Here is a 144,179-nt window from a genome sequence, read left to right on the forward strand (position 1 = left end):
GAGCTTATGATCTCAAAACATCACCAAGCAAAGAAGTGGAACTTGTTGAGCCACAAGAACTGCATGATACCTACCCACTGGCAGACTATAAAATTAGAGGGATGCGTCTTGTCACCTTGAAAAGATATGTCCATGTTTAAAGGGTGAGGCCTCAAAATATGATAAAGTATTTTCTTAAGTGGGAAAACAAAACCCAGACCCATACAATACTAATGTGTTCTCAGAACATATTTATTTTATACTGCAAGCCAAAGTGGTGTGATGATGTCATTGGCAATTCATCAGTTATGTCATTTTTTTAATGCAGGTCGCTGGATTCCAGTCAGTGAATGCTAATCCTATGCTCTCCCCCCTTCTGCTTCTCTTCTCTTTTTCTTCTTTCCTCTCCTTGTTGTCTCCTATATTCTCCTCACCTCCTCTCCTTCTCTCTTCTCTTCAATGTCTTCCATATTCTCGCCATCTCTCTTCTCCTCCCCTCTCCTCTTCGGTTTGCCTTCTCTCCTCGCTGCCTCAGCTAATCTCCACCTCTCCTCTTCATTTTCTCCTCCCCTTTCCTCCTCTCTTTGCCTTCTCTCTTTTCCTCTAGTTTGACATTAAATTCTCCTAATTGGAAATGTCAGTGGTTTACATGTTGATCCTCACTAACTGTGCTTGTGCTTTGTTCTCAGACCACCATGGCTGGTTCAACACCTGCAAGACTGAAGGTGATTTTAGGAGAGAACAACATTGAAAAGCTGACTCTTCCAAATGGCATCCCAGAGTCACTTGAAGACCTTCTCAGCACGATAAAGACTACCTTTGGGTTAAAAGGTAACTTCAGACTGCAATACATGGACCAAGACTTTGGCAACGACTTCTTCAATCTGAATTCTACCACCGAACTTCGGAATTTGGGGACAATCAAAGTGATCCACCAGCAAACAAATCCACCTTTGATCAGTGCCGATCAGTCCACTTCATCTCTGTCTCTTTCATTTGAGTCTGATGACGGTATTTCGGTGGCATCAAATGACACAATTATCCTCTCATCCCCTGAATCTATGTCATCTCGAACACAACAGTGGCCAGAAGACTTTGCAATTCCCCAATTTTCATATGACACAGAGCTACAGCTAGAGAGGGGGAATACTGAGTACCGTGTGAGCCAAAAAATGTTGACTTTAAGCGCCCGAATGCTGTCTGATATCCTGAAAAGAGTTGCAGAAGAAATTTACCGTTACAAGGCCTATCCAGAGGATGCACATTTCTGCGCAGCTGCAGAGGCCCTTATCAAAAAGCACCCATGTTTGAAAGAACCTGGATCATTCAATGGCTGCTACGGTTGGAAACAAAGACTGAAGTACAAAATGGCAAACTACAGGACCCAGCTCAAATTACAGGGGTGTCCAGAGCTGTGTGTAAACTCACTGAAATCTAAAGCTACTACAGATGCTTTCCCTGCTAAAAAAGTGAAGAAGCCAAAACGTTCTGAAGCTAACTTTTATCCATCCTTTCCTACTGGTGAGACTCTGGACAGCATGGAAAAAGTGAGACTAGAACTTCTGACAGAGATCGGGATAAGGGACAATGAAAGGGTCATCGCAGACAAAATGGCTAACACGTTTGCCTACAGACGACATGAGGTGGTAAACCAAGAACCAAGCATTCAGGAACTGAAGGACAGATGGCCTGCACTCTTCACACAGAAAAAGGTAAGAATGGAACTGAAGTGATCGAAGTCTGTATGCTTCAGGATTTATTGCAGTTAACTTTCATGAATCGGTCATAACTTGATGTGGTTGAGATTTTATAACACTGAACTTAATGAAAGAATTTACATTTTGAATTCCCATATATGTTGTACTTTTTGGGATATAGACATTTTGGCATACAATCAGTTTCAGCATTTTGTTCCATAATACAATATCTACTGTCATTTGTGTTTTGTTTTTAGATAAATACAGAGTTCCAGAGGCTCATGGCTGTTCCTCTTGAGTGGAAGTTCATGGCCCAGTTAGACATGCACTCAAGTCAGCTGATCAAAGTCATACGTGCCAAAGGAGGAGCAACACGCCAAAAGATTGCGAACATCATGGACACATTGGACCAGGTAAATCTGTACCATCAAACAAGATACTTCGTAACTAAGAGGGCTGTCAAAATATATCTGAATCCTTCATAAAGACAATATGGGCAGGCCAATGCTAATCATGGCTTTCATATGCATGAATGTTTTTAGCGACTCAAAAAATACACCACTGAACTCATCCCCTTTTCTTTTTGTAATGAATCTCTGGGCTTGTGAATTACTGTTTTTAAATAAAGTACATGTAAGTTAAGCAATAAGAGTAAGGATGTCTGTCTTATGAAATTTAGAGTTTAAAATTAATCAACATTTGTTGTTCTAGACAGTGGACATTAATCATCGGAGGGAATGTGTGCTGAAAGCCCTCACCATCTTCCTGGGAGAAGATGCAGATGGCCTGATCAAGGAATACCTTGTAAGTTTCAACAGTTTGTCAGAACATCTTGTCAAAGGGACACAAAAAAGTTAACTGTTAGAACAAACATAACACGTGAACCATAGTTGGATTGCTGACATGTATTTATTATCATGACCATATTGGACATTATGTAATTCCCAGCAACAACACATTACATATTGGATTGACTTTGTTTTAAGTAAGACGGGCTTACTTGATTATTTAAGTTCAAAGGAATAGTTTGACATGTTGGGAAATCTTATCTTTCTTGCTTACAATTTGATTAGAGTCAGATTGATACACCTCTCTCTGCTGTTTCTGGTGTGTGATGACACCCAGCCAAGAAATAGCCCAGCACATAACACATATTGGTACATCACCCAAACACTTAATCACAGTAAGAAGTGAGGCTAATGATGATTTGTGTTTGTGTCTTGTACCCCTCTGTAGGACTGTGGAGCAGATGATGTTCAGAGGGACCTGGAGGAGGTCACCATGGCAGTGTATGTGATTCGGAAGGAGGGGGAGGGACTGCAGGAGCCACCTGAAGACATTGGCATTGTCATTGAGGGTGTGGAAGTGTTGCATGAACTAACTTCGGTTGCCTCAGCTTGTGCCCTGCTTCTAGGTTTGATCTATGCACTCAACCTAGCTTATCCAAAACCCTTTCGCTTCACTTTTGAAGTGCTCCAAAAAATCTTCATGCAGCTTGATCAGCACAAGATGTCCCCCAAAGTCCAAAATCTGTATATCAAACTTCAAAGCTCCCAGTAATGGCACAGAACAATGACCAACAAATGGCCTTGTGCCATAATGCGAAGGAACAACTGTGTTTGGACATATAGCATGTAAAATATGTAGTCTCTTTTGGATGTTGGGCCTTTTTTATGCTCCAAGAGACCTCAAACCCTAATTTAATGTGCTTTTATACATACTTTGTATGGTATTTTTATTTATTTTTTAATTTTTTTTTTCAGACATATTTGCCTTCGTTTCAAGGGAAAGGTTGCATTTCAGGTTTGATGTGCTCAGTTATACAACAAACTGTTGTGACATTCTAAAACTCTAAAGGAGTGTTTATATTTTTTCATCCCCATTGGTCAGCTACACTGTTCAGATATTTATTCACTGACAGTTTCTGAATACTCTTGGGGCACTTTTTCATAGTTGACACTATATGTGTTGAGATTGATATTTGTGTAATACTGTGTTGCACTTTACACTTTGATGACAACTTTGTGGTCCTACTAAGCGTTACTTGCATTTTGTGCATATGTGTTTTAAAAAGGACAAATGTGTAATGTGTTTGACCAAAAGCTGTGTTGGTTGCCATAAAGGTAATACTTTATTACATTTATACAATAAAGCATTTAAAAAAAAAAAAAACATTGGATTTTGAATTTTTTGAAAAATATTTTCAGCCAACTTAAAATTTTGATTTAAGCTTTATTAAACAAACTAAAATTTCATTTTAGAGTCACTACAAAAAGTAATTTACACTAAACCACATTATTAGGTTAGCAAAGAGCAATATTTTACTTTTGGGTTATGCAAATTATTGGGTTGGAAAAACTGAAAACTTTAAGTTGAAATGTCTTAATTTTAAGTTGGATTAATGCAAAATGTTTATTTGACAACAATTAATTTATTAAGTACATGTAACTTAAATCAGTTGTGTTAATCTAATGTATTAACTTCATTTCAAGGAACTTAATTAAATTTGGTGTTACCAATTGAAATAATTCAATTAAGTTGGTTCAACTATTTTCTTTTTTCAGTGTGGGACCCACAGCTAATAAATAGTAATATGACAAAAAATAACAACTTTGTGTGGATGTAACCTTGTGAGATTTGAGATTTTGACAGCATTTTTATGTGACAACTTCTCTTTTTAGATAAATGCAGAGTTTAAGCGCATTACCACCATGCCACTGCAGTCCAGATTACTCTCGCAGATAGATGTGCTATCTGACAAACTAATAAAGGTCTTCAAAAGGCGATGAGGACAAATAGGAAGAAGACTTCAGAACATTCTGGAGCCCACGGCCCAGGTAAGAAAAAAATTAATTTGTGTATACACTTTAGGGAAAATAATAATTTTAACAAAATGCTGCTTGTCACTCTATGCCAGGAGTATGTTGAAAATCACCTGGGATTTTCACAATTTACCATGGGTGCGTTTTTTTTCTTTTTCTTTTACCTGCATTAGAACTATGTGTGGAGTTCATAGTTGAACACCTCTCTGTGCTCTGACAGTATTCTGCTTCTTTGCATGGAGATTTCACTTCATGCATTACCTTTTTAAGCATTCTGAGGACTCAAATCACATGCTGTAATGAATCCATTTTTGTTCACCTAATGTGTTAATGTTAACATTTTTTGGAATAGTGACACAGATTAAAATAAGATTTGGTATAATGTTCTTTGACCAGTGTTCTGTTTAATTAAATTTTGGAATTCTGCATTTTCTAGGCCACAGATGAAGCCATTATCCAACGATCTAATAAGGAAACAACCATGGGAATTTACATCATAAAGTCAAGAGATGCCAATGGCAGCCTTGAGGACATCAGGATAGTCCTTGAAGGCCAGAGAGTCTGGCAGGATTTGGATAACTGTACCCTAGCAGCTGCAATGCTGTTTGGACTAATGTACACTTTGAACCTCACCTACCCACTGGAAAAGTATACCTTCGAGGTATTATAGAAACTGGTTATGGAGCTCAAAAGGAACAGCCTTTCAAAGAAGGCCCAGGTTTTCAGGACCAGACTGTACGATTGAACAGTTTTCCAGTTATGATGTGGGAACAACATGTTTACCTCTTCGAATATGTACCATCCTTTCTTTTAAGCCAGCACTGGTAAAGTTGCAGGACATAGTGAAACTTATTTTTCTGGCACTTTTCAACTTGGGGCCTTTATTACTGCAGTTTTCACTTTTCAAGCCACGGCTCTTTAAAAAAAAAACCCTCAAACTTTGAATGTCCATTTTTCTCAATGGAAATGGTGCCTTGCACCAATTTCACCAGTTTGCAATTTTTTTCCCAAGGTGCACCACTACAAACAGATTGCATTGTCTAGTATTAGTGATTATGATGTTTAGTGATAGAAGCAAGCCAATACTAATCAGTTTAGGTCTCTTGGTTTTGTGCCTGTGGGTTATAATGTTATTTTAAGTCTCTTCTTTGTGTCATTTTAATAATTACACCCCTGTTGCCATATTACCTTATGGCTCTTACATTTAAAAATCTATTTTTTACATAAGCGCGATGTCATAAGGCCCCACAATGTTGAATTCAGGTTACAGCAGATAACTTTGAGGAATGTTGTGGAATGTTTTTCAAGAGATGCATTGTACAAATATGACTCATGTATATTTTGGAAGCCTGAATTGAAAGTCCATTGTTACAACTGCGTAGTATTTTCAAAAATACAGGTCATTGTTCAAAAATGTTTTGCTTATTTCTTTGATTGAAGAGAAAGTGTACAGTACATACAGTAAGATCAGCCTTAATTTAGTTTTATTTATTGAACACTCAATTATATATTAGATTATATATTATATATTAGAAATTTGTTATAAAATAAAATAAGCTTACCATAAAATAATCTTGTCAATATAACACATAGTAGTCCAATACAATTAACACAAAAAGTTCATGTCTGATAAACAAGTGGTTTCTATAAATATTTGACCGGAATGGAAAAACATAACAACATAAAAAAGTCATGTTCGTGTTACCAGAAAAATGTGTGCAGGTATAACATAAAAAACTAAGGTTAACCAAACATAACTTAATTTCGTGCAACCGATTACAATAATTTTTTTTATGTTTATCCCACTGATTAGTTTTTTCAGTGTACTTGGTCACTTAAATACTACATGTTATCTTCAAATTACATTTTGCTATTATATTCTAGTATCAAATACACAATTTTCAAATGGAGGCCTTATAACAGATTATATTGTTCTCTTCCAAGATGGTTGCTGGCATCCACTAGTAACCTTTCAAAACAAAATGTCTAATTTCACTGCATTGACAGTAGGTAAAGAATTAAACTGACATTACTCCTCCACTGAATCTACATAAATCAACAGTTAAATAATGTCAGTTCTTCCGTGTTCTCTGGAATCAATCACAGCAAAGAAATTAGACTGTTTCTTTTGAAAAATGTTGGGAAAGAACAAATCAAGATCAAAAATCAAGATTCAGTTAAACAACAATTATAACTAAACAATTTGAGATAATGTTAGTTTCCATTAACATTAAATTAGGTTACTGAATTGGCAAACACCTTCCTATTAACATTACCCATGGGCGCGTCACTGCAACTCCCCCTGACTTCTGCTCCGCGGCTGCTGGGCGAGCCCTCATCTGGGACTCTCCTCAGCTCTTACTGGGACAGTGGCGCGGCTGCCCCTCTGTTGGTCTTCCATGGTCTCTTGTGTTCTGGGGGCCTCTGGATGTCTGGAGTTTTGATCTCCTCCATACCCGCTTCACACCCTGGAGGACGGGGCTGTGGCCCCCCCACACTCCCTAGCAGATCATTACATGGAGAAACCTTTGGAATGCAAGCATGCTGATCCACACAGGTATGCACACATGGATATTCACAGACGCGGACTAAAGCTTTCTTGGCTGCTGCCTCAAAGCACACTGTGCGCTGTCTATCTTGCGTGCTGCACAATATCGTTTATTACTTAGTAAATACTGATATCTATGACTAGCTAGTTTATTGTGATGGTGCTTTGTTTTCTCTATTATTATGTTGCTCTTTGTTGTTTGCTGTCTCCTCTGTTTGTTTTTGTTTGTTTGTTTGTTTGTTTGTTTTTTTTCTCTCTCTTCCCCCCCCTTCTCACCGTCTCTTCTCCCCTTTGGTTTTCTTTCTTTCTCTCCCCCTCTCTCTCTCATTCATTCCCCCTGTCCTATTTATTAAAAAAAAAAAAAAAAAAAAAATGACAAAGGATGAACTGAAGCTCTGCCATCACGTAATGTCGCATACTGCTGTTTCTGATGTCATTTAAGAAAAAAAACAAAAAAAAAAACAAAAAAAAAAACATTACCCATTTTACCCCAATAACTAAAGAAATTAGCACTTGCAGGTCAAAACCTTTATTCAAGAGATGCAAAAATAACATTGATACAGTGACTGTCAAAAATTACAGCACTGATCATACTGTGACATGTTGGTTCAAAACAGCACACTTAGAAATATTCAACATTCTTGCGTGCTGCACAATATCGTTTATTATTTAGTAAATATTGATATCTATGACTAGCTAGTTTATTGTGATGGTGCTTTGTTTTCTCTATTATTATGTTGCTCTTTGTTGTTTGCTGTCTCCTCTGTTTGTTTTTTTTGTTTGTTTGTTTTTTTTCTCCATACAGGTGACCCAGGAGTTCTTTTTTTTTTTCTCTCTCTTCCCCCCCCTTCTCACCGTCTCTTCTCCCCTTTGGTTTTCTTTCTTTCTCTCCCCCTCTTTCTCTCATTCATTCCCCCTGTCCTATTTATTAAAAAAAAAAAAAAAAAAAGAAATATTCAACATTCTTTACTTCAACTGAATGAAACTGAAAACACCATTTCACACGACCCAGATGGGATATTTAGACTGTATAACTGTTCACGCTACATCTCTTCACTAGTAAAAGAAAGAAAAAATACAAAGAGAAATTTAAAAATGCTGCCAAAATGCTGCACAGAGCAAAAGGAAAAACAAACAACAACAAAAAAACGGCCCTGTCCTCATGGCAGTTGCAGTGTATATAAAAATGAACCCTGCGATCTGTTCCTGGAATTGAGCTTCAAAAATGCAGCAGAACAAGTGTGAGATTTAAATGTCTTCTCACCTAGAGCTGATCACCTTGCATGCATAACAGTGAGCTTTCCTTGCAGGAGCAGTTTTGTCTTAGTTGTGAGCTTTTCTTGTACCGGACTCTGCGCCCCAATTTTAGTGTCAGACCACACCTTCAGAGTATTCCATCAGAACCAACCACGACGCAAGAGGAACACTGATGACGTGCAACCCCATGACCCAATCTGGGGCAGTGATGTACCAGCGGAGTTCAAGTTGTGGACCACCGGACAGAAGGTCCTGCACTCACTGTTCCCATGGGTCGGAACTGGAAAAAACACGTTAAGAATTGAGACTCTTGACTACCGATTTGGACTTTTCCTGAACAGCTCAACAAAGATGAATAAGGCTCAGAATGAGGAAATCGACGCGATCAGAATAGTGGTCATGCAACACAGGGTCGCCCTGGACATGATTCTCGCTGAGAGAGGGGGCCTCTGTGTCTTATTCAACACCACTTGTTGCACCTATATCCCGGACAACGTGCACTCCTTGACCATGACCACCGCCCTAGACAAGTTGCGACAACTGAGTAATGCGCAGCAACAAGACTATGTCACGAACAATGAGGACTGGCTGACCTGGCTGCTGAGTGGCAGCTGGAAGACCCTCGTGATAAAAGGACTCGTAGTGATAGGAGTTCTGCTTCTATTATTGTGCTTGTTTTCTACATGTATCCTACCATGCATAAGATCCATGATTGACAAAATGGTACAGGCCACAGTAATTACCTATGTTGGACTGACAAACCTCACAGAAGAAAGGGAGAGAAAAAACACACCTGTGACGATTTAGTATAGAAACACACACACACATACTGAATGATGCTACAATTGAAAATGTTATAAGCAAGTGATTGTTGGCTGATAATAAAGTATGATTAAGTGAAAAATATTAACATCAGGAGGGGATGTTAAAGAAGAAACGCTTTTATGAGTTTTATGTTGCATTAAACTACCTGCTCATAGACAGAGTGGGCTGAAGAAGCAAGCCCAAATCCGCCTTGGAACCCTGAACATCGGAACAATGACCGGAAGAAGTCGAGAATTGGCTGATGCCCTCAAAACCCACCGCATCGACATCGCGTGCATTCAAGAAACCAAGTGGAAGGGAGCGAAGGCACGGGACATTGGAGAAGGCTTTAAGCTTTTCTACAATGGCAACCGGGCCCAGAATGGAGTGGGCATAGTGGTGAGTCAAAAGCTCCGGGACAACGTGGTCGAAGTTACCCGCATATCGGATCGCATCATGTCAGTGAAGATCGACGCCGACCCGACCGTCCTACGGATTATCTCCTGCTATGCACCACAGACCAACTGCCCCGACGAGGAGAAGACAGAATTCTGGCGCGCCCTCGACGACCACCTGCAAACGATTAGCCCTGAGGAACATGTGGCGGTAGGTGGCGACCTAAATGGACATGTAGGCAAGGGGAGAGACGGATATCACCGATTCCATGGCGGCCAAGGATTTGGGACCAGAAACGACGACGGTTGCCGGGTACTGGACTACGCAGAGGCCCACGATCTTGCCGTGACTAACACCTTCTTTAAAAAGAAGCCGGCACACCTCATCATGTACTCCAGCGGCGGCAGAGACACCCAAATCGACTACTGGCTAGTCCGAAGACCCCATCTCAGCCTAGTCACGAACGTAAAAGTCATACCATCAACCCATATTGGCCCTCAACATCGGCTACTTGTGATGGATCTCCGACTCAACCTTGGCCAACGACGACGAAGAACACCAACCATGACGGTGGAGAAGATCAAGTGGTGGCGCCTCTCTGAGTGCAAACAGCAGCTTATAGACGCCCTTGAACACCTCAACGTGGACTCCAATGAGCCAGTGGACAAGGCTTGGGAGAACGTCGCCAGTCAAATACGTGACGCAGCAGGCAACACCCTTGGGGCGACGAAACCAGGGAAGCACTTCATCGACAAGCAAGTATGGTGGTGGAATGATAGCGTGCAGCAAACCATCAAGGAAAAGAAGTCGGCACTCAAAGTGTGGCTTCAATCCCGCAGCGATGGCGACTACCAGCAATACAGGGCCCTACGATCGGCCGCAAAGAAGGCGGTAGCAGCGGCAAAGGCATCGCAATATGACCAACTGTATGAAGAGTTGGACACGCCCGGAGGAGCGAACAAAATCTACCGCCTTGCCAGTAGCCGCCATCGAGCAACACAGGATATTGGCCAGGTCAAACACATTAAGGATGCTAACCATCAAACCCTCCGCGACCTGCCCGCCATCCTCAATGGCTGGAGCGAGTATTTCTCCGATATCTGCAACGTGGAGTTCCCTCACCAGCCAATCCACAGTGCCCCGCCCGTCCCAGGACCTGTCCCGCCAATCACCATCAAGGAAGTCGAAACAGCCGTTAAAAATATGAAGAATGGCAAAGCGACCGGACCAGACGATATACCAGCCGAAGTCTGGAAACTGCTCGGGCGCCAAGGCGCCTTAGTCCTCGCCAGCCTGTTCAATAGCATCATCAGAGACGGGACCGTCCCAGCAGCCTGGTCAACCAGCATAACGGTGCCCATCTGGAAAGGGAAAGGCGATGTGGCTGAATGCTCCAACTACCGCCCTATCCGACTCCTAAGCCATACCATGAAGGTTTTCGAACGGATCATCGACGCCAGGATGCGAGAAATCGTCAACTTAACGCCCAACCAATGTGGCTTCATCAGGGGGCGTGGCACGATGGACGCCATCCATGCTGCCCGCCTGCTTTTGGAGAAGCACCAAGAGAAGTCCAAGACCATCCACATGACCTTCCTCGACTTGGAAAAGGCGTTTGACCGTGTCCCACACGACCTTATCTGGCACTCCCTGCGATCACATGGAGTTCCTGAAGCCTACGTCAACTGGACAAAGCTCCTCTACCGACAAGTCATCAGCGTGGTCAGAAGCCCAGTGGGAACATCGTCGCCCTTTAACATCAATGTGGGCGTCCACCAAGGCTCGGCACTCTCCCCGCTGCTCTTCATCCTTTGCATGGACACTGTGACGGCGGATCTCCAGTCACCCCATCCCTGGACACTTCTCTACGCCGACGATGTCTTCCTGGCTGATGAATCGCGAATAGAACTGCAATATCAAACGCAGCAGTGGAAGACTCGCCTAGCTGACTTCGGCCTGAGGCTTAACACCAACAAGACCGAATACTTAGAGGCTGGCCCCCAGACCGACGGTACGATCAGCGTCGATGGAGAAGATCTGGCGAAAGTACCTCATTTCAAATACCTCGGATCGATGATCAGCAATGACGGCGATATCCTACTAGATGTACGAGCCAGGATCAACGCAGCGTGGATGAAATGGCGCCAAGTCACCGGCGTCCTGTGTGACCGAAGAATGCCCAATCGCCTCAAGTCAAAGATCTACAAGAGTGTAGTGCGCCCTGTCGCCCTCTATGGATCCGAGTGCTGGCCAGCCACCGCAAAGCACGAACAAGCCCTCCACGCGATGGAAATGCGGATGCTGCGATGGTGCCTAGGCCTGACACGATGGGACCACGTCATGAACACCGACGTTAGAAAGAGGATGGGAGTCGCGCCAATCACAGATAAGATGCAAGAAGCGAGGCTGCGGTGGTACGGACATGTGGTACGGAGCGATGAGAACTCAGTGGTGAGAACAGCACTGCGGCTCAGCCCCCAAGGACGTCGACCTAGAGGCAGACCAAAGTGGAGATGGATGGACCGAATCAAGGACGACGTGAAGAAGATCGAAGTCGATCTGACCGACGCCCTTGATCGACCCAAGTGGAGACGACTTTGCAGAAAAGCGGACCCTGCAACCAAGCGGGAAAAACGCTAGGAGGAAGATGTTGCATTAAAGTATGTTCATATTTTACTCTTAATAGGAAAAGAACAAAATGTACTACTCGTTCTGTTTATAGAAAGAGGAAGTTCACCCTATGACATTTATACGAACTTAGACACACACACACACATATATGCAAAATTAGAGGAAACTGCTATGCTTGTTTCACCCTGCTATAAATAATAAACGACTACTGCAGCTCGGTGTGAGTCCTCTCTGAGCCCTCACCCGTGCAGCACGTTAACCGTCTCCAAGTGTCTCAGTGTTGTTTATTCACCTAACTGTTTGATAACTGTAAATCTCTGACAAGAGTTTATTTATACCATCTTCACGTGAACACATTCAAGAACATAACAGATGAAGACACATTAAAAACTTCCACACTACATGAAGCAAGAAAAATAGTTTATTCCTTTATGTAGAAAAAACAGAAACATCAAACATCTCCAAGACTCTCTTTGAAAGAACTAAAAACCTTTGTTCTCATGGTCCAATCATGAGTGAACTCCCCGATGAAGCCTTGTGTGCTAAAACATGTCAGAGTTTTAAAGGTTAAACATGAGTTTCCAAAACGTTTTGCTGGAGAACAATGAACTATTTGACTGAGTTTCAATCATTTACAGACGAGCAAAACCAGGACAGAGAAAAAAGGACAAAACTGACTCAGTAAAACAACAGAAAAGAAGATCCCATGTAGATCTGTATTATGTAGAAGTTCAGCCCAGCAACCAGTTCAGTTCAACACAAGTTTAAATGATTCTATCTGAACTCTGTGGAGCCTGATCTCAAGCTTTTTGAGTCTGACACAGAAACCAGAGGATCTTTCTGTGTCTTCAGATTCACTGTGATCCAGTGATGGGAGTGATTTCAGCCCTGAGTGATCGCGCTGATGTTTGCACAGAGCAGACAATGAGGTGAATGTTTGGGCACATTGGTAACAGTGAAACAGTTTATTAGTAACGTGGGATTGTTTGTGTTCAGAGTATGAACTGAGATTCCTGAAGCTCTTGCCACACTGTTCACAGCAGTACACATCATGTCTGGTGTGAATGCGTAGGTGTGTATTTCGGCTCTCTCTCCGGCTGAAAGTTTTTCCACAGATGTCACAGCTGTATGCCTTAATTCCAGAGTGGGTAACTAGATGCTTCTGTAAGTGGCTACTGTGAGTAAAAGCTCTGCCACACTGATCACAGCTGTACGCTTTAACTCCACTGTGGATGAGTTGGTGTTTTTTTAGGGAACCCTTCCTGGAAAAAGAATTTCCACACAAGTCACAGCTGAACGGTCTCTCTCCAGTGTGGATGACCTGATGCTGTTTTAGTTTAGCCCTCACAGTAAAACCCTTCCCACACTCGTCACAGCTGTATGCCTTAATTCCAGAGTGGGTAACTAGATGCCTCTGTAAGTGGCTACTTTGAGTAAAAGCTCTGCCACACTGATCACAGCTGTACGCTTTAACTCCACTGTGGATGAGTTGGTGTTGTTTTAGGGAACGCTTGAAGGAAAAAGACTTTCCACACAAGTCACAGCTGAACGGTCTCTCTCCAGTGTGGATGACCTGATGCTGTTTTAGTGAAGCCCTCACAGTAAAACCCTTCCCACACTCGTCACAGGTGTGTTTTTTCTCTCCCTTTCTTCTGTGAGGTTTGTCGGCCTCCTGAGAGCGCTGACTTCTGGCTCCATGTTGGTCCTGCAGTGACAGAGATACAAACAGAGGCAGTGAGTGAAATGCAGTCATGGAACAAACTCAACCTTCAAACTCCATTAACACTAGTTTTAAACCTGAAGGTGGAGCGTGGCACCAAACACCTTAAAGGTCTCTTATCCCCACCTGCTGGTAGTTCTAACACATTACATCCAACCTGCTGTTAAAGATAATTCATGACTGTTCAAACACTAAAATCATGCCCATCCCTCCTGATTGTATACACACACACACACACACACACACACACACACACACACACACACACACACACACACACATTATTTTATAATTTAGATTATTTTGTTGTTTCCTATTACATATTTCTATAATTTGTATAGATTTATACAGAATTATTCAGTGATAATAAATCCTATGTTTGTTTATTCTAAAGGAACCCCGTTAGCTTCCACAACAGATGTTGCTCGTCTTCCGTCAAATACTCACATAAAATATTACACAATAAAGTGGATTCAAGATATCCACCTAATTTCACTCTTACATCCACAGTGAGGTTTCACAATTGTTCAAATATAAGCAATCAATAATAATAATAATAATATCAATAACATTGAGGCACATTACACAAATTTCAAAAACAAATCATGTCTTACAATATTTACAACAACTGAAAGCTCTGTAAATCGGCTTTTAAGTGTTCATTGAAGTTTTGAATAATTCTCTAATTTTTTAAGGCAACTTATTCCACTTAAAAGTTGCTCTAAATGTAACAGTTTTACAAAACGTTACTTTTAACTCGAGCATTTACTAAATTGCAGCTTGTTGAAAACTGTGTAATATGAGCAGAATAAATGTGGTGTGTTTAACAGAATTGCTTTCTTTAGAACTACAAGTAAGCCAGAGAATATTTTAGCCTGTACAGGAAGCCAAGAAAGGTTATTATGCATTTGATCAATATTAGTATAGTATGAACATCTTCACACATCTGGACGCCTTATTCTGGACTAACTGAAGTCTGTTAAGATCTGTCTTATTAGCTGCTGACCAAATGATTGAACAATACTCCAGATGAGACATTACTAGTGCATTAATGACATCTTTCATAATGAAGAAGTGATACACAAAGAGCATTTCATAGCCATAGCTATGCCTTGTCGGCAGAGTTATATGACATTAGTGATGTTTGTACTTTCAGCGTTAACTTGCTTTTAAAGCCTTTAAAATATACGCCGTTCAATAGTCGACCTTCATCTCACAGAGAATGTGATGATTTTGTGGATAATTAAAGTCAGTCATATATCCACAAACACAACAAGCTGAAAGTCAGTGATGCTGCTCGGTTTGCAGTCCTGAACATCACGGCACAAGCAGGATTCACTGCACCACCACAGACCTGTGATAGCACTATCCCCCTGCTGAACGAGCTGAACACTTTCTTTGCTCGCTTTGAAGTCCAAAACAGCACCACTGCACAGAAGACCCCACCCCCTCCTGGTGACCAGGTGATGACTCTGTCCCCGGACAGCGTGAGGAGATCCCTCAGCAGGATCAATGCACGTAAAGCTCCGGGTCCTGACAACATTCCTGGTCGTGTACTGAGAGACTGTGCAGTGGAACTCACTGATGTCTTCACAGACATCTTCAACATATCACTCATCCAGGCTGTCGTCCCCACATGTTTTAAAGCCACCACAATCATTCCGGTTCCAAAAAAGTCATCTCCCTCCTGCTTTAATGACTACCGTCCTGTTGCACTTACTCCCATCCTGATGAAGTGCTTCGAACGACTAGTCATGCAACACATCAGGACTGTCCTGCCCCCCTCCCTGGATCCCTTCCAGTTTGCGTATCGGCCCAACCGCTCAACCGATGATGCCATCTCCACTGCACTCCACTCGAATGCTGTTCATAGATTTCAGTTCAGCATTCAACACTATAATCCCCCAACAGCTCACTCAAAAACTGGTCCAGCTGGGGCTCAACACCTCACTGTGCAACTGGCTGTTGGATTTCCTCACCGGAAGACCTCAAGCAGTACGGGTCGGCAGTAATACATCCAGCACCATCATTTTAAACACGGGGGCCCCGCAGGGATGCGTGCTGAGCCCCCTCCTCTTCACTCTGCTGACCCATGACTGCACTCCATCATACAGCTCCAACCTCTTCATCAAGTTTGCGGACGACACAACGGTGGTGGGTCTCATTAGCAACAGGGATGAGACCGACTACAGAAGTGAGGTGAGATGCCTGGCCACGTGGTGTGCTGACAACAATCTCTCTCTGAATGTGGAGAAGACGAAGGAGATTGTTGTGGACTTCAGGAGAATGCACACCCAACATGCTCCTCTGACCATTGTCTGTGGAGAGAGTGAGCAGCACCAAGTTCTTGGGTGTGCACATCACAGAGGATCTCTCCTGGACGTACAACACCACAGCACTGGCCAAGAAATCACAGCAGCGTCTCTTCTTTCTCCGCAAACTAAGAAGAGCAGGAGCACCAGCCCCCATCATGTACACTTTCTACAGAGGCACCATCGAGAGCGTCCTGTCGAGCTGCATCACTGTGTGGTTTGGAGCCTGCAATGCGTCCTGTCATAAAACCCCCCAACGCATAGTGAGAGCTGCAGAGAGGATCATTGGTGTCTCTCTCCCCTCCCTCCAGGACATTTACAGCACCCGTCTCACTAAAAAAGCCCTTTGCATAGCGGCTGATCCCACGCACCCAATGCAAAGCTTCTTCAAGCTGCTGCCGTCAGGGAGGAGACTGTGGAGTCTCCAGGCCAGGACCAGCAGGCTGAAGGACAGCTTCATCCATCAGGCTGTCAGGAAGCTTAACTCCCTCCCGATTCTGCCCCCTCTCCCCTCTCTCCTCCATGGTCTCACTGAACTCTGTCACACACACACACACTCTCTGACTCACTCACTGGCCTGCACCAGTTACCAGTCACTTTGTGGAGCAGTGGACTGCCATTACCTCATAAGACTTTGTGTTACACTATCTCTTACCGTACATTACTAAATCTCCAGTTGCACTATTTGCCTATTTGCACTACTCTGCCTGGTTTACACTCAATGTCATTTACCCTTACTTGACTATTGTATATTGTATATTGTATAGCTTTCTTGGTATAATCGTATTGTATTTATTTAAATTTTTACTTTTTAATTATTTTACTTGCATTTCTTAATCACTCTCTTATATTTAAATGTTCTTTTGCTATTTCATCTAGGGTTTGAGAGTAACGAAATTTCTATTCTCTGTATGTCCTGTACATGTGGTAGAATTGACAAATAAAGTTGACTTTGACTGTTAATGTTAGCTGTGTTATATTGCTGCCTCTGTTCGGTGGTGTCGAGCCAAACGCACTTTAACGTGTGTTTGAACGAGCTGACGGTTCACTCGTTAAGCTGAAAGAAAGATGCTTTAATCACAGCAGTCACACATGTGTCCACTGCACCATCTGGAACTCTTCTTGTTTACACTCGTAATAACACAAACACTAAATCCTGCTTCTCTGGTGCTGTTGTGTAGCAGTGTGTACACCTGAGACTGTCACCTGTCTGTCTGTCCTGCACTCTCTCTCTGTTTCTTTCTCTCTGATTGTGGAATAAAAGTATGAACATGTGTTTATAAGTTACACTTGTGTTTGAATCCTGCAGCTTATCACACATTTAATTTCCATGTGTGACGACTGCAAGTGTCCAGAGTGAGGACAGACTGAGGGACCCACTGCTGCACATCATCTGTGAGGCTTTGCACCCCTGATGATCCACCAGAACAAATTCAGCAGTGTGTGAGGAAGAGGAGGAGGAAGAGCCAGCAGCACAGAAATGAAGCCCAACAATCATGTTTCACAGTCCTGTGGTCTCAGCCTCAGATACTCATCAAATCACACAGAGCTCATGTAGAAACAAATGAACTAAATATGTTCTCCTTCATTTCTGTCAAACAAAGCTGTATGAAACGTTTCCAGCTGTTAGTATCATGGTTGCTAGGCAACCTGGGCAGCGCGACGGAGGCTAGACGTCCCATTTCACGAGCCTACGAGCCTCGCACTTCGGCCTTAGCGGTCTTTGAGTACGCGGCCCTTGAGGACTTTAAAGCTGCAGAACCTGAATCGGGATACAGCCATGATGATCTCCAGCCTCGTGCTCGCCAACATTCTCACCTGAGTTAAGAAGACGATCACTGAAATGGTCTCAGCAGGTCCTTTGATGACAGCAATGAAATGCAGTGGTAAGGCTTTTTGGGGATTAAGTTAGTTTTCATGGCAAAGAAGGATGATGCAGTTCATCTGATCACTCCTCATAACATTCTGGAGTGCAGGCAAAATGCTATTATAAAAACTTAAGCAGCAACTTCTCCAGGTTCCAATAGTTATGCAATTCTCAAACCTTTTGGCCACGACTGTATAACCTCTTCTGAAGTTTAGTGGATATTATACATGGTTATGCTCAGGATGTGTTGGCCAGTTTCCACTGGAAACGCCTTTTGGTTAAACTGTCAGCGAGGAATTAGCATTTGCACTGTTACATTTTTATATAACTTTAATGCACATAAACAACAGCTGCTTGTTTCAGTGAAAATACATTGATGGGTTTTTAATAAAGTTGTGCAGCTGTAAAGTATTTTGTCTGGTGTCAATTATATCGTCAGCTACATCGTTATGGCAAATGTTCAAATGTATATGGTGATAAATATCTTTGGTCATATGGTCCTGCTCTGTCTGTCACCTTCTGTGTTGAGCTCATTGTTTCCTCTGTAGAGGCTGAGCTGAGTCCAAGTAGCTGAAAATGTTCCTCTGCTGCTCCGTCAGACTCTCCTCCTCCTGCTGATCAGCTGGGACACAAAACAGATCTTTGTTAGGCTCCACACTGCACTGAAGAGTCAAAGTGTCTCATATGTTCATCTGACAAGTAAAAGAACACATTTTTGTTTCCCGAGGTGGGCAACTTGTTGGAAACAAACACAAAAGGTTTGAGCACTGATACCTGCCATTGCTGCCATTGAAAGATGCAACGCCAGCAATGTGGATTGTCAAGACTCAAACCAATCATCAAGCAAAGACAACAGGGATCATTTGTTTCTGTTTATTTAGCATTCACAGCATTTGTAGTTGCCTTCTGTGCAGGGGAAGTCCACGCACACTGAGGGCACGTCAGGGATGACGAGAAAGTGACAGGAGAAAATCCGTCCCGGTCAACCACCCAAACATCAATAACGGGAACCTTATACAGCGCTTCCCTATACACGTCGAACTCCCGCAGGCACAAAGACATTACGGAGGCTATCACTTATCACCTGACCAAAGATATGGCTCCATCAACACTGTGCAAAACGAGGGATTTAGGAAAACGATCAACACCCTAGACAAACGCTACACAGTGCCGTCCCGCAACTATTTTTCTATTGTCGCACTACCTGCTCTGTACACGCAGCGTCGAGCAACGGTGGAGACGGAATTTCAAGCAGGACAACATTTTGCTGCAACAACAAAACGTGAGGCATTTGTTGTTTTATGTTTATTTATTGTTATGACAGAATCATGATCTCAATTCTAAGCCAAAAAATGGTGATTCTCATTTTATGCAAAATCGTGCCGCCCTAACATTAACACAAAACTATTGTTTCACCAGAGAAACACACATGAAGAGAGAGAGAGAGAGACAATAACAGCTACCAAACAGTCGTCATAATTCGTCACACAATGAGAAAAGGACAAATCAACAAGTAACAATGACTAATTAATATTAAAATCTGTAACATAATGTATTGTTTGGAGTTTAGTCTGATTGGTTCAGGATGACCTGCCATTATCCAATCACACGTCTGCTTACCTGCATCTTTTCTCTTTTTTCTAACCTGAGCACCTGATGGCTTTGAACTTTTGTTGTCCATCTTCCATTGGTTTGAATTTTGCGCTCCAGTACAAACACAAATCCCCCAACCCAAGGATCAGCACAATTAACCTAACAGACCTACACCTTAGTTCACAGATTCACTTTGTCTAAGGTTGATTTCTGGGATTTCACACAACCCAGGATTCAGATCGTGAATCCATGATGGGCTTGGATTTACATCATTATAAATGAAATGCGCTCTACTTGGAAGCAGCCGGCCCCACCCATTTTGACAGGTTGTGTGAGACTTTAAATCATCAAACTGTAAATTATAAATTTAAATTGTTATTGATCCTTTACCCCGAGTCCTAAAGTGTAGATTTATTTTCTTACTCTTCTTATACAGTGGGGCAAAAAAGTATTTAGTCAGCCACCGATTGTGCAAGTTCCTCCACCTAAAATGATGACAGAGGTCAGTAATTTGCACCAGAGGTACACTTCAACTGTGAGAGACAGAATGTGAAAAAAAAAAATCCATGAATTCACATGGTAGGATTTGTAAAGAATTTATTCGTAAATCAGGGTGGAAAATAAGTATTTGGTCAATAACAAAAATACAACTCAATACTTTGTAACATAACCTTTGTTGGCAATAACAGAGGTCAAACGTTTACTATAGGTCTTTACCAGGTTTGCACACACAGTAGCTGGTATTTTGGCCCATTCCTCCATGCAGATCTTCTCGAGAGCAGTGATGTTTTGGGGCTGTCGCCGAGCAACACGGACTTTCAACTCCCGCCACAGATTTTCTATGGGGTTGAGGTCTGGAGACTGGCTAGGCCACTCCAGGACTTTCAAATGCTTCTTACGGAGCCACTCCTTTGTTGCCCGGGCGGTGTGTTTTGGATCATTGTCATGTTGGAAGACCCAGCCTCGTTTCATCTTCAAAGTTCTCACTGATGGGAGGAGGTTTTGGCTCAAAATCTCACGATACATGGCCCCATTCATTCTGTCCTTAACACGGATCAGTCGTCCTGTCCCCTTGGCAGAAAAACTGCCCCATAGCATGATGTTTCCACCCCCATGCTTCACAGTAGGTATGGTGTTCTTGGGATGCAACTCAGTATTCTTCATCCTCCAAACACGACGAGTTGAGTTTATACCAAAAAGTTCTACTTTGGTTTCATCTGACCACATGACATTCTCCCAATCCTCTGCTGTATCATCCATGTGCTCTCTGGCAAACTTCAGACGGGCCTGGACATGCACTGCCTTCAGCAGCGGAACACGTCTGGCACTGCGGGATTTGATTCCCTGCCGTTGTAGTGTGTTACTGATGGTGACCTTTGTTACTTTGGTCCCAGCTCTCTGCAGGTCATTCACCAGGTCCCCCCGTGTGGTTCTGGGATCTTTGCTCACCGTTCTCATGATCATTTTGACCCCACGGGATGAGATCTTGCATGGAGCCGCAGATCGTGGGAGATTATCAGTGGTCTTGTATGTCTTCCATTTTCTGATGATTGCTCCCACAGTTGATTTTTTCACACCAAGCTGCTTGCCTATTGTGGATTCACTCTTCCCAGTCTGGTGCAGGTCTACAATACTTTTCCTGGTGTCCTTCGAAAGGTCTTTGGTCTTGGCCATGGCGGAGTTTGGAGTCTGACTGTTTGAGGCTGTGGACAGGTGTCTTTTATACAGATGCTGAGTTCAAACAGGTGCCATTCATACAGGTAACGAGTGGGGGACAGAAAAGCGTCTTACAGAAGACGTTACAGGTCTGTGAGAGCCAGAGATTTTCCATGTTTGAGGTGACCAAATACTTATTTTCCACCCTAATTTACGAATAAATTCTTTACAAATCCTACCATGTGAATTCATGGATTTTTTTTTTTAAATTCTGTCTCTCACAGTTGAAGTGTACCTCTGGTGCAAATTACTGACCTCTGTCATCATTTTAAGTGGGGGAACTTGCACAATCGGTGGCTGACTAAATACTTTTTTGCCCCACTGTATTTATTGTTTGTTTACTTGCACCGCTGTAACTGCAGCCTCGTCGTCTCGCACTCACTTTATAGAATTTAGAAAAAACATCGGTGCAGATTATAAGTCTGTATCATAATATCTGTTTGTTGTGTTGTTTTTATTTTGTTTTGTGAGTTGGTTATTAGATGCCGCTCCAGCCAGCCAGAGACTCCCCGCCGCCCCGCCCTCTCCTCCCTGTGCCGCCAGCAGCAGGCGCACCTCGCAAACGGAGGGTGCCCTTACTCCCAGCAAATGGCTGATAGAAAACCGATCGGTGCCTACGAATTTCCCAATATGCGCTGGCATGACGTCGGGGAAGCATGGGTACGACCGATTATTTTATTTTTTTCTTGCCCGTGATGCCCCCCCACCACGATGCATTCTATTGGTTTGCACACTTACACACACCCAGCTGTGGTTTCCTGTTTTGCTGGACTCTGGAGAGCCCCGCCTTTAACGCTCTTCTCTCACAGAGAGCAACAGAAAACTTGGAAAAACTCCAGATTGACTGAACTCAGTTCAAAGTTACCTTGACACCTTTAGATGTGAGACGTAGTGATGGTCCGCTTGAAGCTGACGCTCCGGTGCGTGTGTCAGAAAGATCAACGCGCTGCTTCAGAAGCACCGTGTCGAGGCTTGATTCGTTTGGCCAGAGTCACGTGATCAGTGACGTCTGAAGCTTCGTTTAGAACGTACCTTTTTTTAAATCGAACTTTATTGAAACACAATGAGTATACAACATACAAACAGATGAAGTTTACAAAAGAACAGAACATGAACATACAGAACCAGGAGTAAAAAAATGATGATATGAGTAGGCGAAAAAAATCAACATATTGTAACGTGCAGTGGAGATGAAGCCAGCCGCGGAGGTGTGCAGGTGGATAGCGAATGAGCAACAGCTTCTGACTTTCCAAAAAGTACTCATTTATTTACAATATCAAAAATAAAAGTGCTACCTCTACCACACATTACTAAAGAGCACACTAGTCTGCGTACACACGGGAGCATCCATTACAGGAGGAGTGCGAAGAAGAACAAAAAGGGGGTGACACCAGTCGTGAGACAGGAGGCGCCGCCATGTGGTGATACACTGCATTACAATAGCAACTGTTACATAGTCCCCCCCTGGTGAGAAAAAGGCTGTCCTCAGCCGTACACAGCTGAAAAAGCACACACCACACCTAACAGTACCCTATACATAGAGGTTACAGCTAAGATTGGTGCACACACACAGGGCAAAAGACCATTTAAAAATGAAATTGGTGAAAATAAGACGAATATGTACAGTGGAAAATCAGTTTTCTTAGTTTTTTTCACTTTTTTCTTTTGTTCTTTTTTTTCTAAGTAAATGCCAAGAATGAACCTTAACGCACGAAAGATCTATAAAACTGGATTAAGTAGAGCAAACAGAAACATCTACATATCATGACTCAAAGTAGCAATGCAACAAGACAGCATCAAACAGGTTTAACCAAAACATTTCACTTCAGATCAAGCCTGGTTGTGTGAAAATCATTAGTCCATCTTTTGTTGCTCCAGCCAGACGTAACTCTGGGGCAACGTCTGGGCCTGAGATTGTAATGTCCACCAGCAGCTGGGTGCTGGACAGATCTGGGTGAAACACTCTCTGGAACAGCGCCCACACCAGAAGAAGAGTCAATGTCCGGTAAATCAAAGGGGAATGGCTCAGAGTCAATGTCAGTGTCTGCAGGGGGGCCAGGGTGGGCCTGAGAGTCAGAGTTCAGACCCTCTGCGGTCTCTCTCTCAGCAGGCAATGAAACAGAATGTTCTTTGGAAGTGAGAGAGTCCCAGGTATGGAACGGTTGCATGTTCACAACATGATAAACACCTGCATCCACACCGGAGTCCACCCAAGTGAGCCTGTAATTAACATCACTGAGTCTCTGAGATACACACAATGGTCCCTGAAACAGTGGTGCAAGTTTAGCAGTAAAGTTAGACTGAGCGTCTGACCTGGGGTGCGTCTTAACTCTCACAAGGTCACCAACACGAAACGTAGCATGTCGATGTCTCAAGTCATAGTAATGTTTTTGTCTGTCATGGCTATAGTCCAAAGCTGCTTTGGCGTGGTCGTGAGCTTCCTGCAGGGAGGCTCTCAGAGTCTCAGGGTAAGGCACACCCGGTTCATCAACACCTGCTGTAGAAGGCTGAGTGATAAGGTCAAGCGGGGTGTCTAACTCACGATCATAAAGCATCATGGCAGGAGTCATACCTGTACTGTCATGGGGGGCGGTGCGCAGAGCAAAGCAAATCTGAGGGAGAAACTTGTCCCATGATGTGTGCTTATCACCTACATAAGCGCGGATTGCAGTTTTCAGAGTCCGGTTGACGCGTTCAGTAGCATTTGTCTGAGGGTGATATGCCGTAGTGAGTCTGTGCACCGAGCCTAAGGCAGAAACAACATGTTCAAAAAGCTCACTCACAAAAGGAGACCCTCTGTCAGAAATGAGGTAAGTGGGTGTACCATGCCTAGCAAAAATGTCAGTGACGAATTTACCAGCTGCTACCTGAGATGTAGCTTCTTTGACAGCACTGGCTTCAACCCATTTAGTCAAATAGTCAACAAACACGATCAAATAAGCATTACCACTGGGGGTGCGGGGAAGTGGCCCAACAAAATCCACACCCACATACTCCCAGGGTATCTGGGGGACAATGGGAACCATAAGACCGGCTGCTTTTTTCTGACTTGGCTTGGTGAGTTGGCACACTGAGCATGAAATCACATAGCGTTTCACATCAGCTGCCATTTTGGGCCAGAAAAACCTAAAACGCAGTCTAGCCAATGTCTTAGAAACACCCAAGTGACCTGCTGTGGGGTGGTCATGGTAATAGTCCAGCAAGGTGCCTCTCATGGAAGTAGGGGCAAACAGTTTCAGCTCTTTCAAAGGGTGCAAAGCACATGTGGACTTGGGTTCTCTGTGATACAAAAGAGAGTCATACACAACATACTGTAACAAGGTGGCATTGTCCGAGCTGTTCAGAGAGTCTGCTTCAATGTCTCTGAGGAGTGGACCTGTGACATGATCGTCTAACTGCAGCTGTCTGAATTGTGAACGGTCAGCCAGAATGACGGGGGGCAGAGTACGAATGTCCAGGCTGCCCATAACAGCATGATCTGGTAAAAGATCAGTCGGCCTGTCACAGGTCAGAGGCAAAGGGTTGCGTGACAGTGCGTCGGGAACTTTGTTCTGTGCACCAGGTTTGTGCACTATTGTGAAATCAAAGTCCTGCAAACGAAGTGACCAGCGGGCGAGTCGGCCCGTTGGGTTTTGACGAGACATGAGCCACCTGAGACTGTTGTGGTCAGTGAAGATAGTAACATGAACACCTTCAACATATGGGCGGAAGTGTTCCAGAGCCCATATCACAGCGAGGCACTCCTTCTCTGAAGTGCAGTAGGGGAGTTCAGCTTTGTGAAGGGAGCGACTAGCAAAAGCCACAACGTACTCACGACCCATGTCATCCTTTTGCATCAACACTGCCCCAAGACCAATGTCACATGCATCGGCGTGAATGGAAAAGGGACGGTTGAAGTCTGGAAATGACAGGATCGGGGCTGATGTGACATGATCCTTCAAAGTGTCCATGGCCCTTCGACAGCTGTCGTCCCAGTGGAAAGCATTGTCCTTTCTGGTGATGGCGTGAAGAGGTTCGGCATGGCGGGCATAATTCTGAATGAAGCGTCGATAATAGCCAGTCAAGCCAAGGAACTGACGGACGTGTTTCACTGAGGTTGGGGTATCAAACTCCTTAACCGCCTTTACTTTGTCCGGATCGGGCTTAACACCTGATGATGTGATGCGGTACCCGAGAAAGGTGAATTCATCGAGGCAGAATTGGCACTTTTTGAGCTTCAATGACAAGCCAGCAGCCTGGAGTCTGCCCAGCACCTCCTCAAGATCCACTAAGTGCTGTTCAAAGGTAGGTGAGGCGATAACAATGTCATCCAGGTAGACTGCGCACGTTTTGTAAATGAGGCCAGCAAGCACAGAGTTCATGAGTCTCTGAAAAGTTGCAGGTGCGTTGCAGAGCCCAAAGGGCAGCACCCGAAACTGGAAGAGACCGCAGTGAGAGATGAAGGCAGTTTTAGGCTTCGAGTCCTCTGCTACAGCAACCTGCCAATAGCCTCGCGCTAAGTCCAATGTCGAGACAAACTTTCCTCTTGCCAGAAAGTCCAAAGACTCATCTACACGAGGCAGGGGATAAGAGTCTTTTCGGGTAACTTGGTTGAGCCCTCGAAAGTCCACACAAAACCTTGGTTCCGTGGCCGCTCTATTTACAATGACTACAGGAGCTGCCCAAGGGCTTGTGGAAGGTTCAATGATGTTGTCCTTCAACATTTGTTGCACTTGTTCTTCAATCACACGTTTCTTAGCAGGTGACGTGCGATAGGGTGGGAGTTTGACAGGTGTTGCATTGCCAGTCTCTATGGCGTGCTCAGTGAGAGCCGTTCGACCAAGTTGACCATCAAACAAGGAGCTAAACTTGCTGAGCAGATTTAGTAAAGCATCCTTGTTGTTCTCTGAGAGACTTGCTTCAGACAGTTTGGCTGTTAAGTCTGAGCGAACCAAGTCCAAAGACATCAGTGTTCCAGGTGAATGTGAGTAATCATTTTGAAGGTCCTCTTCATTGTCTGCGAGTGGGCAGGGGATGTCCTCAATGTAGACTGTTCTAGTGGGAATGTGAATAGAAACAGAAGCTCTTGCCATAAAATCCATTCCCAGAATGAAAGGAGAGGACAAATCTGGTATTATGGCAAAACGCTGGTAAAAGTTCTTGTTCATGAATCCAATATTGAGCCAAATAACACCAACAGGGATACAGGGAGCATTATTGGCGAGGTTAACTGCAGGACCATTCCACTCACTTGTGTTTCTAGGGTAAGAGTCATTTACTTGAATGAGATCTGTTCGTACAGCTGAGAGGGAAGCACCCGTGTTGAGGGTGGCATCCACAGATGAAGCATTGAAGTTCACTTTCGTTCTTAGTGGGGTATTCCAGTGGACTTGTGAAAAATTGTCTTCCAAGTGTCCAAGACTGTGTCCACCCTGTAGTGAATCGGGCGTGTGAGGCTCCGTTAGTAATTGGGGGAAGGTTGGCCTCTGTGAAATGTCCTCCCCCCCTCTGTAGTATCCCGACTGCCTGTATTGTGGCTGGGATGTGGTGCTGCTTAATTCCACCTTTTCATGGCCAGGGTCAGAGGGGCCAGGTGCTGGCAATGGCTGGACTGGGCCATGCCTAGCGGTGTTCGAGGCTCGTTGTGGCAAATGAGGTTGGGTGTTACAGTTTGGGTAGGTGCGTGTAGTGAACCCTGGCTGAGAGCATTTGAAGCAGTAAGGTTCAGGCTTATAGTTGTCTTTGCTACATAAAGCAGGCTGTGGTCTTTGTGGTCCAAGCACTGAGTGAAGCTCATGAGCACGTAGCAGCAGGTCCATTACAGAAGTGACGCCATACAGGGCAACTCTGTATTTTTCGAGAGCATGTTTACTAATTAGGTCAATTCTGTCTTTTTCAGGTGGGGGGCTCTTCAGTTTGTCAAACTCACTCAACATGTGGGCGACAAAGGTTGGGAGCGGCTCGTCCTGAGCCTTAACACGATCCAAAATTCCTCTCAGGATGCGTTCTTGGTTGTCGGAGGGCAGAAAAACTGTCTTAAACAGTTGACAGAATTGAGCCCATGATGTGATGTGGGAGCTCAGTGCCTTGAACCATTTCCCAGGCTCTTTTGCAAGAAAGTGTGGCAGTTCGTTTAGCAATTGCCCATCAGTTAGGTTCAATGAGGCTTTGTTTGTGCCAACTGCATTTAACCAGTCCTCAGGTTGCACTTTTCCGTCCCCAGCATACACAGGAGGCTCCAGCTTTGCGTGATGTAAAGCTGCCGCAATCACTCTGGAAGTGCTGCTGAGTTCAAGTGAGTGAGATGGGAGGAAAGGATTTGTAGGTTGGAATGGGTTGCTGGGCAGGAATGGATTGGTACTGTTGGTGGGTTCAGTTTTGTCCATCACATGAACATGAGGTGTCGATGTGGCCATTGGGAAAACAGGAGACTGTGGGACTGCAGGAGGGGGAGAGTTCCCCGTTATGAGTTGGTCCCACTGCCTTAGTAAACTCTGCTGTATGTTCAGTGAGTCACGTAAACAATCACTAAGCTTATTCACCTCAGTTCTTAACTCCACCACTTGTTGGCTAAGGCTAGGAGTCACATTTTCAACTATCTGGCACATAGGTAACGAGGTAAGTTCCATGTCTGAGTCAGAGTCGTCTGGGAAGTGTGCCATTGCGATTTCAAAAAAATTAAGCCGCTCCAGGGCACAGCGCAGTTATTGATATAGCAGTAAAAGAGTCAGTTAGGTCAGACTAGAAAAACAAAACTGCAAAAATGCGTTAAAGATTAAATTGAGAAAAACCACATATAAAATTTCGCCCAACAACTGAAATTAGACTGGAGTGATCAGAACCATGTTATTACAATAGCATGTCTGCAACACTAGAGCTCAATGCAAGATTAGTTTTAAGTCGTTTCGTTATACTGAGCCGAAGACCAGCACCAACGGTTGTAGTCGGCCAAGCTATTACTTACATGTGCTACAGTCAGTCTCAGCAGAGGGAAAGGGGAATGAAAAGCCAGCAGAAATGTTCATGTCCAGGCTCTCCACAGAAGAATTAATCCTTAGAAGACGAAACCAACAACAAATAACAAATCCACGGAGTCCATTCGCGTCGCGGAGTCAGCTTCTCTCTTTTTCTTTCTCCCAAGCGGAGCAGCGGCACACCACGGTATTGTCGAGAAAGGAAATTATTTTACTGCTATAGTTAAATAATTGTCATCATTACCATTGCATTAATAATAAAATCTGGAGGTTCTTGATTCAGGGGTAGAACAGTGTGTGTCTCTTTCAGAAAGACTGAGTTGCAGGCTGACAGGAAGTTGTATGCAGAAGTGAAAGCAGGAAGTTATTTTGAGCCGCAGGCTAAGATGAGGCTTTAACAATGTAACAGATAGCTTTAAGAAGGCCTTAAGCAGCTATGACTATTTTATACACAATGCATATCTGTGCTTATTAAAGAGTTGGAGCTCGGTCAATTAATTGGGGGTCGGAAGCTTTGTTCGGCGCGATGTTCGGACAATCTATTGTGCAAGTGACTTGGAGCCATAGAAGGAATCGCAATACATGCTTACAAAACACTTATATATCAGATCATTTTATATTAAGGTTTTAGTAGAGGTTCTTGGTTAAAACATTTATTTAGTAGAAGACATACATATAGTTTCAGTGAGCTTCTGGTCTGGTAAAAGGTCAGAAGTGCAACAGGTGAATTGAGAAAGAGCATTTGAGGACGAGACACAGACAGTAGGTGAAGAGGTGACACAAAGAGCATGTGAGGTCAACACATACACACACATAGAGTTAAATTTATTTAGAGGAGAGATTACTCATGTCTGGTTGTAACTGCAAAAGTGTCTCGGTAAAAGAGGAACCGTTCCTTGTTGTCTCGGCAAGAAAGAGGAACAAGACAAGAACTGAAAGGTAGACAGGAAGGGCTAGCCATGAAAATAGAAGATGATTTTCTAGGTGAAAAGTCATGATGATGTTGATCTGATCTATGTATAAAATGTACCGGTGACGCATGAAGGGGCGTCAGTAAACAAACCCTGATGCTATAAAATATCTGTTCATGCTTTGATTAAGTCGAAGACTACTTCCTGTCTGCGTACAGAGTTGTCTTCCCACGCGTGTATTCATTAAAATCATCGTTTGACTTCACCCGGCCGGATTGGTGTGGTTATTCTTCGATCACCTCTTGTACCCTTCCTCAATATTGAATCTTAACATTTGGGGGCTCGTCCGGTTATTGAGGAGGGAGAGTTGGAGGTTTAGACGGAGAAATCCGGGGTCTTAGGTGGTCTGACGGGCAGACATGAATTCCAGTGGTCTAAGTGAGTGGACATAAGCCGGCTTATCCAAAAGGTAAGGCACTACCTGTTGAATTATTTCCAAAGTGTGCCAAATTGGATATGATAAAATTTAAGTCTACTCACTGAAGTTACTGGTGGATGTCTGTTTTGATTTTGATGAGAATGTCATGACAGTACTGAGGATTTAAAGCAGTTGGACTGCTGGAAAGGATTTAATGCGGTTGGACCGCTAAAAGGAAAAGCAGTTGGACTGCTGGTAATGATTGAATGCGGTTGGACCGCTAAAAGGAAAAGCAGTTGGACTGCTCAATGTTTTTAGTATCTTAGGGAATTTGGTTATTATTTGGTTATAAGGTTGGACCTGCTTCAGTCTGACACTTTGTTGGGTGTTTTACTGTTGTTTCAAAGTATTATAAATTACTCAAGAACGCCAGTTGGACTGGTAGGAAGCGCAGTTCTCGGAGGTAATGCTCCCTCCTGGCCAAGGACGCTTGGCCCTGACCTATCGGCGAATAGGGTTAGTACGGTTGGCAACCGGGGAGAACTTGGGAACCTCCAAAATAGCTAGGAGTTAGAGTCTCCTTACCGTTTGGAACGGTATCTGCGCTTTTTTGGGCAGCAAAGGTTGGACCTTGGGTGTTGGACACTTTTAAATTGAGTTAGGGACTTTAGAGATGAGGCCAGAAACTGTTGGACAGATACTGGTTAATTGATTACAAAAAAGTTGGACTTTTATCGGTTAGACCGTTAACTTAAATTTTTCGAAATTCGGTAGGTGTTAAAAGGCATAAAATCTGTGCAGTTGTAAATATAAGACGTCTTTGTGAATATAAAATAATAGATCTCTGTGTGAAAGGAGTCTGAGGCAATGCTGGAGCTATTTTTAGACGGTGTGTGTGAGTGTGAAAATGCAAATGAGTAAGCAGTGAACTGTTTAAGCCACCGTTGGTTTTACAAATACTGCTGCAAACATTGTTGAGTGTGTGTTTAAAATGCCATTTATGTTTATTAGAGGACTATAAATAAAGTTTTGAGTTGCCGTAGTGGATGCATAGTAATTGACTGAAGTTGGATGTAGATATATAAATATATTGAGTGCACTGTGTATACTTAAGATTAACATATTACTTTCAGTAGTAACTTCTCTCCAGCAATAGTTGCTGGTGTGTTTTATTTTTTCAATTTCTTGTGTGAATGCGGTGACTAGAAGGTTTTGAATGATGAATAAAGGTGTGAGAGGTATTTCTTTGGTGATGTAAAGTAGGATGTTTTAAAGTTTGAAAGTGTTTTTAATTTAAGAGATGCATGAGTGATGTTATAAGAGTTTAGTTTATTTAAAAGGTGTGTGTGAGAGGATTATGAAATCATTGTGTGAATGATGCTACATTTTAGATCAAAAGTTAGTAGAATTACAGAGGGTTTGTAGATTGTAAATACAAAATAAGTTTGATTAGCCTGGAGAAACAGCAGAGCAGCTGCGTGCTGTGTGTGTGTAACAGGAAATGGTGTGGGTGACAGGAAGTTTGCATGCCCATATAAGGTGACGAGTGAGCACCCAGAGAGAGAAACAGATGAGCTAAACTCTAGGCAGATTAAGTATGGAGGTTTTGAGAAAAGAAATGAAAAGGATATTAATTGTATGTTTTAGTGTGTCAAAACAGATTACAGATAAATAAAGGTGGACTTCTCTCAACCTGGAATTTTGAGTACGGCGCCAAAACCACTAGAGTAGCATAATTGGGAGAAAACAGGCCAGATTTTGGCTTAAAATTTTACAGCTTGACCTCGCACTTGTCCCCATCCTGAGAAGAAGCTCAAAGGACAGTTAATCTCCTGATGAAGACCGACAGAACATCGTGGACTTGAGAAGAATTAATAGCAGGCAAAAGACAGTGCAACGGAAACCACACTGACGACACCAGCAGCAGCATGTAAGGAACCACGAGGTGGAAACATGTACTGTAAATTACAGGCTGGGCAGTTGAACAGTGGGATAATGAACGGTGGTAAAGCACTGGACACTGATTGTCAGATTTGCCATGCTTGGAGTAATCTTGAAAGAGATGACTGAGAGGATCAACAGAAAAGAAGAAACCACGTGATGAAACATGCACGGTGGACAGCAGGCTGGTAAGAACAGTGTGACATGACTGTTTAAAGGCACTGAATGTGGTATTTTGCCAGGCTGGGACTTGATCCAAAAGGAAAATACGGAAGAGAAACAGAGAAGAAACAGACTGTGTTTGCTGGAATTCAAGACAACAAAAGGACACTGAGAGAAGAGGACGGTGACCAGTGAGAGGCGAAGCTGGACGACTTCGACTGTGAGAATAGAGGGTGTAATTGGACTGAAAGTGAAGCTTGAACTCATGATGGTTTAGAGATGTCCACCGTCACAAAGAAAAAGGGGTAAACAAGAATAGAAAACACACATACACAAAGTGTTACATGTGAAATTATTTCTGGAAAGAATCAGAAGTGAGATAGTTTTGAATTAAGAAATCAGAGAAAAGATGCATGAATTAAACCTGACTATAACATATAGAGGCAATGAAGAAAGCAGCTTACACTTACTGAACATTAACAAAATACATGGGAAAAGCAATGAAGACCTGCTTACACGTATATACATAACATAAGTTGGGACCTCTGACCAGAGAGAGGGAAAAGGGTAGTTTAAGTACATATGATAATAATGAAAATGTCTCAGTTGTGTTTCTATAGGGGCGAAACAGATCTGGATCAATTTTCCACGTGCAGCGGTCGGAAGAGACCTGTAGGTTAACTTGACTGGACATGCCAAGGCAAGTTTCTGGTTGAATTGTTTACAGCGCCATGTCTCCATAAACCTGACAAGTGGGCCCTAGCTTCTGGCTGAGGAGCAGGAATAAGGTGGGAACTTCAAATTTGGGTTAGCAAATTTGGGAAAGAAACTGACGGCTTAAGTGGAGAATTGTGCAGGAGTCTGACACACTGCAAAAGCAACATATGCAAATTCACATACACAAGCAGAAAATGCATTAACTTTATGAAGACAAGACAAGCTCATCGAGATTAATGCATAGATACAGATTAAACTTGGCTAAGAACACAAACATATGCAATGAAGAACAGCTTGCTATTTTGTATGAATGATACAATGGTGTGAATGTTTAATAAAATACATTTGTGTTTGTAATTGAGGAATAGAAGAAGCCATATGACAAAGGGGGTTATGTTTTATGCTGAATTGAAGTATGTTACAGAGCATAAGGGGGTGATTTTTGTGTGCAAATTGTGTGGTTTTAATGAGACTTTTGGTGTATTGAGGAGGTGAAATTATGTGGTGGCAAGATTTGTGTGTTTAAGGTTGTTGTGGTGATGGGTTGATTTTGTCAGGTAGGTTGTTGTTGTTATTTTTGTTTTTAATAGAGGGAGTTTTAGGAAACATGGACATGTCTAAAATTGGGCCCATTATTTTGTAACAGTGCACTTAAAGAAAACCTGTCAGGTGATTTTGTTTTGTTTTTATGAGCTAACAATCAGCTCTATTTTTCATTTCTGTTTTGAGCAGGCCTGCAACAGTGAATAACGGCGCTGAAAATTCTCGGGAAGAGCAAATATAAGGCGGCTTTCCAGATTACAATTGGCTGAGGAGAGCTACCTGTGGGGACTATTCGGGTCGTAAGTCCCTGTAAAAAGGATTTTATGCGAGTCAATCCAGTCCAAAAGCATAGAGAAATATTTTCCTATGGAAAATAAAAATGACTGAGCTCATTTTGCTGAGGGTGGAGTATCTGATCGTGCGGGAAGCTCCACTATCAGCAAATAAAGGTGTGACTGCATGTGAGTGAATGTGAGACTGTATGTGAGTGAGGATGAATTAATGTGGACAAACAATTTGTTTTTACCAGAGAAAATTTCTGTTTTGTTTTATTAGGTGGGGTTAGATTATGGGATTATAGTATATTGTTGGGAGAAGGCCAAATGTTAAAGGGGAAATATTTTTTGATGTGACTCAGTTGTCATTAATTGAAGAAACACATGACTGATAACTGTTCTGTTTTAAGTTTATTTTATGACATAGGTTGGATCATGAGTGGGGAAACTGAGCATTTTTAACTTTTGTATAGTATCTTGACACATGAAATGTATCAAGATAAAGGGGGGTTTAGGGTTTAATAATTTAATTGTTTAATAATTTAGGATCATTTTAGGACCTTTTGGGTTTTTGATCATTTGGATATGGTAAAACTGAAACTGTTATTTTAAGTTAAGGTTAAAGGATTAAAAGTGAACTTGTCACGGTTTGCGAGGCAAGCCGTGTGGAGTTGTAGAAAAGGACCCAAAAGGCGGCAGCTCTGGTGCAGGTGAATATTTATTTACAACGGTGGGCACAAAACAGCACTGGTGGAAAAACAACCTAAACTGGGTAAGCTAATAACACAAACCAGAAAAGAGACGCAGGGAGACCGAGGGGAAACAACACAGACGAACCAGCAACTACCATAACAGAAGACACAACTTAAATACACCCAGAGCACGGGGAGAACACAGACATAACAGGCTGGGGGAAACATGGAATAAACACAAAGAGAGACGAGAGCTCATAAATACACAGAGGGGCACAAGGGGGTAAGAGTCATGAAGGGGTAGAACAGCTTTGAGTTCTTTTTGATTTTTAGAAGAAGTGGTTATAATGTAGGCTTACACATACAGATATTACATAGGAGGTATTTTTAGGATAAAGGGGGAGCTTATAAATAGAAATGATTTTTATACATATTGCATTTTGTGCTTTTAAAGGAGTTGTGGCTCAAATTTGTCTCTGGAGGGTCACGAGCCTTTGGCTAGCGCTATGATTAGCCAATCTACTGTGAGGATAATATGAGTTCATGAAGGATTGCACACGCTTACAGACACAGAGTTAAGAAACACACATGACAGTATTGATTCCAGGCAAAAGGCCTTAAATTCATTTAGCTTTTAACTGAACTTAAAGAAGGACCAAAGAGGAAGGAAAGCAGATATTTTGGTTAGGTCTGATAAACTAGAATTAGGAGGTATGGTTACATTAAAAGGAGCAAAATGAAATAAAAAGGCTACACCAAAATGGGTTATAACATAGGAAATGTGAGGTTAAAATGAAGTTAACACATAGGAGTTGTTTCAAGGCAGCATTTAGCTATGAGGAAATGTATACAGGAGTAATTGCTTATATGCTTAAACTTAATTGATTAAAGTGGTTGTTTTCTTTTAGAGTGGAGGAACTTGTAGTAGTGACAATTTGTGCACAGGATGTTGATGATCAGATAAGGGAAAAATAGAGCGAGCAACTGGACGTGAAAGCAGGGCTTAAAGAGTTCTAAAGGGATGAGTAACGTTGAAGAGTATACATAAATACAAGTCAATAAGTTAAGAAGATAATTAGGATCAGGCTTTTGATTAAAGAGTCCCAGATAGGATAAGTTAGGGAGATGCAAGAAAAGGTGTTTTGTTTCCTTTGCAGAAGATCGATCTCGGCGACCACAGGAGGGGCGAGGATCCTGGAGATCTCGAGGTTCGAGACCACCAGAGAAGGGTCTGCGTGAGGACACAATGTATTGTGACCTCTGGTGTTCCAGAGGTCAAAAGAGGGAGTGTCGAGAAAGGAAATTATTTTACTGCTATAGTTAAATAATTGTCATCATTACCATTGCATTAATAATAAAATCTGGAGGTTCTTGATTCAGGGGTAGAACAGTGTGTGTCTCTTTCAGAAAGACTGAGTTGCAGGCTGACAGGAAGTTGTATGCAGAAGTGAAAGCAGGAAGTTATTTTGAGCCGCAGGCTAAGATGAGGCTTTAACAATGTAACAGATAGCTTTAAGAAGGCCTTAAGCAGCTATGACTATTTTATACACAATGCATATCTGTGCTTATTAAAGAGTTGGAGCTCGGTCAATTAATTGGGGGTCGGAAGCTTTGTTCGGCGCGATGTTCGGACAATCTATTGTGCAAGTGACTTGGAGCCATAGAAGGAATCGCAATACATGCTTACAAAACACTTATATATCAGATCATTTTATATTAAGGTTTTAGTAGAGGTTCTTGGTTAAAACATTTATTTAGTAGAAGACATACATATAGTTTCAGTGAGCTTCTGGTCTGGTAAAAGGTCAGAAGTGCAACAGGTGAATTGAGAAAGAGCATTTGAGGACGAGACACAGACAGTAGGTGAAGAGGTGACACAAAGAGCATGTGAGGTCAACACATACACACACATAGAGTTAAATTTATTTAGAGGAGAGATTACTCATGTCTGGTTGTAACTGCAAAAGTGTCTCGGTAAAAGAGGAACCGTTCCTTGTTGTCTCGGCAAGAAAGAGGAACAAGACAAGAACTGAAAGGTAGACAGGAAGGGCTAGCCATGAAAATAGAAGATGATTTTCTAGGTGAAAAGTCATGATGATGTTGATCTGATCTATGTATAAAATGTACCGGTGACGCATGAAGGGGCGTCAGTAAACAAACCCTGATGCTATAAAATATCTGTTCATGCTTTGATTAAGTCGAAGACTACTTCCTGTCTGCGTACAGAGTTGTCTTCCCACGCGTGTATTCATTAAAATCATCGTTTGACTTCACCCGGCCGGATTGGTGTGGTTATTCTTCGATCACCTCTTGTACCCTTCCTCAATATTGAATCTTAACATTATCCAGAAATTAGTCGGGTCCCACCTGAGCTGAGGCTGCGGCCATGGCGGGAGAAAACGTCCGAGCGTCCGCAAAACTGGGGGGATTTCCGAGACAGTTCACGTGCTAGAAGAGAAGAATCCTCGGCGGGATGCAAAAATCGTCTGAAGTCCAAGGGGAAAAAGTTCGGGCGCCAGTTGTAACGTGCAGTGGAGATGAAGCCAGCCGCGGAGGTGTGCAGGTGGATAGCGAATGAGCAACAGCTTCTGACTTTCCAAAAAGTACTCATTTATTTACAATATCAAAAATAAAAGTGCTACCTCTACCACACATTACTAAAGAGCACACTAGTCCGCGTACACACGGGAGCATCCATTACAGGAGGAGTGCGAAGAAGAACAAAAAGGGGGAGACACCAGTCGTGAGACAGGAGGCGCCGTCATGTGGTGATACACTGCATTACAATAGCAACTGTTACAATATAAATATTGTTCTGAGAGGCTTTTTGTTGGTTGAGTCTGAAATTGATTGTATGTACAATTCATATCCTTATAAAACGGCAGAAATATGGTGTTTTATTAATAAACTTACATTTATGGCAGTGGCGTGTCTAGAAAACTTTTGTTGGGGGGGCCAGGTAGGGGCACAGATTTGGAGAAGGGTGGCAGATGTAATTGGCAGATAATGTTTAAAAAAAATTCTACCAACCATTAACCATAATTCAATAATCCTGTAAACCTAATAACCGAATGAGCTTTTAACTCTTATTAGAATGAGATTTTAACCACTCCGGTGCAAAGTTTTTAGATACTGCGTTGATAAAGTACAAGAGATACAATCAGTGCTTTGTCAGTGTTTACTCAGCATTCAAGGACAGCAATATTTGCATAGTGTTTTTACTGACATATAGTGCACATATGTTTTGGGCAAAAACATTTTTTAATATTAAAATACGAACATTTGTAGCAAACAATTGACAAATTAGCCAATGCCAATGCAAAACTTTTTCTGCCTATTAAAAAAAGAAGATAATCTTCTCACAAACTGGTGTTTGATTTTGAAACAGGGAAAAAGTGGGGAAACAAATGAAAAGACTAATATTTGAATAAAACCTGAAAGCAAGTAAATACTTTCTTTGCTTCCTTATGGTAAACTTTGGTAATATTGATAAAGAACAACACTGGCTGATGATGAAATACAGTCAGCTGGCATGGTGACACTGCCAGTATTAACCTGCAGGGCTGGACTGGGACAGAAAATCGGGCATTTTGACTAGAGACCGGCCCACCAGGTATTAAAGCCATAAAGCCTTTGAATGAAAACAAACCCTGTTGTGACAGTGATGTACAGTTTTGTTGGTATATGTATGATTTCTATACATTTTACGTCAGATAAAAACTTTGGTTGTAAGATTTAGATAATTATTTAATAAAAGCTAGATATTTTAAATGAGAATAAGAAAGAAAAGTATTTCTTTGTGCCCCCTTTCCCTGTTAATGCCCTACCTGGCCCCCTGGCAAAAATTTGCTAGATCCACCCCTGCACAGTTACCAGCTGTCAGCTACATAGAAAAGGATCCTGGTGTTATTTGTCTCTCAGAAACAGTTCATAACTTCCCTTCAACTCATTCATGTGACCTAAAAGGTAAACCTGTTTCTCCATCACCTGTTCAGCTCTGATGATTCAGTAAGGACATCTCCTGGTTTCATCTTCATGTTTCCCTCTCACCACATATACAAACCGACATCATGACCAGCAAAGTGGGCGATAAATAAATGAGAGAGAAAAGCCGATCAGCTGATCATTGATCAGTTTCATGATTGAAGTAGCAACAGGAGAGAGAGGGTGAGAGAATGAGAGAAGAGGCAGCTGTGCAGCATAAAGACAGAATAACTCCAGCTTTGTGTCTTTTTCCATTCTAGCTAAAGTCCAGGACAAACTGCGTCTCTTCTCAGCTCAATACGAAACGTGTAATATTTTCTCTGAATGAGGGACCATTCCATTTTTTTAAGGAGCCGTTGGCATGAATAAAATAAAGTTCACTATCAGTAACATCATAGCACCCACCCAGCTGTATAAAAACTCCATCAAGCTGGCTAGAACGCAGTACGAGTTATTGCAACTGAGGGTAAAAAGTCAGCACAACAAAAATAAACTCCACCTAAACTTAGTTTATATCTGACCCAGATAGACTGCAGGTCATAACCTCTTACCTGAAGTTCAGTTCACCTGACACTCGGACTGGTGGCCGCCTCGGGGCTCTCCTCCTGCCTCCCCTTCCCTCATCCACCTGCTGGCCTCTGTGGAAGCCCTGCCATAGCCACCACCAAACAACTGACTTATTTTTACACATCGACCTGCATCTTATAACTCATAACTCTTATGTTAGCTGCCCTCAGTAGCATACTGTCTGAAATATTCGACGGCTGCAAAAATTCTTTAAGTGTTATTTTTTCCTTGGGATTCTAATTTCACTGAAGTTTACTAAACTCAACAAACTTAATATTACTTACCGGGACATTTATTCTGTCCTCATTTTCTTTCACCGAAAAATTGTTTCCTGCAGTGTTGTCCTTCGTGCTTGGCTCGCCTACCTTTGCTAACGTGATGCGCATAGCGCAGAAGCCGATGCTGCATTCACTTACACTCGGATATCTGAGCTTCACCGTGAAAACATAATCGTACATTTGATATTTGATTGAATTTTATTGTTTTACCTTTGGGGTGGCACCTGGGGTGGCCAGTCTGGTTGGGGGGGTGGCCTGTGCCCCCCCAGGCCACCCCGCTGGACACGCCATTGATTTATGGATATAAAATAGCTAAAAGTATTAACATGCCTCAGATAAATCACTAATAACACTAAGGGCTGGACGGATTTGATTTGCATTCTTCAAGAAGAGTGTGGTGTCATCAGCTAGCTGGCTGATGATGAGCTCCTTATCAGCTGTGCTGATTCCTTGTATAACAGGTCAAATCTCGGGGTGGAGTCTTAATCATTTTAATTGAGCTATTGCCATTCGTGTACAAGGTTTTGATAGCTTTACAGAAAAATGCCAAATTTTTCCAAAGAGTGGAAAATAAATTGATGTTCAATTGTATCAAAAGCCTTTTAAAAATCCAGGAAGAGAATGAAGCTATAGTCAGATACCAAATCAGATCAAGTAGATCTAAAACCAGTCTCGTGTTCTTAGAAAGGTGTCTGTTTCTCATAAAGCCTGATTGTGTCTCATCGATAATTGTGTCCAAGAACTCTTTCATTCTGTTAGCAAGTACTAAAGCCATAATCTCATAGTCATCATTGAGCAGACAGATGGGTCTCCAATTATCAATAAGAAGTAAGTCTTTGTTTGGCTTTGGAATAAGTGTTATGAGACCCTGAGTAAGAGTAGGAGGGAGGATGTTATTCTCTACACTTCCTATGAAAAGCTGCAGTAAGAACGGAGCCAGGAGATTAGAAAATGATTCATAAAACTCTGCAGTTAAACTAGAGCTGATTTGTAGAGCTGGGCGATATGAGATTTTTTCATATCACGATATGTTTTTTTCATTTCAGGCGATAACGATATCTATCACGATATAAGCCAAATAACTATATTTGTAAGATTTAAATGTGCCGTTGCTCACAAGTAAAATGTGAAATAATCAGCAGCTTGTTTTTATTTAAATATTTATTTCCCATAATAAGTTCAACAGGGTAGATGTACTTAAGGAACATGAGACTTTTTCAGATAAATAAAGGCAAATATTGCAAACTACACAAAAGGCAGCCGCTAAAGCGTTTAAGTTTCAAAATAGAACAAACGAAACAGACTACTAAATTGTCAATTCCACTTAGAAACAAAATATTAATTCTAAAAATAAATCTTAGTTTGTTTTACAGAAGAACAGACAAAACTGACTAACTTTTGTCAATATCAAATAAACTGAGAACTAAAAGGAAATTCTCAATCTCTCCTTGTTGTATAGCTTAGCTTTTCAAACAGTTTTAACAGTTACTTTAGTCTGACAAAAGCCGAATGACGAATTAGCGCTTCCAGTCAGAGACTGAGGCTACGTCCACACGTACACGGGTATTTTTGAAAACAGAGATTTTCCGTTTTCGTTTTAAAAAATAATCCCGTCCACACATAAAGGCAGAAATGAAGGAAAACGCTGCTAGGAACATGCCAAAGCAGAAGGTGGAGCTAGATTCCTAACCGTGCAGAAATGTTGGCCAATCAGAAGTCTAGAAGCCTCGGTGGGAAAAAGTAAACAAAGCTGGGGCATAGAAGCAGAACCGAGTCGTATGTGTGGACGGACAGTAACTGTGTGTATATGTAAGCATTTAAACACTGCAGAGAGTAGAATTAACAGTAACAGTATTGTAGAAATTCATTGCACCGAAACAATAACGTGGCGCACAGTGTGACGCATGCACCAGTTTATTGTATTTCCAGACTTGCTTTCGGCACAATTTACAGTGCACGCTACTCTGTTTTTGTCAGACTTGAAATAGCCGAAATACCTTCACACTACGGAACTTCTATGGCTCTTCCGTTCGACAATCTCTCCGGCATTGGAACCATCATCTGTTTTCTCTTCGGTCACGCTCGGTTGATTTTTCTAGTCGGCACACTCATTTCCTCCATTACGCGCTGGATGCTTCCCAAACAAACACACGTGCGGCTTGGCACTTGTGCTGTACGTAACAAGTCACGCGACGTGACGCTGCGGCTGTGATTGGTTCGGCTCTGCGCTACTTAATTTGGATTGGCTGACCTTTTTTTTTTTTTTTTCTTTTTTTTTTTAAGAGGACAAGAGCGGCGAGGTCTATTGCGATAGCTTAATTTCTCTATCGCGTAAAAGTTATATCGCGATACATATCGTTATCGTTTTATCGCCCAGCTCTAAGTTAAACCATCTGTGCCGGGAGATTTGTTGGCCTTAAGTGCAGAAATAGGATTACAAACGTCCTCCACAGTCAGAGGGCTGTCACAGTGACTTCTATCTTCCACAACAATAGTTTTTAGGTTTTTAATATTATTGAGAAACAGCGTTGAGACATATATATATATATTCTACTTTTCTAAATGATTGACTATTTCAATGGAGAACCTAAATGACACGGACCCGTGTTTGTTATTACATATCTCTATTTTGAATGTGACAAGTCTATCATTGCCTGTTATTCATAGGTATTAACAGAGTTTTTGGCCTTTTTTTCCCTCTATAACAGTTAATTGACTCTTTACAGTGGCCTGCTATGGTTAATAATAACATGTTCAGTCATGAGTGAAATCAAAGCTTTTCTTCACTTTAGCATTTAACATTCCCAACAATATAATGTGATACCTTAACTAAAACACAGCTAATAAAACACAATTTTCTTAATGCAAACATCAGTGACTCAACATTAGCAACCAAAGGGTTCAGTCTGCAGCTCACACTCATGTGAAGCTACAGCCTCCCCCTTTAGTCTCTGTCATCCTTCTGCTCCTGCACAAACAAAGCAAGACAAAACCTCCACCCTTCTTCTACAGGCTGGGTGAATTGTTGTGGACATTCACTAATCCTAAAGTCGGCACCGTTTTTTTCTCAGTATCAAGTCAGTTAAACTTTTAGTCGTCAGTCCGTCACAGTCCAGTCACATGCATACATCCACACACATTCATACCACATATTGCTGATAATGGAGTCTGACACGCAGCCTATTCGAGCCTCCATCACCAGCAAGATGACGTCATCATTTTAAAGGAAAACAGCTCCTTGTTTTTGGACTGGATTGACTCGCTGCAATCCTTTTAGGCTCAGGACTTCTCATGTGATCAATGTCACATATAAGTGAATTTCTCCCAAGCCCATTATAATCATGGAGAAAAACACTTTGCCACTGTTTCCAGTAAGAATATTTTATAGCGCTTTAAAGTTCAACCTCTCAGGTCTGGATTAAAGAGCTGATTTGTTAAATCGGGAACTCACAAAATACCAAAATATCACCAGCGGTGGATCACACCTCTCAGATGTTCTTATCTCAGTGCACTGTAACAAAAGCACAAACAAACGCAACCAATAAAATACTAATAAAGTAACAAATACTGGGGCCCATTGCAAACATGTCCAAGCATAAAACCATCTTTCTCTCTCTTAGAGAAAGAAAACAATCCAAACCTCACTGATAAAATCAACCTAGTGTCAAGCAAAACCCAAAAATCAACCAAAACTTCACCAGAAAGTTTTCCTCCCTCCCGGGACAATATTGTGCAGGAATACAGGCACCGTAACTCCTTTTTGCACTGACAAAAACATGTTGGATTTACTTGATTCAATAGTGGACACTGGTTGCACACAAAGGTTTTGCTTTGGCAGAAACTTAAACAACTGAGTTAAATCAACACAACCTTTTCATATTCAGTAAAGCTGCATGTTGTGTTCATAAAACACGATTGAAACATGTTCAGATGGAGTAAGTTGAGCTCCTGGAACATTTTAATCCTTCAATTGAAATTGAATGGGTCTACAACAACTACCATCCTCCTATCTCTATCCTGGTTGCAGCAGGGCTGGGAAATAACCCTGAAGTGATAGGTTACCAGGCAGGGTACACCCTGGACAGCTCACCAGTCTATCAGATAGAAACACACAGCCGTTTACATTCATGGATAATTTAGCCCAGGACCTTCTTACTGTGGAGCAACAGCACTAACCAGCATGCCAACAATGGAGGAAATACAGGAAAGCTATGATTTCCTGTATTTGAGGCAGAATTATTTTGTTCTTGCCCTTGACAGGTTAATCCACAATAAATAGCAACAGCATACATGTGGTGTGTGTGTCGTTGTCTGCCTCTTATAACTCCAGTGATTTTCCTGTAGTTTGAAATCTTATGCGGTGTTGACACAATAATTTGTTGTAAACCAGGAAATTCCCAACTGTGGTAGAAAGCACAGCTTAGCCTGAGCAAATGTTCAAAGAAAAGTCGTCACTTCCTGATTTCTGCTTCACTGATAAATATTGTCACACTGGGGTTTTTGCAAATGATATCAGTGAGCACTGTGTGGCAGCTGGAGTCAGACAACTGAAGCTCCCACAATCAAGACCACAAACAGCTTTCAAAGGAGATTTGAAGCTTTTCTGGCAGCAAGCTTCATGATTTATGGGACTGGAACTGGAACAGAAACTACCTGATCACCAATGGTGAGCTGGCATGGAATTATTTTTATGACATTTTATCAAAGTTATAAATAAGCATGCCCATTAACACATAGTGAGTGAGCATGTTGTCTTCCCACGCAGTGAACAGCGGATGCTAATGTTTCTGTCACTTTTTACAGAGTCAAACTCAAAGTAAGGTCAGTGCTTCCACGCTTTAAACGCTGCACGCTCACACTCTCTCCACACTCGATAGATTATCCATTGTTCATCTGCACACAGCTGGGGTTTTAGTAACGCAGTAACGCAGCATGCTTACGGGAAAGTAACAGTAATCTAATTACCTTTTTTGCAATAGTAATCCCTCCTTTTATCATATCAATAAACACATCACATTGTCTTCTGCAGTGTCTTACTGGCTAAACAGTTCTATTCAATAACAGCATTGGTAAATACATTACATTTGTTCCCTCCAGTAATTTACTGGCAAAATCACTATTTAGTGCATCATGAAACACAGCTTGTTTAATCAACCCATGAATGCCTCTGTTAGCTACACAGAGTTGCTCAGAGTGCTTGTGTTACACTAGCTAATCTACTCAGTCACTTTAACAGCGCCTCTACTACCTGAGGAGACTGCGGAGCGCACACATTCCCAGATCTCTGATGTTGAACTTCTACAACTGTGCCATCAGCAGCGTTCTGACGTATGGATTTCTAGTGTGGTTCCCCAGCTGCACCAAGGCCGATCAGCAAGCACTCCAGCGGGTGGTGAAAGAAGCTGGCAGAATTATTGGAACAAGTCTGCCAGAGATCAGTAATATCTTCCCCACTCGCTGTCTGAGGAGGGTGCACAGTATCCTGCGGGACCAACATCACCCTGCGCGCCACCTTTTCCATCTGCTGCCCTCAGGGAGAAGGTACAGGTCTATACAGGCCAGAACATCCAGACTGGCCAAAAGCCTGTATCCACAGGCTGTGAGGCTCCTGAACTCTCTGCCCCCCTCTCACGGACAATAACCATATCCAACTTCTTAATAGCAATGAACTGGTCTGCATTGGTGCATCATATCTTTATTCTCTTCCCCCTCCTGCCCCCCCCCCCCCTCTTTCTTAAATAGATAACTATCATATCTGATATCATATCTCACAGTACAATAATATTGAATGGGTTGCATTGTTGTATTTTGTCATGTTTCTCAGGTCTTTGTCTGAATTTCTACGAACATTATTGCTAAGGATTGTCTTATTGCATTGGAGTCACACTGGGTTAAATATGTACACTTGGGTTTTAAGGGGTATTTATTATTTTCTTCTTTTTTTTGGGTTGTATGGAAGCCCCAAACGCAATTTCATTGTTCTTGACAATGACAATAAATAAATAAATACTAAATACTAAACAGAACTATTAACATTCACATCTCACAGAACTGATTTGATTGGAGCATTACAACACGTTTGCACAGAGCATAGGAGCGCACTGACTCTGCTTCACGAGCGCTCCACCTAACGAGCGGGCTCGCGGTGCGGTCGCGCGACTGCGGTAAAGTGAGCCGTCATTTGTGAGCCGCGGTCAAGCCAGCCGCCTCCTATCCGCCGCATAAATTTCCTTGCGCTTTTACACCAGTCTTTACGGTAGCGCCTTTTCGCTTTATATCCTGATTGAAAGCCTAGACTCGCGCACACATGCACGCGCGTGAACAGTCACACGCACGCGCGCACACAAATTACAATGGAACAGCCCAATACAGCCATCGTGACAGTCTGGTTGCATATTCAAAAATTCATTAAAAATCATTATTAAAAGTTGATGCCAAGCTTTCAACACAATCCTCTTCTCGGACACCTACTTTACCTCTGGGCCAGTTTTTACCCAGATTTACTGTAATATTACTCAGAAATCACAGTAAACTCATATTCAGTGCAATACAGTCAATGCACTACAATTATGTTTATTTCAAAAATTCATTAAAAGTCATCCTGAATAGTTGAGGTCCAACTTTCAACACATCCCCCCTCTGGGAAACCTACTGTACCTGTGTGCCAAGTTTCATCCAAATTTACTGTAGAATTCCTCAGAAATTAAAGGAAACTTATATTCAATGCAATACAGTCAATACAGTAGAATTATGTCAATTTTCAAAAATTCATGAAAAATCATCCTGAGTAGTTGATGTCCAACTTTCAACACATCCCCCCTCTGGGACACCTACTGTACCTGTGTGCCAAGTTTCATCCAGATTTACTGTAGAATTCCTCAGAAATTAAAGGGTACTTGTATTCAATGCAATACAGTCAATACAATAGAATTATGTCAATTTTCAGAAATTCATTAAAAATCATCCTGAGTAGTTGATGTCCAACTTTCAACACATCCCCCCTCTGGGACACCTGCTGTACGTCTGGGCCAAGTTTCAGCCAGATTTACTATAATATTCTTCAGAAATTGCAGGGAACTTATGTTCAGTGCAAGAAAGGCTGAAAGACGACCACCACTGAACAAGACACACAAGCTGAAACGTCAAGACTGGGCCAAGAAATATCTCAAGACTGATTTTTCTAAGGTTTTATGGACTGATGAAATGAGAGTGAGTCTTGATGGGCCAGATGGATGGGCCCGTGGCTGGATTGGTAAAGGGCAGATAGCTCCAGTCTGACTCAGACGCCAGCAAGGTGGAGGTGGAGTACTGGTTTGGGCTGGTATCATTAAAGATGAGCTTGTGGGGCCTTTTCGGGTTGAGGATGGAGTCAAGCTCAACTCCCAGTCCTACTGCCAGTTTCTGGAAGACACCTTCTTCAAGCAGTGGTACAGGAAGAAGTCTGCATCCTTCAAGAAAAACATGATTTTCATGCAGGACAATGCTCCATCACACGCGTCCAAGTACTCCACAGCGTGGCTGGCAAGAAAGGGTATAAAAGAAGAAAAACTAATGACATGGCCTCCTTGTTCACCTGATCTGAACCCCATTGAGAACCTGTGGTCCATCATCAAATGTGAGATTTACAAGGAGGGAAAACAGTACACCTCTCTAAACAGTGTCTGGGAGGCTGTGGTTGCTGCTGCACGCAATGTTGATGGTGAACAGATCAAAACACTGACAGAATCCATGGATGGCAGGCTTTTGAGTGTCCTTGCAAAGAAAGGTGGCTATATTGGTCGCTGATTTGTTGTTGTTTTGTTTTTGAATGTCGGCGAGGATTCCGCACGGCACTCCCCTCCATTCACCTCGCGAATCTCCGCTCTCTTCCAAACAAAGTCGACGAATTACTGCTCTTAAACCGGACTAACAAGGACTTTGCACGCTCTGCTGCCCTCTGCTTCACTGAAACCTGGCTCAGTGAGCGAGTCCCAGACGCTGTCTTAAATCTGCCGGGCTTCCAACTTCACCGGGCGGACCGCGAAACAGAGCTCTCAGGGAAAACAAAGGGTGGTGGAGTCTGCTTCTACATTAATGAAGGTTGGTGTACTGATGTCACAGTGTTACAGAAACACTGCAGCCCACACTTGGAAAGTTTTCTCATCAACTGTAAACCTTTTTATTCACCGCGGGAGTTTTCTTCCTTCATGCTGGTCGGAGTTTACATCCCTCCACAGGCCAACGCGAACAACGCACTGTGCGAGCTGGCTGACCAGATTACTACCCTGGAGAGGAAATTCCCGGATTCCTTTACAATTATTCTTGGGGATTTTAACAGAGCAAACCTAAACTACGAACTCCCTAAATACAGACAGCATATAGACTGCCCCACCAGGGACAACATCATACTGGATCACTGCTACACCACTCTAAAAGATGCCTATCGCTCTGTGCCCCGGGCAGCTTTGGGACATTCTGATCACTGCATGGTCCATCTTATTCCAGTTTATAGGCAAAAACTCAAACGTGCCAAGCCTGTAGTCAAAACTGTGAAGAAGTGGACTAACGCAGCAAAGCAGGAACTGCAGGACTGTTTTGACTCCACTGATTGGACTGTTTTTGAAGCTGCATCTGAGAACCTAGATGAGCTCACGGACACTGTGACATCATACATCAGTTTCTGTGAAGACGTGTGTGTGCCAACAAAGACCTTTTGCACATACAACAACAATAAACCATGGTTCACTCCTAAACTCCAACATCTTCGCAAGGCCAAGGAGGACGCTTACAGAAGTGGTGACAGGGTCCTGTACAAGCAAGCCAGGAACACACTGACCAAGGAGATCAAAGCAGCTAAAAGGATCTACTCCCAGAAGCTGGAAGAACGGCTCTCAGCCAACGACCCTGCGTCAGTGTGGAGGGGCCTGCAGGAAATCACCAGCTACAGACGCCCCCCACCCACTATTGAAGCAAACAAAGACCTGGCCAACGAGTTAAACACTTTCTATTGCAGGTTTGAGACGGACAGACTCCCACGCCCCACCCTCCCCTCCCCAGGGACATTGCTTCAGACATTGACTCCCAACACACCTTCCACCTCTCCCCCCTTCACCCTGCCCCTCCCCAATCAAGACTCAACGACCACCCCCACCCTCCCCAATCCAGACTCAACGACCACCACCACCCTCTCCAACCCAGACTCAACGACCTCCACCACACCTCTCACCCCCCTTTCCTCCTCCCTGAAACTAAGAATACACACTCAGGATGTGAGCCGACTATTCCAGAAACAGAAGCCCAGGAAAGCCCCCGGACCAGATGGCGTCTCACCCTCCTGCCTCAAAACCTGTGCTGAACAGCTGACTCCCATCTTTACTCGCATCTTCAACAGATCCCTGGAGCTGTGTGAAGTTCCCTCCTGCTTCAAACGCTCCACCATCATCCCTGTTCCCAAGAAACCCACCATCACAGGACTGGATGACTACAGACCTGTCGCCTTGACGTCTGTGGTCATGAAATCCTTCGAACGACTGGTGTTAGCCCATCTGAAAGACATTACAGGCCACCAGCTGGACCCTCTGCAGTTTGCCTACCGGGCAAACAGGTCAGTGGATGATGCAGTGAACACGGGGCTGCATTACATCCTGCAACACCTTGACTGCCCGGGAACTTATGCCAGGGTCCTGTTTGTGGACTTTAGTTCGGCTTTTAACACCATTGTGCCTGAACTTCTCTCCTCCAAACTCTCCCAGCTCAGCGTGTCACCAGCTACCTGTCAGTGGATCACCAGCTTCCTGACAGACAGAAAGCAACAAGTGAGGCTGGGGGAGATCACCTCTGAAACCCGGTCCCTCAGTATTGGTGCCCTCAAGGATGTGTCCTCTCACCACTACTGTTCTCCCTCTACACTAACGATTGCACCTCCAATAACTCTGCTGTCAAACTCCTAAAGTTTGCAGATGACACCACTGTCATTGGCCTCATTCAAGATGGTGATGAGTCTGCATACCGGCAGGAAGTTGAGCGGCTGGTACTCTGGTGCAGTCAGCACAATCTGGAGCTGAACACTCTTAAGACTGTAGAGATGACAGTGGACTTCAGGAGACATCCCTCAACTCTGCTCCCCCTCACCATATCAGACAGCCCTGTGTCGACTGTGAAGATCTTCAAGTTCCTGGGTACAACCATCTCCCAGGACCTGAAGTGGGAGACCAACATCAACTCCATCCTCAAAAAGACCCAGCAGAGGATGTACTTCCTGAGACAACTGGGGAAGTACAGTCTTCCACAGGAGCTGCTGATCCAGTTCTACACTGCGGTCATTGAGTCTGTCCTGTGCTCCTCCATCACAGTCTTGTATGGAGCAGCCACTAAACAGGACAGGAGCAGACTGCAGCGGACTGTACGGGCAGCAGAAAGGATCATCAGCGCCCCCCCTGCCCTCCATCCAGGATCTGTACCTCTCAAGAACCAGGAAACGGGCAGGGAAAATCATCGCAGACCCCTCACACCCTGCACACAGACTTTTTGATCTGCTGACCTCTGGCAGACGGTACAGAAGCCTGCAGACCAGGACCACCCGACACAGGAATAGTTTCTTTCCCCTCGCCATCTCCCTTCTTAACAGTTGACCTGTCACACTGCTCCCACTGCCAGACTGCAACTGCACCTTATGTACATTTTGTAGTATTCATTCCGCCTCATTCATTTCTGTATTTTATGTATATAAGGTTAGATTCGTTATTTATAGTTGGTTTACATAGCTTTGTGTATGTATGTGTAATGTGTATATATAGACACGTGTGTGTGTGTGTGTGTGTGTGTGTGTGTGTGTGAGATTTACATTGCTGTGCTTGAGAGCCACCATCTACCGGAACCAAATTCCCTGTATGTGTCTGCACATATACAGTGGGGCAAAAAAGTATTTAGTCAGCCACCGATTGTGCAAGTTCCCCCACTTAAAATGATGACAGAGGTCAGTAATTTGCACCAGAGGTACACTTCAACTGTGAGAGACAGAATGTGGAAAAAAAATCCATGAATTCACATGGTAGGATTTGTAAAGAATTTATTCGTAAATCAGGGTGGAAAATAAGTATTTGGTCACCTCAAACAAGGAAAATCTCTGGCTCTCACAGACCTGTAACGTCTTCTGTAAGAAGCTTTTCTGTCCCCCACTCGTTACCTGTATGAATGGCACCTGTTTGAACTCATCATCTGTATAAAAGACACCTGTCCACAGCCTCAAACAGTCAGACTCCAAACTCCGCCATGGCCAAGACCAAAGAGCTTTCGAAGGACACCAGGAAAAGTATTGTAGACCTGCACCAGACTGGGAAGAGTGAATCTACAATAGGCAAGCAACTTGGTGTGAAAAAATCAACTGTGGGAGCAATCATCAGAAAATGGAAGACATACAAGACCACTGATAATCTCCCTCGATCTGGGGCTCCACGCAAGATCTCATCCCGTGGGGTCAAAATGATCATGAGAACGGTGAGCAAAGATCCCAGAACCACACGGGGGGACCTGGTGAATGACCTGCAGAGAGCTGGGACCAAAGTAACAAAGGTCACCATCAGTAACACACTACAACGGCAGGGAATCAAATCCCGCAGTGCCAGACGTGTTCCGCTGCTGAAGCCAGTGCATGTCCAGGCCCGTCTGAAGTTTGCCAGAGAGCACATGGATGATACGGCAGAGGATTGGGAGAATGTCATGTGGTCAGATGAAACCAAAGTAGAACTTTTTGGTATAAACTCAACTCGTCGTGTTTGGAGGAAGAAGAATACTGAGTTGCATCCCAAGAACACCATACCTACTGTGAAGCATGGGGGTGGAAACATCATGCTATGGGGCTGTTTTTCTGCCAAGGGGACAGGACGACTGATCCGTGTTAAGGACAGAATGAATGGGGCCATGTATCGTGAGATTTTGAGCCAAAACCTCCTTCCATCAGTGAGAACTTTGAAGATGAAACGAGGCTGGGTCTTCCAACACGACAATGATCCAAAACACACCACCCGGGCAACAAAGGAGTGGCTCCGTAAGAAGCATTTGAAAGTCCTGGAGTGGCCTAGCCAGTCTCCAGACCTCAACCCCATAGAAAATCTGTGGCGGGAGTTGAAAGTCTGTGTTGCTCGGCGACAGCCCCAAAACATCACTGCTCTCGAGAAGATCTGCATGGAGGAATGGGCCAAAATACCAGCTACTGTGTGTGCAAACCTGGTAAAGACCTATAGTAAACGTTTGACCTCTGTTATTGCCAACAAAGGTTATGTTACAAAGTATTGAGTTGTATTTTTGTTATTGACCAAATACTTATTTTCCACCCTGGTTTACGAATGAATTCTTTACAAATCCTACCATGTGGATTCATGGATTTTTTTTTCACATTCTGTCTCTCACAGTTGAAGTGTACCTCTGGTGCAAATTACTGACCTCTGTCATCATTTTAGGTGGGGGAACTTGCACAATCGGTGGCTGACTAAATACTTTTTTGCCCCACTGTACTTGGCCAATAAACACGATTCTGATTCTGATTCTGATTCTGAGATGTATATTTGTGAATGTGGAGATGTTATATTGGTTTCACTGGTAAAAATAAATAATTGAAATGGGTATATATTTGTTTTTTGTGAAGTTGCCTAATAATTATGCACAGTAATAGTCACCTGCACACACAGATATCCCCCTAAAATAACTAAAAAAAAAAAAAAAAAAAAAACTACTTCCAAAAACATTCAGCTTTGATATTAATGAGTCTTTTGGGTTCATTGAGAACATGGTTGTTGTTCAATAATAAAATTATTCCTCAAAAATACAACTTGCCTAATAATTCTGCACTCCCTGTAGGTCTGTTGACAGAGCTCTGTACAGGTCTGCTCGAGCTGACCTGAAAAGTGGTCCCACCTGTCCAGCAACAACACATGGCATGGAATAATAGACATCATAAACCACAGAGGCAGAACTGTGAAAACAGAAAACCTGAGTGTGCAGCTAGCAGAGGACATAAACAGCTTCTTTGCCCGCTTTGAAACACCACAACAGCAGCATTCATCTGCCTCAGCCCTGCTCCCATCCTCATCCTCACCTGGTTCCTGCACCGCTCCATTCACTGTAACGGAGCACGATGTCAGATGAGTGTTCCTAGCAGTGAACCCCAGGAAGGCGTCCAGACGGAATACGTGGTAAAGTGCTAAGACCATGTGCCCACCAGCTCACCCTCATCTCCACCAGAATCTTCAACCTCTCACTGGATGAAGCAGCCATCCCATCCTGTCTAAAATCAGCCACAATCATCCCAGTACCAAAGAAGTCTCCCATCACCAGCCTGAACTATTATTGCCCTGTGGCCCTCACACCGGTAATCATGAAACTAGTCCTTCAGCACACCAAGGATTACCTCCCCCCAGAATTCGACACCCACCAGTTTGCATACCGTGCAAACAGATTCACAGAAGATGCCATCACCCTCCACTCGGTGCTGAGTCACCTAGAACAGCGGCAGAGCTACGCCAGAATGCTCTTTGTGGACTACAGCTCACCCTTCCACCACTTGCCCATTGAGAGCCTACTAACTTACTGCATCACAGTATGGTACAGCAGCTGCACTAAGGCGGATAGAGCCACCCTCCCAGCATGTTTGCAATGAGTAGGAGATGCTCTGTATCTCACTGTACAACTGTATAGTGACAAAGGTATTGGGTTCTTTTCTAAAAATTGCTATAAACAGAGGAACCCAAACTGATGAAAAGTGGCGAATATTTTTTTTCAAATGACTATTTTTAGTGGATGTTTGATATAGAAGCAGAATGACAGAATGTTAAAAGAAGTTACTTTTAGTCATTCTAAGCTGGGCATTGCGTTCTCTGGCTGTTCAAAGCCATGGAACTTTAGACTTTCCAAGCAAATAATGATGGCCATACTGATGTTCTTTTCAGTACATTTTACTTTATGTTCATTTTCATTTTTATGATGTTTCTATTTTTACATAATTCCTCCCACATAGCAAAATTGGTATGGCCTGGATCTGTCCCACACAATGTGCTTACACATGGCCTGCGTACCGCAAAGAATGACGGCCCTATGGTGGCCCAGATCTGGTTTACCAGAGGTGGCCCACACATGAGCCAGCACAAGGCCAGTTGCAGACACACTGCTGGCCCTGTGCTGGCCCAGAACAGTTTCAGCTCTGGCCCCAGATGTCAGCCTAATGTGTACCTTAGCCATGTAAGCCATGTAATAACAACATGTGCTGGAACATAATAGTGCAAAAGTAACATGACGAAACTCTGTTCAGACAGTGAATGGACTGATTCTTATACAGCACTTTTTTACTCACCCATATTACTCAAAGTGCTCTATACAACATGTCACATTCACCCAATCAGGCCAAATGTGGCATGCCATCACATAAACAGTGCCATCTTACCATGCCAGAAGTCAGCCAGCAGTGCCGGCTTGACACCAGATCCAGGCAAGACCCGTCTGCTATGTGGGATGACTTGTTCTTTTGGCATTTTAGTTGTGGATTGTGTTTGGACTGTGTCTCTTGCCCTTTCAGTATTGTTTCCTTGTGCTTCTAAGTGTCCCTTTGTTTCTTTTTAGGTTATGTAGTATGGGTTAGAGATATTTTGTATGTTGTTTTTGTTTAATAAATCCGCCTTTTGGATTATTCCCTGATGTGCCTGAGTTCTGTTATTTAGTGTCACTTTGAAAGGACACACATCCAGCATTGACATATAATTGTTCTTTCAATTTTTGATAAAGATTACAGTGAATTGAGATGTAACTTGGCCCAGAGGTACGGTAGGACGCCCAGAGTAAGAAAGTGTTGAAAGTTGGACCTCAACTATTATGGGTGATTTTTAATGAATTTTTGAAATTTCCATAATTGTAGTGTATTGACTGTATTGAATTGAATAAATGTTTCCATTAATTTCTGAGGAGTTCTACAGTAAATCTGGATGAAACTTGGCACACAGGTACAGGAGGTTTCCCAGAGGGGGGATGTGTTGAAAGTTGTACATCAACTACTCAGGATGATTTTTAATGAATTTTTGAAAATTGACATAATTCTATTGTATTGACTGTATTGAATTGAATAAAGTACCCTTTAATTTCTGAGGAATTCTACAGTAAATCTGGATGAAACTTGGCACACAGGTACAGTAGGTGTCCCAGAGGGGGGATGTGTTGAAAGTTGGACATCAACTACTCAGGATGATTTTTCATGAATTTCTGAAAATTGACATAATTAAATTGTATTGGCTGACTGCATTGGATACAAGTACCCTTTAATTTCTGAGGAATTCTACAGTAAATCTGGCTGAAACCTGGCACACAGGTACAGTAGGTGTTCCAGAGGGGGGATGTGTTGAAAGTTGTACATCAACTACTCAGGATGATTTTTAATGAATTTTTGAAAATTGACATAATTCTATTGTATTGACTGTATTGAATTGAATAAAGTACCCTTTAATTTCTGAGGAATTCTACAGTAAATCTGGATGAAACCTGGCACACAGGTACAGTAGGTGTCCCAGAGGGGGGATGTGTTGAAAGTTGTACATCAACTACTCAGGATGATTTTTAATGAATTTTTGAAAATTGACATAATTCTACTGTATTGGCCGACTGCATTGGATACAAGTACCCTTTAATTTCTGAGGAATTCTACAGTAAATCTGGATGAAACCTGGCACACAGGTACAGTAGGTGTCCCAGAGGGGTTATGTGTTGAAAGTTGTACATCAACTACTCAGGATGATTTTTCATGAATTTTTGAAAATTGACATAATTCTACTGTATTGGCCGACTGCATTGGATACAAGTACCCTTTAATTTCTGAGGAATTCTACAGTAAATCTGGCTGAAACCTGGCACACAGGTACAGTAGGTGTCCCAGAGGGGGGATGTGTTGAAAGTTGTACATCAACTACTCAGGATGATTTTTAATGAATTTTTGAAAATTGACATAATTCTACTGTATTGGCCGACTGCATTGGATACAAGTACCCTTTAATTTCTGAGGAATTCTACAGTAAATCTGGATGAAAATTGGCACACAGGTACAGTAGGTGTCCCAGAGGGGGGATGTGTTGAAAGTTGTACATCAACTACTCAGGATGATTTTTAATGAATTTCTGACATTTCCATAATTGTATTGACTGTATCGGGCCGTTACATTGTAATTTGTGCGCGCGCATGCGCGCGCGTGCACGTGCGCGCGGGTATAGGCTTTCAATCGGCACATAAAGCGAAAAGGCGCTACCGTAAAGACTGGTGTAAAAGCGCAAGGAAATTTATGCGGCGGATAGGAGGCGGCTGGCTTGACCGCGGCTCACAAATGACGGCTCACTTTACCGCGGTGTCGCGCGGGACACTCCTCTGGTTTTCTCCCGTGTTTACATATAAATAACTTTGGCGGACCGCCTTAACTCTCCCATTCACATTAACGTGGGTAACCATGGTGACAATAAACAACATTTTCGGTGCGAGCACCGTGTACCGACCTGTAAAAGCAGGTGAAGAGCAGAGTAAGGAAGACACGATGCGTCTCTGCTTTCCTCCAGAACGTGTCTGAGGAAGCAGCGGAAGGTGGGCTCCACTTACTGCACCCCGAAACCCCGGAGCAAGCACCAAAGTTCCGCCCTCACTGCTTTCTAACATAAAATGAATCCCTGTTACATGGATTTTCTATCCTCTTAAAGAAACTGAAAATAAATACATATAGCAATGAAAAATGTCCCGTTACATGAGTGTTTTACACAAAATAATATTCATGTGGTCATTCCCTCACAGGGGTGCCACAACTACACTGCTGTTTTGACAGAGACACAGTGTGTTTATCTAACTTGGCTGAAGCCAAAGTTCTCCAGACAAATTCAGTCTGTTTCTGCCAAGTGTGAACTCACTGGATGAGCGCCAGATACACAGAATCAAAAAGGGATAAATTACTTTTCTTATGTCATGTTCCCGTCACAAACTGGCTCAAGGAGAGGGGAAGCAGGAGTCCACAGATGAAATGTTCCTATAAATAAAGTGGAATTTATTCAAACTTTACCAAAACTTCAACACATCAAATACAAGCAGTTCAGCAGGGAGTGGATGTGTGTTGCATGTGCCAGGTGGATGCAGAGAGAGGCCAGGGCCACGTTCAAACCTGAACAGTGTTTTGTTCCATTTGTTAGGGATGAATGAAATGCTTCCTTGAAAGGATGTGTGCAGTCACCAGTGGGCGTGGAAGCATGTGCGCCCTCATTTGGTGGGTGTGCAAGAAAAGTCATCCTGTCACACAGCAATGCCTACATAAATCACACCACTCTGCTTAAAATAATAATGTTTAGTGAAGCAGGTGAAGCAAAGGGCTGCTTTTAATAGGCTGGGAGACCCAGGTGTGCTGCTTTAGCTGCTGAGCCTCTTATGACAGAACAGCGGAGAGTGGTAAGAAGGGAGGAGGGGGTCTGGCTGTGTTTGTGAACGATAGATGGTGTAACTCTGGGCATTTCTCTATCAAAGAGACGCTATGCTGTAAGGACATTGAGCTGCTAGCGGTTAGCATGAGACCGTACTATCTACCACGAGAGTTTACACACGTGATCATGATAGCTGTGTATGTCCCGCCCTCTGCTAACGCTGCAGCAGCCTGTGAGGTCCTGCACACTGTAACCAGCAGACTCCAAACACAGCACCCTCAGGCCCTTTTCCTGATCTCTGGGGACTTTAAAGATGATGTAACCATTTAATTATGGTTACATAATTAATTGTGTAATTAATTATGCAAAATGCAAAACGCTCAGCTGTGTCTCCAATCAAAGCTCTGTAACTTCAGAGGTGATGTTCATATGTTGACTAATGGTTTTCTTTCATTTTTGATGTACTGCAGAATATTTGTATAAAATCCAGGCCAGGAAAATCTCCTTCATGTGTTTCTGTGTTTTGTCTTCAGCTACGTTGACACAAAGGCCTCTGCTGTGACGCTCACACCTTTGATAAAGTCTGGAGAGTGTCAGCTTCCTGTTTATAGATACAAAAATATGTAATGTTGTGAACTCTGGCCGCAGCGGCGCAAGAAAAAGGAGAATTACGGGAAGCACTCACAACAGGTAAAATCAAAATAACAAAGTAAAGTAGGATAAAATAAAAAACAACAAAAGAACAACACAATATACTTCCCCGTACTGTTACTGCTAACCTCTGTTAACCTAGTAACTCTTACCTTCTAACTGACAGCTGGTCAATAAACGAGCTCCATAAACGCTCCATATTCACCTTTACATGGAATATAAAGGGAAAAGAAGAAACACAGTGCTGTGTCAGCGTTAGACATATAGATATATCCTTGCTTTTAATACATTTGAAGGTGGGTGGGAGAGGTGCTTCTCCGCGTAGTCTACGGTCTCTTTGGGATCGGTAAAGCTTTTCCTCACATCACCATGGGTCACTAACAGCTTTGCAGGGTATAGCAGTCTGTACCTGACGCCGGTCATCCCACGTAGTCTTCCTCTCATATTTGCAAATGCGGCTCTGCGTTTCCAATAGAGGGAGGGAAATCTGGGAGGATGTTTATTTTAAAAACCCTTATACATCAGGTTCTTGTTCTCTGCAGCTTTCAGCAGAATCTCCTCACCAATGTGGTAGTAGTGCAATCTCAAGATGATGGGCCGAGGAAGATGACTTTGTTTGGGACGCTGGCGATTCACTCTATGTGCTCGATCGATGAGTGGCTTCTCCTCGAGAGATAGCGCCTCCGCCAACAGGTGTGAACCAACTCAGTCATCTTGGGTCCCTCTGTGCCTTCTGGTATTCCTGCAGTTCTTAAATTATTCCTCCTGGAGTGCCTCAAGAGCTCCACATCTCTCATCTAACTTCTTTACCTCCGCAGACAAACGCTCCACAGTGGCCTGGAGAGTGGCGATGGTGTCAGAGTGGTTCGAGGCACAGTCCTGCAGTTCAGTCAAAGTGTTATCATGCCTGGCCACGTCGCTTTTTATGTCCGAAATTGAGGGCTGGATGCTCTGGTTCAAGGATGATATCTCGCCTCCTATGGTGGTAGAAATCTCTAATATGCAAGTGTCCAGTGCTAGTTAGTTAGTTCTAGTTCTAGTGGTTAGTGGGGCTTTATTTGATGATTCTAGTGTGTGTTACATTGTTGTCATATTGTTGAGTCGCAGAGCTGCACAGTGTTACAGTTTCTGTAGAGTCTGGTATAAGGAACTCAGATCCCTCTGTGAATAATGTTCACTGAAACTGATCTGTAGTTAATGAACTAGTCAGGATTTACACTAGAGAACGTTTCTGCCATTACATGGCCTGTATTTGTAGAGCGCTTTACTCGTCCCTAAGGACCCCAAAGTGCTTTACACATCCAGTCATCCACCCATTCACACACTGGTGATGGCAAGCTTGTAGCCACAGCCACCCTGGGGCGCACCGACAGAGGCGAGGCTGCCGGACACTGGTGCCACCGGGCCCTCTGACCACCACCAGTAGGCAACGGGTGAAGTGTCTCGCCCAAGGACACAACAACCGAGACTGTCCAAGCCGGGGCTCGAACCGGCAACCTTCCGATTACAAGACGAGCTGCCAACTCTTGAGCCACGATCGGCCCACGTATTGTTGTCTTTTGTTGCAGACACCAAGTGTTGAGATCCTGTCTCAACCTCCTACATTCTTCCAGCAGGTTACACATTATTTTTTGTATTTGGAATCAAATATATGTGTCAGTTGGGCCTAGTGCAGGGGTCAGCAACCTTTAACACCCAAAGAGCCTTTTGGACCCGGTTTCCACGCAAAGGGTCAGGGTTCGGGAAAACACTGGGAGCCGCAAATACTTTGTGACATCTAAAATGAAGATAACACTGTGTATATTGTTTTTACCTTTATGCTTTGTGTGAACAACTACAGTGTGTTGCTTATGAAATCCATGAAGTGCTACAGAGAAAATTACATTTGATTTATGTAATGAACACATTTTGAGCTCTTAAAGAAATATAACAAAGGAAAGCTGAACTACAATGATCCATGTAGCAAACACAAACTGTTATATCGCCTTTGGGCTTTTGGAGCCTTGACCTGACTTTTAAAAAAAGCGCGTTCATGCAAACATCGTCGGGTCTGCCGTGATATGTTTACAACGGGACTTCTGCTCCTGAACCTCTGCGCACAGCGTCTGCAGGTAAGGTAACTTTATTTATACCCAAAGGCAAGGTAAATTTGCTTTACAGAAAAATGACAGCATTTGACATCCCTTTAAAAACACACATACCTAGTAAATATATAAAGCTCACTGTGACACATACTTTAATATTTCGAATCAAAAACAGTTCTTATTTAATTCAGTGACAGCAACGGGGACAAAGCTATTTTTATAACGCTTTGTCCTGCATCTCGGAAATAGAAACCTCCGTCCTGAGGGAAGAAGCTGAAATTCACCCCTTAGAGGATGGGAACCATTTTTAAGGATTGATAAAGCCATCCTCTGTACCTGCTCAGAGTACAGGGAGGCTAAACAAGACTGTGGCTCACCTATCAGACGACTGGACCATCTCACTATCTGATTCAGAGAGTTTTTCTCTGTGACAGAGGTCTGACCGAACCATGCCACCAAACAAAAGGATAAAACAGACTCAATAAAAGAACGATAAAACAAAGATAAAATTTTTTGGTCAATGTGGAAATGAACAAGTTTCCTAAGGCAATAAAGGTGCTGGTGACCCTTTTTACAAACTGATTTGCAATTTTGATCAAAGTTCAGTTTTTCATTGATTATGGTCCCAAGATATTTATATGATTGTACTTGCTCTATTTTCTGACCTTTAATTAAAGTGACTCCGTGCCCATTTTGTTGTTTCCTAAAATCAACAACCATGTCTTTTGTTTTAGATATGTTCAGCTGGAGATAAGACTCCTCCCACCACTGAACAAAGTCATCAATGACTGGGCCGTGGTTAGTTTCACCCTCTTTCAGTAAGCTGACAATAACAGAGTCATCTGCATATTTAATAATGACCCTGTTTTCATGTCTGCCCTGACACATGTTTGTATAGAGAGTGAATAATAAGGGCGATAGGACGCAGCCTTGAGGAGAACCTGTGGAGGAGAACACTGGGTCAGACAGAACCCCATTTATTCTCACTCTTTGTGACCTGTCAGTTAGAAAATCTAAAATCCAGCCCACCAGGTTTTTCCTGATTTCAAACTGTTCTAAAAGTCTTTTAATTAAAATATGGGGCTGTGTTGTATTAAAAGCCGAAGAAAAATCAATGAAAAGAAGTCTTGCAAAAGTCCCTTTACTCTCTACATGTTTAAGAATCAGATTTAGTAAAGTCAAAAGTGCGTCCTCCACTCCTCTGTTGGGCCTGTATGCAAACTGCATTGGATCCAGCTGACCTTCAGTCTCTTCATAATCACATTTCTGAGGATTTTTTCAAAGACTTTCATGACAACTGAAGTGAGGCAACAGGCCTGAAGTCGTTTAGATTTAGGGACAGGAACCACGACTGCTTCTTTGCAAAGAGAGGGCACATGTTGTGTTTGCAAGGATTTGTTAAAAATAACCTGAAATATAGGCCTGAGTTCATCAGCACAAGGTTTAATTAGGCGGCCACTAATATTATTAGGACCCTGGCTCTTGTTCACATTGACTGTATGAAAGGCCTTTTTAACATCGTTGAGTTCAATGATAAAGTGCTGAGTATCTCTCAGTTTCTGTTTCAGTTCCCAAATATCCTCGCTGAAATCAGAAGAACTAAAACGAGCAGAAAACATGTTTAAAGCATTTGAAAATCTCTGTCTGAATTAAAACATCTAAAATGACCTGACTGCTGCTCTGGGGATTTTGAAACCCTGCTATGGTTTTCATACAAGTCCAGGCAGACCCAAAAGTTTTTGCAGCAAATTTGCTTTCAAGAAGGTTTTTGTCTGTTTTGCTTTCAAGATCTCGATTTTCATTTCCTTGGTAGCTGTCTGAAAATCGGTAACAGCCCCTCTTTAAAGGCCTGTCTCTTTTTCCTTAAACAGGATTTGACACTTTTAGTGACCCATGGCTTATTGTTAGCGTAAATTTTAACGCGCTTACGGGGTATAATCATGTCTTTACAAAATACTGCACAGGAGCTAGTAACATCCACCAAAGCGTCGAGATCATCTCCACAAGACTGAAGACGGGGCTGTACGAAGTCACTTTATCTCTACAGACTGTAAGCTGTCGTCTGTGAGGCGTGAGCGTGTTTGTTTGAACACAGTTCACGGTGGAGAACAGCTGCTGACATAATGTGGATCCCAAGATCCATAACTGGCCTACCTGGGGCTGAAAGTCTCCATAAATGCAGGCGTTTCGGCGGCTACACCGGCTTCCACGAGTGTGACGCTTATTTTGAGAAAATAATAGAATATAAATGTATTTTTATATTCCAATATCACAATAATCTTCCAATGTAGAACTACAAGTTAAAAAAGAACTAACATAAATCAAATCCACTTCAGCTAAATACTTCTCATTTATTTCCATCTTACATGCTGTGACTGCAGCCATTCCCACATCTCTGTGAATGGGACTCATGGACATGGATCAGTGGTTGTTGATCAATGGTCCTGAGAATCTGCATAATTAAGATGAAGGAACGGAGCTCCCAGCCCATCGTTCCTGCAGCTGCTTTCAGTCTTTATGCAAATGTCCTGTTTGTAAGACTGAAACCTGCAGCTGAGACTGAAGACGTCACCTGATGATGACGACACGTTTCTCCCACAAAACGCTGCGTCCAGATGAACAGAAGCAACAGACTCACTTTCCTGGATGATTGAGATGCATCAAGACTTCATTGTGTGTTACATCTCATTCAGCACAGACACATTATTCCTGTTAGGTCATGTCAGCTGTCACTCAGTACAAGCACAACTGTGAACAACACAAACTTCTCTTCAATGTGTCACAGAAACACTAAGTGTGAGAGCCTGTATGACACACAGGACAGACTGTAAGCTCTGCTGGCTGCACAGCACTTTGTAGCAGTTTTCCAACATGTCCTCCACCCGTGATGTCAGTGGTGGGACCCCAGTCACAGCACTCAGCACCACCTCCTTTAAATGTATTTTATAGCAGTTACTCCCGTTACTCAGTGCAACGCTTCTTAAATGTGTTTTTGCAGGATAAAACACAGCAGGTGGTGTAGAGAGGACGTCAGCTGACGGAGCAGAGGGAGGCAGACTGTGGATAAATGACAGAGTGAGAGGAGAGCAACCATGACAGAAGCACAGGTGTGGCAGATAGAAGTGGCTTTATAGACACTTATTGTCAGTCCTCGTGCATGCTGTGGAAATAAGTGTCTGTGTCATGAGGTGACATGTGAGCTTATCTTTGGTCAATAAAGCTGAACGACCAGTTTTCACTTTGCTTGTTACGCTTGTTTAGTGACGTCTGGGTTTCTGTGGAGCCCGAATTTTGATGAGTTCTGGTGAAATCATCTGAGATCATCTGAGCATCGGTGAAGAGTCAGCAGAGAAAGTGTGGGACAGAAGTTTGCTTTGGACACATGGACTGAAATCAAAAAGTAACAAACAGGATTTCCAATGGACAGTATGGAGAAGTGAAAGTACACAAAGGCTGTGCTGGAACACGTGTGTTACACTTTTTGACAGCTGAGAACAAAACACAATATTTTGCATCATCTCTGCAGTGTCTCTTCTTTCCTCTGCTGTTGTGCTTTTAGCTCCAAACTGTTTCAAATGGTTTGTCAGCAAGCTGACCTCTGACCTCTGCAGTACTAACTCCTGACCCGTACAAAGAGCGGGCGTTTCTGACCTTTGACCTGCAGCTGTATGTCTCTCAGTCTCAGTTCTTCTCTCCGTCACTGATGGAGCAGGTGTAGTTGCTGCTGACAGTCAGTCGTTTGTTTTCTCAGAGTGAGGCTGAAGTCTGAACTGTTCAGAGCATCAGGTCTCATCAACGTGCGCTGCTGTAACGCCGCTTTGTCCTCTGAGATCACCAGGTATGAAACCTGAGTGCTGACAGAGCAGCATGTTCCCCCTCATTCACCTCCACCACCACAGCCAAGGCATGCTGGGAAACTGAGGACACACAGACGGAGAACTGAAGTGTCTGCTGTGTGTTCATCTCAGAGTCCTCACAGGTGACACATTGACTGTGGAGGCTTTCAATGACATGAAGACTTGATTTATACTGTCATATTCTCCTGTTACACAAAGCACAGCACGCTGAACATGGATGAACTGAAACTCCCAGCATCTGACTGAGGAAAAGCACAAATCATTCTCACACTGACTCCTGCTTGATTTTAGATTTGCTTTCAAATCCTCACACTTTCATATGAAGCACTAAATGGGCTCCAGACTGTTTATCTCAGCTTCCTGTCAAACACACTGCTGCTCACACCGAGGCTCAGTTTACTCCTCCAGCCTGGCTTAACCTGCTGTCTGTTAAAAACAGTCCCACACTCCTCTGTTTAATCCTTCTGATCAGACTCTTTGATTTTGTATTGTTTTTACCTGAAGTTGTGTTTTTGACATGGTTCTGTCTGTGAAATAAAGCTCACACACACACTGCTACAGTCCTTCATACACTTAGAAACGAAGCTGCTCCTTTCCTCAGTGCTGACACATAAAGAAGAGTTGGTTTTATATCCAACACGTCTCTGTTCCAGAAAACAGCTTCAGCAGCCTCTGAGTCTGAACTTGGAGTTGGTTATAAGCCACAGGCCTGTGTGCACAGCAATGAGGAAATATAATGCAGTAAGTGAAACATGGATGTGTGGAACAGATTATCCCAAAGGTTGATTCTGTTCATCTGGACGTTCTCAGTGAAACATTTGGTCTCTCGGTCAGGTGACTCCTTTAGTCTCAGCTGACTGCAGGTTTCCAAACCTTTGTCACTGGATCACTCACTTCATCTCCAACGTGTCCCTGACACAGACAGCTGGAGCCGTTACAGCAAAATCATTGATCATTGTTTTTAGAACATTAGCTGGTGTTGGTGGGCAGGCTAGCAGTGCTAATTGTTAGCACTAGTTCTGCTGCTCTCCCTTTGTCTCTGTTATTGTTGGTCTTTAGTGAACAATATAAAGTGTCTTCATGAGACTGTTGCCTAATGTTCAAATGTAGATAACACCACCTGCACCAACCTGTTACACAGCACAACCCTCTGGTGTAGCTTTGGCTGGAGCACATATTGGCAGCTCCAGTGACATCACCACTCCATGGTGACATCATCTCTACAGACTGTGGCTGTTACATATCCTCACCTGGTAATAATAAGACTGTCCTCAGCTGCACACAGCTCCAAGATGAACAAACTGAAGTAAATACAAATTAGAGTTACCATAGATTGAAATCTTGTAATCAGAGCTAATTCTTAGTGAAACTCTCACAACATCATATCATAATCCTGGGTTAGTGTCTCGGTCTCAGATCACAACATCAGCACAGGCTTGGCTTGGGTGAGGTATTGAGTGGTTCTTGTCCATGACAGCTGCAGGTACAGTGCCATCAGCCATGCTGCACCACATGTCTGCCCAGGAACATTAGTGTGGCTGAGTCTCATGTAAACATTGTGCTAAAGTGGTGGGAAAGTGGCTGCAAGCTGGCTGCACTGTGTCCAATACTCTCAGTATGATATCCACAAACCTCTGAGTGTCACAGAGTGGGCCTGTGCTCAGCTCACTGTGCCCCATTCAATTCTACTTGCATAGTTTTACAAGTAAAATTAAATATACAAGTTGCTCAATGATAAGTTATTGTAGTAACAACTAAGTCCATGGTCATTATTTGTTATTTGTTATTTGTTATTTGCTTAAAGCTTCTGCACCAATCATGGAGCAGCAGGTTTAGAGCATGTGGATCTACAAAAGTAAGTCCCAGTAAGATGGGCTGAGCCTTACATACTAGAAGAAACATGTCATTCCCAGCAGATGAAGCGCCCTTTAAAGCAGGATCTCACTTTAAACCTAAAGAACTTGCTATGAGCATGCAGTGCATTCATGGTTATTATTCATACGATTGTGGGTAGCTAATAAAGTGCAACTATCACATTACATTTTATTATTAAATTGTTGTTAACAATCCCTTCACTTCTGCTTATCTAATTCATGGTTGCAGGATGGCTGACAGCTTCCATTAGGCAGGAGGTAATGTCCATTCTGGCCACAGTGCAACCCACAATGTGTAACTGACACTATTATATTGCATTATGTCACATTGTTACATCTTTTTAATAAATGATGACAGTCAGCTGAATTTGCTGCCCCCTTGGTGGAGGACATCAGGATCAGCAGCTGCTGCTCCATCACAAACACCACAGAAGAAGAACAACACTGGATCAGATTATCTGGACGTGTTTGACAGGGACAGTGTTCATGTTCATGGACATCAGGACAAAAACAGACGATGGAAACCTGCCAGATTTGAGCTAAACTGCTCGTTTCCATGTGTAGTCCCTGGGAGGTCACATGACCAACAAAGACACCCAAGCTGTGTCCCAAAACGTCGGCTGCATCCTCCGGAGGCCGCATTTGAAGGCCGATGACGTCACAGCCAGGCGACGAAGGCTGTCCCGATTCCTCGACTTCTTCAAATGCGTCCTTCATTCCCCCGAGTTTGAAGGATGGGTCGGGTGTGTCCTTCGTGGCCCACCATATCCCAGAATTCATAGCGCGGCCCAGCTAATTTCAGCTGCCAACAATGGCGGCCGCTACTAAGTTTTAAAATTAGTCTTATTAATCTTTCTGGGCCACAAAATAAAATTTTAACATATATTAAGGGGAGAAAGTAGCTATGTAAACTTAAAATATCTGCTGGGTTCATCAAGACATCGCATATTTGCAAAAGCGCTCCGACGTTTTCGGAGACGTCTGTTACCCACCCGCTCGATAGCAAGCCGGGGGGTTCAATGGTCACTCCAGCCGGCGAGAGCAGCGGACTCCCAGCTTCATCGTTTTCAGACCCCTGCTCTTTGGCTACTCAGGTTAAACATGATATATAAGTCAGAGGGCCCGGTGGCGCCAGTGTCCGGCAGCCTCTGTCAGTGCGCCCCAGGGCGGCTGTGGCTACACTGTAGCTGCCATCACCAGTGTGTGGATGTGTGGATGACTGGATGTGTGACGCGCTTTGGGGTCCTTAGGACCAAGTAAAGCACTGTACAGGCCATTTACCATAAGTCACTCGGATAACTTAAAAATGTAATTGTTTGCCTTTTTTCTGTGTTTCATTTGTTCCGGAGTAAATCGGTTTGGCTGAGATCAAAGTTCCTCCGGGATTTTCACACAGCTGAATAAACGTCAAACAGAAAACTGATGAAACAGAAGTGTGAGACGGTCGAGAGTTTACTCCAGTGTCCTGTAATATTTTAGATAGCAAGGAGCAGACGGCGAGTTTATTAAACTCCACCCACACAGCGGTGACACAGATCTGAAGGCTGGACCATCCCATTTCACAGCCTCGCACTTCTGGCCTTCTCGGTCTTTGCAGGACCCGGCTGTTGGGTCTAAACTCAGACCCCGTTGTATCCAGGACTTATTCCCATGAAAGAAAAACAAGGCAACAGTGTTCGATCGATTTCTTGCGCAAGGGAGGCCCTTCCATCTGTGACCAGCACGTCGAAATGACCACAATGGTGGCCTCCTCTCGCTGCCTTTTATTGACAAACTTCAAACAATAGTTTACAAAACACCTCCCCTTGCAACCCCCCTTTGGTTACAAAGACAAGGCACTGTATGTAAATGACATACACTGAGTGTGTGTGTGTGTGTGTGTGTGTCTGCTGATCAAAGGGTCATAAACCCAGGAAGCTTACATCAGAAGAAACAGACCTTTCAGAAAGGATGTATCTACAATAAAACCTCCCCCAGCACAGAGTGGCTGGAGAGGTGGTCAGAGTCAGAATCTAAGGAATGGCTTTGATCATACTGCTTAAACTAAGACTGTACAAATTTAAGAAACACAATGGCAACATTCAACAATTAGACTTAACACCGGCCCACGTAGGCTAGGAAGGCCGGGTCCTCCGAAGGATGCGGCTGACGTTTTGGGACACAGCTACAGACACACAAGAAAAGCCAGAGAAACAAAGGCAAATCCAAAGAATCCATCATACTGAGTCAAAGTGATCACAGGTCTTTTTTGTTGGAGCCTTCAAAGTGGAACATGTGGACTGTTCCTTTATTACTACCACTGAAGGCCACGCCCCTCTGCTCATGTGATCACGTGGTTTGTAGGAACGCTCCTCTTCCTCAGAGGATCCACCTGTGCTTCCTCTCCTCTCTCCTCCACCTGTTACAGTGAGGGAACGTCCTCCATGATGGAGGAGCTGCTGGAAAGTGCTGAGAGCTTCCTCCAGAGTGAGACCTCTGTCACAGTTCAGAGGATCTATGAACTGATCGCTCAGCCATCAGAGGAGTCGGATCAATGGAGCTGCTTCTGTTCCTGATGTCCCTGTTTGATCCTGGACCTGAACTCTCCCTGCAGAGGAGACGCACACCTGCACTGTACTTGGTGACTTTAAATATGTTTTGCACATGGACTTAGCTACGATTGAGCATGCTATATTTGATGTGTTTTCTACATATATTTTTAGATTTGAGCCTTACTCTCAGACAGTTAACACCACTGAAGCTGAAACTGAGGCAATAAATGGCTCCTTTCGATGCAGAGGAGCAGCTGCTCTACTCTGACCACCTGCTCCTCCCCTTATATCTAAGGCAGAGGCCAGCCAACCTCTGCAGAATGCTGATTGACCCCTTTTACGGTGCTTTGGGTATCTGACTATGATGCCTCCTGGGTGTCCAGAGGGTTTTGGGGCATGAGGAGGCCCCAGGGAGGAAGCAGGATTTGCTGGAGTCAAGTCAAGTGTAGCTTTAGTTCTGTCTTCATGTTTTTTCTTGTTCCAGTCATTTCTCTACTAACTCTTGTCACTGTGTCCTGTATCTAGTCCGTGCTTCTGTGCTCCTGCTTTTGTTTTTCCTTCGTTTCTTGAGTTTAGTTTAGTTTCTAGTTTTTCTGTTAATTTCCTATGAAAGTATTTCTAGCGAATGAAGCTACGCTTTAAGTTTCCATCTGTGAGCCCTTCATTTGGGTCCTTCCTGCATGTCACACAGCACATCATGACAAACTCAAAGAAACACTCAGTTTTCATCAGTCAGATTCTGCTGTGTCCTAATCTTAGAGTTTTGATAATGGTCTATCTGTGACATGTTTGCTGTTTTGTCTCCCTGCTTCCATTTAGGCTACAATTTACTAGCATAGCAGCTCTTTTCTGGTGCGTCACAAGTTGCCAACACTACCCATTTATAATTCCCTAATTGAAGCCAGAGCAGGTTAAATTCATGCTATATGTTACCATGGTAATTTACTGTTAAGTAAACCAACACACACATCTACACACACCGACTCAGAATGAAGAGAAACACACATATGAACACATCTGCACTCGTTGATTGAGTGAGAAATGACACACACACACGCACACAAGTCGAAATGCTGATTCAATTCACTGAGACGTGATCCACACACACACACACATGCACACGCTTGTGCAATGAAGAGTGATACAAACACACACACATGCACACGCTTGTGCAATGAAGAGTGATACAAACACACACACATGCACACACTTGTGCAATGAAGAGTGATACACACACACACATGCACACACTTGTGCAATGAAGAGTGATACACACACACACACACACACACACACACTTGTGCAATGAAGAATGCTTTACTAACAGATGCTTATGCTGACACACAAAATGCTGCACACAAACATCCAAACACAGCATCTGTTCCAACAACAAGAAGCCATTGATTGTTTATTGGTTAAATGCATTTCATGTCACCCAGAGGGCATTTGTGCAGATTTAGGGGACAGGGTCTAAAGCAGTTTGGTTATGAAAACAACGTCTGTTTGTGGCTCAAGGCCTCGACTGAACTGTTTGCTGTGCTTCACACGGCCTGATAAAGAGCAGTGGCGCAGAGTGAAAATGATGAATTAACGGTGTGAGTCTTATTTCGGAGCGCCACATTTTGTGATTGAGATTTAATTGTGTCAAGAGATTTATTCTAAAGACACTTCTTCAGCGGAGAATCTAAAGGTAGAAACACACAGACGCTGCAGATTTTACTTGCAAGGGCATGAACACAGATGCTCCCACCAGAGTGGGGCCTGTGATGTGCGCTCTGTTCCTGCACTTTTCTTTATTTATATACAAACGTAATACAACAGTGAATACATCTATTCATAGGCAGAGGGATGTTAGTGTGTAGGGAGTGTGTGTGTGGTTCTCTTCTTGTTAGTGCAGATCAAAGTGTCCAGCTCTCCTATTCCTGGCAGGAGTGAAATAATCACAGCTGGTTCAGCTATTATCGCTGTGAGGAAGAATTTATCAAGTCTAAGTCATCAAAAGGTCATCATGCAGTATTCTGTCACATACAAACTTATATCACTCAAAGCTTATACTGACTACTAAGTACAATTTTATATTGACAAACTGAAGGAGGAACACACTGAGAAAAAAAGGGAACAAAAAAGGGCAGCTCTTGGATTTACGTGAGCATCTCGCGTGTGTTTAACACGATTGCCTCAGGCTTTAAAGATTGCTGTTCTGTATGTTCATGTTCTGTTCTTTTGTAAACTTCATCTGTTTGTATGTTGTATACTCATTGTGTTTCAATAAAGTTCGATTTAAAAAAAGGTACGTTCTAAACGAAGCTTCAGACGTCACTGATCACGTGACTCTGGCCAAACGAATCAAGCCTCGACACGGTGCTTCTGAAGCAGCGCGTTGATCTTTCTGACACATGCACCGGAGCGTCAGCTTCAAGCGGACCATCACTACGTCTCACATCTAAAGGTGTCAAGGTAACTTTGAACTGAGTTCAGTCAATCTGGAGTTTTTCCAAGTTTTCTGTTGCTCTCTGTGAGAGAAGAGCGTTAAAGGCGGGGCTCTCCAGAGTCCAGCAAAACAGGAAACCACAGCTGGGTGTGTGTAAGTGTGCAAACCAATAGAATGCATCGTGGTGGGGGGGCATCACGGGCATTGGCAAGAAAAAAATAAAAGAATCGGTCGTACCCATGCTTCCCCGACGTCATGCCAGCGCATATTGGGAAATTCGTAGGCACCGATCGGTTTTCTATCAGCCATTTGCTGGGAGTAAGGGCGCCCTCAGTTTGCGAGGTGCGCCTGCTGCTGGCGGCACAGGGAGGAGAGGGCAGGGAGTCTCTGGCTGGCTGGAGCGGCATCTAATAACCAACTCGCAAAACAAAATAAAAACAACAAACAGATATTATGATACAGACTTATAATCTGCACCGATGTTTTTTCTAAATTCTATAAAGTGAGCTTGAGAGCCCTCGGTGCGCCTGCGCGCTGCTGAAGTCAAAGTAAACTTTATTGTCATCTCCGCTACAGACAGTCCAGCATATAGAGAGACGAGACGACGAGGCTGCAGTTACAGCGGTGCAAGTAAACAAACAATAAATATAAGAAGAAAATAAATCTACACTTTAGGACTCGGGGTAAAGGATCAATAACAATTTAATTTATAATTTACAGTTTGATGATTTAAAGTCTCACACAACCCGTCAAAAGGGGCGGGGCCGGCTGCTTCCAAGTAGAGCACATTTCATTTATAATGATGTAAATCCAAGCCCATCATGGATTCACGATCTGAATCCTGGGTTGTGTGAAATCCCAGAAATCAACCTTAGACAAAGTGAATCTGTGAACTAAGGTGTAGGTCTGTTAGGTTAATTGTGCTGATCCTCGGGTTGGGGGATTTGTGTTTGTACTGGAGCGCAAAATTCAAACCAATGGAAGATGGACAACAAAAGTTCAAAGCCATCAGGTTCTCAGGTTAGAAAAAAGAGAAAAGATGCAGGTAAGCAGACGTGTGATTGGATAATGGCAGGTCATCCTGAACCAATCAGACTAAACTCCAAACAATACATTATGTTACAGATTTTAATATTAATTAGTCATTGTTACTTGTTGATTTGTCCTTTTCTCATTGTGTGACGAATTATGACGACTGTTTGGTAGCTCTTATTGTCTCTTTCTCTCTCTTCATGTTCAATTCAATTCAATTCAATTTTATTTATATAGCGCCAAATCACAACAAAAGTCGCCTCAAGGCGCTTCATAGATACAGAGAAAAACCCAACAATCATATGACCCCCTATGAGCAAGCACTTTGGCGACAGTGGGAAGGAAAAACTCCCTTTTAACAGGAAGAAACCTCCGGCAGAACCAGGCTCAGGGAGGGGCGGCCATCTGCTGCGACCAGTTGGGGTGAGAGAAGGAAGACAGGATAAAGACATGCTGTGGAAGAGAGACAGAAGTTAATAACAGATATGATTCAATGCAGAGAGGTCTATTAATACATAGTGAGTGAGAAAGGTGACTGGAAAGGAAAAACTCAATGCATCATGGGAATCCCCCGGCAGCCTACATCTATTGCAGCATAACTAAGGGAGGATCCAGGGTCACCTGGTCCAGCCCTAACTATATACTTTAGCAAAAAGGAAAGTTTTAAGCCTAATCTTAAAAGTAGAGATAGTGTCTGTCTCCCGAATCCAAACTGGAAGCTGGTTCCACAGAAGAGGGGCCTGAAAACTGAAGGCTCTCCCTCCCATTCTACTTTTAAATACTCTAGGAACAACAAGTAGGCCTGCAGAGCGAGAGCAGAGCGCTCTAATAGGGTGATATGGTACTACAAGGTCATTAAGATAAGATGGGGCCTGATTATTTAAGACCTTGTATGTGAGGAGCAAGATTTTGAATTCAATTCTGGATTTAACAGGAAGCCAATGAAGGGAAGCCAAAACAGGAGAAATATGCTCTCTCTTTCTAGTCCCTGTCAGGACTCTTGCTGCAGCATTTTGGATTAGCTGAAGGCTTTTCAGTGAGTTTTTTGGACATCCTGATAATAATGAATTACAGTAGTCCAGCCTGGAAGTAATAAATGCATGAACTAGTTTTTCAGCGTCACTCTGAGACAGGATATTTCTAATTTTAGAGATGTTGCGCAAATGGAAGAAAGCAGTCTTACATATTTGTTTAATATGTGCGTTGAAGGACATGTCCTGGTCAAAAATGACTCCAAGGTTCCTCACCGCGTTACTGGAGGCCAAGGTAATGCCATCCAGAGTAAGAATCTGGTTAGATACCATATTTCTAAGATTTTCAGGGCCGAGTACAATAACCTCAGTTTTATCTGAATTAAGAAGCAGAAAGTTAGCGGCCATCCAGGTCTTTATGTCTTTAAGACATTCCTGCAGTTTAACTCATTGGTGTGTGTTATCTGGCTTCATGGACAGATAGAGCTGGGTGTCATCTGCATAGCAGTGAAAATGTATGCTATGTCTTCTAATGATACTGCCTAAGGGAAGCATGTATAATGTAAACAGAATTGGTCCTAGCACTGAACCCTGTGGAACTCCATAATTAACCTCAGTGTGTGAAGAGGACTCTCCATTTACATGCACGAATTGGAGTCTATTAGATAGATATGATACAAACCACTGCAGCGCAGTACTTGTAATACCTACAGCATGTTCTAATCGCTCTAATAGGATATTATGGTCAACAGTATCGAACGCTGCACTGAGGTCTAGCAGGACAAGCACAGAGATGAGTCCACTGTCAGAGGCCATAAGAAGATCATTTGTAACCTTCACTAAAGCTGTTTCTGTGCTGTGCTGAGCTCTGAAACCTGACTGAAACTCTTCAAATAAACCATTCCTCTGCAGATGATCTGTTAGCTGTTTGACAACTACTCTTTCAAGGATTTTTGATATGAAAGGAAGGTTGGAGATTGGCCTATAATTAGCTAAGACTGCTGGGTCTAGAGATGGCTTTTTGAGTAAAGGTTTAACTACAGCCAGCTTGAAGGCCTGTGGTACATAGCCGATTATTAGAGATAGGTTGATCATATTTAAGATCGAAGAATTAATTAATGGCAGGACTTCTTTGAGCAGTTTTGTAGGAATGGGGTCTAAAAGACACGTTGATGGTTTGGAGGAAGTAATTATTGAAGTTAACTCAGAAAGATCAATTGGAGAAAAAGAGTCTAACTTAACATCAATGGTACTAAGAGTAACTGTAGATAATATTACATCTGTGGGATGATTATTGGTAATTTTTTCTCTAATGATAAAAATTTTATTTGTGAAGAAGTTCATGAAGTCATTACTAGTTAACGTTAAAGGGATGGTTGGCTCAAAAGAGCTCTGACTTTTTGTCAGCCTGGCTACAGTGCTGAAGAGAAACCTGGGGTTGTTCTTATTTTCTTCAATCAGTGATGAATAGTAAGATGTTCTGGCTTTGCGGAGGGCTTTCTTATAAAGCAGCAAACTATTTCTCCAGGCTAAATGATGATCCTCTAGATTTGTGACACGCCATTTCCTCTCCAGATTACGAGTCATCTGCTTTAGGGTACGTGTTTGAGAATTATACCACGGAGTCAGGTACTTCTGATTTGAGGCCTTAGTTTTCACAGGAGCTACAGTATCCAGAGTCGTACGTAGTGAGGAGGTGAAATTATTAACAAGATAATCGACCTCTGTTGGGGTAGCGTTCAGATAGCTGCTCTGCTCTGTGTTGGTACAGGGCATTGGAGATGATAACAGTGGGTGGATTATATTCTTAAACTTAGTTACAGTGCTTTCAGAAAGACATCTACTTTGATAAAGTCTACTCTTCACCGCTGTGTAATCAATTATTGTAAAAGTAAATGTTATCAGGAAATGATCAGACAGGAGAGGGTTTTCAGGAAACACTGTTAAATGTTCAGGTTCGATGCCATATGTTAAAACAAGATCTAGAGTGTGATTAAAGTGGTGGGTGGGTTCTTTTACATTTTGAGAGAAACCAATTGAGTCTAATAACAGATTAAATGCCATGTTGAGGCTGTCATTTTTAGCATCTACGTGGATGTTAAAATCACCCACAATAATTATTTTATCTGAGCTCAGAACTAAATTAGATATAAAGTCTGAGAAATCAGACAGAAACTCTGTGTAAGGCCCAGGTGGACGATAGATGATAACAAGTAAGACTGGTTTCTGAGTTTCACAGCTGGGGTGGACAATGTTAAGCATCAGGCTTTCAAATGAATTAAAAGTCTGTCTTGGTCTTTCATTAATTAATAGGCTGGTGTGAAAAATTGCTGCCACACCGCCCCCTCGGCCTGTGCTTCGAGATTTCTGGTAGTTAGAATGGCTCGGGGGTGTTGATTCATTTAAACTAACATAATCATCCTGCTGCAACCAGGTTTCTGTAAGGCAGAGTAAATCAATTTGTTGATCAATTATTAAGTCATGTACTAACAGAGACTTGGAGGAGAGAGACCTAATATTTAATAATCCACATTTCACTGTTTTACTCTTTGGTTCAGATGTGGATACTGTATTGTTCTTTCTTTGTAATTGTTTATGTTTAAGTTGTTTGTTGCTGGTTTTTAGTTTGTTTTTTGTCTTTTTGGAAGCTGACACAGTCTCTATGGAGATGGGTTTTTGGGGGGGTAGCAGGAGGAGAGAAGCTGCAGAGAAGCGTGTAAGACTGCAACTCTGCTTCCTGGTCCCAACTCTGGATAGTCATATTTTGGGGGGTTTAATAAATTTGTCCATATTTCTAGAAATGAGAGCTGCTCCATCCAAAGTGGGATGGATGCCGTCTCTCCTAACAAGACCAGGTTTCCTCCAGAAGGTTTGCCAATTATCTATGAAGCCCACATCGTTTCTGGGACACCACTCAGACAGCCAGCAATTTAAGGAGAACATGCGGCTAAACATGTCACTCCTGGTCTGATTGGGGAGGGGACCAGAGAAAACTACAGAGTCCGACATTGTTTTGGCAAAGTTGCACACCGATTCAATATTGATTTTAGTGACCTCCGATTGGCGTAACCGGGTGTCATTACTGCCGACGTGAATTATGATTTTACTGAATTTACGTTTACCCTTAGCCAGCAGTTTTAAATTTCCTTCAATGTCGCCTGCTCTGGCCCCTGGAAGACAATTGACTATGGTTGCCGGTGTCTCTAGCTTCACATGTCTGAGAACAGAATCGCCAATTACCAGAGTTTGACCCCCGGCGGGTGTGTCGCCGAGTGGGGAAAAACGGTTAGACACATGAACGGGTTGGTGGTGTACCTGGGGCTTCTGTTTAGGACTATGCTTCCTCCTCACCGTGACCCAGCCTCCCTGTTTCCCCAGCTGCTCGGGACCTGCCGGGGAACAGCTAGCGGGGCCTACGCTATTTTCGGCTGCACCAGCTACAGGGGCCTGGCTAGCTACGGGTGAATGAAGGGTGCGAAGCCGAGTCTCCAATTCAGTAATCCTGGCCTCCAGCGCTGCAAATATGCTACATTTGAATCATGTGTGTTTCTCTGGTGAAACAATAGTTTTGTGTTAATGTTAGGGCTGCACGATTTTGCATAAAATGAGAATCACGATTTTTTGGCTTAGAATTGAGATCATGATTCTGTCATAACAATAAATAAACATAAAACAACAAATGTCTCACGTTTTGTTGTTGCAGCAAAATGTTGTCCTGCTTGAAATTCCGTCTCCACCGTTGCTCGACGCTGCGTGTACAGAGCAGGTAGTGCAACAATAGAAAAATAGTTGCGGGACGGCACTGTGTAGCGTTTGTCTAGGGTGTTGATCGTTTTCCTAAATCCCTCGTTTTGCACAGTGTTGATGGAGCCATATCTTTGGTCAGGTGATAAGTGATAGCCTCCGTAATGTCTTTGTGCCTGCGGGAGTTCGACGTGTATAGGGAAGCGCTGTATAAGGTTCCCGTTATTGATGTTTGGGTGGTTGACCGGGACGGATTTTCTCCTGTCACTTTCTCGTCATCCCTGACGTGCTCTCCGTTGTTTTTTCCCTGCTAATTTTAGCATCACACGGCACAGCTTCTGTATCACGTGGTATAAGGCTCCGCCCTTGTCATTTGTTGAGCAGGAAGAGTGAGCGCTTGTTTTCATGCAGAGTACGTCCCGGATCAAAATGTGAAGTTTTACAAATCACCACTTCTTTAGTGAATATCATTTCAGTCTCAGACAACCTCGTTTCTCTTACAGAGGTTGAATGCACCTTCTGCGGATGGCGGTACCACACAGTGTGCGTGGACTTCCCCTGCACAGAAGGCAACTACAAATGCTGTGAATGCTAAATAAACAGAAACAAATGATCCCTGTTGTCTTTGCTTGATGATTGGTTTGAGTCTTGACAATCCACATTGCTGGCGTTGCATCTTTCAATGGCAGCAATGGCAGGTATCAGTGCTCAAACCTTTTGTGTTTGTTTCCAACAAGTTGCCCACCTCGGGAAACAAAAATGTGTTCTTTTACTTGTCAGATGAACATATGAGACACTTTGACTCTTCAGTGCAGTGTGGAGCCTAACAAAGATCTGTTTTGTGTCCCAGCTGATCAGCAGGAGGAGGAGAGTCTGACGGAGCAGCAGAGGAACATTTTCAGCTACTTGGACTCAGCTCAGCCACTACAGAGGAAACAATGAGCTCAACACAGAAGGTGACAGACAGAGCAGGACCATATGACCAAAGATATTTATCACCATATACATTTGAACATTTGCCATAACGATGTAGCTGACGATATAATTGACACCAGACAAAATACTTTACAGCTGCACAACTTTATTAAAAACCCATCAATGTATTTTCACTGAAACAAGCAGCTGTTGTTTATGTGCATTAAAGTTATATAAAAATGTAACAGTGCAAATGCAAATTCCTCGCTGACAGTTTAACCAAAAGGCGTTTCCAGTGGAAACTGGCCGACACATCCTGAGCATAACCATGTATAATATCCACTAAACTTCAGAAGAGGTTATACAGTCGTGGCCAAAAGGTTTGAGAATTGCATAAATATTGGAACCTGGAGAAGTTGCTGCTTAAGTTTTTATAATACAGATTTGTACTTTATTTCAAATTGAACCTTTAAAGGGGCATTTCTGGACTTTTAAAGACCAGTAATGTACTTTTAAGGGAACATTTTAAAAAAATGTTCCTATAGGTACAAAAATGTTCTTCTCTCGTACCTCTATTAGAGTGTATCATGTAACACTATAGATCAACTTAGCTCAGAATATATAAAGCATATAAACAGTTACAGCAATATGATGCAACAAACACAGCAGCTGCTGATCCAAAATACTCAAAGCTTCATAGAACTGAAACCAACATTTATTTTTAGCTCCATTCTGCTGCTGATACAGACTTTAGGTTTCTGAACATTAAACTTATTGCTGCCTTTCATAGTGTGTAACTTGAAGGCCCTGAGTACTTTCTCCCACACTGAAAACACTGGGATGATCACATTATTTGAACATTACCTAATAAGACTGATTCAGCACAGACAGTTATGTTAAACTTTCCTAGCAGTCCTTCACAAACAGGGAACAGTCTGTCTATTCTCTCCATCTGTCAGCTGCTGCTGGCTCTTCCTCCTCCTCTTCCTCACACACTGTGGGGCGATTGCGATTGTGGCTCAAGAGTTAGGAGTTCGCCTTGTAATCGGAAGGTTGCCGGTTCGAACCCCGGCTTGGACAGTCTCGGTCGTTGTGTCCTTGGGCAAGACACTTCACCCGTTGCCTACTGGTGGTGGTCAGAGGGCCCGGTGGCGCCAGTGTCCGGCAGCCTCGCCTCTGTCAGTGCGCCCCAGGGTGGCTGTGGCTACAATGTAGCTTGCCATCACCAGTGTGTGAATGTGTGTGTGAATGGGTGGATGACTGGATATGTAAAGCGCTTTGGGGTCCTTAGGGACTAGTAAAAGCGCTATATAAATACAGGCCATTTACCACTGCTGAGTTTGTCCTGGTGGATCATCAGGGCTGCAAAGCCTCACAGATGATGTGCAGCAGTGGCTCCCTCAGTCTGTCCTCACTCTGGACACTTGCAGTCGTCACACATGGAAATCAAATGTGTGATAAGCTGCAGGATTCAAACACAAGTGTAACTTATAAACACATGTTCATACTTTTATTCCACAATCAGAGAGAAAGAAACAGAGAGAGAGTGCAGGACAGACACAGGTGACAGTCTCAGGTGTACACACTGCTACACAACAGCAGCAGAGAAGCAGGATTTAGTGTTTGTGTTATTACGAGTGTAAACAAGAAGAGTTCCAGATGGTGCAGTGGACACATGTGTGACTGCTGTGATTAAAGCATCTTTCTTTCAGCTTAACGAGTGAACCGTCAGCTCGTTCAAACACACGTTAAAGTGCGTTTGGCTCGACACCACCGAACAGAGGCAGCAATATAACACAGCTAACATTAACAGTGCAGTGGATCCTGCTTGTGCCGTGATGTTCAGGACTGCAAACCGAGCAGCATCACTGACTTTCAGCTTGTTGTGTTTGTGGATATATGACTGACTTTAATTATCCACAAAATCATCACATTCTCTGTCAGATTAAGGTCGACTATTGAACGGCGTATATTTTAAAGGCTTTAAAACCAAGTTAACGCTGAAAGTACAAACATCACTAATGTCACATAACTCTGCCGACAAGGCATAGCTATGGCTATGAAATGCTCTTTGTGTATCACTTCTTCATTATGAAAGATGTCATTAATGCACTAGTAATGTCTCATCTGGAGTATTGTTCAATCATTTGGTCAGCAGCTAATAAGACAGATCTTAACAGACTTCAGTTAGTCCAGAATAAGGCGTCCAGATGTGTGAAGATGTTCATACTATACTAATATTGATCAAATGCATAATAACCTTTCTTGGCTTCCTGTACAGGCTAAAATATTCTATGGCTTACTTGTAGTTCTAAAGAAAGCAATTCTGTTAAACACACCACATTTATTCTGCTCAGCTGCAGTATCCAGATGAAATACATCATCATATTACACAGTTTTCAACAAGCTGCAATTTAGTAAATGCTCGAGTTAAAAGTAACGTTTTGTAAAACTGTTACATTTAGAGCAACTTTTAAGTGGAATAAGTTGCCTTAAAAAATTAGAGAATTATTCAAAACTTCAATGAACACTTAAAAGCCGATTTACAGAGCTTTTAGTTGTTGTAAATATTGTAAGACATGATTTGTTTTTGAAATTTGTGTAATGTGCCTCAATGTTATTGATATTATTATTATTATTATTATTGATTGCTTATATTTGAACAATTGTGAAACCTCACTGTGTATGTAAGAGTGAAATTATGTGGATATCTTGAATCCACTTTATTGTGTAATATTTTATGTGAGTATTTGACGGAAGACGAGCAAAATCTGTTGTGGAAGCTAACAGGTTTAGAATAAACAAACATAGGATTTATTATCACTGAATAATTCTGTATAAATCTATACAAATTATAGAAATATGTAATAGGAAACAACAAAATAATCTAAATTATAAAATAATGTGTGTGTGTGTGTGTGTGTGTGTGTACAATCAGGAGTGATGGGCATGATTTTAGTGTTTGAACAGTCATGAATTATCTTTAACAGCAGGTTGGATGTAATGTGTTAGAACTACCAGCAGGTGGGGATAAGAGACCTTTAAGGTGTTTGGTGCCACGCTCCACCTTCAGGTTTAAAACTAGTGTTAATGGAGGTTGAAGGTTGAGTTTGTTCCACGACTGCATTTCACTCACTGCCTCTGTTTGTATCTCTGTCACTGCAGGACCAACATGGAGCCAGAAGTCAGCGCTCTCAGGAGGCCGACAAACCTCACAGAAGAAAGGGAGAGAAAAAACACACCTGTGACGAGTGTGGGAAGGGTTTTACTGTGAGGGCTTCACTAAAACAGCATCAGGTCATCCACACTGGAGAGAGACCGTTCAGCTGTGACTTGTGTGGAAAGTCTTTTTCCTTGAAGCGTTCCCTAAAAAAACACCAACTCATCCACAGTGGAGTTAAAGCGTACAGCTGTGATCAGTGTGGCAGAGCTTTTACTCGCAGTAGCCACTTACAGAGTCATCTAGTTACCCACTCTGGAATTAAGGCATACAGCTGTGACATCTGTGGAAAAACTTTCAGCCGGAGAGGGAGCCGAAATACACACCTACGCATTCACACCAGACATGATGTGTACTGCTGTGAACAGTGTGGCAAATACTTTACAACAGACGCACAGTTACAACAACACATGTTTACCCACACTGAGGAGAGACCTTGTCGATGTGACCTGTGTGAGAAGACTTTTAAATCTCCACATGACCTGAGACGACACCAACAGATCCACACCAGAAAGAGACTCTACAAGTGCAGCTACTGTGAGGTACGTATTTATATTGTTATCTCGTCATTTTAGCCTGACTGTTTGGAACAACTCTGCTCATTAAACTGTGTTAGCATGTTAGCAATTCTACTGCATGGAAAAGCAGCTCTGAGTGATTATTCAGATTTTCCTTTCAGTTATGATTTTAGTATTACTGTAGTATTATGGTGGTAGTATTGTAGTTATTGCAGCCCAGTAAACTGAGTGTGTTAACTGAAACAGTCAAATGTAGTTGGACGTCTGCAGAGATTCTCTTTATTTCAGGCGACGTTCAGGATACAAATGTTGAAGGACTGACTTACACTGTCTTTGTGTCTTTGTTTAAAAGCAGAGCGACACAGATGGATCCAGTTCTCAACCCTGTCATCACTGTGGTGGTGGGAAAGACTTTCATTGTGACCTCTGTGGAAAAACTTTCAGTCAGCAAAAGACCCTAAAAGTACATCAACGTAGACACACTGGAGACAAACTGAAATACTGCAAAGAATGTGGGAGAAGCTTCACCACATCCCATCATTTAAAACGACATGAACTGATTCACAGTGGGGTTAAAAAGCACGTCTGTGATCAGTGTGGGTCATCCTTCACCACTGCATGGAAGCTTAAAACACACAAACGAGTCCACACAGGAGAGAAACCACACAAGTGCAGACACTGTGAGAGAAGCTTCTCACAGTCAGGTAATCGTAACATTCATGAACGTGGACACATGGAAGGAAACTACAGCTGTGACCAGTGTGACAAGAGCTTCAGGAATCTCAGTTCATACTCTGCACACAAACGATCCCACGTTACTAATAAACTGTTTCACTGTTACCAATGTGCCCAAACATTCACCTCATTGTCTGCTCTGTGCAAACATCAGCGCGATCACTCAGGGCTGAAATCACTCCCATCACTGGATCACAGTGAATCTGAAGACACAGAAAGATCCTCTGGTTTCTGTGTCAGACTCAAAAAGCTTGAGATCAGGCTCCACAGAGTTCAGATAGAATCTCCTGTAAAAATCTGATGAGGCAGCTGTGAATCAAACTCTTCCCCTAGTTCCATTTTAAGCTTTCAAAACTGTCATACTGTAGTGTTCATGTCAAGTGGTTAGCTTTCTTTTCATCAGTTGGTTGAAAACTGTTTCCTATTATAAAGTTTATGTTTTAATGTATTTTGATCAGTTTTGATCAGTTTGACCAGTTTTTAAATGACCATGAACACTGAGCGTATTGTATCTGTACAGCATGTTTTTCTATTAGACAGATTTGTAACAGAGGCCTTGCTCTCAGTAAGTTTGAAATCCTTTTCTGATTTATTTTGTAATCTCTGATCTTTGTGTATCCTGCTCAGTTTGCATGCTGCCTGTAGGAGTTTCTGTCTTTGTATTTGAAGATAATTCATTGAATATACTCAGCTGCTTCCCTTTGGTGCCTCACACATCACTGAAGTTTTTCAGTGTCCACTTATTTGTTTTTAATAGCTGTTTGAATTCTCTGTATGTTTGACCCTGTAGACTGTTTAATGGACTGCTCATCTTCCTGTTTGTAACCACTGCCTGTTTAGGACTAAAGATTTGGATTTTTGACTTTAACACAGCCTCTGCGTGTCGTCCCTTTGTGTCCTCGTCCTCTGTGTCACAGATGTTTCCATGATAATAACACAGCTTTCCCACAGTGGTTTGCAGCAGCATTTATTCACAGCACATTTGAGAAAGGTTCAGATTAACTCGATGAGTTTATATTCAGAATGATTCTGACAGTGGGCCACTGTGAATTGTGATCTTTCATCAGGTCAATGTTTAAGTTCAGTATTTCAAAGCAGGAGCTATGAACAGTCATCATGTTGGCATTAGAATTATTATTATTAATCATTATTAATAATGTCGTTACTCATGTATAACTTTGATTAGTATACATGAATTTTATCAATAGTAAAAAGAATGAATAATTCATGTATAACTTTTATTGTGTTTTGTATATTAATTATATTTAAATAGAGATGTTGACCCGGTCTCTACAGTAGCATCAGTGTAACATACATTATTGGTCCAAGCTGTCATAAATGGGGAGCCTGAGCCTTTATTATGAAAACATGACGAGTATTTTTCTTGTCAGTTGGGAAGAAGTTGGTCTTTTTTTCCTTCTTTCTGCTCAGTTTGTCTTTTCTTTGATAATTGAAACTCTGATCAAACCTACTTGTTCTGCCCTCGCACTTAACTAGGCTGACAGACAACCATCATCCCATGTAGAAAAACCACACCGTTGTTCCTTTCTGGTGGATTTATTTGATTGGATGCATAGCATGGCTTTGTAGAAATACATGAATGGATGAATGGTAAAACTGTAAACAAACACAAAATATCCCATGTGAGCTAATATAAGCAAACATTCTTACAATTAGAAGATGCTATGACCTGTTACTATGCAAAGCAAAGCAGAACGAAACAAGCTAACAAGCTAACGTTAGCGGTTAGCTAGCGCTAATTAGCGTTTAGGCTAATGACTAATAAAGCACATCATTGAGTCAATTTACTGTCTCAAAATATCACAAACAACACACGGCAGTTAGTGCTAAACATTCACCGGTAAAACACAACATTACTGCCAACTTACAGACTGTGCTGGCTTAAGAGGCAGCATAGGCAGGCACAGGAGTAGCAAACTGTCCTTCTCCCGTTAGACAGGAAGTAATGAGAAGTAGCACTTCCGGTAGAATGTCAAAATAAAATGAACAGTGTGCCAGAAACGAATAAAGATTGCATGAACTTGTATAACACTACATAACGTGAGCGGTGACTCTTAAGGAGCCAGAACACTACTCATGTTCACAGCATGTAAAAGCAACTGACAGTCCGTGGCATTGTTGTTTGTAGAGGTGCAGTGTAGTGGGAGCATAAATCAAAAGAAAACAGTAACATTTATGTAATAAAACATCTGAATGAAAATGAACAGGCCCTTTATGAACTTCAAAGGGATCTGAAAACAACACTTTTTAAAAGAGTATCTTGGGGTGTAGGTGGTCAAAATAGAAAACTGAGCTGAGACTCTAAGTTCAATCCATCCATTGGTTTTTACTTAGGAGGAAGAAATGTCAGGCTGGTGCAGGCTGGTTAGGTGCATGTGGTTATCTTTACCTAAATGAGTTCACTTTGTGGCTGCCAGGTTGGGCAGAAGTACCTGTCCCCTGTTAGGCTTAGCAAGGTTCTCCAGGAGTTTCTCCATGGGTAGAGCTTCTAGCTCCTCCAGCACATCTGTGGCCGTGCAGGCTGCCACTTTCTTGGTTGCTCTTTTTACCCCACTGGTTGTGAGTGTCTAAATACCCCCACTAGCTCGCTTTGGCTGCAGTTAACTTGGGAGGAAGGGGTGGGTGTCCCATGACTAGATGAAAAACAATTATCTGGGACACATAAATATAATAACACATGCATATATCTCTATCAATTTTTATTTCTCTCAGAAACATTGGATCTAAATTGCAAATGTGTTCCAGTTATACTGTTACTGTGTGACAAAGTGGATGAGCTGCAATGGTCTCCATTTGTCCCATATGATTTTACTTCTTCTTCTTCTTTTGCATATTAAACACATTATTCGGTTTCTATGTATTTGCTATGATTTGCTATTTGTTAAGTAACATTGCTTCACTCACTATGCCGAGTTTATGTGTGGAAGCATTCAGTTGCTGGCAAATCAAACATTCTGCAAATGAAGCTGAATACTATATAGAACCAACTAACATTTTGTTTATTAATCTGAATACCCTGAAATTTTATGATTTAGTTGAATATAAAATGGCACAGATAATGTATAAAGCACAAAATAACTTGCTTTGCCCCAGTACTCAGAAGCTGTTCAAAGTCAGAGAGAGTCAATATGACTTAAGGGGAACAGATTTCTTTAAGAAAAACAAGATGAGGACAAATATAAAGCAGAGATGTGTTTCTGTTAGAGGAGTTAACCTGTGGAATAGTTATGACAGTGATTTAAAAAGGTGTAGTTCATTTTCCTTGTTTAAAAACATGTTTAAAAATAGAGTATTAGAAAAATATATAAATCAAGAATGAAAAGAACAAAAAGGAGAAAAAAAACAACAACCTCTTGATTCTTTACTTTGATGTAGTTACTTATTTAAGGTGGAAAGTTTTTTTTTCTTTGGTTTGTTTGTTTGTTTGTTTGTTTGGTTTGGTTTTTGCTTTGTTTTATTATTTTCTTCAAGCCCTGTGTACAGGAGCTGCATACAAAAAGATATTTTGTGAAAAGGGTTGGCGTAATAAGCAAATGCTTCAGCCAATACCTTTTGATTAGCCTTGTCTCATGCTTTCTTTCTTTATGGTAGATTTTTGTTCTGTTTTCACTGTTTTTTGTTTTTTTTTTCTCACTGTTTTCACTGAGATTTGAATTTGAATGCTAATCAATAAAATCAAATCAAATCAAAATACTCAGTTACATGTTTCTTTACATTTTATTATGTTACAGATTAAGTCATTTGTTCTTACTTTGTTTGTCTTTTCAGTCTTCATGAGGGTCAGGTGTGGGGAAACGCCCGCCCGGCATTTCCTCATTTTAAAGTCCTGCTGATGTCGACATCAGCAGGTCAAACCAAGTGGAGGGGTTTGTTTGTCCATAGAGATGCTTCCTTTTGTTTGTTTTAAGGTTTAAATGGATTTGTTGAATGTGTTTCTTTTCATCAATACTGCCATTTAGTTGTGTAAATGTGCATGTTAGAAGTGTGAAGAGGTTTTGTGTTTAGAAATGTATAGAAACCAATCATTTACTGACAGCATGTCTGATGGAAATAAGTGCAGATTATGTATGAAGTCTAACTGCACACAGTAACTGTGTTACAATAAGGACTTAACAGAGTGCTGGAGTGTTTCAGTACTGCGTTAACTAGAATACACCACCTCCTCCTCCTCCTCACACCACCTGCTACAGCTCTACTCTTCTATGACTACAGTCATCCACAGCACTGATGTGAGGTCACATGGTTCATATGTAAGGAGCACAGCTGACCTCAGGTCAGTTTAATGACTGTGAGCAGCAGCTGTGTTATTGTCACTGTGACAGGGAGACACTCTCAGACACAGCGCTCATGTCAGCTTGTTCTCATGCAGGAGGATGAGGAGCTTGTTAAGGTTCGTTCGATTTGGGTAAGAGAAGAAAAGCAAGGCTGAGTCCAGGTATGGTGTCAAAAATAGTGATCTTTATTACACACTTTGCGCAGAAGTGTGGGAAGACAACTTGCAACAACAATCTCCGCCGGGCGGAGGCTCTTCATCCTATTATATTACCATGATGACGTCACACAGTTAGACTTTACTGGAAATGATAACAAGTTCCCCACAATTCCAAAAGTTCCCCTTATATAGACATCAGATGATATTTTAGAGAAAAACAAATGTGTGATATGATGTGCATTTTGTGAGATTGTGTGTCCTTATAGAGAAGATGTCCTAAGACGACCTCCCTGTGTTAATAAGTGTGTTTGTGAACGTGCGTGTGTTACATGACTCTCCGTGCATGTTGGTGTAGGCCTAACTACGTGCAAAACTGAATGTAGAAGGCCAAGGTCCAACAGGACCCACCTAATCGAGTGGAGTGAACACACTGATGTAGTGCAACAGCTTAAGCAGATAAAAAGAATAATACGGAGACTGATTAAAGTGATGAGAGTATGTGTACATTAATATTTTACTCAGATTAACATAGATCTAATTAAAAGGTTATTCTGTCAACAGATTCGACGATGCTGAATGATTGATCAATACTAGTTCTGATTATAAACTGTCACCCTAAGCATACAAAACAAAATATCTTTTGTCCACACTCCTCCTCTTTGGCCATCGGCCAACTTTTACCCAAATTTTGTTTCACTCCTCCGTCCAGGCGGCCTCTCGCAATGGCATCATATGCCCCGGACCAGCTGAACCAGCTGAACCAGAGTCTAGGGCCCTGCTTACCATTTTTACCAAAATCCGCCTTACCAAAGGAATGAGACAACATCCGCTCATCAATATACCTAGAAAAACTATAAGAGAAAACATGGCAGACATAAACACACCCTTCCATTGCCCAAAGACAGACGTGATCCAGTCTCCCAGCCCCGTGTTCACGCCTGATTGCTCATGCATGGTTTTAGATAACATTTTCAGACTTTCAAGCGCCCTAGTGACCGTTCCGTCCGGAGCAGTATTGTTGGGAATAAAGGTGCAACACATGTCTCCAAACATTGCGCATACCCCACCTTTCTCAGCCAACAACATGTCCAGCGCCATTCGATTTTGAACTCCCATTAGCGACGTCGGACCTAATTGTTCCGCAAGGCCTTCCACTGCGTCCCTAGTGAGATTAGAGAGCCTTAGCACATTATAATGGACATAGTTAATGCGATCAACATTTTTATTTGGAGTTATCCATAAAAACACACTTTCAAAGCCGGCCGCTATCTGATTAACTAACTTATACTCATCTGGAACTCCCCTGGGAACTCCTATTGAGTCAATCCAGGTAGGCGAGTCCCATCTTGGATCATACCTGTGCATACCCCTTGTGCTTCTCCTTCGTCTGGCTGTCGACGCATTCGTACCCTGCTGTGGAAGTGTTCCTAGTCTACTCCCCATAAGCATCAACGGTGCACCTAAGCGCACCAAAGCACAGGTCCCCACACTCCCCAGGGGAACCTGCGCCAAAAGGGTGTAATGCCCACAATAATAATATAGCCCACCCCTGGCCCAGGTGCCTATAATTGTGTTTGGGTCACTTACATTATTGGTAGTCCTGCCTGGAATCGTCCTCTGACACCAGCTTGGATAAATCCTTCCTACCGTATATCTCACTCTGTCTGTAGAGAACTCAAAACAGGTATAATTATTTCGTTTAGGTGTGAATGAACCTGGTTGTGTACGTTTATCAATTGGCGGATATAAACCTGACAAAGTAGTGCAGTTACCTGTGTTCGTCGCCTCTCTAGTTAACCTCAGCATACAATCATAACCCCACTTATCCTCTGGATACAGAGGAGCGGGTTCAGTAAACAAACGAGGTCTAGCTGTAGCACAAGCAACACAATCAACCACTTCCTGCTCTTTAGCATTTTGAGCCACCCAATCTAACCAAAGATTCCTATCACCAAAACCTGTGGCCCGCTCTATTAACTCCTGAGGTTTTAATCTGGTATAGTCAGTGGCAACAAACCATTTCTCCTCCGAGTCCTTGTAAGTAACTGTCTCTAAGGGATCCATTGGCTCCGTGAGATTCATTGCAGGGTCGTTTACTATTAGTTTAGCTCCCGGATTGAATAAATTCACCCGAATTACCCCAAATGGATCTGTCCCTGCTTTGTCTATCCCTATGACTAGATAAAACGCACCTCCCTCATACCCTGGTTCAGGGAGTTCGCTCCATGGTCCTAGGGAAAGAGTGACAGGGTTATTGGTAACAGAAAAATCTCTTTGAATGGCTATCCCTTCAAGGGCCTCTGGCACCGTTGGCTGCCATCCTACTCCTGTCCAAGCAACCACATCCTGCCAAGAACACCACTGATCTGTTATATAAGTGAAAACGTCTCCCTCGGTTGACGGGCCCCACACTGACTGAGGGTAGCATATCATCGGATGATAACAAACCCACACATCATAGGTTCTCCAGCTGCTACTGTCTCCTGGGCATCCAATTACCTCACACACATCAAATGTGAACGCTGTCGCGGACCCGTTAACATACCCAAATTCGACACCGCCACTGGCTTTGAGACACGCATCGTTCCCACCTGAGCCAACCTCCCGCTTAAATCGCATGGATAGACCTCTGCGTCTGGGCAATTCACCTGTCTGCCTAAAAACAAACAAACATATTATAACACTTATCAACCCCAATATCCCCGTTAGTTTCCAATTTTCCCACAGTTTCATGATCACTGTACCCGGGCTCTTTTACTTTTACTTTAACCTTTGTGATAAGAATATAAGATGATGAGTATAAAAATATGCGATTAACATAAAAACTATTACAATTCCTTTAAACTATCAAATACTTTTAGACTAGAGCCCTAGCCTATTAAAAACCCGGAATGAATTAACTCTTGGCGTTTGACGCTCCTCTTCTTTCTTCGCCTCCACCAGGTGGACTACTGGGGAGGACCGGTGCACAGGGGGAGAGGATTATTCTGCCTCTATGTTCCCCCCTGTTTTGGTTGAGGTGGAGCTTAGCTCCAGCAAGCTCTCGTCCGCGACTGCACACTGAGACCAATGATACCAGGTCTCCCCTTTCCCCTTCAGACGGACCGCACTGGTGGTTCGGGCAGTTACTTCGAATGGTCCGGTCCACCTTGGATCTCTCCACTTTCGCTTGATGACCTTCAACCACACCGCCTTGGCATCGGGGACGGACCTGTCCTCCGCTTTCACCCCCTCTCCAACCTGTTGTGTGAAACTAGACACAAGAGCTTTTAATTCTTTCCAACATTCAATATGTTTTCTGTTACTCTTTATACTTTCTTCCGCCGGGACTGTTGTCCAGGGACCTGGAAACTGTCGTCCTGTCAACAGCTCATATGGTGTGAACCCTGTGGATTGATTAACACAACATCTTATTATCATTAATGCAATGGGCAGGGCTGCCACCCAATTTAGCCCCGTCTGAGCAGAAATTTTAGCGATTTTATTCTTCAAGTTTAGATTCATTCTTTCTACCTTCCCCTGCGACTGGGGGTGATATACAGTGCCAAATCTATGTTGCAACCCCAGCTTCTGTTCTACCTCTGCCAAATCTTTGTTTTTGAAATGAGTCCCATTGTCTGACCTAATTCTCTTAGGAAAACCATGCCGGGGGATGTAATGATTGATTAAACACTTAATCACACTTTTTGCATCCTCCCTTTTTGTTGGCCACGCTTCGGGCCATCCCGTCAGAGCATCTACACTTACCAGTAGATATCGAACTCCTCCTGGCCCTGAATCAATCATGTCAGTGAAGTCAATCACAATCTCTTCACCTGGTCTCTCTGGGATGGGAAACTTACCTGCCTCCGGTTTAATCACTGGCTTTGGATTGTGTCTCCCACAGATCAGACACGTCCTGGCTTTTTCCTTAATCATATCCTTCAAAAAGGGATGCCACCAATGGCACAGATGTCTCCCCATGTGGGCCACACCTACATGACCAAGCCCATGCGCTTCGGCAATCTTCTGTTTTGCCAGGTTGGCGGTCAACACTGGTCGTCCGTCAGGTCCTCGCCAGAGACCTCCTTCTTCCCAGGCTCCTCGACTCTTCCAGACCCCCTTTTCTTCCGAGCCGCCGCCTCTTGGGCTTTCCTGGCCTCCTCTAGCATGTTGACTCCTTGTTCTTCCTCCACAGCTATTTGCACCATTTGCCGTGATGCTTTATAGCCTGCTGCCTCTTTCGCAGCTCGATCGGCTTCCTGATTTCCTCTGGCCACCATGCCAGTCCCCGAGGAGTGACCTTTACACTTTATGATACTCACCTCCTCTGGATCTCCCAGGGCCTGCTCAAGTTCCTCCATTTCCTTTTTGTGGCAGATTGGTGCATTCTCAGCTGTCCTGAATCCTGCTCTTCTCCATTGGGCCAGCTCCACGTGAGCTGCTCCAAAGGCATAAGCTGAGTCCGTGTAAATGTTAACTCTTTTTCCTTTTGCAAGTCTTAGGGCTCGACTTAGAGCAATTACTTCTGCTCTTTGGGCTGACTGCTGTCCTTCAAGTCTTCCAGCCTCCTTGACTTCAAATTCAGCCCCTTTTCTGCAAACTACCGCGTAGCCTGCTTTCAATCCTTCCTCATCTCTGTAGCAGCAGCCATCCGTGAACCAATCTTCAGCTCCTGTCAGAGGTTCTGCTTTCAAGTCTTCTCTTATCTTCTCAACTTCAGCTCTCTTTGTGCAATCGTGGGGTTCTCCTGCTCCCATTAAATCTGCCATGTTAATTCCTTCATGTGTGAAGGTCAAGTTGGGAGCGTCTAAAACTTTACTCACTCTCTGTTGTGTGAGTGGTGTCATGGTGAAGGCTTGTGAGTTAACATATGCCACCACACTGTGGGTGGTCAGCACCTTCAACGGATGGTCCCTCACTACATGTGCTGTCTTTTGTATAATCTTTGACACCCCAATGGCATGCTGTGTGCATCCCGGGTGCCTTGTCTCTAATGGATTCAATCTGACGCTGACGTACATAAGTACATCTCTCCCTCCTCCTTTTTTCTGAAACAACACCCCATTAACTATCCCGTGTGTTTCTGAAACATCAAGATAGAAGGGTTGTTCATAATTAGGGATGGCAAGATCAGCCGATCTTGACAAGTCCTGTTTCAATGCGATAAACGCCGACTCAGTGGCCGATGTCCATGGCAGCTCAGCCTTCAAGTTTCGGACACCCACCGTTTTTACCAAATCCCTCAAAAGGGCTGTTTTTCCTGCATAATTTGGAATAAAGTGACGGCTGTATCCTGTTAACCCTAAGAATGAGAGCAACTCCTTAACCGTACACGGTTTTGGATGTGTCAAAATCTGATCGCGATGGGTGTTTAGCAAACCCACTGATTTGTGAGCAATGACTCGGCCCAGAAATGTTACCTCTGGTTGGACCAGCTGCAACTTTTCTTTACTGACTTTAAACCCGCACTCCGCGAGTCTCTTCAGTATGGTGAGTGAGGCTGCCGTACATGCCGAAGCAGACGGAGCCGCAATGAGCAAATCATCAACATATTGCACCAATGAACACCCCTCTGGTAGGTGGCATGGCGATAGAGCTTCTTTAAGCACCTGGTTGAAAATGCCAGGGGAGAGTGCAAACCCTTGTGGCAACCGTGTGTATCTGTACTGTTGCCCCCTATATGTGAATGAAAAAATGTCCCTCAGAGACTCATGTAACGGGAGACAGAAAAATGCATTCGCCAGATCAATACATGTAAACCACTTCTGTTCTGGTGTTAATGCCGTCAGTGCTGTGTATGGATTTGGGACAGGTACCGTGTCAGTACGTAAAATGGCATTAATGGCTCTTAAGTCATGTGCCATTCTGTACTTTCCTGTCCCGTGCTTCTCTACTGGCAAAATAGGAGTGTTCCAGTAGGATTGAGAGGGCTCAAGCACCCCTACTTTCAATAGCCCTTCAATGGTTTCTGCAATTCCCTCCTCAGCTTCTCTCTTTTGCCTATACTGTGGTTTCCAAATTGGCGTATGCGACTTCAGCTGGAACCAAACAGGCGAGCAAGTTGCCTGGCCCACATCCGTAGACCCTGATGACTATAAGGTGTCAGGAAGAGTCGCAAGTGCGGCAACTGCATCCGCATGGTCTATTCTTTCTCTCCCATGGATTCTTGAGATTTGTTCATGCTCCAATATCACTGTGTCCTCTGATAGACAAGTGATACGGTAAATTTTGCATTTTTTCGAGTACCAAACGTCTGGAATCTGAGTAGCTTGCCAGTCAGGTACCTCGAGGGCTCTCTTGACCATTGTTCCCAGCTCCTTCGCCTGATGACCCTCATGGACCGCCAATGTAATGTGGGGCACTGAGTCAGGTCCCATTTTGAACCAAGGCCGTTGTTCTTCGGTTAAATTTACTGCTGCAGCGACGCCTTCAGGACCGACATAGATATTCTGAGAACACACATTCCAGGTCTGACCTTCGAGGTCAGACTGGAACAGGTCCCTATAAATTTCATCATCGTTCCTATCATAGAAGAGGGTCACATGGAATGGATCTCGGGGGGGGGAGAATAGACCGCCAAGGCCATAATCCAAGGTTTCCACAACTGATACTGTCTCAGAATGCCTTCTTCCACCAACCGACCCCAGTAAATATCCGCTGTAGATTGTTCACAGTCTTGCAGCAAATACTGGTTCTTTGAAGACGTCCCCAGGCACAGGAATTCTTTTCCTCCTGGAAGAGTCACTGTTAGTCCATCAGCTGAACACATAATGGTGGCCCCCAGTTTAACGAGCAGATCCCTGCCCATCAAGTTCACAGGCACATGGGGAGATACCACATAGCTGTGCTTCAATGTCTGTTTTCCCAGCACCGTCAGGGCTGGATTAGTTGTTGGGAGAGTCACCGGTACCCCAGAAAACCCCACAACACTGACCACGTGATTGGAAAGCGTGGCACTGCTTGGTTTTTGTCTCAGTGTTGAGTAAGTCACTCCAGTGTCCACGAGGAAGGTCATTTCAGTTCCTTCCACTGTCATCGGCAACAGAGGGTCCGCCATTCCCCTGCCGCCGGATCTCTGCGGGTCCCGTCAGTACAGCTCCTCCTCTCCGCCCCAGTAGGCCAGGGGATACTGAGCCACCGGCGCCATGCCTGGGTTTGGAGCTTGATGCCCCCTTGTCTGGAATGTCCTGCCTCGCGGCGCTCTTTGTGCCTGGGGTGGTGGTTGATAACTTGTTCCTGGTAGCCATGGCGTAGGACAGTTACGAGCCCAATGTCCTCGTCCTCCACACCTTCTACACAGATCAAAGTCCAGCATAGGTCCCCCCAGACCACGGCCCCTTGGTCCGCCTCCCCTTTGAGATCCACCACGCCCCCTCAACGACCTAGTAGCCCCCCAATTCCCTGCGAGTCTTCCTTGCCTTGCTCCATTGGCGGGCCATCGGTCATCAGGGTACAGAACCGGATCCAAATCTGGCCAAGCAGGCCCCGGATCGCCCTGTGGCTGGGCCACCAGCATCTTCTTAGCTCCATCTTTGTTTTCCTTTTTCTTTTCGTTTAGTTTTTCTCTCGCCTCGGCCAATTTCTGCCCTTGCGCCTCCTCCAGCTCCAGCTCCTGTTTTTTCTTGTTCGCCTCGTCTCTTTCCAGCTCAAGTCGATGTATGATATGCCTCTCCCATTTTGCTGAATTCGCCACCGCAAAGTCTGGGTTCTTCTGTAGATCTGCTCTCACTCGTTCTGGCAGACCTGCTAAAACAGCGCATCGGAACCACGCCCGCGGTTCCCCATCCTGCCCAGGATGTTCTCCAGTTTGGAGAATCCACTGTTCTTTTGCGTGCTCTATAAACTCTCTAGGGGAATGTTCTGGGCTCCAAACAATCCTAGGGGTAGTGCCAATATTATGGGTCGGATACTTCTCACGCACTGCATCAGAGAGAGCATTTCGCACCCTTGCATAGGGGACATCGTTTGGTTGGCATGCAGTTCTTGCTATCTCTTCCACATCTGCGAGGCCTCCACCTCGGAAGGTCCTCCCACCGATAGCCCTAAAATCCCCCAGGGCAAGTTCCTCTCCTTCTGTAAGACTGCCTAGTCTTCTCAACCAAGCCGCTCCTCCCTCTGTGATCGGGGGCAGCTGCTTCACCAGAGCCTCAAGATCTCTGATATTATAGGGGTGGTAGACTGGTTCGCCCTGTGAACCCGTCAATAAAGGCATTGTGAGTGACACATTGGGAGCCAATTCCTCCTCTGTGTCACACTGCCCTTCTCCGGTTTGCAATGCAACATTCTGCCTCCGATTCTTTCCAAAGATCGACGGTCTTTTATCTCTTACTTCATCCAGAACCCTCCCAGAACGAAGCTTTGTCATTCCTGGGGGACCCTGAAAGTTTGGGGCGAGTCCTCCCCTTTCCAGGTTCGACACTTCTCTAGATTTCCGTGATTTATTTACTGAAGCCGCCAAGTCCTTTTCCAATGCCTCAAGCGTTTGTACTACGCTTTGTGGTGAGGCTACGCCTTCTTCCTCCAGTCTTTTCAACATCCGTTCCAACTTTATCACAGCGTCTCGGTTGTCAGATACTCTCCCAACAACATGGCCTTGCCACTGTTCTTTCTCAAGGTTGTCAACCGTCGACCTCTGACTGGTTTTTTGGCTCGCCTTTAATGGCGCCTTCTGATACTGCAGTGAAGGTGAATCTTCCTCTGAGGTCCAGACCTCCTGGGATGGATTTCCCTGGGTGAGCTGTTGTGGTGTCACCTGACCTGTACTCGTGGAAGCCACCGGTTGAGCTTCTTCTGTAGCTCCATCTGGGCTGAAAATAGAGGGAGGGATCAAGATCACCCCCCGTGTAGTGCTTCCTTGTGATGTCCCAGCAGCTGGGTGGGGCTGACTTACCTGTGATCCAGCTGCCGCTGATTGAGGCTGCCCCACTCTTGTGTCTGCCCCCTCTGTACTCCGAGCAGACGTCGATGGTACAGGATTCTCCTGTACGTCCAGAAGTCCTCCTTTAACAGTTCCTGTTTTTCCTCCCGGCCCCCAGAGAGTGCCACCCTCCAAAGTCACCACTGGACAGATATAAGGAGGGGGTGGGGCACTCAGGAATTCCTTCAGGCTGGGATATAATGTTGCCTTAGCCTCGGCTTCCTTTGTTAAGACTGGTTTAATGTCCTTCACTTCCTCTTGCATCCAGTGAGAAACGCCTTGGGAGACAATCATAAGCTTGCAATACTTACTTTGTTTTTCAATCATGAGCTTCTTTTCAGCCTTTAATTTTCTCCCCTGCAAACGTCCCACATGTTCCTCTTCAAGCTCTTTAATCCTCTTCTCACAGTTCTCACCTTCAACTTGGAAGATAGAATGAAGAGGAGTTCTGTCCTCCAACGTCTTCTGTTGATTTTCACATAATTCTTTTACTTCTTTTTCCAGATCTTGACACTGGCGGGCAATCTCCTTTGAAGTTCCTTCAGCAGTAATTTTAATTGCTTTCTTCAATTGCTGTATTTGCTCCTTCAGTGGCTTGTATCTCTTTCCCCCACCAGGGGTCGCCTTTTCCTCTTCAGCCATTTTGCTTTTCGACCTCACTTACCTTACCAAAATGGCCGCTCCTAGGCTCCTCCTTTTGGGGTTGCCTCACTGTACTTCCCCTTTCGGCAGTCAGAATCCCACAAGCTGGTCAAACCTAACTTCCGCTAGGCTTCAGCCTGAGAGAGAGAGAGAGAGAGAGAGAGAAAGAAACCGCCCACAGACACACATACACACACACACACTCTAATCCTCCTTTACAAGAGAAACTTCACAAACCTCTACTGCAACAGTTTTAAGCACGCAAAGCCAGCGAAAATTCAATCTCACATTCACTCCTTAACCACTACAAAGTTTTTACACACAAAACTAATCCACTCAATCTACCATGCACGCCGTTTCTCTCCTTATAGAGAGAGAATCAACCGCTCTTTATAGGACTTTATATAGGCAACATCAAAATAAAGCACAGATCTCTGGGTTCCAGGCCGAGGAGGAAATATAACCCAACCAGAAAATCTCCCAGCAATCACACAAAATACTCAATTTTCGTCAATATCCTTAGCTGTCCTCCTATTTTACAGGAGTTTTTCACGAGAGATCATTACACATTAAATCCTATCCAATCATACTCACTTTAGGGAACACACACTCACAAGATTACAAGGTTTAATTTCTTTAATATACTAAAATCTTTTAACCACACTTCTGAAACACACCTTCACCTAACCCAAACCAAACTAAGAAACATAGAAATGGAGAAATAGGGAGACGAAACACAGCCAGCTGCCACACACACACCGCCCCTCCTTCTCCTAAGAAGAAATACACACACACACAGCCTGAGCGCTCGGCTCGGCCCCCACCTTTTTTTCTCTCCACAGAGGAGCGCGTGCCTGCGACTTCTCTTTTTTTTAAATATAACCACACTGCTCCTCTGCTAGAGAGAAAAGAAAGGAGTTTTTCCTGTTCTCACTCTGGAAGCACACAGACAGTTTATGCAGTCTATATAAGTAATTACACTTATATTCACACGCACAGGTAATTTATATTCTATTTACACACGTGCCCGTATAGACATAAGAAAAACACCATATGCCAGAACAACTTATCTTCTCTATTTCTCTGCTGGTGTTCCTAAACTTTAGACTGATTTAAAAGCATCTTTCAGCCCAGGGCCGCGCCCTTGCTGATCAATTAACGTTTCAAGGACGCCGCCTTGAAAACGGTCAGATTCCTAAGTCCTAATTAATTTAAAACTGCTTCCCGTCAGGCAAAAACAAGGATCTCCACCAGCCGTGTGAACTATCCCAGGTCACACTTTTGGCTTTACTTAAAGTTCACAAGTCCCCAACGTTAAGGTTACAGCCGGGTCCCTGACCCTGTCAATCAAAATAGCGCAGTAAGGAAAGTGAACCCCTTGTTCACTTTGGTTTTTAAGGGGTGCCCGAAATCCCCAGGGGACCACCCTGGCTTTAAGCCTGATTATGCGTCCACAATCAGGAGTCACCGCCACGTGCTGAGAAACTGCGCCCTTAGGGGCCACGCCCCCATCCTAAGAAAGTTTACTCAAGGTATTATAAGCATCAAAGTGAGGCCTCCACCCTCAACTATTAATTACCTGACGCCCGAAACTGCGTTTCTGCTGATCAATAAAACCAAATACCCTACACTACCGGTTGATTGGCCAGCACCCAATCAACTCAACATTACTTTAAACCCTTTAAACCGTATTGACTTAAACACATAACCTCTTAACTCAAAAGTTCACTCCCAAAATAAACACCAATACATTTACTCAGTCCAATATTCCCCAAAGTTTTAACACTAATTATCCCAAAAAATCACTATGGACAAACACCAGAAGCCCATACTGAGTGAATATTATTTTTAGCTTTACTTCCAATTTTAGCGCCTTTGGATAAACAGGTGGCACTACTCACCTTTTTACTTCGCCTGGCGTCACTCAGATAAGCTGCTGGCCTTCGTCGCTTTGTCACCTCCAAGAAGCAGCCGCAAGCTCCTCTCCTCCCCAACCGGGTTTTCGGCACCAAAAATTGTTAAGGTTCGTTCGATTTGGGTAAGAGAAGAAAAGCAAGGCTGAGTCCAGGTATGGTGTCAAAAATAGTGATCTTTATTACACACTTTGCGCAGAAGTGTGGGAAGACAACTTGCAACAACAATCTCCGCCGGGCGGAGGCTCTTCATCCTATTATATTACCATGATGACGTCACACAGTTAGACTTTACTGGAAATGATAACAAGTTCCCCACAATTCCAAAAGTTCCCCTTATATAGACATCAGATGATATTTTAGAGAAAAACAAGTGTGTGATATGATGTGCATTTTGTGAGATTGTGTGTCCTTATAGAGAGGATGTCCTAAGACGACCTCCCTGTGTTAATAAGTGTGTTTGTGAACGTGCGTGTGTTACATGACTCTCCGTGCATGTTGGTGTAGGCCTAACTACGTGCAAAACTGAATGTAGAAGGCCAAGGTCCAACAGGACCCACCTAATCGAGTGGAGTGAACACACTGATGTAGTGCAACAGCTTAAGCAGATAAAAAGAATAATACAGAGACTGATTAAAGTGATGAGAGTATGTGTACATTAATATTTTACTCAGATTAACATAGATCTAATTAAAAGGTTATTCTGTCAACAGATTCGACAATGCTGAATGATTGATCAATACTTGTTCTGATTATAAACTGTCACCCTAAGCATACAAAACAAAATATCTTTTGTCCACAAGCTCCATGTTTGTCTTTCTGTTTGAATCATGATGTGTTTGTGCCATCAGAGTCTGTCATGAGTACTCAGGGTTTCACAGCAGCTCTTCTGGATGCTGACGAGGACTCCAACCTCATGTTTCACCTCTCTGAGCTTCTGATGTCTGTGAACACTCGTGTTTCTTCTCTGGGCTCATCTGGACAAAAACACCTTTCTGTGTTTGGCTGCAGCCTCATTCTGACTGACAGGAAGTGTGTTATCCATGAGCTGCACTTCTGTGAGGAAGTTTCCTGCTGTGTTTCCTGTCTGTGGACAAACACGAGTGTTCCAGCTGAGGACTTGGTTCCTTCCACCTGTCCATACAGGACATCACGCTGTCTTTTCTCTGTAAATGCTGCTCCAGGTCCTTCCACGTGCTGCTCTGTATTTGTGCAGTTTGTAGTGTGTCCTGGGAAACGTAGCACACATGGTGTTCTTCTGCTGTTTCCTCCTTTCACTGAGTGTGAAACACTGACGCTGTGCTGTTGTTCACAGAGGGGAGCTGATTCTAGCTGCAGCTGGACTCTGTCATCTAACTGAATGTGTTGGTGCTGATCACGGGGCTCTGAGGGGGGAGCAGCAGGAGGACTCTGGATGCTGACGTCAGTGTATCTGTGGAAGCTCCCACAGCGTGTCTGTCATTCAATATTGTGCTGTATATTGTATCTATGCAAAGATGAACAGACTGTGTGTTCACTGGTCTCTGTGCTGCAGCTCTGATGTCATCATCACTCCCTCCTCCACCCTCAGCAGTCCCAGCATGCTGCTGTGGTGCACCCCACCCTCACTCTACACCTGAGCCACAGACCACACCCTCCACCTCAATATACACCACAGTTTTCTCTGCTGTGGAAATGAGATCAGGAGGAAATCATCATTATTATTATTTAATAAACGCTCACATTAATGTGGGCTTATTTGTTTCATATTAGAAACATTAGTTGAGTGTTTTTAGTATAAAATGGTCAAAGTCCCTCTTTTTGCTCCTCCCCTCACCTGTGGATGGACGCTGCTTTTACCGTGGTGACAGCTTGGATGTGTTTCAGTCCTGCCTGGTTATCACTGCAGGAATCTTTCACATTTATTACAGGTAATAACTCTGATTTTTCTGTGTATTATGAACCAAATGTATCCTGATACACACAGAGATGGATGAGCAGAGGTCACATGATGAAAGAACAAACATGGAGCCTTTGATTTATTTAGATATTTATTGATGAATGCAAACAAACCTGACACTGAACCATCGTCCAGCAGAACAAACCTGATCACATGACCTGCTGACCCAAACAGTGCAAAGCTCCATGGCAACAACAACAAACAGCCTCACATATGTTAACAGAGGCTGTTAGAAGCACAGAGTCTTTACAGTCTTTCTCCTGTTTGGACACAGATCTCTGCACATCTTCATCACAGTTACTCACAGACGTGCAGAGTGTGTGGATATCAAAGCTAAGTTTCCACCATGTTTGTAGTCTGTACTGGGACTCATGGAGCATCTCTCTATGAGCACTCAGTGCTTTAAACAGTGAGTCCCAGTTTAACCAGCAGCCTTCACACCACACATCACACAGACATGGAAACTTCAAACCTCAGACTGAAGACACCATCAGAAATAAACAGATTGTGATGAAGATGAAGAACTGGAACAGTTTGCTGTGGTTTCTTCTGTTCCTGTCAGAAATAAGAGTCTGGCAGCACTTTGCTCTCCTTCCACATGTTTAAGGAGGAAGTGAAGAAGAGCGAGTGAGTCGTCTTCCTCTGTGGGCCCAACATCAGGCAGCAGCCACGTATTTTTAAAAACCCAGCACACTGCTTCAGAAACACTGAGTCCAGGTGACCAGAGTCATGTGATCAGTGAGGTCTTCACTCAGGACGTCACTGCTTCAGGACCTGATTCAGAGGTTTATAAGGACATGGATCATTGGTGCTGATGTTGTGTGAGAGCTGGTGAACCATGGGGAACATAAATAACAACCAGGCCATCAGCAGTTCTACCCCCAGCTCTAAAACCTACATAATACACTATACATATAGTTATATAGGTTATAGTATGTTATATATAAACGTAGCTGAAGCAGTTTCATTTGTAGCTTCACGCTGCACTTCACATGTTTGTCCACCAGATGGCAGCACAGAGGCCTGTGTTGGAAAGCTTTGAGTAATGAAGCGTTTTCAATCCAAGCTTCAGAAAGCTTCATGTGGTCATCAAGGAAGCAACCAGGAAATATCTGCTGTGTGTAAAAACAGCAACACAAGAATCCAGGATGAAGACAAGAAACTCAAAGCTCACAAAACAGGTGGAGCTAATTTTGTGACGTGTTTCTGTAAAAACACCACAGAAGTGAATCATCAAAGTTTCCATGTGAGCTGATGATGCTGCTGCAGAGTTTCTGTGAACCTCCTGTGACCCCGTCTCCTCATACAGAGACATCTGATTGCTCTTCAAACTGCATCACGTGGACACGTGTGATTGTGTGTTGTAGTATTGATCCCAATGCTGGTATCAGTCCTGGATCAATAACACTGGATGGATGCGTTCAGCATGGAGCCCTGAGCTGTGTTACAGACAAACATGGAAACTGACAGGTCTGTGTCATTCACAGTCTGTAACACTTCTAAACAACAGAGGCTGACCCAAGTGCCTCAGAGCCAGGCACGCTCACATCACAGCTCTCTAAATAAGCCAGTTTCAAAATAAGAGCTGAAAGCTGCTGTGATAGATCCTCTAACATAGATCAGCTCTGCTACATGTTGTTAGATAAGTGCAGCTGCTGTCATGTCCTGATGTTTCTCTGGCTCAGCAGCTTCTCCATCAGAGGTTCACATGGAGCTGATCCAGTATCTCCAGTAACTGTGTTCTGTGCCTCACTGGTTCATCCTTCTGTCTGTGTGACGTAAGTCAGATGTTGAAGTTAAACTCTGTAATCTTCACTGTGTCACAGAGTTCAGTGAGTCCCGTTATTCACAGTATCAATCAGATCATCAGAGAACAGCTGATCAGCAATCAGTGGTGCCAACAGCACCTCCTGTGGTGAGAGGATGCAATAATGCAATGTAGCATTTTTCCACTCAACACTTGCAGTCATGGAAACTGTCTGTTGGATCTGTGTGACGTTGCTTTCTTGGTTAGAGTTCCTCACAAATGTCCAGATGATTCTTCTAATGAGGCGTCGACCATGTTTTCAGCTCTTTGGAAGAAAACGTCGCCCTTTGCCATCCTTACTTTTCTTTGACTTCTTCAAATGCAGCTGAACTCCAGCTGGTATTTTCTTGGACTTTGCAGCTGTTTCTGGTCATCAGTTCATTCCTGCAAACCTCTGAAGCTGAACAACAATGATGCTGCATTGCTGGCTGATCCCAAAAGGTTGATTCTGTTCATCTGGACGTTTTCAGAAACGTTTGCTCACTGATCAGGTGACTTCTTCAGTCTCAGCTGACTGCAGCTTTACAACCTTACAAACAGCACATTTGCACAATGACTGAAAGCAGCAGCACCTGATATATATGATACTAATATAATACATATACATATATAATCCATACTAATGATGAAAGAACTGAGCTCACAGTCCATTGTTCATTCAGTGAACTACTCAGTTTATTTTGGGCCTCAGAAATGCTCACTCTGTTTGTACATCACTGTCAGCAATAGACTCATTCTGCTGTGTGGACAGGAACACATATGACATCACTTCCTGTTTGTTTGTGACTGAAGAGGAAGAAGTTTACAAGGAATCATTTAGAAGAGTTTCAAACATCAACTGATTGAATCCATGAATCTGAAAACGTGTTTGTGAGTGAAAGAGACAGACATGTACAGACTGAACTATCTGTTCAACAGTCAGAGTGTTTCTCTAACAGGAGAAACTAAGGCCTCAAATCAGAAGTACCTGACTCCGTGGTATAATTCTCAAACACGTACCCTAAAGCAGATGACTCGTAATCTGGAGAGGAAATGGCGTGTCACAAATCTAGAGGATCATCATTTAGCCTGGAGAAATAGTTTGCTGCTTTATAAGAAAGCCCTCCGCAAAGCCAGAACATCTTACTATTCATCACTGATTGAAGTAAATAAGAACAACCCCAGGTTTCTCTTCAGCACTGTAGCCAGGCTGACAAAAAGTCAGAGCTCTTTCGAGCCAACCATCCCTTTAACGTTAACTAGTAATGACTTCATGAACTTCTTCACAAATAAAATTTTTATCATTAGAGAAAAATTTACCAATAATCATCCCACAGATGTAATATTATCTACAGCTACTCTTAGTACCATTGATGTTAAGTTAGACTCTTTTTCTCCAATTGATCTTTCTGAGTTAATTTCAATAATTACTTCCTCCAAACCATCAACCTATCTTTTAGACCCCATTCCTACAAAACTGCTCAAAGAAGTCCTGCCATTAATTAATTCTTCGATCTTAAATATGATCAACCTATCTCTAATAATCGGCTATGTACCACAGGCCTTCAAGCTGGCTGTAGTTAAACCTTTACTCAAAAAGCCATCTCTAGACCCAGCAGTCTTAGCTAATTATAGGCCAATCTCCAACCTTCCTTTCATATCAAAAATCCTTGAAAGAGTAGTTGTCAAACAGCTAACAGATCATCTGCAGAGGAATGGTTTATTTGAAGAGTTTCAGTCAGGTTTCAGAGCTCAGCACAGCACAGAAACAGCTTTAGTGAAGGTTACAAATGATCTTCTTATGGCCTCTGACAGTGGACTCATCTCTGTGCTTGTCCTGCTAGACCTCAGTGCAGCGTTCAATACTGTTGACCATAATATCCTATTAGAGCGATTAGAACATGCTGTAGGTATTACAGGTACTGCGCTGCATTGGTTTGTATCATATCTATCTAATAGACTCCAATTTGTGCATGTAAATGGAGAGTCCTCTTCACACACTGAGGTTAATTATGGAGTTCCACAGGGTTCAGTGCTAGGACCAATTCTGTTTACATTATACATGCTTCCCTTAGGCAGCATCATTAGAAAACATAGCATACATTTTCACTGCTATGCTGATGACACCCAGCTCTATCTGTCCATGAAGCCAGATGACACACACCAATTAGTTAAACTGCAGGAATGTCTTAAAGACATAAAGACCTGGATGGCCGCTAACTTTCTGCTTCTTAATTCAGATAAAACTGAGGATATTGTACTCGGCCCTGAAAATCTTAGAAATATGGTATCTAACCAGATTCTTACTCTGGATGGCATTACCTTGGCCTCCAGTAACGCGGTGAGGAACCTTGGAGTCATTTTTGACCAGGACATGTCCTTCAACGCACATATTAAACAAATATGTAAGACTGCTTTCTTCCATTTGCGCAACATCTCTAAAATTAGAAATATCCTGTCTCAGGAGTGACGCTGAAAAACTAGTTCATGCATTTATTACTTCCAGGCTGGACTACTGTAATTCATTATTATCAGGAAGTCGAAAAAACTCGCTGAAAAGCCTTCAACTAATCCAAAATGCTGCAGCAAGAGTCCTGACAGGGACTAGAAAGAGAGAGCATATTTCTCCTGTTTTGGCTTCCCTTCATTGGCTTCCTGTTAAATCCAGAATTGAATTCAAAATCCTGCTCCTCACATACAAGGTCTTAAATAATCAGGCCCCATCTTATCTTAATGACCTTGTAGTACCATATCACCCTATTAGAGCGCTTCGCTCTCGCTCTGCAGGCCTACTTGTTGTTCCTAGAGTATTTAAAAGTAGAATGGGAGGCAGAGCCTTCAGTTTTCAGGCCCCTCTTCTGTGGAACCAGCTTCCAGTTTGGATTCGGGAGACAGACACTATCTCTACTTTTAAGATTAGGCTTAAAACTTTCCTTTTTGCTAAAGCATATAGTTAGGGCTGGACCAGGTGACCCTGAATCCTCCCTTAGTTATGCTGCAATAGATGTAGGCTGCCGGGGGATTCCCATGATGCATTGAGTTTTTCCTTTCCAGTCACCTTTCTCACTCACTATGTATTAATAGACCTCTCTGCATTAAATCATATCTGTTATTAACCTCTGTCTCTCTTCCATAGCATGTCTTTATCCTGTCTTCCTTCTCTCACCCCAACCGGTCACAGCAGATGGCCGCCCCTCCCTGAGCCTGGTTCTGCCAGAGGTTTCTTCCTGTTAAAAGGGAGTTTTTCCTTCCCACTGTCGCCAAAGTGCTTGCTCATAGGGGGTCATATGATTGTTGGGTTTTTCTCTGTATCTATGAAGCGCCTTGAGGCGACTTTTGTTGGGATTTGGCGCTATATAAATAAAATTGAATTGAATTGAATTGAGACACTCTTTACACTCCACTCAGCACAGGGACACTGAGGCACCAGTAGAGTTTTTATATGTATATGTCTCACCATGTTTCTCATAGCTCATTCCTAACATAAACCCAGGATAAAGAGTTTGAGTGAATGTGGTGTTGAAGGTGTGGAGGTGGATCAGAGTGTCAGAGGAGACTCTGTAGAAGGACAGAGTGCCAGCAGGACAGTCCACATACACTTCTGCTCTGTTAGAGACAGAGGAGGAGGAGGAGGAGGAGATGGATGTTAGTCTGTTATTGTGCCTGACAGAATCAGGACCATCATCAGAGCAGATCAGACTCCAGGACTGATCATTGTTTCCAAACACACAGTCATCACTGCCTCCTTTCCTTCTGATGCTTCTGTAACTCACTGATATATAAACGTTTCCTCTCCACTCGACCTCCCAGTAACAGCAACCAGTCAGACCATTTCTACACAGCAGGTGAGGATAAAAACCATCAAATCTGTCTGGATGATCAGGATATGACTGAACCTCCTCCACACAATGTGCCTCAATGTTATTGATATTATTATTATCATTATTATATAATAATAAAACCTTTATAATAAAACCACTAAAAACCTTTATTCTAGCGCAACTTGTAAGCGAACTTGACTTTCAAAATAAAAGCACAAAGCACCAAAACGTTGACTACAAAAAACAAACAGTAATGTACAGCTTAAACAATTTACAATCATGACATAGATCTTGACAAGATAAAGAAATAATCCAAATTATATACAATGTCATCATGCCAACAGTTACAACATCGATGGAGGATCTGTGTAAGCGCTGAGGATCGTCCTGATGGACAGAACAGAAGGAGAGTGAGACAAGTGAAGATATACTAAACAACACTGTGACATGAACTGAGCCACACACAGTTTGTTTCACAGGTGATTGACACATTATTTGACCACAAGTGTCTGTGAAGGTTCTCAGTCATCCAGGTCATCGTAGTCAAAGGAGCCTCTTTGCTGACTTTAAAGTAAGAAGAAGATCAGAAGATCAGACACCAGCGAGGGAGGATAAGAAGGACAGACGCAACAACATTGGCTTCCTGTTAAATCCAGAATTGAATTCAAAATCCTGCTCCTCACATACAAGGTCTTAAGTAATCAGGCCCCATTTTATCTTAATGACCTTGTAGTACCATGTCGCCCTATTAGAGCACTTCGCTCAGGAGAGTTTTCTCCAAGCATGACATCCCGGTGCATTTCAGACCCAGCAACACGCTCAGACAAACTGGTTCACCCGAAAGACAAAACGCCAAAACGCAGACTTAACAACGTGGTGTATGCTGTACAGTGCAGCGAGGAATGCCCAGACCTCTACATCGGAGAGACCAAACAGCCACTTCACAAGCGCATGGCACAACACAGAAGAGCCACCTCCACAGGACAAGACTCAGCAGTCCATCTGCATCTTAAGGATAAAGGACACTCTTTCGAGGATGCCAATGTTCACATTTTGGACAGAGAGGACAGATGGTTTGAAAGAGGAGTGAAGGAAGCCATCTATGTCCACTGTGAGCGACAATCTTTGAACAGAGGCGGGGTTTACGACACCAACTCTCTGCCATCTATAATCCAGTTTTGAGATCCCTTCCAGACGCCTTAACGCCCACTCACATCCTGGGCCATCTGATCTCAGGAATTCGCATGATAAGGTGGGACCAGGTTTCACAATGAACTCACCCGAAACTCTGGCTGATTGGGTCCCACACCCAGTTTCACACCTTGGCTCAGGCGATTAGAGGATCATCAGGGGGTCCTTTTGTCCCTCTGTGGGGGGTCACTCCCACTAGGTTTATATCTGGGACTCTCCACCATTTGACCTTAGAACTGAAGAAGCTTCTCGGATGAGAGGCGAAACGTCTTCAAGTAACTTAAAGAAGTCCAGACCCTTTTCTTTGCAAGCTCCTTTGACATTTGACCACGAGCAATCTTTTCTGGTTTGACGCCGTCTTTGTAGCCAGAAACCAGCTCTCTCCTCGGCTTCCTCCACTACACGCTTCCCCCACGCTAGTCTCCTCCGTCACTATAAAGGGGAGAGTCATGAGCTCCATCACCCTCACCTGTGCCGTCCAACGTCCCGCCACCAGCCTCCACTGCAGCAGGCCAGAGACCACACCCCTGCCACAATAAGTAAAAGTATATCCTTGCTGTACCCTTAATGGTAAATGTGCTAAATTAACCGCTGCCTTTGCCCCTTTGGGATTATTCTTATGTCACTGGGATGTTGACCTTTGACCTTCACATTAGAGAGATGGGCAGACATAATTAGTGTATGAATTTTAAAGTAACAGGTAATAAAGAGAGTGTAGCAAATGTAGTCAGGTTTATTACTCTGTATCACACATGAGTGCCCGAGGGAGGCGGGGCTGACTGGGGAGACACAGGAAACAGAGAGACAGGGCTGACTCGACATGAAACGATGAAACGTGGGACACGGGAACAGAAACTAAACACAGGCTGAAATGAACACTGAGGGAGGGAGAACTAAGATTACTGAGAGCCTGATAAATAAGAAGAACAAAAACCAAGAAAAACAAGAGTCAAAGAAAACCAAAAACACAAAGCATTGGGCCAGGACCCACTGCTGTGACATTTATATGTGATAAAAACATTAAAAACTGCTCAGATGTTGAAATCTTTCTACGTATACTTTAGGTTCAGCTCTCCAGCCTGGCATTTGGTTAAGCATGATTCAAACATTTGATTTTGTTTAACTGGTTTTAATTATAGTTACTTTTTGTGAACATTTGTTGCAGCATTTAAAAATACATCATTTATTTTCAAACTTTTATTTGATTTAGAGCATCATATTTGACCAACGTAAATGTTTTAATTTCATATAAAATAACTGAAACAGTGAACTAAATATCTGAAATCTTTCCTTCCTTAAAAGTTATAATCCTACTTAAGTTATAGTGCAAACGCTTAAGCAACAAATATACTTGATGCTAATTAATTCATATTTCCCTTTGATGTTGCAACTATGCGGTCACTTCTGTCTTTAAACAAAATAATATTTTCCAGTTACAGAAATCATAAAGTCCAAACTAAAGTGCTACTGTTGCTATATGCATTTTATATAAATCATGGATGATGGTCCTGACATGAAGGAAGAGAAAGTTACAGGTTGCATCCTTTGACTTTGTCTCCGTGCCTTTGGGCGATTTTCAGAAGGACAGATGTTTCTGTTCAATTCTTAAATCAATTTTTTCAAACACAAACACTATTTTAAAGCTTCTAGAGAGTAAAATATTAATGATAATTATAATAACAATAATAAAAACAAAAGCTCTCAGATCCATCAAACCAAGCAGCAGAAAGAACAATAACTGAAGAGAAAACTTTAACCTTGTAGACTTCATTATGTTCCAGCTGCTCTACAGATGCTGTGACCTCGAAATTAAGCAGGTCGTAAAGTATGTGCAGCTCAATAACTTCATAATCAGACCCTGTGGTATTTAGGCAGCAGAGCAACTAAGAATAACAACTACAAATAATGTTTTTAGGTTTCTGTTGTACTGCAAGGTTCTGTACAGGAGAACCAAACCAAGAGCAAATATTACGTCTCATTTACACCTGAGCACGAAGAGCCATCAACATTTAGCAAATTGAATCATCTTTGTTTAGACGCAAGAAGAATCATATAGAAATGAAAAAGTAGAAATAGAAATCCAGAGCAAAGATATCCTCTAATTCAGCGTAGCACATGTGCAGCTGCTGCGATTCACGTAAGCATTCGGCTCGTCGCTGTTGCAGATTTTTCTCTCGCTGTTCTGGCTCACAGCGCTGCAAACACAAAAATAAATATCCCCAAAGCTGTGAAAGGGAGCTAATTAGTAAGAGTATTGTTACTCTCCGCAGGAGTAGTCCAGCAGTAGAAATCAGTCCAATAACAAGGTGTGTAACATCTAGCAGGGTGACAGTAAAACCCAGGGTAACTTCTAAGGACCTCAACGTCTCTCTCACATTGTGCTTTTTAAACATGCTTCCATTTGTCACTTCAGTCTTTACTCTGAAATACAGGAAGAGAAATCATGGCTGAAACAATTTCTCATGAAACCAGGGGTGTGGTCCAACAGTCAGTTTGGTGAGGAAGGTTCCTAACTGAGAGAAGTGACCCAGAAGTATCTGTGTAGCAGCCACAATGAATCAAGATCATGAGCTTTATTAACTGATCAAAGTCTCTTCTTTCATCTTCTGTATCATTCAGTTTGCATTGGTAATGCCCATTATTGTAATGCTTTTTTAAGACGAGCAAAACTTTATTTCACTTTGGGTTAGCTGGGATAAGTGATGGATGGAGGGAATTTTACTTCAGCCACAGAAATCCTAAACAGGAAGGAGGAGCAGAGTTACAGTGGATCACTATCCAGCAGGGAAACAAGGTCTATTTCAATTTCTTGGCCATGAGTGAGATTTACTGAGTGGGCAAATTAGGGAGACGACACCATCAGATCCCGAGCCCTCCATGTGTTAATCAAGAGACGGCTGCTGTGCTACATCCATAAATAATGAATAAATTAGGAGCTAAAGCTGAAAGGACAGTTTATTTGTACCATCTTCACGTGAACACATTCAAGAACATCACAGATGAAGAAACATTAAAAACTTCCACACTACATAAAGCAAGAAAAATAGTTTTTCTTTCAGGTGGTTTCAGAGAAACAGAAACATCAAACATCTCCAAGACTCTCTTTGAAAGAACTACAAACCTTTGTTCTCATGGTCCAATCATGAGTGAACTCCCCGATGAAGCCTTGTGTGCTAAAACATGTCAGAGTTTTAAATGTTAAACATGAGTTTCCAAAACGTTTTGCTGGAGAACAATGAACTATTTGACTGAGTTTCAATCATTTACAGACGAGCAAAACCAGGACAGAGAAAAAAGGACAAAACTGACTCAGTAAAACACAGAAAAGAAGATCCCATGTAGATCTGTATTATGTAGAAGTTCAGCCCAGCAACCAGTTCAGTTCAACACAAGTTTAAATGATTCTATCTGAACTCTGTGGAGCCTGATCTCAAGCTTTTTGAGTCTGACACAGAAACCAGAGGATCTTTCTGTGTCTTCAGATTCACTGTGATCCAGTGATGGGAGTGATTTCAGCCCTGAGTGATCGCGCTGATGTTTGCACAGAGCAGACAATGAGGTGAATGTTTGGGCACATTGGTAACAGTGAAACAGTTTATTAGTAACGTGGGATCGTTTGTGTGCAGAGTATGAACTGAGATTCCTGAAGCTCTTGTCACACTGGTCACAGCTGTAGTTTCCTTCCATGTGTGTACGTTCATGCCTGTTACGAGTACTTGACTGTGAGAAGCTTCTCTCACAGTAGCTGCACTTGTGTGGTTTCTCTCCTGTGTGGACTTGTTTGTGTCTTTTAAGCTCACCTTCAGTGGTGAAGGATGACCCACACTGATCACAGAGGTGCTTTTTAACCCCACTGTGAATCAGTTCATGTTGTTTTAAGCGATGTGATGTGGTGAAGCTTCTCCCACATTCTTTGCAGTATTTCAGTTTGTCTCCAGTGTGTCTACGTTGATGTAGTTTTAGGGTCTTTTGCCGACTGAAAGTTTTTCCACAGAGGTCACAATGAAAGTCTTTCCCACCACCACAGTGATGACAGGGTTGAGAACTGGATCCATCTGTGTCGCTCTGCTTCTAAACAAAGACACAAAGACAGTGTAAGTCAGTCCTTCAACATTCGTATCCTGAACGTCGCCTGAAATAAAGAGCATCTCTGCAGACGTCCAACTACATTTGACTGTTTCAGTTAACACACTCAGTTTACTGGGCTGCAATAACTACAATACTACCACCATAATACTACAGTAATACTAAAATCATAACTGAAAGGAAAATCTGAATAATCACTCAGAGCTGCTTTTCCATGCAGTAGAATTGCTAACATGCTAACACAGTTTAATGAGCAGAGTTGTTCCAAACAGTCAGGCTAAAATGACAAGATAACAATATAAATACATACCTCACAGTAGCTGCACTTGTAGAGTCTCTTTCTGGTGTGGATCTGTTGGTGTCGTCTCAGGTGACGTGGAGATTTAAAAGTCTTCTCACACAGGTCACATTGATAAGGTCTCTCCTCAGTGTGGGTAAACATGTGTCGTTGTAACTGTGCATCTGTTGTAAACTGTTTGCCACACTGTTCACAGCAGTACACATCATGTCTGGTGTGAATGCGTAGGTGTATATTTCGGCTCCCTCTCTGGCTGAAAGTTTTTCCACAGATGTCACAGCTGTATGCCTTAATTCCAGAGTGGGTAACTAGATGCCTCTGTAAGTGGCTACTGTGAGTAAAAGCTCTGCCACACTGACCACAGCTGTATGCCTTAATTCCAGAGTGGGTAACTAGATGACTCTGTAAGTGGCTACTGCGAGTAAAAGCTCTGCCACACTGATCACAGCTGTACGCTTTAACTCCACTGTGGATGAGTTGGTGTTGTTTTAGGGAATCCTTCAAGGAAAAAGACTTTCCACACAAGTCACAGCTGAACCGTCTCTCTCCAGTGTGGATGACCTGATGCCGTTTTAGTGAAGCCCTCACAGTAAAACCCTTCCCACACTCGTCACAGCTGTATGCCTTAATTCCAGAGTGGGTAACTAGATGCCTCTGTAAGTTGCTACTTTGAGTAAAAGCTCTGCCACACTGATCACAGCTGTACGCTTTAACTCCTCTGTGGATGACCTGATGCTGTTTTAGTGAAGCCCTCACAGTAAAACCCTTCCCACACAAGTCACAGCTGAACGGTCTCTCACCAGTGTGGATGACCTGATGCCGTTTTAGTGAAGCCCTCACAGTAAAACCCTTCCCACACTCGTCACAGGTGTGTTTTTTCTCTCCCTTTCTTCTGTGAGGTTTGTCGGCCTCCTGAGAGCGCTGACTTCTGGCTCCATGTTGGTCCTGCAGTGACAGAGATACAAACAGAGGCAGTGATTGAAATGCAGTCATGGAACAAACTCAACCTTCAAACTCCATTAACACTAGTTTTAAACCTGAAGGTGGAGCGTGGCACCAAACACCTTAAAGGTCTCTTATCCCCACCTGCTGGTAGTTCTAACACATTACATCCAACCTGCTGTTAAAGATAATTCATGACTGTTCAAACACTAAAATCATGCCCATCCTTCCTGATTGTACACACACACACACACACACACACACACACACACACACACACACACACACACACACACACACACACACACACACACTATTTTATAATTTAGATTATTTTGTTGTTTCCTATTACATATTTCTATAATTTGTATAGATTTATACAGAATTATTCAGTGATAATAAATCCTATGTTTGTTTATTCTAAAGGAACCCCGTTAGCTTCCACAACAGATGTTGCTCGTCTTCCGTCAAATACTCACATAAAATATTACACAATAAAGTGGATTCAAGATATCCACATAATTTCACTCTTACATCCACAGTGAGGTTTCACAATTGTTCAAATATAAGCAATCAATAATAATAATAATAATATCAATAACATTGAGGCACATTACACAAATTTCAAAAACAAATCATGTCTTACAATATTTACAACAACTAAAAGCTCTGTAAATCGGCTTTTAAGTGTTCATTGAAGTTTTGAATAATTCTCTAATTTTTTAAGGCAACTTATCCCTTTTAAAAGTTGCTCTAAATGTAACAGTTTTACAAAACGTTACTTTTAACTCGAGCATTTACTAAATTGCAGCTTGTTGAAAAGTGTGTAATATGATGATGTATTTCATCTGGATACTGCAGCTGAGCAGAATAAATGTGGTGTGTTTAACAGAATTGCTTTCTTTAGAACTACAAGTAAGCCATAGAATATTTTAGCCTGTACAGGAAGCCAAGAAAGGTTATTATGCATTTTATCAATATTAGTATAGTATGAACATCTTCACACTAATCTGGACGCCTTATTCTGGACTAACTGAAGTCTGTTAAGATCTGTCTTATTAGCTGCTGACCAAATGATTGAACAATACTCCAGATGAGACATTGCTAGTGCATTAATGACATCTTTCATAATGAAGAAGTGATACACAAAGAGCATTTCATAGCCATAGCTATGCCTTGTCGGCAGAGTTATGTGACATTAGTGATGTTTGTACTTTCAGCGTTAACTTGGTTTTAAAGCCTTTAAAATATACGCCGTTCAATAGTCGACCTTAATCTGACAGAGAATGTGATGATTTTGTGGATAATTAAAGTCAGTCATATATCCACAAACACAACAAGCTGAAAGTCAGTGATGCTGCTCGGTTTGCAGTCCTGAACATCACGGCACAAGCAGGATTCACTGCACTGTTAATGTTAGCTGTGTTATATTGCTGCCTCTGTTCGGTGGTGTCGAGCCAAACGCACTTTAACGTGTGTTTGAACGAGCTGACGGTTCACTCGTTAAGCTGAAAGAAAGATGCTTTAATCACAGCAGTCACACATGTGTCCACTGCACCATCTGGAACTCTTCTTGTTTACACTCGTAATAACACAAACACTAAATCCTGCTTCTCTGGTGCTGTTGTGTAGCAGTGTGTACACCTGAGACTGTCACCTGTCTGTCTGTCCTGCACTCTCTCTCTGTTTCTTTCTCTCTGATTGTGGAATAAAAGTATGAACATGTGTTTATAAGTTACACTTGTGTTTGAATCCTGCAGCTTATCACACATTTGATTTCCATGTGTGACGACTGCAAGTGTCCAGAGTGAGGACAGACTGAGGGAGCCACTGCTGCACATCATCTGTGAGGCTTTGCAGCCCTGATGATCCACCAGGACAAACTCAGCAGTGTGTGAGGAAGAGGAGGAGGAAGAGCAAGCAGCAGCTGACAGATGGAGAGAATAGACAGACTGTTCCCTGTTTGTGAAGGACTGCTAGGAAAGTTTAACATAACTGTCTGTGCTGAATCAGTCTTATTAGGTAATGTTCAAATAATGTGATCATCCCAGTGTTTCCAGTGTGGGAGAAAGTACTCAGGGCCTTCAAGTTACACACTATGAAAGGCAGCAACAAGTTTAATGTTCAGAAACCTAAAGTCTGTATCAGCAGCAGGATGGAGCTAAAAATAAATGTTGGTTTCAGTTCTATGAAGCTTTGAGTATTTTGGATCAGTAGCTGCTGTGTTTGTTGCATCATATTGCTGTAACTGTTTATATGCTTTATATATTCTGAGCTAAGTTGATCTATAGTGTTACATGATACACTCTCAGAAATAATATAAATATATATATAAATATGTATATATATATAAATAACTGTTAGTATCATGGTTGCTAGGCAACCAGGGCAGCGCGACGGACGCTAGACGTCCCATTTCACGAGCCTACGAGCCTCGCACTTCGGCCTTAGCGGTCTTTGAGTTCGCGGCCCTTGAGGACTTTAAAGCTGCAGAACCTGAATCGGGATACAGCCATGATGATCTCCTGCCTCGTGCTCGCCAACATTCTCACCTGAGTTAAGAAGACGATCACTGAAATGGTCTCAGCAGGTCCTTTGATGACAGCAATGAAATGCAGTGGTAAGGCTTTTTGGGGATTAAGTTCGTTTTCATGGCAAAGAAGGACGATGCAGTTCATCTGATCACTCCTCATAACATTCTGGAGTGCAGGCAAAATGCTATTATAAAAACTTAAGCAGCAACTTCTCCAGGTTCCAATATTTATGCAATTCTCAAACCTTTTGGCCACGACTGTATAACCTCTTCTGAAGTTTAGTGGATATTATACATGGTTATGCTCAGGATGTGTCGGCCAGTTTCCACTGGAAACGCCTTTTGGTTAAACTGTCAGCGAGGAATTAGCATTTGCACTGTTACATTTTTATATAACTTTAATGCACATAAACAACAGCTGCTTGTCTCGTGTCAATTCTATCGTCAGCTACATCGTTATGGCAAATGTTCAAATGTATACATGGAGTGAAGAATTATTAGGCAAATGAGTATTTTGTCCACATCATCCTCTTCATGCATGTTGTCTTACTCCAAGCTGTATAGGCTCGATAGCCTACTACCAATTAAGCATATTAGGTGATGTGCATCTCTGTAATGAGAAGGGGTGTGGTCTAATGACATCAACACCCTATATCAGGTGTGCAGAATTATTACGCAACGGGTCAAAAGAAGGACTTGACAGGCTCAGAAAAGTCAAAAATAGTGAGATATCTTGCAGAGGGATGCAGCAGTCTCAAAATTGCAAAGCTTCTGAAGCGTGATCATCGAACAATCAAGCGTTTCATTCAAAAGAGTCAACAGGGTCGCAAGAAGCGTGTGGAAAAACCAAAGCGCAAAATAACTGCCCATGAACTGAGAAAAGTCAAGCGTGCAGCTGCCAAGATGCCACTTGCCACCAGTTTGGCCATATTTCAGAGCTGCAACATCACTGGAGTACCCAAAAGCACAACGTATGCAATACTCAGAGCCAAGGTAAGAAAGGCTGAAAGACGACCACCACTGAACAAGACACACAAGATGACAGCGCATGAACAACGCGAGGCTCAGTGTCTCTCCAGAATCTGCTATTTAGCGGTTTTTTATCTACTTTTAACCGGATTATTCGTCCAGAATTGCTGTGCGTTGCTGACCTACAGCAGACAAGAGCTTCTGGACATCTGGACTCACAACTCCAACAGTTTTATCGCCGATCTCCGACTCATCCCAGAGATCTCCAGAACACTGGAGGCTGCCCACTCTCCCCGGCCGGGCGGAAGTGCACGCAGACGGCGCCGAGATCGTAAACAAAGGCGAGGTAGGCGCGGAGGGCTACGGGCTAAGCTAAAGCTAACACCACACCAGCTGCCTTTACCCAGTATTTTCCTCGCCAATGTCCGTTCTCTGGCAAACAAAATGGATGAGATACGGGTCTCCATCACTAACAACAGACGGATTATGGACTCAAATGTCATGTTTTTCACCGAAACATGGTTGAACAACAGCTGCCCGGACAATGCTATCGAGTTAGCAGGATGCCACACACACACTGAGCCGACAGGCTAGCAGATGACTCCGGCAAGACCAGAGGTGGAGGTTTGTGCATTTATATTAACAATGCTTGGTGCATGAACTCCACTACTACTGAGAGTCACTGCTCACCTAATGCGGAGTTTTTAATGGTCAAATGCAGACCTTATTATCTCCCCAGAGAACTCACTTCGATCATACTCACTGCCGTGTATATCCCCCCCGACGCTAATGCTAGGTTGGCCATGAAAGAACTTTCTGCAGCCATTAACAAACACCAGAACAAACACCCCGAAGCTGCTTTTATTGTTGCTGGCGACTTCAACCACACCAACTTAAAGACAGTCCTCCCCTCCTCCCTCCTCTCACCAACATGTCTCCTGCCACACCAGAGGAGACAAGACTTTAGACCATGTGTATTCCAACCTGGCTGGAGCCTACAAAGCCACACCCCTCCCCCACATTGGACAATCGGACCATCTCTCCCTGTTCCTCACACCTAGGTATTCACCACTCATCCAACGTGTGAAACCTGCTGTGAGGACAATTAAAGTGTGGCCAGAGGGGACAGACGCAGTGCTCCAGGACAGATTTAAAAACACAGACTGGAATATGTTCACCCACACAGACCTGGACCAGTACGCCTCATCTGTACTGGATTACATCTCCGAAACCACAGACAGTGTCACCACCCAGAAACGGATCACCATGTACCCCAACCAGAAGCCTTGGATGAACCGGGATGTTTGTCTCCTCCTGAACGCCCGCAACACCGCCTTTAGGTCAGGAGATGCACACGCCTACAGCACAGCCAGGGCTAATCTAAAGAAGGGCATCAAAAAAGCCAAACACCATTACAAAAAGAAGGTAGAAGAACACTTCTCCAACTCCAACCCCCGACGCATGTGGCAAGGACTCCAGACCATTACAGACTACAGGACCACCAAACCCTCCCCCGCATCCTCTGATGTCTCCTTCCTCAACGAGCTCGTTTTGAGCGAGGGGAACCCCACAACCACAACCAAAGCAGACATGACGCCAGACCACCAACCTCTGACTCTCTCCCCCACCGATGTAGGAGCGGTGCTGAACAGGATCAATGTCCACAAGGCTGCAGGTCCTGATGGCATCCCCGGGCGTGTTCTCAGAGCGCAGGGCTCTAGACTAACTTTTTGCCATGGGCGTACCAGTACGCCTAACTTTAAAAAGTTAGGCGTACCGGCACAAAAGTTAGGCGCACACAAATTTTCTAATAATTTATATAATATAATGTGTTTTTCTGGATACACTGTGCTTTTTCAGCATTCAAAGATTGATGACACCGTGTCAGAGCACTGGCTATGAATTTCAGAAGGATCAGGCCTTAACAGAAAAGTTAGCAATAGTTCTTTTCCTATTACAGCTACATCCACGTCTGTCGTGCCTAGGCTGCTCACTAGGGCTGGGTATCATCACTGATTTCTATAATCCATTCGATTCCGGTTTTCAAAGTCCCGATTCGATTCAACTTAGCCTCAGACAGTCAGAAATATTATAATTCTGATCATTTATCAGTACTGACTTCATCAGAATTGTGAGCATCACAGCAGATGCCTTTGTGTGAAAGTAACTGAGAATAAAACACAGAAAAACATGAAGGAGATTTTCCTGGTCTGGCTTTTTATAGCAGATAACCTTAAAATATTCTACAATGTTCTGCATATAAAGTTTAAATTTCTTCAGTATTGAACAACAGAAAAAAACAGGCTTTCTTGTTCGAGGTCATTTAAGTGAAAAAAAGAAAAAGAAAAGAAAAAGACAGCAGCCGCAGCGCTGTAAACAACGGTAGACTGGTGGGTAATAAGCGAATGAATAATACAGAAAACAGAGATTGGAGACGGGAAACTGTTCTTGAAGTACAGAGAGAGATAGAGAGAGCTAGCTGTGCATGAAGTGCGATTTTAATAGTCGTGGAAGCAAAACAGCAAAATTCAGCTCGGTGAATTTTGGTTGGAGAGACAAAACCTGCAGCTCAGAATCAGCGCAAAAAGACGTAAACACAGCGTGGACCGGACGCATCAGGATCGCTAAGCTCCGACAGCGTGTCCGTCTACGGGCCGTCGGGTGAGAAAGCCGAGAAAGACAAAGTTAATTCTGATGCGTCGGGTCTGTGCTGTGTTTACGTCTTTGTGTGGAATCCGTGTACCTGCTCTCATCTGCTGTTTGGTTGTTGTTGAACTGGTTTTGTGAGCTTTAATCTGAGAATCTGGCGTTTCTGGCAAAACACAGTTATATTTAAAAGTCGATTCAGGATTTAATGAATTGATATCGCTTTATTCAAGCAACTCACCTCCCACTTCCACCTGCACTTTCAACTGGACCACGGCCAATCAGAGAGGTCCCGCCCCTGACTATCTCTGATTGGTTTAGTCCACGATAGGGGCAAAATGTGTGTCTGTTGTTGACCACAGGGAAGGTTGCAGATTTTTTTTTTTTTTTTTTTTGCTACCCGAACAGTTGGTCGCACAGGTGCAACCAAATATTTTTTTTTAGTCGCACCACTGAAAAATTTGGTCGCATTTGCGACCAAATTGGTCGCACTCTAGAGCCCTAGAGCGTGTTCTGGGGAGGTTGCAGGAGTGCTCACAGACATATTCAATCTGTCCTTGGCCCACGCTGTGGTACCGGCCTGCTTCAAATCCACCTCCATCGTCCCGATACCCAAAAACTCCAACCCATCTTGCCTCAATGACTACCGCCCAGTAGCACTCACCCCCATCATCACTAAGTGCTTAGAGCAGCTGGTCCTAGCACACTTCAAATCCTGTCTCCCCCCCACCCTGGACCCCCACCAATTCGCATACCGCCAGAACAGGAGCACAGAGGATGCTTTCTCCATCGCACTGCACTCTGTCCTCTCACACCTGGACAACAACAACACCTACGCCAGAATGCTGTTTATAGACTTCAGTTCAGCATTCAATACAATCCACCCCTCACAACTCATCAGGAAACTGACAGACCTGGGCATCAGTTCCCTCATCTGCAAATGGTTACTGGACTTCCTGACCAATCGCCCCCAATATGTCCGGCTGGATAACCACTTCTCATCAACCATCACAATGAACACCGGTGTACCACAAGGCTGTGTGATGAGCCCTTTCCTCTACTCCCTCTTCACCCACGACTGCAGACCTGCTGATGGTTCCAACACCATCATTAAGTTTGCAGATGACACCACGGTGATTGGCCTCATCAGTGACAACGATGAGGCCGCCTAAAGGGAGGAGGTGGATCGTCTGGCTGAGTGGTGCGACACAAACAACCTGCTGCTTAACACCGAGAAGACCAAGGAGCTCATCGTGGACTACAGGAGGAATGCTGACCCACATCCACCCATCCACATTAAGGGGACGGCTGTGGAGCGTGTGAGCAGCTTCAAGTTCCTGGGAGTCCACATCTCCGAGGATCTCACCTGGTCGACCAACTGCTCCAAGCTGGTCAAGAAGGCTCACCAGCGCCTCTTCTTCTTGAGGACTCTGAGGAAGAACCACCTGTCCTCAGACATCCTGGTGAACTTCTATCGTTGCACCATCGAGAGCATCCTGACCAACTGTATAACAGTCTGGTACGGGAACTGCTCTGCCTCGGACCGGAAGGCGTTGCAGAGGGTCGTGAAAACTGCCCAGCGCATCGCCGGAGCACCACTTCCTGCCATAAAAGACAGCTACAGGAAGCGGTGTCTGAAAAGGGCTGGGAAAATCATCAAAGACCCCAGTCACCCATCACATGGACTCTTCACCCTCCTGCCCTCTGGGAGGCGCTACAGGAGCCTCCGGACTAAGACCACCAGGTACCGGAACAGCTTCTTCCCCACAGCTGTCAGACTCCTGAACTCTGCCTCCTGACATCTGACCCACGTTAACTTATGGACTCAACATACACACACCCACAATGGACAACTGTACCCTATTAGAATCACCTTGTTGTTGAATTGTGCTATACAAATAAATTTGCCTTGCCTTGCCTTGCCTATTTCAGGAAGCCGGTTTAGAAAACACAGAGTGAAAAATGATACTCAGGGTTGAGTAACCCCGAAATGTCCAACTCGGAATATTCGGTTTCAGAAAAGCTGATAACAAGTAGTTCAGTCAACGCGGAGTTGCTTTAACCCCAAGTTAAGCACACGCACGAGGATACATAAAGCCCTGATTAGTGGAGCACAGATTAAGCGAGTCACCATGGAGACGGAGGGAAAGAAGGCGCGGTCAATGTATTTTACAGCGCTTGAGGCCGAAATTCTGATGGCAGCATATGCTGATAACATGCAAATTTTGCAGAAAAAAAGTAACACAGCCTCAGCTGCAAAAGAAAGGGAGCATGCATGGCAAAACATAGCCGACAGAGTCAATGCGTGAGTGTTAATTTAAACATTGATCTAGGGATTTCCACCCATTTAACACGTTATTTTATTATATTTCATTTTTTATTTTATACATTTTATTTTGTGACGTGATGTGAGCGCAGGTGCAACCCAACAGGCCCCAAACGTTCCTGGCAGCAAGTAAAAATGAAATATAAAAATATAGTCCAAACAGGTAAGGTGTAATTGTATTATGAGCCATAGTGCTTGGTCTGTTTGTCCGATGTAAATCGATTGCAGTTAGAGGCTACATTAATTTTCTTTCTGTAAGCACTTATTGAAATTATCTGAGCACATTACAAGTAAATATTTGCTTACTCTGTATGCTCAAATGTGACCCGTTATAGCCAACAGAAAAAAAGCGGAGGCCCGAAAAACAGGTGGGGGTCCTCCACCACCACCACTCACAGAGGCTGAGCAGTTGGCTTCCACATTTGTGATAATGTTGGCAGCATCACATATGATCTTCACAGTGCAGAGAACACAAATTAGCATCCATTACTATAATGAAATAATTTGTTAGTTTGAAATGCTACAGGGAACTATGTACCTGTACATTAATGCTGTGGAAAGACTTCCTGTTCACATAGTCTCCTTCATTTACTGAAGGAGCAATAATTGGAATGTGAGTGCCATCTATACAGCCAATCACGCCTGGGAACCGTGAAAATAAATGTAAAATTTAAGTAGTAGTTCAAGTATCACCACATCATGAATTAAGTTTTGTTCATCCTGATACCTGCAATTTTGTGGAATCCCTCTTTGATAAATCTTGTGGGTCTGTGACCGGGGAACACCACAAACCAGTACAGGAGACGTTTCAGTGCAACTGTAACATTCCTGACTGCCCGACAGACGGTAGCCTTGGAAACGTGCTCAGCGTCACCAATATTATACAGAAAGCTCCCGTTTGCAAAAAACCGAAGTGCAATACAAATAATATGTACAGAACTGAGAGAATGTCCGCGATGTGTCACATGAGCAATATTAGCCCTGAGGATGTTATTCAAATAAATTATAGATTGTGCTGAAAAACGGTAACGTTCACACAGAAAATCATCAGGAAATGATAAAATGTCCAAACGCGCTCTAATCACTCTCTCCCGGCGGAGAGCTCTGCGGAGAATTTGGGCTTCAACATCTACTGGCTCTTCAAGGAAGGGGCACGCCATGTCTGACACTTCCTACAGTCAGGTTTCCGACAAAGAGGCGGAGAAAGTCAGGGTTAGTTGAAGTAAACCTGCTAGGGAGCAGGTTAGCTTCACGGAGAGTGTTGTCATAGTAACTCACTCAGGCTTCATCTGAACTCGCTTTGTGAAACTGAAAACCCAGAGTTTTCGTTAACTCAGGGTATACTTACTCAGAGTTTGCACTAAACCGGCTTCCTGAAATAGGGCCCTGGACCCTCAAACACACAATAATAACATGGAGTGAACCACCACTCACAACCACTGGCACTTTATATAGCCTCTGTAGAAATTATCCACACCCTCACTTATCTTAACTGCACTACTGTATAGCTCTGTGTAAATAATCATTCTGTACATTCGATAATCTTTAATCCTACAACTGTTTACAACCTGCATAGTTCCCATTTCTGTATAGCTGTATATCTCAGATTTCTGTAAAGTTATTTATTTCATATTCTGTATAGTTTTTCATATTTATATCCTGTACATAGCTTGTACTCACTACAGCCTGTACATACTTATAGTTATAGCATATTCACAACATACTTCATACCGTGTACATTATAACATACCATAATAGACCCATTTCTGTAATATACTTACATATCTATACTATTGCTAATATATATTGTAATATATCTATATCACTAAAGCACTTCTGGATGGATGCAAACTGCATTTCGTTGCCCTGTACCTGTGCATGTGCAATGACAATAAAGTTGAATTCTAATTCTAATTCTAACAAGCTGAAACGTCAAGACTGGGCCAAGAAATATCTCAAGACTGATTTTTCTAAGGTTTTATGGACTGATGAAATGAGAATGAGTCTTGATGGGCCAGATGGATGGGCCCGTGGCTGGATTGGTAAAGGGCAGAGAGCACCAGTCCGACTCAGACGCCAGCAAGGTGGAGGTGGAGTACTGGTTTGGGCTGGTATCATCAAAGATGAGCTTGTGGGGCCTTTTCGGGTTGAGGATGGAGTCAAGCTCAACTCCCAGTCCTACTGCCAGTTTCTGGAAGACACCTTCTTCAAGCAGTGGTACAGGAAGAAGTCTGCATCCTTCAAGAAAAACATGATTTTCATGCAGGACAATGCTCCATCACACGCATCCAAGTACTCCACAGCGTGGCTGGCAAGAAAGGGTATAAAAGAAGAAAAACTAATGACATGGCCTCCTTGTTCACCTGATCTGAACCCCATTGAGAACCTGTGGTCCATCATCAAATGTGAGATTTACAAGGAGGGAAAACAGTACACCTCTCTGAACAGTGTCTGGGAGGCTGTGGTTGCTGCTGCACGCAATGTTGATGGTGAACAGATCAAAACACTGGCAGAATCCATGGATGGCAGGCTTTTGAGTGTCCTTGCAAAGAAAGGTGGCTATATTGGTCGCTGCTTTGTTTTTGAATGTCAGAAATGTATATTTGTGAATGTGGAGATGTTATATTGGTTTCACTGGTAAAAATAAATAATTGAAATGGGTATATATTTGTTTTTTGTTAAGTTGCCTAATAATTCTGCACAGTAATAGTCACCTGCACACACAGATATCCCCCTAAAATAGCTCAAACTAAAAACTACTTCCAAAAATATTCAGCTTTGATATTAATGAGTTTTTTGGGTTCATTGAGAACATGGTTGTTGTTCAATAATAACATTATTCCTCAAAAATACAACTTGCCTAATAATTCTGCACTCCCTGTATATGGTGATAAATATCTTTGGTCATATGGTCCTGCTCTGTCTGTCACCTTCTGTGTTGAGCTCATTGTTTCCTCTGTAGTGGCTGAGCTGAGTCCAAGTAGCTGAAAATGTTCCTCTGCTGCTCCGTCAGACTCTCCTCCTCCTGCTGATCAGCTGGGACACAAAACAGATCTTTGTTAGGCTCCACACTGCACTGAAGAGTCAAAGTGTCTCATATGTTCATCTGACAAGTAAAAGAACACATTGTTGTTTCCCGAGGTGGGCAACTTGTTGGAAACAAACACAAAAGGTTTGAGCACTGATACCTGCCATTGCTGGCATTGAAAGATGCAACACCAGCAATGTGGATTGTCAAGACTCAAACCAATCATCAAGCAAAGACAACAGGGATCATTTGTTTCTGTTTATTTAGCATTCACAGCATTTGTAGTTGCCTTCTGTGCAGGGGAAGTCCACGCACACTGTGTGGTACCGCCATCCGCAGAAGGTGCATTCAACCTCTGTAAGAGAAACGAGATTGTCTGAGACTGAAATGATATTCACTAAAGAAGTGGTGATTTGTAAAACTTCACATTTTGATCCGGGACGTACTCTGCATGAAAACAAGCGCTCACTCTTCCTGCTCAACAAATGACAAGGGCGGAGCCTTATACCACGTGATACAGAAGCTGTGCCGTGTGATGCTAAAATTAGCAGGGAAACAACAACGGAGAGCACGTCAGGGATGACGAGAAAGTGACAGGAGAAAATCCGTCCCGGTCAACCACCCAAACATCAATAACGGGAACCTTATACAGCGCTTCCCTATACACGTCGAACTCCCGCAGGCACAAAGACATTACGGAGGCTATCACTTATCACCTGACCAAAGATATGGCTCCATCAACACTGTGCAAAACGAGGGATTTAGGAAAACGATCAACACCCTAGACAAACGCTACACAGTGCCGTCCCGCAACTATTTTTCTATTGTTGCACTACCTGCTCTGTACACGCAGCGTCGAGCAACGGTGGAGACGGAATTTCAAGCAGGACAACATTTTGCTGCAACAACAAAACGTGAGACATTTGTTGTTTTATGTTTATTTATTGTTATGACAGAATCATGATCTCAATTCTAAGCCAAAAAATGGTGATTCTCATTTTATGCAAAATCGTGCAGCCCTAACATTAACACAAAACTATTGTTTCACCAGAGAAACACACATGAAGAGAGAGAGAGAGACAATAACAGCTACCAAACAGTCGTCATAATTTGTCACACAATGAGAAAAGGACAAATCAACAAGTAACAATGACTAATTAATATTAAAATCTGTAACATAATGTATTGTTTGGAGTTTAGTCTGATTGGTTCAGGATGAGCTGCCATTATCCAATCACACGTCTGCTTACCTGCATCTTTTCTCTTTTTTCTAACCCGAGCACCTGATGGCTTTGAACTTTTGTTGTCCATCTTCCATTGGTTTGAATTTTGCGCTCCAGTACAAACACAAATCCCCCAACCCGAGGATCAGCACAATTAACCTAACAGCAGGCACGTGCAGAGGGGGGGGCTAGAGGGGCTTGAGCACCCGCCCCTTTCCTGATGGGTGCCCAAGGTGCCCTTTTGTTGAGGCAACTTTTTTTTTTTTTTAATTATTATTATTATTTTTTTAATGTGTGTGTGCGTGCGGAGTCCTGTCTGTGCCCCTCAACAATAATATTTAACTATTAATCACAGTTTTGCTAAATAAAAGGATCTGGCTTGCATCAGTCACATGATCACATTTAACCAATGATCGCCCTTGACGGCAGAACGCGCTGGTTACGAGCCGGGAACGAGCTCACAAAGAGCACGCGCATTTTCAGCAATCCGGAGCTGTAGGAGAAACACAAGTTAACTCAGAGACACAGACTGATGCGACAAAACCAGTAAGTAGGTGTACAGCGCACACTGTAGTGTGTAGCACACAGGAGTGTTAGCTTATTACGTACACGTTGGTAAGCTGTCTTGTTGCCACTGACGAACTGAAACAAACAAGCGTGCTGTGTGTGCAACAGCGCGACAAACATTACCTGTCCTTTTATTAACTGCACAAGTAGTGCTGGTCATAGCTGCTGGCTACCTGTGTAAGGCTGTAATGGGTCTGTAGCTCTGTCACCGTTTTAGGGAACATATTTAGTTTTAAAGCAAGTTTCTGGGCTTTTCCTGCCTTTCTGGAGGGATTATATTTCACTAAAAACGATCTAATATGCATGTCCACATAATTATGCATTATTATAATTATAATATATTAAAAACACAAGCTGTATTTTAAAGAACATACATTAAGAAGCAGATTATATTAGATTTATATTTTAAATAAGACAACATATGGATGTTACAGCAGTAAAATGATTGTATCTCTACAGTTTAAAAATGTAATAAGCTTTGCCTCTGCACAGAGTGGATAGTGAAACAAATGGAATCATCATAATGACATTATTTCATATTTATTACTTCCCCCTCCTCTTTGCTTTATTATTGTAGCTCTAGTAATAAATAATAATGTAAGGATTCTGGATCAGCACCATGATGCCCATAGTATATACAGTATTCTGAAGAAGGTCTAAAGTGTCACTGTGTGTGCGTGCATGTGTGTGTTTTATTTAGATGGATTTTTAAAAAAAATACTACTCATGATATAACATTGTGCAGACATGGCTGGTAAGGACATGAGGAGGAAACAGCAGGAGCTGTGTGAGGCTACTAAAGGCAGGGCTATAACATTTTTCTGTCATCATTTTATTATAGATTAAGTGCTGGAGTTGTTAGGTGTGGATAATTAGATTATAGTTTATTGCAATAGCAAGTTGTGCCTTGTTCTCACATAGACAGCAAGTGCAGAGTGATATATGAAATGATGGGATGGAAGGAAGAAGAGAAGCAAAGAGTGATTCACAGGCAGAGCCTAAATTATTTCTCACAGTTTTTGTTGCCTTATGGTTCCAAGCGCTGTCACCAATCTTTGCATTTTGTTATTATCTCATGACACTTGTTTAATCAGCTACCATCTCTCCTGTGGACTTTTTAATCTCTACAGTCTCAGACCAACACAGCCCTGCCCTCATAGCTGGACTGGCCATCGTGCATACCGGGCACTTGCCCGGTGGGCCGCTGGCGATTTTTTGGTGTTTTTTTGGGAAGGGTATAAACAATGAAAGGCGTTGGATTGGCGAATTGGTCATGATCGACTCTGGGCTGGACCAATTACAGCCGAGGAGGTCGGATGCACCCTCCCCCTTGTTTAGCAATCTTATAGACGAACTAAAGAAAATGGAGAACAAAAAAAGGAAAGGAGGTGCCGAAAAAATTAGGGCCAAAAAGAAACAAGCCCTTCAGGCAGACGCTGCCAAATGTGTGAAAATTACTGAATTGTTTGGTGGTAGCTATGGCATAGCTTCCATAGATTTAGCAAGATCAGCAAGTGGTGGAGGCCAGCATGTGGATGAAGGAAAGGGGTGGCAAGAGGAGGAGAGACCCGAGGCGGCCGCCGGTCATAGTGGCAGAGGAACTGAACTTCAGGTAAGAAGTTATGACCTGCTGTCTATCTGTGTCAGATAGAAACTAATTTTAGTTGTAGTTTGTTTTCGTTGTGGTGACTTTATACAGTCGCTTAGAATAACTCGTACAGCGTAACTAGCATGACGGAGTTTATATACTGCTGGGCGGGTGCTATGAAGTTACTGATAGTAAATTTCATTTTATGCTTAAGGTTAGTTTCTCAAACTTCTCAAAATCTTAACAAACTGTGCCAATCCTTACATGTTGCACCAGGCTGATTTATCATCAAAAGTGGAGAAGTCTGTGACAGAGGAGACAGAAGAGCAGCAGAGAGAGATGGAAGAGCAAGAGAGAGAGATGGAAGAGCAAGAGAGAGAGATGGAAGAGCAAGAGAGAGAGATGGAAGAGCAAGAGAGAGAAATAAAAGAGCAAGAGAGAGAGATAGAAGAGCAGGAGAGAGAGATGGAAGAGCAAGAGAGAAAGATGGAAGAGCAAGAGAGAAAGATGGAAGAGCAAGAGAGAGAGATGGAAGAGCAAGAGAGAGAGATGGAAGAGCAGGAGAGAGAGATGGAAGAGCAAGAGAGAGAGATGGAAGAGCAAGAGAGAGAGATGGAAGAGCAGGAGAGAGAGAGATGGAAGAGCAGGAGAGAGAGATGGAAGAGCAAGAGAGAGAGATGGAAGAGCAGGAGAGAGAGATGGAAGAGCAAGAGAGAGAGATGGAAGAGCAAGAGAGAGAGATGGAAGAGCGAGAGAGAGAGATGGAAGAGCGAGAGAGAGATGGAAGAGCAAGAGAGAGAGATGGAAGAGCAAGAGAGAGAGATGGAAGAGCAAGAGAGAGAGATGGAGCAAGAGAGAGAGATGGAAGAGCAGGAGAGAGAGATGGAAGAGCAGGAGAGAGAGATGGAAGAGCAGGAGAGAGAGATGGAGCAAGAGAGGGAGATGGAAGAGCAGGAGAGAGAGATGGAAGAGCAGGAGAGAGAGATGGAAGAGCAAGAGAGAGAGATGGAGCAAGAGAGAGAGATGGAGCAAGAGAGAGAGATGGAGCAAGAGAGAGAGATGGAAGAGCAGGAGAGAGAGATGGAAGAGCAGGAGAGAGAGATGGAAGAGCAGGAGAGAGAGATGGAGCAAGAGAGGGAGATGGAAGAGCAGGAGAGAGAGATGGAAGAGCAGGAGAGAGAGATGGAAGAGCAAGAGAGAGAGATGGAGCAAGAGAGAGAGATGGAAGAGCAAGAGAGAGAGATGGAAGAGCAGCAGAGAGAGATGGAGCAAGAGAGAGAGATGGAGCAAGAGAGAGAGATGGAAGAGCAAGAGAGAGAGATGGAAGAGCAAGAGAGAGAGATGGAGAAGGAGAGAGAGATGGAAGAGCAAGAGAGAGAGATGGAAGAGCAAGAGAGAGAGATGGAAGAGCAAGAGAGGGAGATGGAAGAGCAAGAGAGGGAGATGGAAGAGCAAGAGAGGGAGATAGAAGAGCAGGAGAGTGAGAGCCAGGGCATTGATTACTTTGCTCGCCCTGAACCTGCCATATTACAGGCCTTCTTAGATTACCACCCACAGCAGAACAGTAGCAGTGCAGTTGTGATGAGGGTGTTCAGCTGTAAAGATGGCACCAACAGGAAGTGGCTTACTTATTGCAAAGAACGCCATTTATTGTTCTGCTTTGTGTGTCTGGCATTTGCAAGGCTGACTGACACCAGCACATTTATAACAGGCATGAGTGACTGGCGACATATACATCTGCGCACAGAGGAGCATGAAAAGAGCAATACACACCAGACCTGTGCTGAAGCTTTTTTCTTAAGGTGCTCAAAAGGCAACATCAGGAGCTTGTTTGCTGGCAGTCAGTTGTCAGCTCACAGAGCACAAGTGAAAAAGAGACGGCAAGTTTTAGAGCGTATAGTGGATGTGATCAAAGTACTTGGGAAGAGGGGACTCAGCTATAGGCATGTGGAGAATGAGGCTGCATACACTTTAGGTGATAACACCATCGATCATGGTAACTTTCTGGAACTAATTGTGTTATTAGGCAAGTATGATATGTGCCTTGGAGAACATTTGAATGACTGCATTGAAAAAAGCAAGAAGTTGCATCAGACCAGTGGATCAAGAGGTAGAGGATCTCTCATCACCCTACTCTCCAAAACAACTGTCAACTCAGTGATTGATGCACTTGGCCATCTCCTTCAAGAGAGCATCGCCAGTGATGTCCAGAAAGCTGGGATGTTTTCTGTTCAGCTAGACACAACCCAAGACATCACAGGTTATGATCAGTGTTCAGTAATCATCAGGTATGTTACTGAGTCTGTGCAGGAGAGGCTTGTCTCCATAGTGAGGTGCGAAGCATCCAAGGGGCAGTACTTTGTAAACTTGCTTTCCGGAGTTTTAGAGCATCTGAATCTAGACAAGGCCATGTGCATTGGGAATGCAACAGATGGTGCTTCAAATATGCAGGGCCAGTACAAAGGCTTTTCAGCACTTATGACTGCCCAGTCTCCAACTCATGTTCATGTGTGGTGCTATGCACACATACTTAATCTTGTGATTGCTGACATAACACAAAGTGTCATTGAAAGTGGATCACTCTTTAATTTACTTAATGACATAGCTGTGTTCATCAAGGAGTCCTATCACAGGGTTAATCTGTGGGAGAAACAAACCGAAAACACAAGACACAGACGCCTCAGTCCAATAGGTGAGACACGGTGGTGGGCCAAGCATGATGCCCTCCAGAAAATCTTTGGACATTTTGGAAAACCAGATGATGGCCTCTTCGTTGATGTAGTGCTGACGATGGAAGCCATTGAAAAGAGGGAAAAAGAAAAGCCAGCTGTTTGTGCCAAAGCACGAGGCTTTAAAGAGGCATGAAACTGTGTTAACAGCACAGATATTTCTTAGAGTGTTTGAGCAACAACTCCTCTGTCAAAGTACCTCCAGTCAAAGGGGATGGACATTCTCTCTGCCCATCATATGGTGACTGCCACACAAGGTGGCCTCAAAAGTATTGCCAGGGACTTTCCAACTGTGAAGACAGCTGCAGACACATTTGTGAAACAGACAAATCAAAAACTAGAGGAGAGGGAGAACAACACAGACATGGAAGTGGAGGCTGAACTACCTAAAAAGAGAGCCAAAAGGAGAAAAGGCATGGCCGGAGAGATGCCTGAAGATGAGTTGCAAATCAATGCTGAGAAATCATATGAGGTGAAAGTGCACAACATCATCCTGGACAGTTATTGAAGCAATCCACAGACGATTTGTCATACATGGCCCTCTTCTTGCCGATTTGGCATGGTTGGACCCCAGGAAGTTTAGCCAGGTCAGAACAGTTTCTCTTCCAAGTAATGCATTTCAGAACCTCAGCGCCTGTCTACTTAAATTTGACAGCAGGGCTACAGTTAATAACCTTCAGTCAGAACTGAAACGTTTTGCTGAACAGTGGGAAAGGCTTAAGACATCACATGTAGATGAGTACACGACCAGAACAGCAAAGGACAGATCTGAAGAATGGGACGAAGAAAGTGAAATTGTGACCGAAAGCTGTGGTTCTTGCAAAAATTGCCCACTGTGCTGCTATCAAATACTCAGGCGGTTCAACATGCTGTCTGATGCCTATCGTCTCCTTGGGCTGGCATACAAGTACCTGCTGACCCTCTCCCTCACTCAGGTTGCCTGTGAAAGAACATTCTCTACACTCAAGTTCATTAAAAGCAGACTCCGAAGCAGCCTGTCTGCAAACAAGCTGGAGATGTTTATGCTGATGGCCACTGAAAAGGACATTCTCATGTCATTGGACTCTGACATGGTCATTGACAGGGTAGCTGAGAAGAGTGACCTGCTGAGAAAGCTCCTTTTGTAACCTGGTGAGGTGAAATAAAAATGAGCAAAACATTCCTAATTATCTATTGTTAATATTAAATTCAGCTTTATTGTTATTGCCTAAATGAATACGTTTAGTATCTACCTTCACTTCAAACAAGTCAAGTGATTGGTAAATGCTTAGAATTTGTCCATCTTAATAGATAGAATAAATATGAGATTGGAGTATTAGGCATTTATAAACATATATTCTTACAGTCTTAATCTGTCATTGTTTCATTTCAGATGCTGTCAGTCATTTTAGGAGGACTGAAGTGTGTTCATTTTAAGTAAGTACTATATGGAATATGATTCAACCATTTTTCTAGAGTAAGCATACCAGTACTGTCATCGTCTGAAAAAATCTATTAAGTACAATTCTTTCTCAACCTTCACTGTCTGTCCTTTCACTTCATAAAGGTATCCATGTCTTAAGATATGTTCAGTGTTGCTGCTGTGGAAGTGTTGTAGATGACCTTTTATTGATGAGTGAATAGTCTTTGGTGATACAATTCAATCATAATCTGTCCTTTATAGATTTTAATATTCATCTAATCTTTATTCCTTTCTGTCCTGTTTGTCAGGGTCTGATCATACATTGTTTGTTTAAGAGGTTCGAGACCATTCAACTTTTTAAGTTCATCAACGTAAGTACTAGTGTATATGATTTCTCTAATTCCTTTCTGGAATAAAGATGCCAGTACTGTGATCATCTGAGCAAGTCCATCAATTGCCATTCACAGTTCTTTGTCCTTTCACTTGTGTCCTGTTTTTCAGGGTCCCATATAATTTCTTCAGAAGTAAGTACTGTATATGATGCCAGTATTTTCCCATATTTTCTAGATACTGTATTAGTACTGTGTGTAAAATGCCATCAAAAACTCAATTAAGTGTTATTCTTATTCTTCTTTCTCACCTTTCTTTCTCTGTCTCCTTTCATATTTAAAGGTTGCTGTGTTAACAAAATATATTGTGCTACCATGCTGTTTTCTATTGTTTTGGTAAATAAATACTTTATGAAAATATCCCTAAATCTGTCATTTATTAATTTTAATATTAATTAATGATCATGTCTCACCTCTAGTGTTCTTGGTCTTAATTTCAGGTTTCTACCATGTGTTGTAGATAGTTCAGGAGGTTAACTCTACCAAGCAGTCTTTTTGTTTCCGCTATGTACTGTTTAAAATCCCGAATAGGGAGAATGGTGTAGGTTTAACTTTATTAGATTGATACATATATACCAGCAAGGCAGTGTACATCAAAGCAGTTGTTTTCATGCAAAGGCTTTATGGTTTTTCCTATAGCGATTGACAGACCACGTGACTTTGCGCATTGCATGCCGGGAACTCGTGGCAAAACAATCCAAGTACCGCATCAAATACAAGCATTTGCAATTGCAGCACCGCAAAACGTTCATTCTCCGGTTCCAATACCTTCTTGATTTTTCTTTGCCGCACAAAAAAGGTATGTACAAAACAACGGAGAACAATGCCGGTCCGTACAAAGACAGACTCGACGAAAAGACAAAGAAAAGATACGAGGAAAAATCAAAGGAGTGAAAGGGTCAGACCCTTACGAGCACACAGAGGGACAAAAGACGTCAGCGTGCTGCCCAACTTTCACCACGCTCAGATTTATAATTATACGGTTCTTGGAGTGAGTCCATACACTCATGAAGTTTAGTAACTTCAGGTCACTGCAACAAGCCCAGGTACAGTTTACCGACGGATGGGTACAGGACCTTGAAATGCACCGAAAGACCATCGTACGAACAAAGGTAAGTTTACCTTTGTTCGTCTCACAAATCGTCTTCATAAATACACATTCGTTAACCGTGTATGAATATAACCTTTGAGCTCAACGGTAATTACTTAGTAGTGGAAAAATAATTGTAATATTTGAGCCATTTCTGCTGTCCAACTACTTCTTACAAAACACATTTTTAATGTTAATTAGATTTTTTTTTACGGCATAAATAAAGGTTATATAAAAGTCACTGCCAAAGACTGATTGCGGCTTCTACCTTGTTACACTAATGTTGTTTGTAGCTCAGTATGACTTTATGTCATCCATGAGGGATGCATTTGACATATGTTTCACATATTATAGCCCAACAAGTTACTTATAGCAATTTAAATACGAGCAATCAGTTTCTTTGCAAATACCGGAAATCAGTTTTTGGCAGACAATCACTTTTTGGCACAACACCGGCTATTGCAGTTAATAATACAGCAGCTTCTTGCCATTTTTTGTGTTTCTTTTTATCGCTGTGTAACTGAGTTCAATTGAAAGCCTGCATGCGCTAGTACCGCTTGTCAAAAGTTCCCAGAATCCTTTGCGGTTTTATCCATGAATGACGTCACATTTTTGGTGGGCCGGTCTCCAGTCAAAATGCCCGGGCCGATTTTTTGTCCCAGTCCAGCCCTGCCTGCCCTCCAGCACTATCCACAGCAACCCCTCAACAGCAACATTGTACCCATCAGGTAAAGCATCGGCTACGTTTGCTTTGCCTTGTTGCCCATATTAGACTCTTGATGAAAGTGTGTTGTTGTTATTCAGCCTGGTTCAATGTGCCCCTTTTTAACTTTGAGCACCCGCCCCTTTAAACCTCTCTGCACGGCCCTGCCTAACAGACCTACACCTTAGTTCACAGATTCACTTTGTCTAAGGTTGATTTCTGGGATTTCACACAACCCAGGATTCAGATCGTGAATCCATTATGGGCTTGGATTTACATCATTATAAATGAAATGTGCTCTACTTGGAAGCAGCCGGCCCCGCCCCTTTTGACGGGTTGTGTGAGACTTTAAATCATCAAACTGTAAATTATAAATTTAAATTGTTATTGATCCTTTACCCCGAGTCCTAAAGTGTAGATTTATTTTCTTACTCTTCTTATATTTATTGTTTGTTTACTTGCACCGCTGTAACTGCAGCCTCGTCGTCTCGTCTCTCTATATGCTGGACTGTCTGTAGCGGAGATGACAATAAAGTTTACTTTGACTTCAGCAGCGCGCAGGCGCACCGAGGGCTCTCGCGCTCACTTTATAGAATTTAGAAAAAACATGGGTGCAGATTATAAGTCTGTATCATAATATCTGTTTGTTGTGTTGTTTTTATTTTGTTTTGCGAGTTGGTTATTAGATGCCGCTCCAGCCAGCCAGAGACTCCCCGCCGCCCCGCCCTCTCCTCCCTGTGCCGCCAGCAGCAGGCGCACCTCGCAAACGGAGGGCGCCCTTACTCCCAGCAAATGGCTGATAGAAAACCGATCGGTGCCTACGAATTTCCCAATATGCGCTGGCATGACGTCGGGGAAGCATGGGTACGACCGATTATTTTATTTTTTTCTTGCCAATGCCCGTGATGCCCCCCCCACCACGATGCATTCTATTGGTTTGCACACTTACACACACCCAGCTGTGGTTTCCTGTTTTGCTGGACTCTGGAGAGCCCCGCCTTTAACGCTCTTCTCTCACAGAGAGCAACAGAAAACTTGGAAAAACTCCAGATTGACTGAACTCAGTTCAAAGTTACCTTGACACCTTTAGATGTGAGACGTAGTGATGGTCCGCTTGAAGCTGACGCTCCGGTGCGTGTGTCAGAAAGATCAACGCGCTGCTTCAGAAGCACCGTGTCGAGGCTTGATTCGTTTGGCCAGAGTCACGTGATCAGTGACGTCTGAAGCTTCGTTTAGAACGTACCTTTTTTTAAATCGAACTTTATTGAAACACAATGAGTATACAACATACAAACAGATGAAGTTTACAAAAGAACAGAACATGAACATACAGAACCAGGAGTAAAAAAAATGATGATATGAGTAGGCGAAAAAAATCAACATATAAATATTGTTCTGAGAGGCTTTTTGTTGGTTGAGTCTGAAATTGATTGTATGTACAATTCATATCCTTATAAAAAGGCAGAAATATGGTGTTTTATTAATAAACTTACATTTATGGATATAAAATAGCTAAAAGTATTAACAAATTTTTTATAAAAAAACATTTATCATTCTTCCTGGGGAACTTAAAGAAACAGAATAAAACATTTCCCATCGTAAAGAAAACTCCCTTAAAATATGGACAATAACAAAACAGCTAAATTCTTCCAGAATCTCTGTGTAGAGGAACCAAAAGAGATGTGCCACAGTTTCTGGATGATCCCCACAGAAAGTTCAATTAGTATTTATGTCTCTTTTAAATGTTACCATATAGTGACTGGCTGGGTCACATTTATGAAGAATTTTATATGAGATTTCCTTCACCTTGTTCACAATTAGATATTTATGGGATCATCCAGACTGTCTTCCAGGTGATATCTGGAACATGTCAGTTCCAGTAAGATATTCTATATATGGGAGAGACATGATATCTTCTTGGAATAAACTACGTATTCTCTTATTGCTGTTACCAAGTTCCTGTGAAAAGCAGATTTTTCCCACTGCTGACTCAGCTGGATCAGGGAGAGTGACTGAGGCAGATATTGAGCTGTCAGTGTTTTTATATAACATTAAAGTCCCTGAGGGTATGGCACCAAGCACCATTGAGAATTCCCCAACACTGACGGGAAAATTATATAGTGTAAGGAATTCATTGTAAGTAAGTAGTGCTCCTTCGTTAAATTTTAAAACTTAGTAGCGGCCGCCATTGTTGGCAGCTGAAATTTGGCTGGGCCGCGCTATGAATTCTGGGATATGGTGGGCCACGAAGGACACACCCGACCCATCCTTCAAACTCGGGGGAATGAAGGACGCATTTGAAGGAGTCGAGGAATCGGGACAGCCTTCGTCGCCTGGCTGTGACGTCATCGGCCTTCAAATGCGGCCTCCGGAGGATGCAGCCGACGTTTTGGGACACAGCTTGTGTCTTTGTTGGTCATGTGACCTCCCAGGGACTACACATGGAAACGAGCAGTTTAGCTCAAATCTGGCAGGTTTCCATCGTCTGTTTTTGTCCTGATGTCCATGAACATGAACACTGTCCCTGTCAAACACGTCCAGATAATCTGATCCAGTGTTGTTCTTCTTCTGTGGTGTTTGTGATGGAGCAGTAGCTGCTGATCCTGATGTCCTCCACCAAGGGGGCAGCAAATTCAGCTGACTGTCATCATTTATTAAAAAGATGTAACAATGTGACATAATGCAATATAATAGTGTCAGTTACACATTGTGGGTTGCACTGTGGCCAGAATGGACATTACCTCCTGCCTAATGGAAGCTGTCAGCCATCCTGCAACCATGAATTAGATAAGCAGAAGTGAAGGGATTGTTAACAACAATTTAATAATAAAATGTAATGTGATAGTTGCACTTTATTAGCTATCCACAATCGTATGAATAATAACCATGAATGCACTGCATGCTCATAGCAAGTTCTTTAGGTTTAAAGTGAGATCCTGCTTTAAAGGGCGCTTCATCTGCTGGGAATGACATGTTTCTTCTAGTATGTAAGGCTCAGCCCATCTTACTGGGACTTACTTTTGTAGATCCACATGCTCTAAACCTGCTGCTCCATGATTGGTGCAGAAGCTTTAAGCTACTATTAACAAATAATGACCATGGACTTAGTTGTTACTACAATAACTTATCATTGAGCAACTTGTATATTTAATTTTACTTGTAAAACTATGCAAGTAGAATTGAATGGGGCACAGTGAGCTGAGCACAGGCCCACTCTGTGACACTCAGAGGTTTGTGGATATCATACTGAGAGTATTGGACACAGTGCAGCCAGCTTGCAGCCACTTTCCCACCACTTTAGCACAATGTTTACATGAGACTCAGCCACACTAATGTTCCTGGGCAGACATGTGGTGCAGCATGGCTGATGGCACTGTACCTGCAGCTGTCATGGACAAGAACCACTCAATACCTCACCCAAGCCAAGCCTGTGCTGATGTTGTGATCTGAGACCGAGACACTAACCCAGGATCATGATATGATGTTGTGAGAGTTTCACTAAGAATTAGCTCTGATTACAAGATTTCAATCTATGGTAACTCTAATTTGTATTTACTTCAGTTTGTTCATCTTGGAGCTGTGTGCAGCTGAGGACAGTCTTATTATTACCAGGTGAGGATATGTAACAGCCACAGTCTGTAGAGATGATGTCACCATGGAGTGGTGATGTCACTGGAGCTGCCAATATGTGCTCCAGCCAAAGCTACACCAGAGGGTTGTGCTGTGTAACAGGTTGGTGCAGGTGGTGTTATCTACATTTGAACATTAGGCAACAGTCTCATGAAGACACTTTCTATTGTTCACTAAAGACCAACAATAACAGAGACAAAGGGAGAGCAGCAGAACTAGTGCTAACAATTAGCACTGCTAGCCTGCCCACCAACACCAGCTAATGTTCTAAAAACGATGATCAATGATTTTGCTGTAACGGCTCCAGCTGTCTGTGTCAGGGACACGTTGGAGATGAAGTGAGTGATCCAGTGACAAAGGTTTGGAAACCTGCAGTCAGCTGAGACTAAAGGAGTCACCTGACCGAGAGACCAAATGTTTCACTGAGAACGTCCAGATGAACAGAATCAACCTTTGGGATAATCTGTTCCACACATCCATGTTTCACTTACTGCATTATATTTCCTCATTGCTGTGCACACAGGCCTGTGGCTTATAACCAACTCCAAGTTCAGACTCAGAGGCTGCTGAAGCTGTTTTCTGGAACAGAGACGTGTTGGATATAAAAGCAACTCTTCTTTATGTGTCAGCACTGAGGAAAGGAGCAGCTTCGTTTCTAAGTGTATGAAGGACTGTAGCAGTGTGTGTGTGAGCTTTATTTCACAGACAGAACCATGTCAAAAACACAACTTCAGGTAAAAACAATACAAAATCAAAGAGTCTGATCAGAAGGATTAAACAGAGGAGTGTGGGACTGTTTTTAACAGACAGCAGGTTAAGCCAGGCTGGAGGAGTAAACTGAGCCTCGGTGTGAGCAGCAGTGTGTTTGACAGGAAGCTGAGATAAACAGTCTGGAGCCCATTTAGTGCTTCATATGAAAGTGTGAGGATTTGAAAGCAAATCTAAAATCAAGCAGGAGTCAGTGTGAGAATGATTTGTGCTTTTCCTCAGTCAGATGCTGGGAGTTTCAGTTCATCCATGTTCAGCGTGCTGTGCTTTGTGTAACAGGAGAATATGACAGTATAAATCAAGTCTTCATGTCACTGAAAGCCTCCACAGTCTGCTATGGAGGTGCATCAGTTTGGATTTACAAGAAGAACATTTCTTAAACCTGCCACAAGATGGCGCTCCAACAGAAGGGATGTCCACAGTGTAACACAGACACACACATACTGTGTGAATGTGTGAGTGAATGGGCTTTCAACACAAGGCTTCTGCTGCTACCTTTAATTACATAATTAGCTAACAAGAACAAACTGTTAATTACCACCAAAGAACGGCTCCAGATTTTAGCTGCTGACCATTTTGTGAAACGTTGATTACATCAGCTTATTGTTGATTTTTCAACCTTAATATCAGCTGCTTTAAAGGAGCCTGGTTCTCTCGCAGTAACACTTTTCTTCACTAGATGCAGTGCAGGCACAGTCTGTGTTTCTAAACTACACACTAATGTTCATTGTTGTGCAGCTAAATCCTCCCTCTGGATGGGAAGAATCCCTGTCAGGCTTCAAACACCTGGCTTGGTGTTCTGGAGCTAATGTGTCACCTGTGAGGACTCTGAGATGAACACACAGCAGACACTTCAGTTCTCCGTCTGTGTGTCCTCAGTTTCCCAGCATGCCTTGGCTGTGGTGGTGGAGGTGAATGAGGGGGAACATGCTGCTCTGTCAGCACTCAGGTTTCATACCTGGTGATCTCAGAGGACAAAGCGGCGTTACAGCAGCGCACGTTGATGAGACCTGATGCTCTGAACAGTTCAGACTTCAGCCTCGCTCTGAGAAAACAAACGACTGACTGTCAGCAGCAACTACACCTGCTCCATCAGTGACGGAGAGAAGAACTGAGACTGAGAGACATACAGCTGCAGGTCAAAGGTCAGAAACGCCCGCTCTTTGTACGGGTCAGGAGTTAGTACTGCAGAGGTCAGAGGTCAGCTTGCTGACAAACCATTTGAAACAGTTTGGAGCTAAAAGCACAACAGCAGAGGAAAGAAGAGACACTGCAGAGATGATGCAAAATATTGTGTTTTGTTCTCAGCTGTCAAAAAGTGTAACACACGTGTTCCAGCACAGCCTTTGTGTACTTTCACTTCTCCATACTGTCCATTGGAAATCCTGTTTGTTACTTTTTGATTTCAGTCCATGTGTCCAAAGCAAACTTCTGTCCCACACTTTCTCTGCTGACTCTTCACCGATGCTCAGATGATCTCAGATGATTTCACCAGAACTCATCAAAATTCGGGCTCCACAGAAACCCAGACGTCACTAAACAAGCGTAACAAGCAAAGTGAAAACTGGTCGTTCAGCTTTATTGACCAAAGATAAGCTCACATGTCACCTCATGACACAGACACTTATTTCCACAGCATGCACGAGGACTGACAATAAGTGTCTATAAAGCCACTTCTATCTGCCACACCTGTGCTTCTGTCATGGTTGCTCTCCTCTCACTCTGTCATTTATCCACAGTCTGCCTCCCTCTGCTCCGTCAGCTGACGTCCTCTCTACACCACCTGCTGTGTTTTATCCTGCAAAAACACATTTAAGAAGCGTTGCACCGAGTAACGGGAGTAACTGCTATAAAATCCATTTAAAGGAGGTGGTGCTGAGTGCTGTGACTGGGGTCCCACCACTGACATCACGGGTGGAGGACATGTTGGAAAACTGCTACAAAGTGCTGTGCAGCCAGCAGAGCTTACAGTCTGTCCTGTGTGTCATACAGGCTCTCACACTTAGTGTTTCTGTGACACATTGAAGAGAAGTTTGTGTTGTTCACAGTTGTGCTTGTACTGAGTGACAGCTGACATGACCTAACAGGAATAATGTGTCTGGGCTGAATGAGAAGTAACACACAATGAAGTCTTGATGCATCTCAATCATCCAGGAAAGTGAGTCTGTTGCTTCTGTTCATCTGGACGCAGCGTTTTGTGGGAGAAACGTGTCGTCATCATCAGGTGACGTCTTCAGTCTCAGCTGCAGGTTTCAGTCTTACAAACAGGACATTTGCATAAAGACTGAAAGCAGCTGCAGGAACAATGGGCTGGGAGCTCCGTTCCTTCATCTTAATTATGCAGATTCTCAGGACCATTGATCAACAACCACTGATCCATGTCCATGAGTCCCATTCACAGAGATGTGGGAATGGCTGCAGTCACAGCATGTAAGATGGAAATAAATGAGAAGTATTTAGCTGAAGTGGATTTGATTTATGTTAGTTCTTTTTTAACTTGTAGTTCTACATTGGAAGATTATTGTGATATTGGAATATAAAAATACATTTATATTCTATTATTTTCTCAAAATAAGCGTCACACTCGTGGAAGCCGGTGTAGCCGCCGAAACGCCTGCATTTATGGAGACTTTCAGCCCCAGGTAGGCCAGTTATGGATCTTGGGATCCACATTATGTCAGCAGCTGTTCTCCACCGTGAACTGTGTTCAAACAAACACGCTCACGCCTCACAGACGACAGCTTACAGTCTGTAGAGATAAAGTGACTTCGTACAGCCCCGTCTTCAGTCTTGTGGAGATGATCTCGACGCTTTGGTGGATGTTACTAGCTCCTGTGCAGTATTTTGTAAAGACATGATTATACCCCGTAAGCGCGTTAAAATTTACGCTAACAATAAGCCATGGGTCACTAAAAGTGTCAAATCCTGTTTAAGGAAAAAGAGACAGGCCTTTAAAGAGGGGCTGTTACCGATTTTCAGACAGCTACCAAGGAAATGAAAATCGAGATCTTGAAAGCAAAACAGACAAAAACCTTCTTGAAAGCAAATTTGCTGCAAAAACTTTTGGGTCTGCCTGGACTTGTATGAAAACCATAGCAGGGTTTCAAAATCCCCAGAGCAGCAGTCAGGTCATTTTAGATGTTTTAATTCAGACAGAGATTTTCAAATGCTTTAAACATGTTTTATGCTCGTTTTAGTTCTTCTGATTTCAGCGAGGATATTTGGGAACTGAAACAGAAACTGAGAGATACTCAGCACTTTATCATTGAACTCAGCGATGTTAAAAAGGCCTTTCATACAGTCAATGTGAACAAGAGCCAGGGTCCTGATAATATTAGTGGCCGCCTAATTAAACCTTGTGCTGATGAACTCAGGCCTATATTTCAGGTTATTTTTAACAAATCCTTGCAAACACAACATGTGCCCTCTCTTTGCAAAGAAGCAGTCGTGGTTCCTGTCCCTAAATCTAAACGACTTCAGGCCTGTTGCCTCACTTCAGTTGTCATGAAAGTCTTTGAAAAAATCCTCAGAAATGTGATTATGAAGAGACTGAAGGTCAGCTGGATCCAATGCAGTTTGCATACAGGCCCAACAGAGGAGTGGAGGACGCACTTTTGACTTTACTAAATCTGATTCTTAAACATGTAGAGAGTAAAGGGACTTTTGCAAGACTTCTTTTCATTGATTTTTCTTCGGCTTTTAATACAACACAGCCCCATATTTTAATTAAAAGACTTTTAGAACAGTTTGAAATCAGGAAAAACCTGGTGGGCTGGATTTTAGATTTTCTAACTGACAGGTCACAAAGAGTGAGAATAAATGGGGTTCTGTCTGACCCAGTGTTCTCCTCCACAGGTTCTCCTCAAGGCTGCGTCCTATCGCCCTTATTATTCACTCTCTATACAAACATGTGTCAGGGCAGACATGAAAACAGGGTCATTATTAAATATGCAGATGACTCTGTTATTGTCAGCTTACTGAAAGAGGGTGAAACTAACCACGGCCCAGTCATTGATGACTTTGTTCAGTGGTGGGAGGAGTCTTATCTCCAGCTGAACTTATCTAAAACAAAAGACATGGTTGTTGATTTTAGGAAACAACAAAATGGGCACGGAGTCACTTTAATTAAAGGTCAGAAAATCAGAGGTGGGACCAAGTCATTGTTTTGCAAGTCTCAAGTAAGTCTCAAGTCTTTATCCTCAAGTCTCAAGTCAAGTCTCAAGTAATGTCAGGCAAGTCAGAGTCGAGTCTCAAGTCACTGGTGTAAAAGTCCGAGTCAAGTCACAAGTCTGAAACTTTGAATTTCAAGTCCTTTCGAGTCTTTAAAAAAAAAAAAAACGAAAAAATAATGTTGCAGTTATATGCTAAATGTAAATATTAGACCATGTAATTTTAAAATCTGTGTTTTTCTCAACACATGACAAAATAGTGAACTTAGAAAATATACACAAATTGTGAAATTGCACCTCTTTAAAATGCAGCTCAATTAAACCTAGCTCCAAGAATAGTTTTCACCGACAGTTCTGAGATAAGCTGCATGTTATTCTTGGATGCGGTTGTAGGACCAGCTTTAAAATCGCATGACAAAAATATCATACACATTAAAAAAAACTGTATCACCAACGTAGCCTGGAAAACATTTGCTAGTTAGATGAAGTCAGCTATCTCATCTTAGCATATTTATATGCATATTTATAATCATACGGTTCTTGGAGTGAGCGCATACACTCATGAAGTTTAGTAACTTCCGGTCACTGCAACAAGCCCAGGTACAGTTTACCGACGGATGGGTGCAGGACCTTGAAATGCACCGTGTAGAACGAAAGACCATCGTACGTATCATAAGTTTACCAGTCTCACAAATCGTCGTCATAAATACACATTCCTTAACCGTTTATTAATAGGACCTTTGAGCTCAACGGTAATTAATTAGTAGTGGAAATAATTTCTGGTAGCATCACAGAAATGTAGCAGTGACAACAATATTGTATGCTGTAATCGTACTGGGCAATTAGTGATACAAAAAACCTGTTTTATCCTGTGAATAAAAGCATATGTTTTTGTCAATGTACCATAATAACAGAAGCGAAACGCAATATTGTGTCAGGACAATTTACTATTTATGCACAATAAACAAAGGAGCATAGCGCGACAATTTCTGTTCAGCGCCAGACTTGCTTGTAACCTATATCACCAATTATGTTATGAAAATGACGTATTAACTACTAAAAAACACTGACCTTCGTGTAAATGCTTGGAGCAGACTAACCTGTGAGCTGGAGTGTTCTGGGACGTTATATTTGATCTTTGAATGGCTGCAATCCAGTCGCCTCTTTGTTACTTCGGAAACATGGCTTGAACAATTTCTCTTCAACGACGTAATCCGATAACAACCGATCTCTTTACCCGTCGGCTTCCCGTGGCTGTCATGCGACCGGCTATTGCAGTTAATAATACAACGGCTTCTTGACATTTTTGTGTTTCTTTTTATCGCTGTATAACTGATTTTAATTGAAAGCCTGCGTGCGCTAGTACCGCTTGCCACGAGTTCCCAGAATCCTTTGCGGTTCTACCCGTGAATGACGTCACATTTTCAATCTCTATATAATATGCATGTTAAATTTTATATTTGGGGTAAAATATCAAGTCTTTTCAAGTAAACCGGTTCAAGTCCAATTCAAGTCCCAAGTCATTGGTGTAAAAGTCCAAGTCAAGTCACAAGTCTTAGAACATTTTTTCAAGTCAAGTCTAAAGTCATAAAATTAATGACTCGAGTCTGACTCGAGTCCAAGTCATGTGACTCGAGTCCACACCTCTGCAGAAAATAGAGCAAGTACAATCATATAAATATCTTGGGACCATAATCAATGAAAAACTGAACTTTGATCAAAATTGCAAATCAGTTTGTAAAAAGGGTCACCAGCACCTTTATTGCCTTAGGAAACTTGTTCATTTCCACATTGACCAAAAAATTTTATCTTTGTTTTATCGTTCTTTTATTGAGTCTGTTTTATCCTTTTGTTTGGTGGCATGGTTCGGTCAGACCTCTGTCACAGAGAAAAACTCTCTGAATCAGATAGTGAGATGGTCCAGTCGTCTGATAGGTGAGCCACAGTCTTGTTTAGCCTCCCTGTACTCTGAGCAGGTACAGAGGATGGCTTTATCAATCCTTAAAAATGGTTCCCATCCTCTAAGGGGTGAATTTCAGCTTCTTCCCTCAGGACGGAGGTTTCTATTTCCGAGATGCAGGACAAAGCGTTATAAAAATAGCTTTGTCCCCGTTGCTGTCACTGAATTAAATAAGAACTGTTTTTGATTCGAAATATTAAAGTATGTGTCACAGTGAGCTTTATATATTTACTAGGTATGTGTGTTTTTAAAGGGATGTCAAATGCTGTCATTTTTCTGTAAAGCAAATTTACCTTGCCTTTGGGTATAAATAAAGTTACCTTACCTGCAGACGCTGTGCGCAGAGGTTCAGGAGCAGAAGTCCCGTTGTAAACATATCACGGCAGACCCGACGATGTTTGCATGAACGCGCTTTTCAGCATCTCTTTATTGACCACTTTACACACACGGTTGCTGTGCGCACACAGCCGGCTGTAGCTTTGCAGCTCACAGCCCGACACACACCAAAAACAGCAGAGAGAGCACAGACGTTAAGGCGTGATTGCGGGTGCCGCTCAGGTGCGTCCGCCTCCCCTGCAGTGGCGCTGCAGACCACGCCCACCACACGCAGTAACCAGGTAAAATACATACTTAGGCAGAATTTTGCAAATATCTATTTTTCATTTTGTAGCAGCATAGAGCTTTTTTCCAATTATTTTTTAAAAGTCAGGTCAAGGCTCCAAAAGCCCAAAGGCGATATAACAGTTTGTGTTTGCTACATGGATCATTGTAGTTCAGCTTTCCTTTGTTATATTTCTTTAAGAGCTCAAAATGTGTTCATTACATAAATCAAATGTAATTTTCTCTGTAGCACTTCATGGATTTCATAAGCAACACACTGTAGTTGTTCACACAAAGCATAAAGGTAAAAACAATATACACAGTGTTATCTTCATTTTAGATGTCACAAAGTATTTGCGGCTCCCAGTGTTTTCCCGAACCCTGACCCTTTGCGTGGAAACCGGGTCCAAAAGGCTCTTTGGGTGTTAAAGGTTGCTGACCCCTGCACTAGGCCCAACTGACACATATATTTGATTCCAAATACAAAAAATAATGTGTAACCTGCTGGAAGAATGTAGGAGGTTGAGACAGGATCTCAACACTTGGTGTCTGCAACAAAAGACAACAATATGTGGGCCGATCGTGGCTCAAGAGTTGGCAGCTCGTCTTGTAATCGGAAGGTTGCTGGTTCGAGCCCCGGCTTGGACAGTCTCGGTCGTTGTGTCCTTGGGCAAAAAAGCACTTTGGGGTCCTTAGGGACGAGTAAAGCGCTCTACAAATACAGGCCATGTAATGGCAGAAACGTTCTCTAGTGTAAATCCTGACTAGTTCATTAACTACAGATCAGTTTCAGTGAACATTATTCACAGAGGGATCTGAGTTCCTTATACCAGACTCTACAGAAACTGTAACACTGTACAGCTCTGCGACTCAACAATATGACAACAATGTAACACACACTAGAATCATCAAATAAAGCCCCACTAACCACTAGAACTAGAACTAACTAACTAGCACTGGACACTTGCATATTAGAGATTTCTACCACCATAGGAGGCGAGATATCATCCTTGAACCAGAGCATCCAGCCCTCAATTTCGGACATAAAAAGCGACGTGGCCAGGCATGATAACACTTTGACTGAACTGCAGGACTGTGCCTCGAACCACTCTGACACCATTGCCACTCTCCAGGCCACTGTGGA

General features: G+C 43.0%; 2 protein-coding genes and 2 long non-coding RNA genes across 6 annotated transcripts; 2 read left to right on the forward strand and 2 right to left on the reverse strand.

Moving 5' to 3' along the window:
- The first annotated feature begins 1,345 nt into the window (after window positions 1–1,345).
- On the forward strand, window positions 1,346–3,793 carry LOC146577253 (uncharacterized). Its single transcript, XM_085269410.1, has 4 exons — window positions 1,346–1,691; window positions 1,934–2,089; window positions 2,388–2,480; window positions 2,913–3,793. Exons 1-4 carry the CDS (start codon window positions 1,347–1,349, stop codon window positions 3,234–3,236), a joined length of 918 nt encoding a protein of 305 aa, XP_085125536.1. The 5' UTR covers window position 1,346; the 3' UTR covers window positions 3,237–3,793.
- Window positions 3,794–13,722: 9,929 nt separating this feature from the next.
- LOC146577254 (uncharacterized) lies at window positions 13,723–55,337 on the reverse strand. 2 transcript variants are annotated; one of them, XR_014891642.1, is made up of 3 exons: window positions 55,280–55,337; window positions 18,550–18,655; window positions 13,723–13,839 (listed from the first exon to the last, which is right to left on the reverse strand). It is a non-coding gene; the product is annotated as an uncharacterized LOC146577254 (long non-coding RNA). The 2 variants fall into 2 exon arrangements; XR_014891641.1 differs by lacking the exon at window positions 55,280–55,337 and adding an exon at window positions 22,208–22,428.
- Window positions 55,338–69,553: 14,216 nt separating this feature from the next.
- On the forward strand, window positions 69,554–79,554 carry LOC146577255 (uncharacterized). Its single transcript, XR_014891643.1, has 3 exons — window positions 69,554–69,636; window positions 76,208–76,313; window positions 79,438–79,554. It is a non-coding gene; the product is annotated as an uncharacterized LOC146577255 (long non-coding RNA).
- Window positions 79,555–107,657: 28,103 nt separating this feature from the next.
- Window positions 107,658–133,169, reverse strand: LOC146577256 (uncharacterized). Of its 2 annotated transcripts, XM_085252585.1 has the most exons (4): window positions 132,985–133,169; window positions 122,120–122,225; window positions 109,786–110,718; window positions 107,658–109,460 (listed from the first exon to the last, which is right to left on the reverse strand). In XM_085252585.1, exons 2-4 carry the CDS (start codon window positions 122,135–122,137, stop codon window positions 108,768–108,770), a joined length of 1,644 nt encoding a protein of 547 aa, XP_085108711.1. In that variant the 5' UTR covers window positions 122,138–122,225; window positions 132,985–133,169; the 3' UTR covers window positions 107,658–108,767. The 2 variants fall into 2 exon arrangements, with proteins under 2 accessions (XP_085108711.1, XP_085108703.1); XM_085252577.1 differs by lacking the exons at window positions 122,120–122,225; window positions 132,985–133,169 and having other exon boundaries at window positions 109,786–111,102.
- Between the last annotated feature and the right edge of the window lie 11,010 nt (window positions 133,170–144,179).

The sequence above is a fragment of the Mchenga conophoros genome, linkage group LG3, assembly GCF_057382185.1.
Source record: "Mchenga conophoros isolate Kocher_MC1m ecotype Shallow Benthic linkage group LG3, M_conophoros_male_GT1.1, whole genome shotgun sequence".
Taxonomy (NCBI): domain Eukaryota; kingdom Metazoa; phylum Chordata; class Actinopteri; order Cichliformes; family Cichlidae; genus Mchenga; species Mchenga conophoros.

What these genes read in the sequence shown, in the direction of transcription:
- LOC146577253 (XM_085269410.1), top strand. Translation starts at nt 1,347, where the DNA reads ATGGCAAACTACAGGACCCAGCTCAAATTACAGGGGTGTCCAGAGCTG. An exon ending in CACTCTTCACACAGAAAAAG is followed by an intron (nt 1,692 to 1,933) that starts GTAAGAATGGAA and finishes TTTTGTTTTTAG; the next exon opens with ATAAATACAGAGTTCCAGAG. An exon ending in GCCTGATCAAGGAATACCTT is followed by an intron (nt 2,481 to 2,912) that starts GTAAGTTTCAAC and finishes ACCCCTCTGTAG; the next exon opens with GACTGTGGAGCAGATGATGT.
- LOC146577256 (XM_085252577.1), bottom strand. Translation starts at nt 110,766, where the DNA reads ATGACTGCATTTCAATCACTGCCTCTGTTTGTATCTCTGTCACTGCAG. An exon ending in ACAAGTGCAGCTACTGTGAG is followed by an intron (nt 109,461 to 109,785) that starts GTATGTATTTAT and finishes GTCTTTGTTTAG; the next exon opens with AAGCAGAGCGACACAGATGG.